The 140,532-nt window shown below is 46.1% G+C and overlaps 3 protein-coding genes, 4 long non-coding RNA genes and 1 other non-coding gene across 10 annotated transcripts in view; 6 read left to right on the top strand and 2 right to left on the bottom strand.

The window, feature by feature from the left end:
• Nucleotides 1-1,261, bottom strand: part of LOC135395808 (atlastin-2-like) — a 105,780-nt gene extending 104,519 nt beyond the window's left edge. The window contains exon 1 of the mRNA XM_064626900.1: nucleotides 1,106-1,261. Coding sequence (XP_064482970.1) covers nucleotides 1,106-1,114 — 9 coding nt within the window. The 5' untranslated portion in view covers nucleotides 1,115-1,261. The remainder of the gene's footprint in view (nucleotides 1-1,105) is intronic.
• A 17,761-nt stretch (nucleotides 1,262-19,022) lies between these two features.
• LOC135377134 (uncharacterized) lies at nucleotides 19,023-42,242 on the top strand. The gene is made up of 3 exons (XR_010418053.1): nucleotides 19,023-19,228; nucleotides 19,326-19,599; nucleotides 42,056-42,242. It is a non-coding gene; the product is annotated as an uncharacterized LOC135377134 (long non-coding RNA).
• A 1,245-nt stretch (nucleotides 42,243-43,487) lies between these two features.
• On the top strand, nucleotides 43,488-43,560 carry Trnat-ggu (transfer RNA threonine (anticodon GGU)). The gene has a single exon. It is a non-coding gene; the product is annotated as a tRNA-Thr (tRNA).
• A 4,929-nt stretch (nucleotides 43,561-48,489) lies between these two features.
• LOC135395801 (uncharacterized protein K02A2.6-like) lies at nucleotides 48,490-50,115 on the top strand. The gene has a single exon (XM_064626893.1). The coding sequence runs from the start codon at nucleotides 48,490-48,492 to the stop codon at nucleotides 50,113-50,115; it is 1,626 nt and encodes a 541-aa protein (XP_064482963.1).
• Nucleotides 50,116-58,232: 8,117 nt separating this feature from the next.
• On the top strand, nucleotides 58,233-105,512 carry LOC135395795 (atlastin-2-like). Its single transcript, XM_064626890.1, has 12 exons — nucleotides 58,233-58,417; nucleotides 60,586-60,776; nucleotides 60,864-61,179; nucleotides 65,264-65,543; nucleotides 82,664-82,791; nucleotides 83,622-83,678; nucleotides 91,829-91,900; nucleotides 93,582-93,719; nucleotides 102,743-102,793; nucleotides 102,865-102,933; nucleotides 105,321-105,330; nucleotides 105,475-105,512. Exons 2-12 carry the CDS (start codon nucleotides 60,679-60,681, stop codon nucleotides 105,510-105,512), a joined length of 1,257 nt encoding a protein of 418 aa, XP_064482960.1. The 5' UTR covers nucleotides 58,233-58,417; nucleotides 60,586-60,678.
• Nucleotides 79,895-80,744, top strand: LOC135377133 (uncharacterized). Of its 3 annotated transcripts, XR_010418052.1 has the most exons (5): nucleotides 79,895-80,042; nucleotides 80,181-80,264; nucleotides 80,463-80,492; nucleotides 80,568-80,647; nucleotides 80,709-80,744. It is a non-coding gene; the product is annotated as an uncharacterized LOC135377133 (long non-coding RNA). The 3 variants fall into 3 exon arrangements; XR_010418051.1 differs by having other exon boundaries at nucleotides 80,463-80,647; XR_010418050.1 differs by lacking the exon at nucleotides 80,709-80,744 and having other exon boundaries at nucleotides 80,463-80,657.
• LOC135377132 (uncharacterized) lies at nucleotides 96,788-98,838 on the top strand. Its single transcript, XR_010418049.1, has 4 exons — nucleotides 96,788-97,172; nucleotides 97,310-97,404; nucleotides 97,528-97,645; nucleotides 98,643-98,838. It is a non-coding gene; the product is annotated as an uncharacterized LOC135377132 (long non-coding RNA).
• Nucleotides 105,513-127,126: 21,614 nt separating the features above from the next.
• LOC135377131 (uncharacterized) lies at nucleotides 127,127-127,970 on the bottom strand. Its single transcript, XR_010418048.1, has 3 exons — nucleotides 127,851-127,970; nucleotides 127,507-127,776; nucleotides 127,127-127,230 (listed from the first exon to the last, which is right to left on the bottom strand). It is a non-coding gene; the product is annotated as an uncharacterized LOC135377131 (long non-coding RNA).
• Nucleotides 127,971-140,532: the final 12,562 nt, after the last annotated feature.

Below are 140,532 nucleotides of genomic sequence, written 5' to 3'. Positions count from 1 at the left end.
ACTAATAGGCCTTCGTCGCCATGATGAACTTCCAGATTTCTTCTCATTACTGCTCATACTTGCTAAATGTCTACACTACGTTACACGTAGGCATGTCGCACACCACACAGACAGACACCTGTTACATGATCCTCTGTACTGTGATTCTTTTGGTACGGCACCTCAGTCATGTATCGTACTCGCAGAGTTGTGCCTAACTCGTTACAAGTAACTCGTTACTTGGTAACGGCTACTTTTTTGGTAACGAAGTAACGATTCAGTTACTTGTTAAAAAATGGTAATAGTAACGGAATCAGTTACAAAAATTGGTAACTCGTTACTGACGTTACTTGTTCCTTTTCTTCAGCGCGCGGGAGCACATTTGGGGTACTCCGTGTGGCATAATGCGTGGACCTGCGTGACCCACGACCACGTGTGACTCAAAGTATTATTGCAGTCCCTCGCTGGATGTGTTGTTGACGTGCTGAATGCCCTTGTCTTTTCTCTTGTTTCCGTAATCTCCGACCATCACTCCTTCCCAAGAATGGGCACCAATTGTGCTATGGCTACAAAAAAAAAAAAAAAAAAAACGCGTTTCGAATTCTAGCCTTTTCTTGTCTTTGCTAAGCTTCTGAGCGCCCTAAATTATGACGCAGCCCCTCGTCTGGTTTGGGGAACCGTTGGTGATCGGTGGCACGAAAACCGGTGTATTTTCTTGTGTTTTCATAACCTCCGATCACCCTCACTTCGGCAGCAGATGTCTTCACACGAAAGAGAACGAGGATCACCGATGTAAATTTCGAGTATCACCTTCTTGTGAAGTGCAATTTCTCATTAATAATGAGTTGAAGGCAAGTGACGGCATGTTTGTTGGCTCGTTTAACTATGCGGCGGTAACGAAAAAGTAACTCGTTACCTGTGAGTAACGAAAACTCGTTACTTTTGCATGTTGGTAACGAGTAACGTATGTAGTTACTTTTTTCTGAAGTAAAGCGTAACGGTATTTAGTTCCTATTTTTTCGTAACGGGCACAAGTCTGCGTACTCGTATCGATGCATGAATGCATGTATCCATGAAACCTAATGACAACGATTTCTTCTACAGTAAACAGTCATGGGCGACTCACCTCCGCCATTTTGAGCTCTCTGGAAGATGAGAAGACACGCACACGAACTGGGCAGTCGAAGCAGATAACTGCGGAGTGTTAGAGGGCTTTAAGGCCCGCCGTATTGTACCAGTAAGTCTATGGCACCGCCTATACCTTCGTCCCCCTTGCCATATCAGTATTTCGTACTTGCGACAATGATGGTGCCGGCGAGGAAGGGACGGAGTTGCGATAACGTGGTCAGTTCAAGAGCTGCGGTAACTCCGTAAGCATCATCGCAGATACCGTTGCTTCAGCGATTGAAAGCTCTCATTGTTGTCAATTGAAGGTACTGTACCCTTAGGTACATTAGTACAGAGTCTCGACTCGGAGGGGTGCACCGTTTGTGAAGCATGTCTCAGGTGAGAGCAAAGTTTGACTTATTTTTTTTTTATTCCACGTTCAGGTCACCCGTGTGGCATCGTCAGCAAGGTTGTTTGGGTTTAATTCACACTGATTTTATCTCGTGGACTTTTTTTTTATTCTATCCACCCAATTGTATTCGAATGTTCTTCGATTTTATCGAGTAGTGAAACGGTGGCATGAAGGTTGAAAATGACAGCCGTCGAGAAGCCAACTTCGGCGGTATTCGTAGCACGAGCTGTCACTCCTTGGAAGTTGGGCCCAGGAAGTGTTCCTTTTCGCTACCTGTGTTTCATTTGCTTTCTTATTTATTTTATTGCTGTGACTTGCGCCCAGTAGGTATTGTTTTGCGACGAAGAATTCTCCATAGATTGAGAAGTTACCTGGCAAAAAAAGAACTCGTTACAAGTTAAGTTATCGTGTGAAAAATGTAACTAAGTTAATAACGAAGTTCTTCAGTCTGAAATGTAACTCGCAGTTACTGAGTTACTTAAAAAAAAGAACGAGTTACTTCCAAGTTACTTCGGACACAAAATAGCATTACGCAGGTGCAACGCGCGTGAGCAGTTGAGTTAGACCTTGAGTTGCCTGCGGAGGAGTGCAACACGCTCTCTTAAAGATCGTTTTCGTTTATGTCCAACAATATACCTCTCCCTGTTTGTAAACAAATCACGTCATAGTGTTCGACAGCGCCACAAATTTGGTAGAATTGAACTACACTCGAAGCTAGAGGTGAACAAGGTCGCGCCCGAAAGCCACGGTCTTGAGGGGATTACGATATGGTCCCTTAAGGGGACGCGACCCTCGGTCCTGCTTTTCTTTCCATGGGAGGCAGCAAACAAGTGCCCGTTCGTGAAACCCAGCCCTCTCCTCCCGGTTTGTTTCGGTTTCAGTCTGTCTACCAATGTCATGATGACGTTTCTCTGGTAGAGGTCTATTCGAACGCTTTGCATCTTACTCCCTGTGGGCGCACAATGGTTCAGCTTCATTTCAATGGCAGCGGTTCTTACTTCCTGAATAAAATACTGTCATTGATTGAATATCACGTTTTATGGCAAAAAAATGCCGTGAAGGAACCGGAGAGAAAGCAAGAAAATATGTGGACGTGAGTGAAAAGCGAGTTAGAAGTAACTTGGAACTTAACTTATCTTACTTTGGCAAAGTTACCCGAAAAAGGAACGAGTTCCCCTGAAAGTTACCACGGCGCAAAAGTACCGAGTTAAGTTACAAGTTACCAAAGCAAGCAACTTAGTTACAGTAACGAGTTACTTGTAACGAGTTACCTCGAACTCTGGAATTCTCCCCTCATATTTCCATGTTTCCTTACTTGGTAAGTGAAAGGCATCTGAGCGAGAAGATAATCCAGGTAAAGAGGAAGACGCAGAAATTGCTTCACGAGGTGGGGCAGACTAAGGGAATCGTCGATTACATGAGCTAACGGACGAGTTTCAAGAAAAGCTTGGCACAGGGAATGTATAATGGCGAAACAAACAAATGAAGTAGCCCTACGGCTAATTTTTGGGGCTAACAAAGAAGTCCATCTTCGAGAAGCATTTCCACATGCGCTGCAGTATTTTTGACAACTGTTAGCTCAAGGTGATCATCCTGTACACAACCACTTTTCACTACCACTGAGCCCTGATGTACTATATTTAGTACATGACGCCATCTTCTACAGCCAAGAAATAGTAACCTGCTATTTTGTACTTTCGGGTTCCTCGAACGACATAGAAACCGAATCTGGTGGGAAAAGAATGCAAGAAGTTTGTTTCGCACGCATAGAATGACGAGGAGTCGTAAATAGTGTTTAATTTACACAGTTGCATTACTTTGTGCAGTGCATCTACTTATTACCCAGTTAGAAAAGCCGCAAAAAGATCACAATCATTATTGTGTTGTTGATTTCCAGATTTGGACTAAATGTACAGAGAGAAGCAAAATAAATATCAAATTGCATGATGTTGAATACATGAACACTTGCGGCGATGGGCAAATCACCTCAAATTGTGGTTAAGTACCAAAAATATGTGTATTTGGAATGGGGAAAATGACACGAAAAACTTTCAATTTCTGGACAACCGCATCCCATTGCCGTGGCAAGTGGCGTGGTTCCATTCAAGCATTTAAATTTACTTCAAATACAATTTCAGAAATTAACTAATGTACACGAAAAAAAAGCTCCCTAGAATTAAATGTCGTTGATCACATAGCAGAGATAAAAGGAAACGAGCGTGATGGTTGATACCAGACATGTACAAGATACTCAGAAATGTATTTAAGATAAGATAATAAATACTAACGTTAGAATGTAATTAAGATAGAGTATACACGAAAACTAAAGTAATTAAGATAGAGTACAAAATACTTCAAAAAGTATTTGAAATACAATTCAGATACTATTTATCCTAGAACGCAAAAAGTCACCAGTCACTGGTCAATGCGGCAAGTCGCCGCGATGTAACATGAATCACCTAAACCCCGCGCACTACGCTAGTCGCCGCTGTGTGATAGGAGTAATCTAAACACAAGTCCCAAAAAGATGACAAAGAGACACCACATGACTCCACTAAGTATATGTGACCCAGAACAAAGCAAACTTCTAGCAAGTCCCTGCTCGGCGAGATCAGAATTCGGCGTCACAGCGTTAGGGCGCACATAATGAACCCTCATTGGCCAAGGATTAGTACACAAACTGGGACTTCCAAGAAGGGCCAATGTCCGGTTCAAGTCCGAGGGACTCAGGAAATTTCCACTGAACAAGCAAGATAATGGAACGACACAGAAAGTTTGAGAGGGAGATCCAAAATATGTAATTAGAGTATTGAGTAGAAAATACCATAAAATGTATTTTAAATAGAGTACAAATACACAAAACAAAAAGTATTGAGTAGAGTACCAAAATACCGCAAATTGTATTTAAAATACGGTATTTTAAATACAATACTCCAAATACGTACAAGGCTGGTTGAAACATACTTGCTGAACATAAACATACCGGGCAATCAGGAAAACACACACACACACACACACAAAAAAAAACGCGCGCTTTTCCGTATCATATTTTCCTCCAATACTGAAAGCCTCAATTCTGAATTTACACAGTGAAAGGCACGTGGATTGGAGTAGCATAAATTCCGTAAATCTATAAACTTTGTGAAGTTCTTAATGCACGAGATTTAATCTGTGGTCGCATTTTATCGTTCCTCGGCAGACTGTGATTCAGGACTTCGAGTACTTGAGCGATTTTCTTTGTGCAGAGAATGTGTTGCAAGTTGTTGTATCTTTACGCTGGTGATAGTTGGCTTCCCTTCTTCCATTGTTTCTACACTCATTGTTTTTCGGCTCTTTGATTCCGCGTTTCTGGCATTGCCATTTTGTCGCACACATTTCCTTCTGTCTGGAATTGCTATCTGCCCATTCTCCTGTCGGGACCACTTATGTGCTTATGAGTGCGCTGCCTTTTGTGACGCTCCGCAGAGAGCACCTGATTGTCCGATACTCGATGATAAGAGGGCGACAATCGAGACAATTGCTTCACGAGGTTGGGCAGACAAGGGGAATCGTCGATTACATGAGCTAACGGACGAGTTTGAAGAAAAGCGAAGCAAAGGGAATGTATAATGGCGAAACAAACAAATGAAGTAGTCGTACGGGTAATTTTGGGGGCTAACAGAAGAAGTTCATCTTCCAGAAGCATTTCCACATGCGCTGCAGTATTTTTGAGAACTGTTAGCTCAAGGTGATCATCCTGTACACAACCACTTTTCACAACCACTGAGCCCTGCTGTACTATACTGGGTGTTCGAAATTTAGCTTTCACGAGTTTTTTGTAAATAGGCGAACAAAAGAAAACTGGTGCTATTGTTTCCGTTCCTTGAGTAAGAAACAGGTGCTACACAGTTAACAGCACCTGTTTCTTACTCAAGGAACAGAAAAAATAGCACCAGTTTTCTTTTGTTCGCCTATTTATAAAGTGCTCGTGAAAGCTTAATTTTGAACACCCTGTATTTAGTATATGACGCCATCTTCTACAGCGAAGAAATAGTAACCTAGTATTTTGTATTTTTGGGTTCATCGAACGACATAGAAACCAAATCTGGTGGGAAAAGAATGCAAATGAAGATTTGAAAAATCCAAGGCCGCAAGGGTTAATCTGCAGTTACTCCAAAAGGATAGCGTGGAGGAGGCCATAATTTCAAAGCAGGTCGTACTTGCAAGACGACACTGCAGTGTGCAGCATTGTGGTTGATCCAAACCGTTGCCCCGGTGTTAACAGGAGGTTTGGCTGTGTATGGTAATGTCCGACTGTGGCCCCCAATTTAATTCTCGGTGCCCTTGCTTGAGCAGGACGTAGAAATGCACGGAAACAGTTTATGCACATTCAAGGGTTTGTGGAGCTGTCAAAAACGTATCTCCAACCGAACATTTTGATGTCAACGAGATACTCGTCCATGAGAAATTGAAGTTCTGAGGCTGGAACACACAGAGGGACAAATACATACAAAGCCTCAAGTGCCTAGAAATCAATGATGAAAGATGGAAGTACCCGGCCGAAGACGCCAGCAACTTGGTGGCAGGGTACAAGTTGCTTAGGCACGCCGTCTTCCGCGAGGGACGTTAAATACGGGGTGCCGTGTGATGAGCTTTCGTCGCACGTTAAAGAACCCTCAGGTGGGCAAAAGCCATCCGCAGACCGACCGCTGTGGCGTCGCTCATGATCTCAGTTGTCTCGCCACCCTCCCATTATTATTAATTAAACCTCCAATTATTATTCTGAAAGATGGAAGTCGCTGAAAAGGTCAGTCGGCTGTTGGGCTCGAACCCACATCTTCAGGATTAGCGCTTGTGGTGAGGCGGGGAATGAAATAATGACGTAAACAACGAGATTTGGCCGAGGCAGACCACACTTAGGGACGACACAAACATGTAAGCCCCTTAAGAAGCGCATTACCATAAGAAATAATGAGCCCCTTCATAATAAGGATCGAAGTGCTATGGCACCCAGAAAGGTCAAGATAGCCTTGAGTGTAGTACGTTGATGGGCTGAATGCTGCCAGGGACAAAGGTATTTTGTTAAAAGGGGGGGGGGGGTGCTATCAAGCTATGATATATGAGATAATATCGCACAGCCGTCACTGTAAGCAATTTTTTGGTTACGCTCTGCTTCATAGCGTTCCCGCGGAATCCTTTGGGGATGGTGGTGTGCCCCCGATCGTTTGCTTTAGGAAATAGTTGCAAATGTTAGATACTGCCTTATTACGTTAAAGGAACCTTCCATATTACTGCAATTTTTGTTTGTGCCAGCGGATGTGCAATTATAATCCCAGCTTCGTCCCAATTTACGAGACCCCCGCGTTAGGCATAGGGAAAGCGTGCTTCGCCAGGAGTGATCTATGTTAATATGACAGATGCGACACCCCAGGAGCAACAATCCGAGGTGTGAGCATAAAAAGGGACTAGCGAGTGTAAATAGATAATGTTCAACGTCACCTGTTTTGCGGAACTCCTGAAATGTCTACCTGAACGAATAAAACTCATTATTATACAGCTCTGCGTATAGCAAATTTTTCAAAGTCGTCTCAAACTGGACTAATCATAGAGGCTTAAATTTTTTTCAAAATACCAAAACATGACTGTTGTACACATAAAGCTGCTTGAACATAACCATTGAAGGCTCTAGAAGAATAGCACTTCATTTTTGACTCTCTTTGATCCAAAAACCGAAAATAACCATGGTGCTGTTCACACGATGCTGCTTCGACACAACCCTTGAGATGTCTGAAAGAAGAATTAACACTTCCTTTAAGGCCGAAACACAAGACATTAGAAAGAAGTAATCATTTCCTGGAGTTTGAGGAACACACGATACGAAGAGGACAACACACTGTGTTGTCCTCTTCGTATTGTGTGTCCCTGCAAGGACCCTGTGTGGAAGGAAATGTTGCCTCTTTCTGCAGTGCATGAGCTCGCTTGCACCACTCGAAATTGCTCATCGCAACGCCATTATATAAGTCCTCGCTATAATAATAATATAATAATATAACACACACACATATACAGGGTGTCCCAGAAAACGTGTCATTGAATTTATAATGAAATAACTACGCCACCTAGAATAATGCGGTCAACAGCATTTGTTCTTATTAGGTTTTTGCCACCTCCTAAAGTGAATGTCATCTACTCCAAGTTTAATTATGTAAATATTTGCGAACTGAACTCGGAAATTTGCCAAGTAACGGTCACTTTTTTACCCCACCAGTATGAAGAGCGTGCCGAATTCACTCAAATTCATGATAATTCACAGTGATATTCACGAGCTATCCCATCGGAAAAAATAGCCGAATATCATGCTTTTCGGAGCACCGGACCACAGCGCGCGATGACTTTTTGAGCGCACTTGCGCCCAGTGCGACGAAAGGAGGTTCCGAAGCCAGCCCACAGAGTGATAGTAGAAAAAGTGACAGTTCCTGAAATTGGGAGAGGGAAAGCATTATCCCAGCGAAAGTCGGACGTGATAAGCCGTGCCTGTTTTATCCCTTTCTGCGATGTCGGGGAGGGCTGGGTTTCCAACCTCCTTTCGTCGGACTGACAGAGATTGCGCTGAAAAATTCATCGTGCGCTATTCTGTGCGACCTCCGTACGGCATGATGTTCGGCTATTTTTTCCGATGGGATAGCTCCTGAATATCCCTGTCAATTATCATTAATTTGACTAAATTAGACACGCTCTTCACATTGGTGGGGTAAAAAGTGACCTTTACTAGGCAAATTTCCGATTTAAGCTCGCAAAAATTTACATAATTAAACTTACGTTACACGACATTCACATGAGGAGGTGGCAAAAACCCAGTAAGAACAAATGCCATTGACCGCATGAGTCTAGGTGGTGTAGTTTTTTAAATATAATTCAATGACACGTTTTCTGGGACACCCTGTATATATATATACAGGGTGTTTCAAAAAACGTGTCATTCGGACTTTATAAAAAAACGGGGCAACGGAAAAATACGGGGTAAACGGCATTTGTGTGGCAACTGAATTTGCCATCTTGCAAAAATATTTTCATTTGGTTTTAATTAAAATAAATTGAATTTCTTTAATTGAACTAGAAAATTTCCCAAGTCAACCTAACGTTTGTTTTACAGAATTAGAGAGCCCGTAGCGAACTTAGTCAGATCCACTAAGAAATCCGCTCGATATTGCAATGGAACTGCCAAAAAAAAAAGTCCCGAAATTGAGGCTTCAAAGTTTCGGGTATTCAACGGCGCACCAAATCAGACGCAAAGATTCGTGGAGAGGAGGACATGCTCCTGCCCCCATGAAAGATAGAAGGTCGAAAAAACACAGGGCGGGAAAAAAGAGGCGAAATCATTTTTGTTTGCCGCTTATCAACGTATGGTGGAATGTCACCTGCCTTGTCATCTGCGCGTCTTGTGCTGCACGCCGGTCCGGCGATAAACTGTTCTAGCTTCATGGGGGCAGGAGCATGGACTGCCCTCCGCGCATTTTTCCGACTGATTTCGTGCGCTGTTGAATACCCGAAACCAGGGTGTCGAACCGAAACGTTTTTCGTTCCGGTTTTCGTTCCGGTTACATCATAAACGATCCGGTACCGGTTCTGCTCCGGAGCAAAAAAATAACGGTTTATACCGGTTTGAACCGGTTCCGCTTCTGCTGGGAATCTTCATCCCCAGAAAAAAAAATCAATGTTACAATATGTAAACCCGTTTATTCCGCATACATGATATTTAATATTAATAGACAGCTGTGAAATTGGTAGCTCCTGGTTCCTGTAGGCTACTGTCTGTTCAAATAGGGATTTTCCTTTCTTGAAGCACATGTTACAAACGGACTTGTCTGTCGTGATGTCATACGTAAAGTACTTTCTTGCTGGGCTGGAGCGATCGCGTCCCATCCGAATGTCTCTTGCTACTGTCTAGCCAGCAAGCACCACCGCACGAGTACGACGCAAATCGAGGAACATACCTCCACTCACAAACGCGCTCGACGGCTCCGTCTTATTTTTTTCGTGTCCTGTCCACAAAAGACTTGCCACTACGCAGGGGCTTGCCCTCGCGTATACGTAAATGTATTCAACTTAGCTGCTCTCAAACAAGGGACGCGTTGCGCGACATTACCGATAGAGAAGCTGTTATGCAGCCCCGTTGGGTCGCTGGTTAGTTCAGGAGAGTTTGGGGGGTCAAATTAAAACGAACACTATGGCACATTGCTAGAGCGTCACATGTACCTCTAAGTCTGTGTGCGTGCGCGAACGATAAACATTACAAAGGGATCCTAAGGGTCATAGTATACCGACATCCGTAACCCTCGTATAATATCCATGACATTACTTCAGGGCACACGACGTCTGTTTCATTCGCCTATCCGTAATCCAAAGCGGCGAAGTTTTTTTCTTTGACCGAAAACCGTTAAATATATTTTTCGGTTTCCCTCCTGAGCGAAAAAGACGTATACGGTTTCGATTCCGTTCCGGTTCGCACCAAAATAGCCGGTTTTTTTTTCAGTTTTCGGTTCGCTCCGACACTCTGCCCGAAACTCTGAAGCCTCAACTTCGGGACTTTTTTTGGGCAGTTCCATTTGCAATATCGAGCGGATTTCTTGGTGGTTCTGACGAAGTTCGCTACGGGCTCTCAAATTCTGTAAAAAAAAAACACGTTAGGTTGACTTGGGAAATTTTGGAGTTCAATTAAAGAAATTCAATTTATTTTAATTAAAATCAAATGAAAATATTTTTGCAAGATGGCAAATTCAGTTGCCCTTTCCCCCGTATTTTTCCGAATAACATATAAGTCCGAAAGACACGTTTTTTGAAACACCCTGTATATATACGTAAGTTGAAATAAACGAATGCGGTTGACCACGAAAAATTAAGGTATTCAATAAAGATCAGAGGTGGAGACAGTGCTTCTACCGGACAAGGAATAAAAAGGGAACTTTATTAAAAACTAAGAGGGGGTATTCGACGTTTCGACAGCAGCGCTGTCTTCAACAGGAATGGGATATTATGGTGACGCCAGACAATTCCAAAGAACGAGAGGCGAATATGTACAAGGGGAGAGGGCAGCACACGTGCTTTGTCAAACAAAGGAAAAAGGGTACAATGAATCACAGGCAGTCATATTCTTCGCCGGAGGGCAATGATTTCCTGGGGTGACCAACCGGGGAGTCTGAAAGAGATACAAAAGAGTGTATGTATTCTGAGAGAATTAGGAATTTAGGTTGCGAACAGTTGAGAGGACGCCGGGGTCCTCGTTTATCTGGCTTTTAAATTTGTAAATCAGGAACAATTCTCTTTGTTCTCTAAGGCGTTGGGATGGAAAATCCGATTGCAGAACGAAAATGGCTATGTCGTTAATTGTGTGGCCGGGTTTACTAAAATGTCGAGACACTGGCAGATTAGGTTTCCTTGATACGTCGGACCTGTGGTTGTTGAATCGGATTCTGAAGGATGTAGCTGTTTGACCGATATATTGGGCCTTGCACTCGTTCCACTGAAGGAGGTAAAGGACGTGAGAAGAGTTACAGTTAAATAGACCATTAATTTTTGTGCGATAGTTAGAATTTGTGCTTTCTACTCTGGTAGCAGTTTGCATTAATTTACATTATATATTTTTTTTTTATAATTGGGGGTTTACGTCGCGAGACAACTGAGATTAATTTACAGATCTGGCATCTGCGTCCGTTGCATGGCTGACAACCGATGTGTTTCGACGGCTTATTTAACTTGGCGTTCACAAGTCTGTCTTGGATATTCCTTGCTCGGCGATAAGTAACGCGGGGTGGTTCCGGAAACACCTGACTCATACGATCAGATTGGGTGAGGATTGCATAATGCCGTTTAAGTATGCGGTTTACGCCCGGGGCATAACCATTGAAGCTAATAGTGAGGTTTACTCAATAATTCTTATCGGCTCGGGGCTGTCTTTGGAATAGGTTCTCTCGATCGGCTGATCTAGCTCTGGCTATGGCATCTTTTACGACCTGATTAGGACATTTTCTATCTGCGAATGTTCCTTCAAGGCTCTCAAGATGAATATAGAAGAATAGATAGTTATAGATAGATAGAATAAGAAGAAGAATATATATATATATATATAGGGAAAAAAATACACCAGAGACTGAAGCAGGGAGTGGGGGAAAGTTATTTATTAAGCTGGCATTTAAACTATGGGTCTGAGGAAGTCTACGTTTCGGCGGAAGCTCTGCCTTCTTCGGGACTAAGACGAAAATCTATGTACAAGGTCTTTTAAAAGGTTACAAAAGTGTCCTCACAGCCGGTACAATTCCACTGCGAGGCAGTCGTCAGTGAGTCGTGTTCTGGAATGTTCCGAAAGGTTCCTGGGTCATCGGCCGGGGAGATTACGTGTCAAAGCCTTGGAGTTCCAGAAAGGTCTGGGGTCACGCTCGTTGAAAACCTGTTCTCCGGGGTGTCCTTAGCGTCATTGTGTCCAGCTGTAAAGAAAAGAAGAAAAGAGGCAGCGGCCACTCCGAGGACACACAGAAAAAAAGTTATCCGGACATGCTTCTTACAGTTCATAGCACTCCTTTATCCTCATTTATTAGAGATTGGAATCTAATAAATGAGGGTAAAGGCGGTCAACGCACTTTTGAGGGGAATGAAAAACACCGTAGCATGACTTATCGAGATTAGCAACTAATCCGTTTGATAACAACCAGTGATGAAGTTTACCAAGAACAAGGTTCGCTTTATGAAAGAGTGAAGTAGGCGTTTCAACTTCCACAAATATGTTCGTGTCGTCAGCGTAGAGAAAGCTGGTAGAGTTTAAATAATCTGGCAGATCGTTAATGTAAACAAGAAAGAGAAAGGGGCCAAGAATGGAACCCTATGGGACGCCTGTGGGCAAAGAACCCAAACGAGATTTCGTGCCATCCTGTTGGACAAACTGTTTCCTGTTGTGTAGAAAGTCCCGAAGCAGCCTGAGTGGCGTGCCTCTCACACCATATCTATGTAATTTTTGGAAGAGTATCTCATGGTTAATTAGGTCAAAGGGCTTCGTTAAGTCAATAAATAATGCCCATGGTTAAAAGCTTTGTCTCGATGTTTATTCAAATTTTTTCTGTCACATGTGCTAGGGCTAGTATTGTTGACCTATTTTTGCGAAACCCATATTGAGAGCAGCTAAGTAGATTATTTGCTTCGAAAAAACATTCAAGACGCGCCAGGATTATTTTTTCTAACACTTTGCTAATGGGCGACAGCAGTGAAATGGGCCTGTAGTTGGATGTTGCTGTGCTGTCTCCTTTTTTGAATATAGGGATAACTTTTGCAATTTTCAGATCTTCTGGGAAAACACCCTGTTCAAGACACTCATTGAACAATTTCGCAAGAGGCTCAGCAAGAAGATGACAAAGTCTCTTAAGGACCTCGGGGGAAATTTCATCGTACCCGGTTGACTTGAGCGGTTTTAGTCCTTGTATAACCCAAGTAACTTCTGATATACTCGTTGGTGCCATAAAAAAGGAGGCAAGGTTGAATGAAGGAAGCGGAACACTAAGATTAGATACGTTACCCTGGCACACACGTGTAGAAACGTTGCAAAAGTAATCGTTGAATACATAAACGATATCACTTTGCGTAATCACAGGAGCCCCACTGTGCCTGAGTAGGCGCGCACCTGGAGTATATATCATGGAGTAGTTGTTCTTCCTAGATAAAGCAGTGTATATCGCACGCCAGAGACGCTTTGGATCGCCTGCCGACTGACTGATAGCAGATGCAAAGTGTCGTTGTTTTGGAGTCTTTATCATGCTTTTAAGAACGTTATTGTACCTTGAGTACCTTGCTCAAAGGTTACTATTCGATGGGGACAATCTTTTTACGGTACAGATTGTTCTTGCGCTTTATGCTTCGGAAAATTCCTTTAGTTCTACAGGGTTGTCTTATCGTTGGACGTCGACTTTGCTGGCTTCACGATTTCCTTGCGGACCGAACTGTCTGTGGCCGCACATCCCACTGCCCAAGCACTATGTTCATCAAGGCGTACCCCAAGGAAGCATTCTCAGCCCTACACTTCTTGCTGTGGTTATGGCAGGACTGAAATCGATAGTTCCACGCAAGGTCGCATTTTCCGTGTATGCCGATGACGTTGCCCTTTGAACAGTTGGCAAGTCACGATCAGCCATTCAGCGCCGTTTACAACAAGCCTTAAACAGACAGGGAGACGCGAGACAGAGTGACGCGAGCCTCTATTATAATATTTCGCGTTTTCTTTTACTGAGCAGTGTGGCCATGAGTATGGGTAACTGTACTGTCAGCATTTTGTATCAAGATAGTGCTTCGCTGGGTCGTGTAAGGCCGTTTGGACATCTGGGAAGGTCACTTCGCGGAGCTCATTCCTCATCAGACTCTGTATTCTTTCGATTGCACGGTTGTGTTTTGCATTTAGTGCCTCTTTGAAGTTGATATTATTATATACCAAGCTCGTGCGAAGAAGTTTTGAATATTATTCCTTGAGGCAATACTGTAAAAGAGGCTGATTTCGTGTGAAATATGTCTTCGTGTTTTCAAAATGGGTTTAAGTTGGTAAACAACTTAACAGGCACCTAAATTTGCGAAGGACGCGGGCTTTTGTCCGCCGGTCAATTGAGACGTCGTAACAGCAGATCAAATAGAAATCGCTCATAATTTAGCAACCATTTCAGGATATATCAATGTGCTTTTATAATGTTTTATAATGTTATTCCACATTTCGCGTTGTTGATTCAGTCGTTTAGGAGGCCCAGAGTGTCCTTATTCGGTGTGTGACACCGTAAACGGTACATGCAAGTCGCGCGTACCCGTTCGCGCGCGCAGAAACCAGAAAAGGTACACCACGACAGAGAGACAGAGACAAGTGACAGACAAGTGAAATAAATAGAAAACAGAAACGAAAAACATCTACGTGATTTATTTGGAATGAAGGGAATACTAACTCATTACTTCCAGTAGTAGATGTGTCTACTAAAGGTAAAACGCATCACAGACACATGGGCAGAGCCGTTGCATCTTGTTCTTTATGTCCTTGTCTTTCTGCTGCGTTAAAATTATACTTATCAACCACCCCGCTTCTCTCCTTGGTGAACTTAGATGTACCCACTAACGCTAAAGTATCTGTGAATTAACGGTGACAGAAGGCACTGAAAAGGTTAGCCATCTGTAGGACTGGAACCCACGTCTTCTGGATTAGCGGTCCAGGGCTCTACCAATTGAGATAAGCTAACACGCCTTCTCAGCGACTTCCAAGGGCGCGTCATTTGAAGGGACAAACCAGCCACTCTCTCTCATTCATCCTTCTTTCACTCTTACAGTGTTCTCAGTCATACACGCAATCATACGACGGGATAGACGCAAGCGACAACGGTTGAACATGAGAGAACTGACGTTCTGAGGCTGGAACAACATAGAAAGGACAAATACCTACAAGCACATACAAGCCTCAAATTGCCAAAGGAATGGACGATGAATTCATCGTTCATTTCATTGGCAACATAAGGCTTTATGTGGGCTGTGTCACCAGAAAAGGAGTATTCCATATATGGTCAGTTCTTGCGCCTGAAACGAATCTGCTCAGATCAGACCGATTTTGTAAAACAGAAATCACCCATTTGAACTCATCCATGAGTTCAAATGGGTAATTTGAACTCATGACTCGTTTGGCAAATCATCTAGCCTGTCCAGGGAGTCCTTATTCACCTCGAAACGCAAAGGAGACTTACGTAATGTAGTTTTATCCACCACATATCATAAATCACTTGTCAATACCAATTCCATTCTTAGACGTCACCTCAATACATTACATGCTGACGAGGAATTAAAGGAAAATTTTCCGACTCCCCCATTAGTAGCATTCCGTAGATCCAAAAATTTGCGCGACATCCTCACGTCATCATGCATGATGAAGCGCTCACCGGGTTGTTACCCCTGTGGTAGTACACGGTGCCAGACCTGTAAATTTATCGTGCCGTCCACAATTGCCCGTAGTACTTTGGGTGAATTCTGTTTGAAAATTCGTCATTCACTCCACTGTAATTCACCCAATATTTGTTACTTGATATTCTGGTGAAAGTGCAATTCACAATACATCGGTGAAACCTCCAACACAATGAGAAAAAGATTTTACGGCCACAAATTTGATATCCTAAATGCCCGCCAAACTCCTGTCGCCATTCATTTCAATCAACCTAATCACGATTTTGAAACTGATTTGAAAATTATATTGCTAGAATCTGGGTTCCGCACCGACATTAAAAGTAAGAATAGAGAGTTCTACTTAATTTCGTAATTCAAGTGTCTCACACCAAATGGTCTGAATATTAGTTCTGGCTCGTTATATCCGCATATGTAAATTTAATAGTTATATATCTATATTTATTTGTGCACAGTTCTTGAATCTTCGCTTCAGTCATCGTCTGGCTCTCTGTTAGATAATCCCTAACATTCCCTATTGTCCATTCTGGGCCACTCGTTTCCCATACTCCTGACCCCGCCTTCCGCGAAACTGGGTTGGCGAGCCTTTTTTGTTCACAATAACACCTTTTACTGTTCTTAAACTGTTAGAGGTCACTTATCCGTCTGCCCAGCTATTCATTGTACACAGACATGTGGGACCATATCTCCTTTCCCCTTCCCTTTCTTTGTACAGCAGTGTGTTTATTTGTGTATACGTCTATACTATATATGCTTATGTGTGCCACCACTTCACTTTGTACCTGAGGAACCGCGGACCTCCACGCGAAAGCTTGTACAAATTAAACTTAAGCAAAAATCTTCAGTGTCGGTTTCTGTATTTTGTTTATGCGGATGTCGCCCGCAGAAACTTCTATCCACGCAAGCATCTTTAACTGCGCGTTCAAATGAGTGTGTGCAAGGTCTCCGGTTTGGCATATGCAACCGGTGGGCTGAACTACATAACGTGAGAGACGCTTGTCTGTCGATCAAACATAGAGGTGTAGCACACTAAATGTGTGGCATTCAGCTCCAGGACGGCATCCAGGGGTAGCATTAGACAGTATGACCGGTATGACTGGTGATGTGATGCAGAATACGTCCCAGTACTTAGCATGACATTCCTGCTAACACCAAGCAAAGGATGCCGTATATGGGCCCGGCCATGTCAAAGACGGTCGTCTGGACAACTGTTTGTGTCATGTTTACCATGTTTACACTAATCCGCTCCTTGCACCACGCAGGTGGAGCCAGCGTCGTATGTCCCCTACCGGCGCGGTGCAAAATGTTGGGTAGTAAGGGTGCATATCCTCGCTTGCTTTGACTACACGATTTGACTGCGCTGCGGCTATTTCTGCTCTACTTGGCCTTAGAAATATAGGAATAGCTAAAGTTGCTGATTGTTGTTATGACACGGTTTCTGGCCCATGAACTTCCTGGACAAATTTTTGGACAAAGTAGCGCTGTCAAAGGGTCAAGGATCTGTGAATGCACATCATTCAGCTAGTGCTGAAGATTTCGCGGGGCATTGTCGCAACGTGTGCTGGCTTGGAATCATGCCAAAATCCCATTTCCGCACCCACGTAATCTCAGTAGTTGTCGGTTTCCCCAATTGTTATGTTGTGGTCGAACGGTTATGATATTGTTATGGTTGGGTGGTGGGGGTAGATATGTAGAGTTAAAACACGTGGAGAGGTAGGTCACAGCTACGTTGGTCACTGAGTTTGCATAAAGTATTCACAAACGGTACAGGTGATAATAAAGTTATATTACAATTTCCATGGATACTGAGCTGGCGTTTCCTTTGCCTGGTGGCTCTCTGGCATCAACGAAATTATGTCTCCGAGAGTTCATTGCACAACTTTAATAGTATACCTTGCAGAAACGTTTGAAACGAAAATGAAATTTCGAAAATACAGAACTACACAGCAATTTTTCGACATTATTTCATTGAACAGTAGACATGACTGCACCTTTAGCTTAATAATTAGGTAAGGTGTCTTTAGGTTGCCGTTTAGAAAGCCCTGTAATGAGAGGGGTGGATTTCTACGTATTTTGCTGCACACTTAATAGTGAATTTCAGTATAACGTACCCTGTCGCCTTTGCGCACGTAAGGGACAGCGTTGGTGGTTCGCACGCGCAAGACATAAGCAGGGCTTAGCGCATTGCGCAAAACCAAGACGCTATCCCTTACGTATACGCAAAAGCGACAGCGTACGGTATGCTAAAACTCACTATTATCTATTACCGGTTTTTCCTATAAGGATGATCGTGTAGTACCGCAATTTCACCTCTCCCTCGTATTCCACAAGGAATGTATCAAAAGAGAACACCAACCCATCCGTCAGAAACCAGGAAAACTAAAATCCGCCGCAAAAAAGAAAAAGAAGGAGAGAAAGGAAACCGTAAAAATGTCAAACCCACGGCAGAAATTTGGAGTATTCGGCTCCTTTTTAATTTCGGCGAGGTTTACTTGGCTATAGAGTCATGCCTAGCAAGCTCGTCGCGCCTCATACATGTTTCATCACAAAAAAATACGAACGCGCAGTGTAACTTTGTCTAACCTAGACCCACTAAATAAAGGTGCGCTGTACTGAGCGATTGTAATAAGCTTCGCTCTAGTGGATACCATTTAGCGAGACAAATCTAACCGAAGGAAAGCAGGAGACCCGCCCTGAAGTTACTACTCAAATGTTAACACGTGGCTCGTAGAGGGCGCTCCAGCTGCTGGAGAAACTCTACTGCAAGGAGCGGATTCCGAAGTTTCGTCTTACCTCTAGAAACCCAGTACAGTCAGAAAGCAGTATGGAATGTTTTGCGGTTATCCGTTTTATCAAACTGGCGCTAGCAGTGTGCGGAATTATTAACGGCGCGATGAAATTCCACAATCATCTTCGTCGAAATGAGATGTTGTTCTCGTTATTGAAATATTTCATCGCAACGTCGTTTCATGAGAAGAAACAGCAACAACTTCATTTCAGGATGATGGGTGGGGAGTTTTCCTCGCCGGGGGCGATACTCTACCCCATTGCTGGAAGTGAAGCGGGGAATGAAGGAATGGGTCCCGTTACAATGAGGATCCAAGTCCTGTGGCGTCCAAAAAGGCGAAGACAGCCTTGGGGGCAGGACATTGGTGAGCTGGATGCGCAGAGGCGCCAAGCAAATTTGCGAGGGGGAGGGGGCAGGAGTCTAGCTCGTTGAGGGAGGCGGGGAGTACGGAGCGGGAAGATTGGTAGTGTTGGCAATGGAGAAGAATGTGCTCGAGACCTTCAACAGCACCGCAGTGGCTGCAGGGGAGGCTTAAGTTGTCTCAAGCGGTAGCGCCGCTGTGCTGTGAAGGGCACGTCGAGGCGCATTCGATGAACTAATGCGACGTCTAGACGAGAGATATGTGCTGGCATGCGGAAAGCGAGCGCTGGGTCAACTCTGCTCAGCATGGCGAGTGGGGGGGGGGGGTAGTATGTCTCCTAATAAGTTTTAAACTAAGAAACATTCGGAGACCTAAATACATGGTATCTATGTGTGTAGAAGCCGGGATCTCCCGCTTTACGTCTTCCTAATCGTAGTGTTATGTTGCATCAATGACAGGTGGTCACCTTCAAGATCGTCCCCGGCAGTGATGCACGGCCCGGCATAGTTTCATTTTCTACCGATAACATAGAAGCCGCTCTGCAAAGGTCCCCTGGTGCAGGCCTGAGCACTGCAGTTGTGTGCGTCGCTGGAGGGTTGCGGGGAACAGGTTCAAGCGGTAGTTTTCCCTTTGATCACTTTATAAGGTACGTGGTATTGAATGTATGTCATTCACATGATGATAACTCAGGCGTGGAAGAAACGTCGTGATTGCGAACTGGCCTTTTTTGACTGTCAACTTAGATGTCTGGAGGAACGCACAAATTCGTCGAGTATTTCTGCTTATCATCCACCGAAAACAGTCCCTCCTGAGGCTAGACATGCGTGCCTGCTGCTTGTCTGCAGCAAAGTGTTCGAGATAAAGACCTCGGAAAGCAGTCATTGTGGTGTTGTACTGATGGACATCGAATACAACGGCGACCTGAGACCCATTACGGTGAAGCTTCCTCCAGAGTGGACCCCTACAGTTGTCGTTCACAACGCATTCGATCCTCAAAGCAGCGAGGGATGGCGTCAAGTAAGATATCAGCGACATATTTTTATTACGGTCTTGCTCCTTTTTTTTCTCTGGTACAGGTAGTCTTGAGGGTCAGCTACCACGATATCCTAAATAGTAGAAACGGTTGTGACATTCTACAAGCCCACATGCAACCCTCCCCAAAATGCACCTTCATTCTCCCCACTTCATTCTCCCCACAACAACAGATAATTCAGTCCGAAACACACATGGGCGCAGCCATATGTTACGACGTATATGCACCCGAACCGCTACCCCCGACCCCGTTGTTACAACTACACCCGACATGTACGCGCCTTCGTCCTTGTCATTGGATTCCAGCTACGGCTTTGCGTGGCTTTACGTAGTACCTGTGCTTGAATGTAGCGGACAGCCGGGTTCCACTGGTACCGCGATGAGCAAACAGTGCAGCGGCTGCCAAGGAGTGCGAACTCCTTGGAGAACGAAGATCTGTGCTAATGATGTGACCGGAATTCGTTGTTTGTGTTTACTGGGCTCGAAGAGTTTGTATCAACCCCCGTCTGCGTTAGCCCCTTTACAGCACTTGTCCAGTATAGTGACAAGCATCTTAGGAATATCTTTCGTTTTGACAGCCGTTTTAGCAACGAAAGGCCGACAACGTTTTTATTTTTGTAGGAAAAAAAGCGTGCGGTATATGTCAGAAGCCGCATTATGCTGCGGGACAAGTTTCACGTACGATTTATCAACGTGCAACATCGTAGCCGATATTACAGAACGCCGAGCAAACAAAATGCCAATCCTATTTTAAACTTTTTGTGGGATTGTGCGCATTTTTCGAAAGCTTTCTCGTGTAGCGCTCTACAGACTACTGCACTTCATGTCTAACATCTGGTTTCTGTGTTTAAGGAGTACAAAAACATGCACGCGAAAGGTCCAACAGCCATGTGGTTATGCACCATGCAGACGCGAAAGAAATACCAGAGCACACATTGCCACTTGTTTCAGGGGTCTGAAGAGGGCATATCATATACTGTCAGGAGAAATGGTATAGAAGAGGTATAACGAAGTTATAAACCAGGACTCAACTACCATATTTATACCTCATCACCAATGTCTATATACCCTGCTGAAACCATGTGGGAGATATAAATCTTCCACGCCAGTTGATAGTTGTGATTTATTAACTCGTTTCAGCTTCGTTTTGCAAAAAACTCCGCTAGGGGTGCCGAGGTGGTGTCGTTAGCGTGTGTAATGATAGCGGCCATGCCGCATGGAAATACAGCCGTTAAATCCCTTGGCATCACTCTTCTACGTCACCTCCCAGGGCTATCTGAGACAAAATACAACACTAGCGATGGGGTAACTCCACAAGAACCCTGCAGATATGGCCCACGGCAAGGTATGTCACTGGTCGGCGTGGCGTGACACGTTCGAATTTTATTGTGAAGCCAACGAGATTCAGAGTGACGAACAAGAAGCGAGCCTTGCTGCTCTCGTTTTGCGAAGAGGAAGTCTACGAAATTATGTCTGGCATCATCTTACCGCGAACGACTCGGGAAGTTCCCTACGCCGAAATAGTCAAACTTCTCAACGAACGCTTCGAATCTAAGCCCTCAGAATTAGTGGGACGCCTACATTGCTACCGGAGGGATCAGAAACCCGGTGAATCTATCGACGACTATGTGTCTGCGCTGAAGATGCTTGCTAAATAGTAATTTTGGTGAGCCACCGTCATCCGTCGTCGTTCGTGAGGCCGTCGCGCCTACCGCCACATCGACTGAGTCATACGCCTCCGATGCTCCGGTTACACCATCTGCTTCAGGTTCGTCTGCAGCAGTAACTGTTCCAGTGACCCGGGTCCCGTCCACGTGCTTACCACTATATGTGATGCTGCGAGAGAGGTTAGCCTACGGACTGAGGGACACGCATTTGCAGGAACGATTGCTAAGTGAGCGGAACGTAACGTTCCGAAACGCCTATATGCTATGGCTAAAGCAGCGGAGGCGGCCGGCCATCAACAGACACAACTTCGTTCCCAGGAGGCAGACGCCAAAGTGCATGCTACGAACGGAAAGACCGAGGTCGTCGACCCTGTGAAGCATCCACCGCAGCAAAGGGGCAAAAAAGGGAAGACAAAAAAACAAGAACTGTCATCGCTGCTTGGGGGAGCATAAGCACACCGAATGTCCCTTCAAGTCAACTGTCTGTCATGGGTGTGGCAAAACAGGTCATATCCGGAAGGCATGCCGCTCGAGTTGCCAAGGGAAGCCAGAACTCCAAAAAACTCAATCATGTTGAAGAGGAAGACAGTCTTCACACCTTGCACCATGTTAACTCGGTGCAGCACGCTTTTCTAAAATTCAACGTCACATTGGAAGTGCATGGGCGACAGTTCCTGTTTGAAGTGGATTCCGGGTGCGCCTACGCACTTATCAGTGAAGCACCCTTCTGACAAACTCGGACCAGGAGCCCACCCCGACTTCAGCAAGAGAATGTCAACTTGCAAACCTGATCTGATGAAAGTATGCCCTTGTGCGCGTCCTGCGGAAATTCGATGGCCACCTTCTGTCGCTTCTGATTGTTCGTGGCAAAGGTTGCACCTTGTTAGGGAGGAACTCGTTCGAGCTATTTAAACTCAACCTGGAAGGTATCATCCAGATGGACCTCCACTAAGCAAGTTCGAGACCACGTTGAGTGAACATGCATCTGTCTTCACGGACTCTGGTGAAGGGCACAAGGGACCCCCCCCCCCCCCCCCCGCTGTTAGAATGGAGCTACGGACCGACGCGGTGCTACTGTTTCGAAAAGCTCGCCCAGTACCTTTTGCATTGCGAAGAGCAGTGGAGCATGAGCTCAAGGACCATGGAGTCCAAGGGTCCATGGAATGTAGGCTCGCTCGCTTTCTATTTAAGCAGCACACTACTATAAATTCATCAACGGGTAAGACACCCGCGTCTCTGATATTCGGTCGATAACTTCCCTCCGCACTCCATCTCCTGAAACCTAAAGGAGCGGAGAGTTTCAACGAACGTGGGACTCCGAACTGGATTCCCGGCACTTTATTGAAAACGACTCGGACCGCGTTCATGGCTAAACGACACGTATTCTGGGAAACAACACAGACACTTGGACCATATCCGTCGTTCCGTGGCAAGTTCGGTGACATCTCAGAACAACCCGATGGAACCTGTGCTATCCCATCCCGTTTGGAGTTCACCTCGAGTGCCCACCACCGTCCAGGAAGATGTGCAAGAGGGTGAACAACCGGTTCCACCATCCAGTGACTGATCCGGATCCGACCCGGTCTGTCCGAGAACGTCGTCGACGTCTCTGGCAGAATGACTATGTTATTGGCTAAGTGTGGGGGAATGTGTGATGTATGAGCTCGTTTCTGGCTCAGTGGTTAGCGTGCTGGCCATGTCACGTCGAGACTGGGAGGTACCCGGGTTCGAATCCCGGTGCCGGCTGTGCTGTCTGGGGTTTTTCCTGGGTTTTCCTCAGACGCTTTCAGACATATGTCGGCACAGTTCCCCTAGAAGTCGGCCCAGGACGCACATTTCCCCAGGGCGTCAGTCGTGACGTTGCCCACATACGTGAGGCCGACAACGGCAAGCCCTTTCACCGTCACCACCATTAACTCGTTTCGGTTTCGTTTTCAAAAACTCCGCTAGGGGTCCCGAGGTGGGATCGTTTGCGTCACGGAGCAGAAGTAAAGAGACCGATCTCGCCCGGCGCCGCCCCTAGAAACTATGGTCCCTAATTCCTCGAACCTTTTGTAGCAGCGCCGTGGGAGGTTAGACTCCGCAGCCTCTCGCCTTGATATTGCACTTTTCAGATTCAACTTGCGCGGTATATACGCACACAGGAAAATAATTTGATAAGTAAACGCGATCTTTGCATGTCCAGCAAAGTTCACTTTTATTGTTTCTTTTTTTTTTTTCACGTTTTTGCTCAAAAATACACCGCAGAGCGGCTAAGCCTCCATACAGGGGATTACCTTTCAGTGCCGTGCAGAGTAACAGTGACGAAGACAAAATGCAGGCTGACTGAAACTCTCGAGATTATCGTGTTGACCGTATGTGTTTCTACTTGATTAAAGGGCGTGTGTCAAGGGAGTGATCTAGTAAGTCCGGCAAAGGTTAGGAATATCGACGCCTCGATTGTATTTCACCACAAAAAAAAAGCCCACCAAAAATTCACGCCCAAGCAGCACAATGTACTGAAAGTCGAGTACAATAGGGCTGGACGGGTAGGTGGAAGGCCTTGAACATACTCGTGAAACTAAAGAACATTGATAAGACACCATACCCGCCACCCCCATTGCACTCGACTTTCAGTACATTGTGCTGCCTGGGCGAAGACTACAGTAACTGTTACCTTGTATTCAGCGGTGCACAGAGCTCCAGAGAAAGTAAAATTAAAAGATTATGCAATATGAGTATGAATGAGAAAACATGTACAACAGGGATACAACAATATTTTGGAGCTGGCGTCCATCATGACCAAAGCCAACGCCACTGCGAACGTTAATATTGCAGCAAAGTACAAAAAAGTTGAATGGGCGGACGGTTACGCAATTGTAAAACGACGTGAGGTGTGCGTGAATCGATGTTTAATGGTTCTTATAATGCAATGGTTCATCATCATACGACATTCATCATAACTGACGCTGTAGAATGACACCCGCATCCAGATTTTGAACGACAGATCCCGCGCAAATTGAGATAGGCGCGTGAAATTTTATAATATGATAGGGGAATAAATTTTCTATTCTATCTATTCTATCATTTGACTGCAAGATCCCGTTTGTGGACCGATCGACGCCCAATAATTCGTGTACATACATAACACGTCGTGGCGTTCACAATAAGCATAGCACGTCAATGGCCGTGGACGAAGCCAGAGTCAGGTGTATTCCCAAACTCAGTACCAAGTTTCATAAACCTACAGCAAGCAGCGAGCGAGAAACAGCAGTTCAGCGTACTGAGAAATTTCGTTGGGAACGCCTGGAGTACGCGCGTTTTCTCCGGCCGACCTTGATATTGCTCGCTTGAATTTTACTTTCACGTTCATCGATTTCTCGGGTGAGTCTACCCTGAGCCGCCCTTAACAGCTGACGGCGTGAAACAACAGTTCATGGTCAAACACACGAAGTCCATGTTTGTTGTTCAAACTCACTCTCTGCGATCATCTTTACGGAGTATTTTGCTTGCATGCAAAGCATTGCCAAAGCGTGTAGCTTCGTGCGCCAGCCTCCGAGCAGAGCCATTTATAGGGAGAGTTTGGCCATTCTTTGATCTTTTGCCGCCTCGTGGGTGGAGCCTATTTTGACGTCAGAATCCTCGTAGCGCCGCCAAAAAAACCCTGAATCCAAGCAGAATTGCGTGTTGGTTTGTGTAACGATGGCGGCCGTGGCCGCATGGTTAATAAAGCAATTAAATTCCTTGGCATCACTCTTCTACGCCACATCCCAGGGCTATCTGAGACAAAATACAACAAGAGTATAACAAGGCACTTCTCTCTTGCGTTTATGGGTTCGGTATTTTGTATACCTTTAGATATCAACCTGTGGTAACCACATTAATTTGTGGTGGAGACAGTACGATCTCAGCTGAGCAGTAATTTAATTAGGAAACAGAGTCAGTAATACAGTTCCATCGTAATTAATAGGTGGAGTGGTTTATCGCAGCGTGCTATTTGTTCATGAAATGATCAAATCTACGCGTCCTCACTCACATTGTTGCTGGCCGTGCGAAGGCTCTCGACATTTTGCGAAGCCACTATGTATTACAGGGTATCTTTTCTCCACCAAATCCTCCCGCGTTGCTTCTCGCGCAGCGAGTAATTTGCACGAGCTCTCCTCTAGATTTTACAGTTTCACTTTGTTAAATATGAGTTTGTGGGTACGTTTGAGTGGGTGGGTGTCCAGGTGTTTTCTTTCTCTCGTTTCGTCTCGCGGTAGCAGTTGTTATTAAAACGCTTATCTCTCAATACTATTTTGTTCTAATTTTGTTATGAGGTGCATCAAGAAAAGCGCGACACTTATATAGCGCTGAACTACATCGAATACTCTTTTTTTTTTTCAACGTTACACCCTGGGTTTGAAAATATACCTTCAATGGGTATATGTTTGTACCGTGAGGTGCAATTAATACACCTTCAGGGAGGTATGAAGTTACTATACCTCGAAGGAGGTATATCATTTATACCTCAAAAGATATGCACCCTGGGACGAGCCGTTTATACCCTAAAAGGTGCACGTCAGCGGGTGTAGCTTATCCCTCTGTAGAGTGTTATTTCAACTCACAACTCAGCCGATGGGGTGTAAAAGTGTTAAATATTATTTATGTGACTGTCCTCCTGGGTGGCATCAGTGGGCAGCCTCTGAATTTCTTCTGTTCGCAGGAATTGTTGCACAAGTCACTTCATATTTAAGATATACCACGTAGAGCGTAATAATCGTTGATAATAATAATAAGATGGAAAATACACATGCGATGATAGACACAGTAAATCATTGTACACCTTTATTTGATCAAAAAAAGTGTATTCTGATAAAAACACAATTTTCTATTCCGCAAAGGGTGCAAGAAGAGCATTACTAAAGTTGTAATATCGACATACACCACGTTTTATCTAATGTCGATCATTAAGTGTCTAAAGTGAGGTGTTTAAAAAGGTGTTTATCGTCTAATACACCTTTTTAGCCCCATTTGAATTGGGAATATGGTGTTAAAAATGCTGTTTTATTTCGTGAGAGAAAAAAAATATGCTGGTCTCACAGCTCCGCTCAGCAAGTAATCACATTATAGACGATAACCTGAGTTAAAAACACAGTATTTGAGAGGGAAGGATGTTGGGAACTTAGCTGATATCTTTGACTCGTTGCAATAAAGGGCAAAGGGCCTTGAAATAAAGGGCATTCCTTCGGAAGCAAATGAAAACCCTATCGACATTGTAAGGATGATCGGCGACAAGATCTCAGAGCCCTTATCACGGGAAGACATTCTAGCATGCCACCGTGTTCCGAGCGTAAAAAGTGTAGGCGGGAGGAACATTGTCGTTCAGTTTACTCGAAGGGACAAACGCGACGAGTTTCTGTACAAGGCAAGGAGGATACGGCTAACAACTGTAGAACTTGGTCATAGTGTACGACATCCCGTATTCATAAATGAGCATTTATGTCCAACCTTGAAAAAGCTATTGGGCCAAACTGTCGCAAAGAAGAAGGAAATCAACTGGAAATATCTTTGGAGCCGGGAAGGCAAAATATTTGCCCGAAAGGAGGACGGATCCCCAGTAATACAAATAAGGGACGAACTGGATCTTGCTAGAACCTGTTAGCATATGTCTCTCTGATATCTGTGTTTTTCTGTGACTATGACACGGCTTGTGCCACCTGCCCGCCTTTCTTATCTTCTGCAGAACCTTAAAACACCCCATCTAAACTGCCTCCATCTAAACGCCAGGTCTCTTTTAAACAAGAAAGATGAATTAGATTGCCTCTTTGACCACTTCTTAAACCGGCTAGATGTCATTATGTTCACAGAGACCTGGTGTTCTGGTGAGGATCACTATCCCTTGCAAGGATACACCCTATTTCCTCTTAACAGGATCGGGAGGAAGGGGGGAGGCGTCGCAATTCTTGTCAGAAACTCGTTTCATTGCCAAATTGTAGATGACTTTACCTGTTCTACAGGCGATTTTGAAATATTGACAGTAGAAAGTGACAAACGTTTATTCACAGTTACACATAGACCGCCGGATGGCCATACTCAACCTATGTTAGATTTTCTGTTTTCCTTCGTGACTCACAGTAATTATAGTCTCCTCATGGGAGGCGATTTCAACATTGACATGCTCACTAAAACCACTCATCAGTTACGCTTTCAAACACTTTTGGATGCAAATGGTTTCAGTAATGTCATTGAGATTGCTACCCGGGTCACCAGTGTCTCAGCGACATCACTAGACCGGTTCATCACAAATGAACTCGATCCCACAGCCTTTGTCATCAGCGCGGATATAAGCGATCATATGCCTATTTTTGTAGCGATACCGTCGCTTAGCAAACGACCAAAGGTTCAGACACATGTGTCACACCGATCCATTCAGCAGTCGTCGCTTGAGGCATTTCGAAATGACCTGTTACTAACATCCTGGGAACACATTTTTAAAGAGAAGGATTCGGAGAGAGCGTATGAAAGCTTCCTTGATGAGTTTCGTAAACTATACGATAAGCATTTTCCGGTTAAAGTTTTCAGGGTTTCCGCAAAAATTCGTAACCCTTGGGTAACAAAGGAACTGAGACAAATGTTAAATATTAGAAATAAGCTTTATAGAAAGTTCATAAAAAATAGGTCACCCGAAGATCTAATTATTTTTAAAAAATACCGAAACAATGTAAACTCGAAGTTACGTAGCGCAAGGAAGCTATATTACAATTCAGTTTTCGAGAATGTTTCTGCTAAGCCAAATATTGCATGGAAGAGTCTTAAATCAATTTACAGTCGGGAAAACAGCCCTGTCGAGTAGTTGGCCGTAGGTGGAACGGTTCTAACTGGTGCACGGTTAGCTGGAGAGTTTAACACTTTTTTTTGCATCCCTGTCAAACTTACACAATTCCACAGGTACAAGTTCACATTATCCTGGCATACACTCCGTTCCACGCCAAGACCACGGTTTCTTTCTGTTTCCAACAGATTCACAGGAGGTCATTTCAATTTTTAAAAACCTCAAGAATAGTAGTAGTTGTGATAAAGACGGGTTTCAGATCCGCCCAATTAAATTCGTTCTCGATATAATTGCTCCTGTATTAGCTTTTACTTTTAACGAAATAATTTATTCCGGTGTGTTTCCGAAGGACATGCAAATTGCAAAAGTGGTCGTTTTACATAAAGGTGGGGATCCTAATGTTCTCAGTAACCATAGGCCCATATCAATCCTACCAGTATTTTCAAAGGGTTTAGAGAAATTAATCCATAGCCGTCTTTTATCATTTTTAACAAAGAATTCCATGCTTTCCGATTCTCAGTTTGGATTTAGAAAGCAACGCTCGGCAGAACTAGCTCTTCTGTCCCAGAAAGAATATATCCTTTCCGGGTTCGAAGAAAACTCATTTCTCTCGGTCTGTTCGTCGATTTCACCAAGACTTTCGATTTACTGAATCACGGTGTTCTCTTCTTAAAGCTTGAGCACTACGGTATCCGCGGTGTTCCATTAAATTTAATACGCATTTATCTTCAGCATCGCAAACGGTTTGTTGATATTCAGGGGCAGTGTTCGGGAATACACCACATCACAACCGGTGTATCACAAGGGAGCATTCTTGGGCCACTGCTTTTCATTATCAATGTGAATGACATGTTTGCCTTATCGAACCACATTAAGATGGTAGCTTATGCTGATGACACCGCCCTATTCCTGCAAGGAAAGTGTCTCACAGACTTAACAACAAAGGTGGACAACTTCTTATCAACCCTCTACACGTGGTCTACAAAAAATTATTTGATAATTAACCCCCTTAAAACCAACCCAAGCAGCACAATGTACTGAAAGTCGAGTGCAATAGGGGTGGACGAATAGGTGGGAGGCCTTGAACAGACTCGTGAAGCTAAAGAACATTGATAATACACATACCGTCCACCCCCACTGCTGCACTCGACTTTCAGTACATTTTGCTGCTTGGGAAGGCTGTTGTTTTCCACCCACTGCATAAGGCTATTTCCTGCTCCGAATCTATTGTTATCGGTACAAGCACGATATCTTTGTCAAGGAGGTGAAATCACTGGGCGTCTGGTTCACTGATACGATGTCGTGGGATAAACACGTCGGTTACATCACTAACAAAATATCGCGCGTGATCGGCATTTTAGGTCGACACAGAAACGTCCTTCCAACTAAGGCAAAAGTTATATAGACCTATATATAAGACCTATAACGCACTGGTTTACCCTCACCTCACATACTGTCACCTAGTTTGGGGAACCACAACGCAAACAAATCTTGAAAGGTTACTTTTGTGTCAGAAGAAGGTACTTCGTCACATAGCAAACGTTCCCTTTTTACATCCAACAGGATCCATCTTCGCGAAATTTAGCATAATCAGAATTATGGATCTCTATAAGTACCGTATGTCCATTACATATGTAACTTCAGTAAAGCAAAATAATCACATCTTTCTAGCCCTAGCCAATTTAACCATGAGATTAACCTCTTATTCACTAGGATACAATGAGCCCTACTTCACACCGTGTGCACGAACTAATTATGGCTCACAGTTGGTTTCATATAATCTTCCACGACATATCAATTCCCATATCCAAAACAGCATTAACATCAGCTGTCTTTCAATTCGCTCTATAAAGGCCATGTATGTTCACTAGGATAGGCATATTATTTTGTGTGTTCTCATAGCTTTTTTTTATGCACCTTAATGCATTGTGTCCATTACCATTGTCTCACTTCGCAATTCGTCTGGTTTGCTATTTGTCATTGCTGTTCGCTTTGCATTGTTTGGTTTGCTATTTTGTCATTGCTTTGTTGTATCTGTCGAGTGTACAAAGGGGGGTCAGACCTCGTCAAGCTGCAGTTCTTGCAGCTTTTTGTCTGTATCCCCTCACCAAGTGCCATTGGTGAAATAAATTATTATTATTATTAAGCGTGGGTGTTAATTACAAAAACGCATTCCCGTCGCCGTTACAAACGTTTCCCGCCCCACCACATTTAACGAACGTGCTCCAACAAATTGTATTTCAGTATATGATCCATCCGACACGGAATATAGGTTACTGAGGGTGCCTGAGGTCTCTTCAAAATCTCGGCACTCACGTTGGTCCCTCAGTGTTACCAAGCTAAGGAGGCGTGCCTGCGACGCATTGCGCTCCGGTTTAGGTTCTACGATGGAACCACGGCTGGTAGGCTACCGTGTTCAGGGTGGTGCTTGCCATAGAAGCTAGAAGGTCGAACTGTATGTCTCGGCCACTGGTCTCGCTAGCTATTTGCGAGGGAATATTTGCCAGCAAACAATTCCATCATAAAAGGTATTTTCGATAGAATACTCCCCTGTTAAGAGTGTTTTTGTTTGTAAACTCCCATTATAAGAGTGTTTTTTTAGGAATACACTTACCGAAAGAGTGTATTAGAAAACACCCATCATTTGAGTGTAAAGGCAACACCAAAAAGGTGCGCGCTATGGGACAAGCCATTTACACCAAAAAAGTGAAAAAAAGTTTACTGTATAGGCTACGTCACCTAATCTTCAGAAGTAACTTTTTCACATAAAAATATGTGGATAGCGAGGAGTAAAAAAATGCAGCCTGAAAAGTACCACGTTTTTGACTACTCAGAAGCAGTACAAGTGTCACGAAAGGGCATACCCTCTCAGCTTTTCAACAACGCGGAAATCAACAATATCATTGTAAGTGGTCGTTGGCTCGGAACATATGTCCAACGTAGTCTACGTCGCCATCTATACAGTTTTAAATCACATTATTGCTTGGTTCGTGGGCAATACTAATCAACGTACATTGTTAGAAAAAAAAAATATACCTTTTAGGGTATAACCGCCTTTTCCCACGGCGCGTATCTTTTGAGGTACGAAGACAATAGCCCGTTCGAGGTGTAGCAACTTTGCACCTCCCTGAGGGTATACGATTTGAACCTCAGGGTATAAACATATAAGCCCAAGAAGGCATATTTTTAAACCGGTGGGAAACGAGTATATTATATTTACCGCAGCGCTACATCAGAGTGGCACTTTTCTAACGCAGCTCGTAACAATATCATAATACAACAGTATTGAGCGACATGTGCTTGAACAACAACAACTACCGCGAGAAGGAAAAAAGAGGAAGAAAATACCTGGACACGCAGGCAGAAAACCTTACCGGCGAACTCACTATTCACCACGACCTACTAGATTATAACGACCATGTCGTGGGCACCCATTCCCAGCGTCGGATTTTTGGGAGCTAGCGGTGGCGCTTCTCATCGTCTCAGTTATTGCTTCCTCAACTTCTACGATACTTTGTACTTCAGGTTGCCTTAGTATCTCTGAACAAGCGGTGGACGTTCCACAGATGCTTCATTCTGAGGTTGATGATCATCATCATTCTACGCGTTTTCATAGGAGCTATCGCTGTCGTCTGCTACGGTAGTCGTACTGTAGGGGACACGGTTGTCTAAAATCAGCGCTCCGTGGTTTATCACTTCTCAAATCTCCAGGTGTTGCAAAACTATTTCTTTTGAGTAATAAACACGTGTAGCACATGGTCCACCTTCAAATACAATACTGGCACAACACTTTCAGGCGCGACCGAGGTAATATGGGACGGCGAAGTACTGATAGACGATTTTAGCTAACCGTGTCCCCAACAGTACATACGCTTCTGCGCGCTCAGAATTCAAACTTCCATCGTCCAATCGTGGCGTGCCGATGAGTAGCGCCCTTGGCGGATCGTGCGGACGGGCTCCTGATAGGCGTTGCTGATTGTGACATGGTCGTTATAATGTAGTAGGTCGTGGTCTTCACAAAGCGCACGTGTGAAATGGAGAGGAGAGCTCGTGCAGATTACTCACCACGCAAAAAAAGAAGGAAAAAAAGAAAAAGGAACAACGTGAGGAGGATTTCGTATTTGGTGGATAACAGATACTTGTATAACACATCGTAGCTTTGCAAAATGGGAGGCTGCTTTCGCCCGAGAAGCAACTATATGAGTGAGGACGCGCAGGAACAAGTACCACGATGCTCCACTTATTAATTAAGATGCAACCGTGTTTCCGACTGTGTTTCTTAATTAAATTAGTGCTTAACTGAGATGGTACTCTGTCCACCACAAAGTAATGCGGTACCACAGGTTCACAGCTAAAGGCATACAAAACGCCGAAGGTATAAACGTAAGAGAGACGTACCTTATTATACCGTAAAATGCGGATGTTACAGCACAATTTACTTGCAGCACAATAATACAATAATGCAGCACAATTTACTTGTTCAGTTTCAAGCTCGCCCGAAACTTTCAATGGAAGAAAATGAGGAAAAAAAAAACAGTAGTTCCGTACTACCACAAGATTTCATATAATTTCAAGGTTATGTCGAATGAGATGGGGGTCCGTCTCCTCTTTAGAAACAACTTCAGGTTAGATCGTTTAACGCCTTTTTCGAAACCAGAGTCTGGCTGTAATGTTGAACGCGGAACCATCAAGTTTGTTCCTTGTGCAAAAAAAAAAAGAATAAAAAAGATGTTGTATATAGCTAGCTTGTGGCTTTGTATAGATAGGTCAAACATCTCAATGCGTTAACCAAAGGGTGGGCCAGCATAAAAACAGCCCAGATTCAAATTTGGTGGAACATCTAAGACTCTGTAATAATTGTCAACCCCTATGGTCCCAGACGGCGGTGCTGGCGTGGGAACCAGACAGGCGAAAACGTATTTTGAAGAAAGCATTGGCCATACAGAGTGTGGGCAATTGTATTAGTGTGCCGTCTGAATGTATCCACCCGGCCTTCATGCGGAAGCCTATCAAAAGGCCGAAAATCATAAGGCCGAACTATCAGAAGGCCGAAAAATCATATGGCCGAACTATCAGAAGGCCGAAAGTCAAAAGGCCGAAAAATCATAAGGCCGAACTATCAGAACGCCGAAAGCCCTAAGGCCGAAAAATCAGAACGCCGAAGTATCATAAGACCGAAAGCCAAATACCGAACGATCAGAAGGCCGAGACAATATCTCTATATTTTTTATTTTATTTTATTTATTTTTTCGGTTAGCCTGCAACTTTCTGTACCGTTCTATTTCAAGAACTGTGTAATGACCATGCGCTTGTCCCCTGTACAGCAGCACACATATTATCTCGTCCAGAATGAGGATTCACTTGTCCCTGGTCATTCACTCGGCTACTCACCCTATTTATCCCGAGGCCGAACAATTAGATGCAGTTCTGAGTCAGTGCTGGACCACAAACGGGGTTGAGGCCTGGCATCGCCGGTGGAACACATTAATTGGCTGCGATCACGTCAGCGTTTTCAGGCTCATAACTGCTATGCAAGAGGAGCAGGAGACCACATTGTGTACAATAAACGCATCAATAACACAGTGGTTCGTATGTCTACTTTTCCTTTTTGTGCGCCCCTAAGTGATGGAAAGTGCGTTAATAACGCGAAGCTCGGTGAAAGTATTTGTGATGTTAAAGGTCAGATATGCCGATTTTGAAGTGCCGCAGAACTGAGCGATACTCGCGCTGTGTGTTCATTACCGAACACTGAATATGTGTGCGAAATATCTTGCTCCAACCGTTCGTAGTTTTTTAGAAAACAGTTTTTTTAGTTCCCACGCCCGGCCGTCAGACCGTCGGCAAACCCTGCGCACGGGCGCACCGACGTCACTGCTCTCGGTTTATCTGTCTTTGGCTTGGCATGGACTCTTGGCTTGGCTGCTTGGCTTCTTTCGTTTCCTCCTCTGTGCATCGTACATACGCGAACAGCTGTTACGTTGTTGCTAAGCCGGAAACAAAGCATGTGAATGTTTTTTTTTTTTTGGCACAGCGTCGTTTGGAAAGTGCACTTCCTTGTTTTGACCTTGTCTTTTATGGGCTGGAGCGATATGAATGCGAGTGAAGCGAGTGAAGCGAGTGAATATGCCACGGCGAAGTTGTCGAAGATGCGACAGTGCTACGCTGTTAGAACAATTCATCGGAGCATTCAAGTGTTACCTATTATCAGCTGCCAAAAGACCAAGCAGTGCGAAGCTCTTGGCTGACAGTGGTGCCTGCTAATTTCCACTGCAAGGATTTCGTCCACGAATGTTATCATAGGTTACGCGCGACTCCAGGGGCAATTTGGAATCTCGGCACGAAATCGTCTGATGAAAATCTGAGGTGCCCGACGCATAACATTTTGAACGTGCCACGGAGGATCAAGGCAAAAAACGAGAGCAAAAAATGGTAGGTCGAGGTTCAGATATAAAAAATAGCAAGCTTAATGAATCGATTGTGCAGCTGTCCTACTGCGCTTACTCTGATATAACCACGATTAACAACACAATAGTACTATTGATAATCTAACTTCTGAATTATCACAGATGCACGCTGAAGGCGGAAATGAAGCATGATCTGGCTTGCATCTGGTCATGAAGAAATTGCCGACACGTTAGTTGCAGTCCACCTCCACCAACAGGTATGACAATGTGATGTTATAATTTGAGTATTCATCTATGTTCAACTTTTCATGTGCACTCGCATGCAGACATCTTGACACCACTTTTAAATCTGCCCTCAAAGTTACAACCTGCGCTTCCAGGTTGGAAAACAAAGGTCGCCATTCCGATTAGCTGCTATCTCCCAGTTCAAGCACTTTTGTGTCTGGACACTGGTTCCTGTGGATGGGGTGTTACAAGCTTCACTGTCTGATATAGAAGGTACGTTACATTAGTTCAGTTAATTTGTCTTTTGCACATTTTTGTTACTGTTAGCTGGATTACTGTTGGACATACAATCCTTTGACACACCGAAGCTGATGTCGCCTCTGATAACGTTTTAGAATTTTCAGTGCCATCAACGTCCATTGAGGAAGGTGCCTTTACTATCTGTGAATCTTCAACTGAAGAATAGCCCAGAATTCATGTTAACATTGTCTACTCTTATTAATTCATTGTCTGTTTTCTGAGAGCTAAGAAAAATGGAAACTATTTATTTGTCACAACTTCACACTGGATACTGGTGTGGTACTGGCTTGACATGTAAGCTAAAATACCTGGATTCTACAATAATTGTGTTCCACTTGGTGCATTACCGTGGGCAATGCCACATTCACTACATTTTTAGTGGGTCCGGTGCACAAATACTGTGTGCATACTGCATACATACATACTGTTCGATAGGCAAAAATACCTGAGCAGTGCTGTATAGCCTTTTTACCCAAAGAGTCATACTCTTACTGCAAAGTCACAGTACGTAGAACAGCAATGTGCAGGTATGCTGCGATAGAGATTCACAACAGAAAGAAGACTGTTGAGAGCATCTAAATTTTAATGAGACGAGACTTTCGTGCACAAGGCTGCTCTTGTAAATGTCTAACATGAAGTTACAAAATCCCAGAATATATAAAACATGTTGTAATGTAGAGAGCGAGGGGTGGTACAGACATAAAGATAATTATATAATCATATATAATAAAATAAAAAGGGGGTACAACTCCCCCCTCAACTCAACTCGACAACTCCATAACTCTACTTATTCTCTACCTTACAACATGTCACATATTCTGGAATTTTGTAACTTGATGTTATTCATCAAGAAGTACAGCCTTCTGTGTGAAAGTCTTCTTTCTGTTGTCCACAATCATTATACAGTAAATACGAATATCCATTTCTTGTCATTAAATGCTTTTCCTTTCTTTCTTTCTTTTTTTCTGCACTGATGAGCATCCATAAGGACACATGCCAGAAAGGGAGTCTCTTTGGGATGACAAACCCTCATCACCTCATGAGGATACAATGGTTGACAAAAGGTTCTCAAGCACATCGAAACTTCCAACAAATAATTCATGAAAAAGCCAGTCAGTGCTAGCACCAGGAAGTGAACGTGGACCGTCCTGCTACCAGTCAGAGATGTTCAGTGGCGTAGCCACGGGGGGGCTAGTGGGGGCTCGAGCCCCCCCTACCTGCCACGGACCGACCCACGCAAATCCGAGAACATAATATATGGGGGGGGGGGGGACCAGTGTGACTATCGCGAAAGTTCTTGCAGTTCATGGCGTCTATCTAAGAAGCACTCTTGAATGGTTTTCAAAGTATGAGCTTTTCAAAATACTTCCAATCTCGTGACACCACTTCATTGGTCATGACAGCCTATACATGTAACCGTACTGTGAACGTCTAAATCAACTATTTTCGTTCCCTTTTTTAATCCTCAGTTTGCAGTGTGCACAAGTATGTGTGTGTTGTCGACACAGGATCAGTGGGGGGGGGGGGGAGTTTTCGTATCGAGCCCCCCCTACCTTTGAGATCTGGCTACGCCACTGGAGATGTTACATTTCAGGCGCTCATTGACTTTTGGTGAATTACTTGTTGACTTTGTCCCAAGGTGGAGCTCGCCACAGCTCATTTGCCTATCTGTTAATGTTGTGGCGTGTGTTGCGTTTTTCTCTTTGTGTGTACCAGACTCAGAACGGTTAATTTGGATCAGGTCAGGTACGTTCCAGTTAGACATGGCAAACATAAAGTGGTGTTTCTCAACACAACTTAGCAGTGGCCTTCATGCATTACTGCTACGGCCATTAAGCGTGAATGGAAGGCTGCACATTATGCATGATGTAAAACTCCAAGACTAGGGAACACGAAGGGACAGACACAAACACGTCCCTTTGTGTTCCCTAGTCTCGGGTCTTACATATGCATCATCTTCACCAGCTCGCTTGCTTCCTAGCCATTTTTTCTGCACATTATGTTCACTCTACTTTTATCGTGTGCTATATAATCTTGTTCAAGTTCTGTCAAACGACGTGTAATGCTATAAAAAAATTCAGTACACTGTTTATGTGGGTTGAATGGTAGCGCATGAATGCAGGAAGGAAACTGTCATGTTATGGCAAGTGTTTACGTATTGTGCGTTTAACTACTAATTTTATTGGTTAGCTTTTGCCGGCGTATCATGTCAAGCCATGTTATATTAATTTGGAACATGTTCTTCTTAGTAGCCAGAGCAGCTGATACACAGAGAGAACATAGCCCGTATGTGTTTGTCTTTTCCACCGCAGCCCTTGGGTTTCCTCCCTGATGGCTACACATGTCAGGGATAGGTTTCAGAACCTGTAGTTCCCGCCAAGTGTGAATTGCTTTTCAGGGGATCATCACGCTGGCAGATGAAACATATGGTTTAAATTATTTGCAGGACAGGAATTGCGCAGCTTCACACAAATACTACTACTACGACGTAAGAGTGGTTTCAAATCTAGCTTTTTTGTTTTCCTGACATTATCGCACAAGATGTAGTATCCACTATGATCCTTTATGTGGGGGGTATGTACAGTGCAATCAACAGATGCTATTTACAAATCTGTGTTTTCTACTGTGTTGAAATGGGGTAGTTTGTATCTGAGAGCCATAGTGAAACACAGGCCCTCGAGAAACATGGTAACACATTGCAGGGACTCTGGATGCTGCCTAAATTTCCAGAACACACAGCTCAAGGCAGCGGTTAAATAACAAGTGGTTAGAGAAATCCAAGATAGTTGCATCCGTAAGCAGTCCGCTGTTGGATCTGCTTCTGTCATGGATACGTTATCTCAAAGGGAACGCACGGACACACTCAGAATGATACTAGGGCTGCTTGTGAAATAGAACGAGGAGAGGGGAAGATATATACCCTTTTTGATGTACCTTTTTGATGTACCTACCCAAGATGGAACCCTTTTTCTTGTCTGTTGTTCTGTTGGTGAAATTGTCATTTTCTTAGCAGCATACTATGTGTGTATATTCCAGAGTCTGCTAATATATATATCAGTTTAGAGCTAGCAGTCGCATTGTAGATGTCTCATCCTGTCCTTGGTTGCTTGTGATTCACTATGGCCATGCTTGCTATTGCCAAAAAAAGAAAACAAAAAAAGACAATAGAAAAACACGGAAAGAGCGACCTAAAAAGCTGCCTGTTCTAGTGCTCACATGGAGGCAATGCAATGAGGTAACATGTTCCATTCATGAACTGTGCGTAGTAGTACATATCACAACGGCAACCGATTATTCAGATTTTTCTTGAAGTGCTTTGTTTCTTTTTGCTTTGTTTGCACAGTCTATTATTGGAGCTTTATGTGATTCCCCTCTTCAGAAACTTTAAGATTGCTGATGCTGTGCAGTTTGTTAATTTTGAAACTGTACTGTGCTGAGGTACAAAAACAGAATTGTCATATCTGCATTTGAGCACATAGGAATAATTTGTAAGTACTTTACTTGCTGACATTAATATTTGCACCAGGTAAAACCTTGTTGATTTCTGGAAAATGTAAATAAATATATTTATTTGCTTGCCAAACAATGCACAAATGTCTTCTTTCTAGTGTGATATTCCCTGTTCACCAGACATAAATGTGGAAAAGTTAAACGGGCACAATGATGGTAGAGTCTAGCGTTGCTTTTTGCCACTTCACATATATGCACTGTTATTCGTGTGCACATGTAGGAATAGGAAGGTAGAGGATGCGCATAAAAAATTTCGTATGCAGCCACACATATGGTTCAGAAGATTAATTAGATGATGTCCAAGCATATATAATTGTGCTTCATGTGCAATGGGTAGCTAACGAATTGCTTCCATGAAGCCTTTTTATTTATTTTTTTATAAATTGTTTGTATAAATGTTATTTTTGATTTTATATAAATTTCATATTACATATTGTATACTTATATTTTTATAAATTTTATCAACTAAAAACTCAAGTTACACGGCCCCTGTAAGAGTGCCCTTTGCAAATGGTTTAGTAACGTGTCTCGAACTGTAAAGGTAAGAGGCAATCGAGAATGCTGCAGACAAGGTTGCAACTTACATATTGCTTTTCACGTCCTACATACAAAGTGATTTGTACAATAATTCCTGAGCACGGAATTAATCCCGAGGCTGGCCAGTGATGTCACCCAGGACGACAAGTCACATAATTGCCTTTAACACTTTTACACCCCATGGGCTGAGTTGTGAATTGAAAGAGCACTCTACAGAAGGATAAGGTGCACCTGATTTCTAGGATCTATGCTATGCCCTAACTCTTCAGACACCACATTTCTAAGTGGCAATATGTGCTCTGGTACTTCTTTTGCGTCTGCATAGTGTGCAACCACATGGCTACTGGAGCTTTCGTGTGTATGTTTTTGTGCGACGGTGTTCATTACAAACAATATCCAGATGTTAGACATAAAACGCAGTAGTTTGTAGCGTACCACACAACGCAGCGTGACATGGGAGTGTGTGATTCAAAGAAAGCTTCTGGAAAATGCACAGAATCCCACAAAAAGTTTAAAATGTGATTTGTATTTCGTTTTACGTCTTTCGTCGTTACATACCATCGTCGACGCTGTTGCACATCGATAAATCGTACGTAAAACTTGTCCCATAGCAGTATGCGGTTTCTCAAATACATAGCACAATTTTCCTGCAGTAATAAAACGCTGTCGGCATTTTCTTGCTGACACGGCTGTCGAAACGTCAGTCTCTACAATGGGCAAGTGCTGTAAAGGGGCAAACGCAGACGCGACTTGATACAAATTGTACGTGCTCACAAAACACAAACGACGAATTCCAGTTACAACATCGCACAGAGGTTGGTTCGCGAATGAGTTCGCAGCTGCTGCACTGTTTACTTATCGCGGAACGGTGGAAGCCGGCTGTCCGCCATCTTCAAGCACAGATACGTGAAGCCGCGAGAAGCCGTAGCTGAAATCCACTGACAAGTACGAAGGCGCGTACACGTCACAATGCCCGTTCGGGTGCATCTACGTCCATAAAAATGGCTGCGCCCGTGTGTGTTTCGGAATGAATTACCTATTTTTTTGACATGGTACTGTACCGAACTGAGAGAATGAAGGTGTATTTTGGGGAGAGCTGGATGTGGGCTTTCAGAATATCACAACCGTTTCGACTATTTGGGATATCGGCATAGCTGACGTTTAATTCACAACAAGTCTACTCTACCTAAATTGTGGAGCTAATTTTTTATCGCAGTTGGAAAAACAGTTTTCGTATCTTTGCTTCCTTATTTTTCGATAATATATTAATTTAAATTTAAATAATTCATAATAAATAAATAAATTTAAATAATTTAAATTTAATTTCGATTTCGATAATTCGGTTTTCTGACTTTTCGGTCTTCTGAATTTTCGGCCTTGTGATTGTTCGGCGTTATGACTTTTCGGTCTTCTGGTTTTCGGCCTTATGATTGTTCGGTGTTTTGACTTTTCGGCCTTATGAGTTTCGGCCTTATGATAGTTCGGCCTTATGAGTTTCGGCCTTATGATTGCCACCCCCTTCATGCGCCTCCTCCCTGACCTTCCTTCAATTCACTTTCTCCTCAATTCCCTATTCCCCCTCTCCCTGTATTCCGATGCACCGTCTACATGTTCATGAAGTTCGGTATTATCAATTAAACGTCTTGCTGGTTTTGAGCCTTCGTGTTTGTGTTTGTTTACGTGTTTTGCCCGTCGCTCAGGCTTGCCTATCATAGAAGCTATAGCCTCGGCGATTTATACCTTCCACATGGTGTAAACGGGGCATATACGTTGGTGATGACGTATAGATATGGTAGCTTAGCTCTGATTTATACCTTCGTTGTATCTCTTCTGTGCCTTTTCTTCTAACAGTGTAGGTGAATGCTGCATGTTATGGGGGTGCTAGCGCAGATTAAAAGGATCAAAGTGATGTTTGCGTGTTCGCTTTTCACATAAGCAAAGTGTCAAATAACGGCACTGCCCCTGTTCCCAACACCTCGGATGAAACAATGATACCGTTGTCTTTGGTGGTTAACTCGGATCGTGGTAGGAGGAGGGAGACTGGTCTAATAGCGCACGATCATCGTCCTCCACGTTAAGCCATCCTGAAAATCAATCAATCAATCAATCACTATTTTTCATGATGCGATGACAGGAGGACCGAGAAACAGTTGTAAAATACAACTTGACGAGTCCGGGCCCCCGTTTTACACTACCTGCGACAACATCACATTTACAGAGTTCAAAACTACAGTGATTAACTCAAGAGCATTCACTCATGCAATATTAGGATCAAAAATTTCAAATGAGCTCAAGAAACACTAATAACACACATGTTTCGACATGGGCATCAAACATCACGTACAGTCACTCAACGAGGCACACATAATGGTACCGGGAAATTCACGAATTGGCGTATAAGACAAAGAAACTGCTTTACAATTCAGCGTATTTAATAATTTAGGTAGTAGGGAATTTATGGATTGTTTTCCATAATTTGTTCTCTCTCGTGGAACTTTACAAGGATCACAATGACGTGTGTAATACGACAATTCCCTTAATTCCAGCTGAACATTACATTTAACTTTATGCAAATTTTTACATAAACAGCCGAGTTTAAAATCATACTAGTCACACAATCATGCAAGAAAATCATTGCATGACCTTTGCAAACTCCAGTTCAAGTTCACTATAGAAAATTTAATATAACAACTGAAATATACGGTAGCAACTTCGCATACGGCGACGTTCATGGACAAAAGTTTATATTATTGAATCGGTTCGTGAACAAATCAGTTCAGAATGAACCGCTACAGTCTCATGGGGAGCTGAGCCTGAACAGAGCCCTACAGTTGAAGCAGAACCGAACCGATAACATTCTTTTCGGTTCGACTCTCTGTAATTACAGTAGTCGTGCACAGAGGGTGCGTCAGTCTATTTGTGTGGCCACATGCTCCACGTCCAGAGTCGTTGCTGCCTTCATCACAGGTTACATTTCTGGATTATACGTTTCTGCTTTCTTTCAGTTGAGATTAATGCCTGCACCACACAACGAACCGATCGTTCTCATTCACAATTGGGGTTCCCCTGACTGGCTGCCCTATGGATCACAATCTGAAGGCGTTACATTTCCTTTCTTCGCTTCACCTTGTTCTACACCGGAAATAAAGTCCAACGAGCCAAAGAACCTGCGCACCTTTCTGCTGCCTCATCCAGTAGGTAAGGGGCGTTGCATTTTATTTACAGCGAGCACCGTAGCTACACCACATTTTTACTGGCATAACAGAGGTTTAACCCAACGACGTATCCCCGCACTTTCCTCAAAGGGAGACTCCGGGACAATCCGAAACTATTGACGGAATGGCGTAAATGCAGGCTAGCTGGTGGATAAATTCCATGATAGGCAAGCCTGTGCGATGGGCAAGACACGTAAACAAACCCAAACACGAGGGCTCAAAACCAGCAAGACATTTAATTGAAAACAACGAACTTCATGCATATGTAGACGGTGCGAGGGAAGAACAGAGAGAGGGCAATAGGGAATTGAGGACAAAGTGAATTGAAGGATGGTCAGACGAGGCACTTGAAGGCCGGGTGGATACCATACCAGGTGGATGCAATACAGAGTGTGGGCAATTGTATTAGTGTGCCGTCCGTATGTATCCACCCGGCCTTCAAGCGCCTCCTCTGACCTTCCTTCAACTCACTTTGTCCTCAATTCCCTATTCAGCTCTCTCTATTCTTCCCTCGAACCGTCTACATGTTCATGAAGTTCGTTGTTATCAATTAAACGTCTTGCTAGTTTTGAGCCTTCGTGTTTGTAGGCATGATATCGTGTCATGCTGCGTCTCCCGCGTGCACTCGTAAAAACAAAAGTTTTGCAGCCGTGACTGCTTGACTATCGCAGGCTCTAGGGCATTCAAGATTCAAGTTTGGAAAAATCATCATCATGCGACGTGGACCTCAAAAGAACATTACGGCGTCGCCACAAACCGGGAGGCAGATTAGAAAGGCGAGACTAGCCGTAGCCGACACGAGCCAATCCAGTGTTGTTGCTGAGGCAGTACTGAGCTTTGGGCTCGAATGCAATATTTGAAATTCGATTATTCAAAGAAAAAAAGGATTCAAAAAGAAATATTTCCTAACTAAGATGTACTATACCTAGGATTTCATAAAATCATAAGATAACCCTGGGTTGAAATTCACTTTACAGTTCCATTAATGCACTGCACTGCTACTAAAGAAAAGCACTGATTAAAGATTTTGATATAAACGGTTGTAGGAATTGCGTTAACAAACCTTCTCCGTGGCTCCTTCTTTCCTCCACGTTTGGGCATATAATTTAGTTTTCAACTTTGTTGTGTCCTGGCATATTGTCTGTCACGTCTTCTTCCTTGCCCCCTGTCTCTGGGTTTGTCCCTTCAGATGACGCACCCTTGGAAGTCGCTTATGAAGCTTGTTAGCTTAGCTCAGTTGGTAGAGCCCTGGACCGGTAATCCAGAAGGTGTGGGTTCGAGTCCTACAGCTGGCTAACCTTTTCAGTGACCTCCATCTTTCATCTTTCTGGGTCTTTGTTTATTCGTGCACCAGCTATAGTCTATCGCGCGTCATAGTCTTGACGCGATTCTTTCTTTGTGCTTGAGTGTTCTTAATATCGCAGTCTGCATCACCACACTAGACGTGATGCCCAAAGTTCCATCACGCCACCTTGGCAACCTTCGCAACCTTCGCACCTTCGCTCCTTCCGTGACTCACCCCCGCAGCCAGATCTGGGGCATACTGCACACCCTCGCTATCCGCATATACAAAAGAAGCTGACTTACAGGTACGGTTACCGGTCAGAAGTAGTAACCAGTAAATTTATACTGTGTGTTGAGGTCTCCCTTCAACTCCACGTAAGCGGTGGAGGGAGGCAAATAGGAGATGGTCCTTCATATACTGGAGAAGGCCACCTCGATAACGCGTCCGCCCACGAGTGGGCCGTATCCCTGAATGCGAGGCCGATAAAACGGCCGTCCGGGCAGCATCGCTCGCGGGAATATTTTTTTTAAAGAAGTAAATTTGCAGTAACAAATTGCGCAGGTATTTTCCGAGTACCTCTCAACCTAAGTTAAACGAGGAAGTCAATTAAAACGCTTTTATTCTGGGTTCTTTGTCCTGTCTCTGTATGGGCATGATTACGTTTGTACCACAAAGCCCTTCGACTCGTGCATCGAGAGCCTCAGCACCATCGACGACGAAGGGTTCTGCAAACAATGAGGAGGACACTTGTGCGTTTTTTGGTCACTTTTACCTTGACCGTCGCGGTCTTGTCTAGTTCGCTCCCACCTGCTGCCACCTGTTTTCTAGAACGATCATGCCGGCTTTTGACCGGGTCTCAATAGTCTATTGCAATATTTAGGATTTCGGGATTCTGGGAATCGCTTGAAATTCTGCCCAACTTTGAAATTTCTGAATAAGAAATTAACATCTACCAAACGAAATTTTCACGCGTAAAGTAATCGTGACCACCTGCTAATCAAAAAATATAAACTCTTCTTCCTCCGATTTCGATGCTGTAAAAAAATCGTAAAATTACGGATATCCTTGATAACTGGATATTTCAGTGAGATAAATTTCGATCACGACAACTAGCTAGAAAGACGTGCTGCAAAACGAACTCTTGCGGAAATATCTGGATTACATTTATCTGTGGAGAAAAAGAATTAGAAAAGGTACTTCTGGCATACTCGAGACGAAGGCGTCTCAGCGCTGTCGGCGAGAAAAAAAAAGGGCCCTCTGCTCCCGCTAGCCTCGAGTAACGTATGGTAAGACTGAAATCATTGTGAAAGAAGTGCTTAAGAATGTCATCTAAGCGAATTAAGTCAATGATGAAAACGTGAGTTGCTTGATGAACCTCGCTTACACACTCAATCTGTTCCTTCGTGTATCCCACCGCAAGCCCCTCTCTGTCTCCATATGTGTCACTCCTTCATCAAATTCCCACCAGCTCGCTTGCACACTCCTCATCTATTCCTTTGTGAGCTGCTCCTGGTAACTTTTTCGATCACTTCGAATCCAATAGAGGCGCTCTGGGCTTGACTCTGCTGCCCACTGTATTTCTTTTCACATCAGTGTTTATTCTTTTGCACTGGGTCCAATCCGAACAGTCTTTGCTCCTAAGGTCAGCTTTCACACGGGCCAGCTTTCTGCACTAACTCGAAATGGCGTTTCACGCTGCAAAACAAAATACAACATCGACAAAACACCGACAAGACTGAGAACGCTGCCGCTGTTTGCGTTCCGTGTGTCGACGTCACACACTGGCAAGACGGCCAAACCAGCACTTCAGCGAGACACATGTTCTTGCGGTGTGAAGTACTTTAGCGACGAAAACATCAACAGAACATGTCGTAAGACCGTGTTTTCGCTGCTTTTGTGGCTGACATCACATAATCTTGCGCTCTTCTGGCAGTCCAGAGATGCGCATTGATTACATCCTCATCGAGCAGGATTTTTCTTTTTATGTTTAGACTTCCCCCATGGGATGACAGAGCACAGAGAAAGCTGGAGAGACATCACAAGGGAATCATTGCAGTGACACCTGGCCGACTTTCGAGGTGGCACAACATAGTTTTGGCAGCGTTGACAGGCGTTGGCAGTGTTTATGGCTGATGACAGGTGATAGACGAGGGCCTCAAGTGTCCGATGCTCCAATGCGATCCAGGCGTCGGCTCCTGGTAGTGTGGAACACTTGCAACCTATGTTCCAGAGCTCAGCTTTTGGTGGGAGCTCCGTCTGTACTTCTGTCTGTCCTCGGGCCCCCTTCTGACCTCCTCTTTCCTTGTCTCTCTCAATTCATCGTCCACTACACGAGTCTCGCACAGAGGTCCAATATCGCAGTACGAGCCAATCACGAACGCTGAACCAACTTTTAAAGCTTTACGACCAGCCAAAGGAGGTGGTCACAATAGGAGAGTCAACGGGGCTTTCTCACCCTTTGTATAAAAGACGATGCACGCGTTCTGTGTACCGTATGTAGAAACTGTAAAATCTATGTTGCGAAAACGTTTTATCGGTACTCGTCGTCTCGATCCATAGCAAGATACAGCGGGAGACGCCAGCGTACTCCTTCCCTTCGACATCCTCATGTGGGGAGAAAGCGCGATTAATATGTCGACCGCGTGGAGTGTTTTCAGTGTGACTCGAAACCAAAATAACGACCTGTGACACGACACGCTCGGAAGACATTGTCGGATGACGTTGTCGTCTGTTCGTGTTTGTTGTCTCAGCAGTGTGACATAGCAACAACAACGACAAAAGCTCTTTTTTGTTGTTGAATGTCTTGTCTGTGTCGCGGCAGTGTGAAAGGCCCTAAACCAACATCTTCGTGACCAACTTCGTGACGGTCCGCGTTCTCACGTAGCTCCATAGCTCGATAGCTCCACCTACGAGCGACGTTTCGGCAATGGGAGGGTGTGTACGAGAGTGTGTATAAGAACGCCCGCTGATGTGTGTCGCTAATTAAAAGAAAACGTTAGATTATTTCTCAGCTACGCCTGCCGGATTTGAAGCCATGCCAGGAAGCACGGCACGAACGAAATCCCATCACGCCTTCGAGAGTCTTATAGCCCTGGTAGCTTTAGCGCAAAAAAAACAAAAAAAGAACAAGTCATCATCTTCATCACCTTCGAGAGTCACATTCCAATGCACCTCTCGTTGACTGACGAGAACACCATCACTTTTATGGAGTATTTGAAGATTCGGAGCAACTTGAGCTAGTGGTGGTCAGCGGCTGTGGCGTCACTAGGTTATGCTTCACGTGGTGCTGGAGGCTGTTTACCTTACCCCCTACCATCACTATAATGCATCCTTCTCCACATCAAACGGTATGCGATAGACGAGAATATCCCACTACAGGTGGGCAAGGAATCATGCAGTGGCAGAGGGCTCCTTGTGTCGTCACAAAGAGGTACTAGTGCGGCGCGTCAACCCCTTCGATAGCGTTACCCGGTCCGGACCGGGCCCTCGCACTGATCGGCGTGCCGGTTTCAGTTTCCGCGCGTGAACACAACCGAACGTACACTACTAATGCTTTTAATGTATTCCTTACAGACTCCTCTGGACGCAACTCTGAAGCATACGAACACTGGACAAAAGAATTTTTCACCTTACTTCTCCAGCCCCTGAGTCAACGTCAGCAGAAGAGGGCAGTGGGCCAGGGTTGTATCACACGGCCTGCGGTAAGTTTGCTCGCGCACAGTATGTATATCAAATCAGTTAGGTAGTGAAAGGTTGTGCTTTTGGCACCAGCGTTAGAAAGCCCTCCACGCCTTGTTACAACTCTTTACGCTATGTCGTGAGATCACTTGCTGGTACTTTCATTGTCTCAACATGGATGTATAGGAGAGAGTGTGATGAGAGTTACAGTGTGTCCCATCACTTGAATGAGGCTCCTCTGCAAGTGTCAGCCAGAAAGCAGATGTCAGCCTTATTGGTAGGGCACTCATCCGGTGCGTGGTTGAAATTCCGCGGTTGTCTGGCTCTCTTTGGACGGCTGACATATTTTCAGTGTTCACCGTTTCTTCGTGCTCACATGGAGCATGTGGCTTTCTTGAGCGTTTTCCATATTTGTATTTTTAACGCGTGATATGCTTTAGAGCGTCAGCTTCTAAAAGGAATTCTGAAGTTGGACAAATTTTTCGCTTGCATGTATGACAAAAGTACAATATGCCACTAAACCACACGCTGTGTGCGTGCTGTGCGGCAGTGCTCTTTGCAAAAAGAGGGTGTGGAAAACAGTTCGGTTTTCTTCCCTCAACCCGCGCAACGGGTGCCAAAATCTAACCCGTGTATAGTGGACTTTCGCCTGTTTGACGTCATCTCGGGTATTAATGTTCATGGAATTGCACCCCGCACCCGAAGTACATCAGATACTCGCGGGAGATCAAAACGCGAGAACAAGTTAAAGCGGCCGGAGGGACCAAGTTGCAGAAAACAGTAGAGAATGGGCCGTAGGTTTTGTGTGTTTTCCGTTCTGTTAAGCGATGTAATGGTAAACGCCGGTATATTCCTGATTGATGTTTGTGTGCTTCTAGTGCATTCGTCATCCCAAGAAAAGCGCTCTCTCGCAGAACGACAGGCCCGCCAGCGCCATTTGCGCGTTGCGTACAGAAATCTAGGGTGCTTTGGGGGGGGGGGGGGGGGGGGAGAAAGTGGCAGAGCGAAACGCCTAACAAGTAAAAGTGAACCCGGTCAAGTCCAGGAAGAGGTAGTCAGGGAAAAATTCACCTTCGACGTTTCTGAACTTTCCTTCTTGGGACACGTTGTTAATTGTCAAGGACTGTTACCGCAGGCATCCGCAATTGAGGCTCTGCAATGCGCTTCCGCCTCAACAGACTTGAAGTCTCTACGTTCTTTTCTTGGATTAGCAGGGTATTATTCGAAATTTATTTCGCACTACGCTGAACTGGTGGAACCGATGCCAGAACTCCTTCGAGACTCCAAGCCATTCGTATGGACGTCAAGTGCGGATGAAAGCTTCAAGAAAGTGAAGTCGGTGCTCAGCTCCTGTCCAGTCCTCCACATGTTTGACCCACGACTCCCTGTGATCGTGGCGACGGATGCTTCGTCTTACGGATTGGGCGCTGTCTTGCAGCAACTTAAAGGGGACCAGATTCGCACAGTTGCGTTTGCTTCTCGCACGTTGTCTCCCCTGGAGAGGAAGTATTCGGTTGGAGAACGTGAAGCGCTTGCTTGCCTGTGGGCATGCGAGCGCTGGCATGTCTACCTTTGGGGACGCCCGTTTACTCTGCGTACAGATCATCAAGCGTTAGTGACGCTTCTTGGGGCCCAAGGTACAGGCCACAGACCTCTTCGAATTTCCAGATGGTCTGCGAGGCTACTTTACTACAACTTCAAAGTTGAATACAAGAAGGGAGCAGAAAACTACGTAGCGGACGCTCTATCCCGGCTACCGTTACCATCACAGCAAGAATTTGAAGAGGAGATAGTGTGCACCGTCTCCAATGCGATCACCAAGGGAGAGCTCCAAGATGCTACTCGACTCGATCCTGAAGCCAGTGCAGTTATCAACGCACTTGAAGGAGGGTCGTGGCCACCGCGTGCTGAGATGTCTCGAAGCATGATCCCCTATTACCGCTTTCGAGACGAGCTTTCTGTTGTAGATGGACTGCTGTACCGTGGAGAACGCATCGTTGTTCCGCAGGCGTTAACATCTAAGATTCTCACTCTCGCGCACGAAACCCATCCGGGAATTGTGCGGACAAAGCAGAGACTCCGAGATCTCTACTGGTTCCCTGGAATGGACGCACAAGCTGAAAAGATGGTGCGTGACTGCTCTACCTGTCAATCCGCTGACAAGTCTGCCAGGACAGCGCCTTCACCTTTACACCCGGTCCCATTTCCGGCCAAGCCATGGGCAAAGTCAGGTGTAGACATCGTCGGACCGTTGGAGGACTGCCCTCACTCCTGTCGCTACGCCATTACCCTAATTGACTACCATAGCAAGTGGCCGGAGGTTTCGTTTGCATCAAATGTAACAACCGCCACAGTAGAAACGTTTCTCCGGCATGTTTTCAGTCGCGAGGGTTTTCCTGAAGAACTAGTCACTGACAATGGCCCGCAATTTGTTTCAGCAGAATTTAAAAAAATTCTTCAAGATCGTGGCATTCGTCAAACGACAGTTTCAGTGTACTACCCACAAGCAAATGGCCAAGTGGAGCGTTTCAATCGTGTTTTCAAGGACGTCATTCAAGTTGCAAAACTTCGTAACAAGGACGTGAAATCAGCAGTTCTCGAGTACCTCACCGTATATAGAAGTACCCCTCATGCTACCACGGGTGTTTCACCGTCAGTTCTCCTTCACGGCAGGGCCATACGAACTCGCCTAAATGTGGTGGGACTTGAAGGGCAGTCAGTCGACGTGGACATGCCGAAAGTCCGGCAGCGGGTGGAGTGTAAGCAGTCAAAGCAGAAGTTATACACTGACTCTAAACTATCTGCTAAGTGTCGAATATTCACTCCCGGTACCTACGTTCGAGTGCGCCTACCTGGTCGACGAAAGAAGGGGCATCCGAATTTTTAGCCGCCGTTGAAGATAATTGCTCCACGAGGACCACTTTCCTATCTGTTGGAGGATGGCAAAGTATGGCACTCGTCGAAATTTACGAAACACCACGGTGCAGAGAGGTTACCTGCCCAGCGTAGGGAGGAGCAGAAGGAACAGCCGTTCATCACTAGCTCTTGGTGGGCAATCACCGAGCAAGCTTCTTCACATCCTCCGCTTGTGCCAGAAGTACCAGCCCCCGGCACTGTTCAGGAACAAGAACAAGGGCCACAACTTCGACGGAGCAAACGCCAACGTACCGCACCCGAGCGCTACCCGGACAGTGGAAAGCCGTAGCAACTATTTGTGTTGGGTTGAGTGAACTTTCGTGTCTCTGAACTTTGTTTGTATTTTTGTTCGCACCAAGGACGGACCTCAATTTTTTTTTACGGACGGGGATGTGTGATGTCGTGTGATGTGGCACGTTTTGGGGTAGACCCATCGTCATTGTGATCGTGATTAAAGGAATGGAATGTGGAATGAAGGTGGTGGCTGCATGATTGGGACGACACCACAATCATCATCACCTTCAATGGGAAAATAAGTTAAGCGGTAATCAAGAAATACTCTTACAATTACAAGATTATATCAATTCAATGTATCAATAATACACTTTAAGAACTTAAACGGAGCACTAAGCCAGTAAGCCACACGCTGTGCGCGTGCTGTGCGGCAGTGCTCTCTGCAAAAAGAATGTGTTGAAAGCGGTTATATTTTCTTCTCTCAACCCGCGCAACGGGTACCAAAATCTAACCCGTGTATAGTGGACTTTCTCCTGTTTGACGCCGTCGCGGGTATTAATGTTCATTGAATTGCACCCCGCGCCCGAAGTACATCAGATACTCGCGGGAGATCAAAACGCGAGAACAAGTTAATGTGCCAGGAGGGACCAACTTGAGCAATCAGCAGAGAATGGGCCGCGGGTTTTGTTTGTTTTCCGTTCTGTTAAGCGATGTAATGGTAAACACTGGTGTATTCCTGACTGGTGTTTGGATGCTTCCGTAGTGCACTGTGATTTATAGTGGCTCGGACAAACAGAAACAGTTCAGACATATGATGCATTACCAGGGGTCTACCTTCATGGTAGAAACAATGAAGGACAACCCAGCAGGTTCCTCGTTAATTTGCTGTTTTGCATGTTTCGACTGGCCCATAGTACGTTGTAATGCCAGGTAACAGTGGGCCATCTCACTTTATCAGAAAGGAGACTCATTTTTAGGTTCCACTGGCACATCATCAGCCTCCTGTGGCCTCACAGTGTAAGGTGCAACCTGTTCGTGATCCTGCTAAGGAGCAATTATTTCCGACCCGCCATTCACGGTTTCCTAAAGCTTCCGAGGCAACGAATGATGCGCTAGTGCACGTTTAAAAGACTTCTAAATGTAGACCTTGGCAATGTCTACTGAACGTGTAACAATGCAGCTTTATTGCTCTGTGTAACGTAGTCAGGTTGCCAGTAGTTTATGGAGACTATGTAAGCCGTTAAGTGCTAGCTACCGACTGTCTTCCCGTCGTTAACCCCGTCCTCCTCTTCCTGGGCGAATTGGATATGCTTCAGAAACGTCTTGTTATACACTATGCAATCGTTCATGACTACGGGCACTGCGGTACTTTATCCCAGCAATGACGTTGTCGACGGTCCCTTGGGAAGTAGATGCCGCCAGTTCCGATCCAAAGGCATGCGAAAGTGTTTATTCAAGCCCCACTCCGTTATGACCGAAAGTTTCCGTGTATCTTCAGACTTCATCCTAATCCGGTGAAATCCTGAGAGCATATCTAGAGTTGAGAAAACTTAGCTGCCGCTCAGTGCAGCCAAGGCGTCGTCTATCCTGGGAAGCAGCTACATGTCGTACTCCGTCAATAAGTTGAGGTTGCAGTCATCAAGGCACATTCTCGTGGTGCCATCTTTCTTCTTTACAAAGGCAAGATGTGATGTACAAAGTCTTCTGCAAGGCTTTATAATGTTGGCGTCCAATAGGTCTTTGATCGTTACCTTAGCCAGATCACGCTGGGCGTCGATAACCTGCTGGGGAACTGGGCTCATGTTCGTGCTTGCAATGGCCGAAATATGAAGGATGAGCTGCAGAGGCAGCTGCATTCTTGAGCAACAGCCTCTTGACCGTTTCCTGTTCCCCGCTTGAGAGGGATGCCCACACATTGTAGATCGTGTCTTTGATTTTGGTCTCCTAGTGCGACGAACGAACGATTAGCTGGCGGTCAGAATCATTTGAAGATTTCAGATTATGAGCTCCATCCGCTTTGCTCAGTTCAATTTCCACAGAACTCGGTGGCCGAAATGTTGCGTTAGTACAAATAAACTTTAAACGTGTTTTCAGTGGCGTGGATGCATGAGGGTTACATGTGAAGAAGAAAGCGATCTTGGAGTGTCGCAGAGACGATTACTTCGCAAAGGTGTTGCTCAAAGAGGTCCCCGTAGGTTATCAAAGCGAACTTCGATGAACTGCCGAGTCAAAGGCGGAACTGCTTGAAAGCGCACCGTGCGAACTTTCTCTGATCTGGTACACTCTGCAGCGAACGAGTTTGTAGCCCGATTTATGACGGTCTTGGAAGATTTCAAGAAGTCATCGCCAAGAATCATCCTATCGTCTTCGAGATGATGGACGACGATGAACTTCTGTTGGAACCCTGTACCATTTAGTTCAGCTTGAGCCAGGGCTTCCTCTAAATTGACTAGGTCGATGCCGTTTGCGTCAACTAAACGGACTTGAAAAGGTTGTAGCGTAAGTTCAAGGTCCGACGCCAGCTTGCGTGTCCATTGGGCTCCTTGTAGATCCCGAATCGAGGACTGCTGTAAGATGTTCCAAATTTGTACATCTACTTTTTTTGGTACCCGCTGCTCCTTTACAGCAAATACGCTGTCCTACTCATGACTCCTCGCAGGTATACGAGGCATCTGTCTTCAGTTTCCCTGACGTTTCGATGGCAATAGCTACCTTGCCAGTCGAGGAATTGCCGAGACAAAGGTTCCGCTCCTTTCTTTGTGCCATGTTCTCTTCCGCAAGTTCTGTTGCCGCAAACATTCGAAACTGACGTCATGCATTCGGTCTTCCTCTGCAAGACCGATTTAGAACAGTCAAAAACATTCGTTCCATTCTTGATATCATTCTGCCTTGCTGGCAGGCAGTACGCCCTTCTCGTAAGCGAACCCCTCCCCCCCCCCCCTTTCATGACACGCGGAGTCAGGGAGGTGGACCATGTTTGAATCCGGGTGTTGTCTGGGTATTTACTTACTGGGTGTTTTTTGCAGTTCACAGGTCCGCCTGACGTCTACCCAGGCCGCGGAACCTCCCGCCCTCCCGAGCGATATGCCGCCACGCATTCATACAGATCATCCTCCAGTAAAACGTCACTTCACCAGTCCAGAAAGGCAAGGGTGTACCTCATTTCTCTAAAGTGCCATGTCCATACTAAACGGTGTATCTGTCGCCCGTTGTGGGTGCAACGTTCTAGAGTGAAAACAATACAGGATAAGGGGGCTAAACTGACACCGACGGTCGTACTCCGTCTGTGCCCCATGCGGGCACTTTCAAGGATTACATATCCTGCGCCGTTTGCATGCAGGGGAAATAATTCGAAAACAGATTTGTATTAGCCGTCACCTCCATTGGTGAAACTGGTTTCCCATACGTAGAATACTGCTTGAGAAAGAAGCGTTTCACTTTGCTGGTTCGAGTGTGTCCCTTCGTGTCTTGCTCGTAATGCTCAAGGGAATGGGGTGTTACGCAAGCGCCAGTAAATTATGCTGCCCTTTCTCTTCTGTGCAGGACAGCGAAAAAGTCACGAGGGAGTTTGGTTCCATAGACTCAACTGGAGAGGTATGTGGTAATAGCTTGGATCCACCGCGCTCCTAGTGGATTCGTCATCCCAATAAAAGCGCTCTCTCGCAGAACGACAGCCCCGACAGCGCCATTTGCGCGTTGCGTACTGAAATATATAGGGTGCTTTAGGGGGGGGGGGGGGGGGAAAGTGGCAGAGCGAAACGCCTAACAAGTGCAAGTGAACGCGGTCAAATTCAGGAAGAGGTAGTCAGGGAAAAATTGACACGGTTACAAGTGACCAGACAGCCTCATCATTATTCCTAGATGCTCCTAATCGTTTGAACCTCATTCCGACTACCAAAGAAGTATACCGCCTTGAAGAAAAACAAGAAAAACACGGGGACTTACCTACTTCACGCGAGGGTCGTTTTCGGTCCCCCCGCTGCTTCCGTCTCCGTCTATTGTTGTAAATTTCTTTTTATGTAAAGTTTCCGGGAACAGCTGTTTGCGCTGTTATAAGGCACCACAGAATGCAAGTGTGTTACACGGCGACTATAGATTGAGAGTTTGGGCAACAACGTGACGTGTGTCACATCGTCGGTCCTTTCATAGACATACCCCTGACAGCATGCCTCTCGTCGGTCGACCGGCACAGCTAGCAAGGTATACCTGATGATCATCATCACCTCCAATCGGTCAATAAGTTTAGCGATAATCAAGAAATACTCTTACAGTTACAAGATTATATCAAGTGTATCAATAATACACTTTAAGAAGATCAACGGAGCACTAAGCCAGTAAGCTACACGCAGTGCGCGTGCTGTGCGGATGTGCTCTTTGCAAAACGAGGGTGTGAAAAGCGCTTTGGTTTTCTTCCCTCAACGAGCGCAACGGGTGCCAAAATCTAACCAGTTTATAGTTGACTTTCGCCTGTTTGACGTCATCTCGGGTATTAATGTTCATTGAAGGGCACTCCGCGCCCGAAGTACATCAGATACTCGCGGGAGATCAAAACGCGAGAACAAGTTAAAGCGCCCGGAGGGACCAACTTGAGCAAACCGTAGGGAATGGGCCGCATGTTTTGTGTGTTTGCCGTTCTGTTAAGCGATGTAATGGTGAACACCGGTGTATTCCTGACTGGTGTTTGTGTGCTTCTCTGGTGCACTGTGCTTTATAGTGGCTGGGGCAAACAGAAACAGTTCAGACATATAATGCATTACCAGGGGTCTACCTTTCTTGGTAGAAACAAAGAAGAACAACCCAGCAGGTGCCACATTAATTTGCTGTTTTGCATGTTTCGACTGGCCCATAGTACGTTGTAATGCCAGATAACAGTGGGACACCTCACTTTATCAAAAAGGAGACTCATTTTTAGGTTCCACTGGCACACCATCAGCCACCTGTCGCCTCACAGTGTAAGCTGCAACCAGTTCGTACGCCTGCTAAGAAGCAGTTATTTCCGACCCGACATTCACGGTTTCCTAAAGCTTCCCAGGCAACGAATGATGCGCTAGTGTACGTTTAAAAGACTTCTAAATGTAGACTTTGGCAATGTCTATTGAACGTGTAACAATGCAACTCTATTGCTCTGTGTAACGTAGTCAGGTTACCAGTAGTTTATGGAGACCATGTAAACGGTTACGTGCTAGCTACCGACTGTCTTCCCGTCGTTAACCTCGTCCTCCTCTTCCTGGGTGAATTGGATATGCTTCAGAAACGTCTTGTTATACACTATGCAATCGTTCATGCCTACGGGCACTGCGGTACTTCATCCCAGCAATGACGTTGTCGACGGTCCCTTGGAGAGTGGATGGCGCCCCTTTCAATCCAAAACGCATACGAAGGCACTCATTCAAGCCCCACTGCGTTATGAACGCAACTTTCGGTGTATCTTCAGACTTCATCTAAATCTGCTGAAATCCTGAGAGCATATCTAGCCTATCGGCAATCCAGAAGATGTGGGTTCGAGTCCTACAGCTGGCTCACCTTTTCAGTGACTTTCATCTTTCATCGTTAATTTCTTAGGCAAATTGAGGCTTTGTATGTATTTGTCCCTTCTATATTCTTCCAGCCTCAGCACATCAGTTCGTTCATGTTCAGCATATCTAGAGTTGAGAAAAAGTTGCTACCGCTCAGAGAAGCCAAGGCGTCGTGTATCCTGGGAAGCAGCTACACGTCTTTTTCCGTCAATAGGTTGAGGTTGCGGTCATCAAGGCACATTCTCGTGGTGCCATCTTTCTTCTTTACAAGGGCAAGATGTGATGTAGAAGGACTTCTGCAAGGCTTAATAATGTTGGCGTCTAATAGGTATTTGATCGTTACCTTAACCAGATCTGGCTGGGCGTCGATAACCTGCTGGGAAACTGGGCCTGTGTTCGAGCTTGCAATGACCCAAATATGAAGGATGAGTTGAAGAGTCAGCTGCATTCTTGAGCCACAGCCCCTTGACCGTTTCCTGTTCCCCGCTTGAGAGGGATGCCCAGAAATTGTAGATCATGTCTTTGATTTTGGTCTCCTAGTGCGACGAACGAACGATTAGCTGACGGTCAGAATCATCTGAAGATTCCAGATCATGAGCTCCATCCGCTTTGCTCAGTCCAATTTCCACAGAACTCCGTGGCCGAAGCGTTGCGTTAGTACAAATAAACTTTAAGCGTTTTTTCGGTGGCGTGGACGCTTGAGAGTTAGATGTGAAGAAGAAGGCGATCGTGGAGTGTCGCATAGACGATGACTTCGCAAAGGAGTTGCTCAAAGAGGTCCCCGTTGGTTATCGAAGCGAACTTCGACGAACTGCCGAGGCGGAACTACTTGAGAGCGCACCGCGCGAACTTTCTCTGATCTGGTTCAATCTCGGCGAAGGAGTTTGTAGCCCGATTTACGACGGCCTTGGAAGATTTCAAGAAGCCATCGCCAAGAATCAGCCTATCGTCTTCGAGATAACGGACGACGATGAACTTCTGTTGGAACCCTTTACCATTTACTTCAGCTTGAGCCAGGGCTTCCTCTAAATTGACTTGGTCGATGCCGTTTGCGCCAACTAAACGGACTTGAAAAGGTTATGGCGTAAGTCCAAGGTCCGACCCCAGCTTGCAGTCCATTGGGCTCCTTGTAGATCCCGAGTCGAGCACTCCTGTAAGATGTTCCAGATTTGTACATCTACTTTTTTTGGTACCCGCTGCTCCTTCACAGCAAATACGCTGTCCTACTGATGACTCCTCGCAGGTATAAGATGCATCTGTCTTCAGTTTCCCTGAGGTTTCGATGGCAATAGAGGAGCTACCTTGCCAGTCGAGGAATTGCCGATACAAAGGTTCCGGGCACCTGATGAAGAAGTATCCCTGCTTTTTACAGTTCAAATAAATCTTCAATACGCTGGACTGGTTCCTTGACGGGGACGGCTCCGAACTAGAAACGAGAGAGCGAATTTTCCTGCGTGAACACTTGTTTGAAGCAGCTCGGCTCGGTCTGATTTGCGGCCCAAGTTCGTGCAACGTATTTACAAGATAGAAATATCAGAACCGCAACAGCTGGCTACAGGAGGTCTTTTCAAACGCAATCTAAGTCATGTTCCCCCCAGTCTCCCCAATCACCTGTCCCACGTCTCGTTCCTAACACATCGACGCTCCTTGCTTTGTGCCGTGCTCTCTTCTGCAAGTTCTGTTGCCGCAAACATTCGAAACTGACGTCATGCATTCGCTCTTCCTCTGCAAAACCGATTTAGAACAGTCGAAAACATTCGTTCTATTCTTCATATCATTCTGCCTTGCTGGCAGGCACTCCGCCCTTCTCGTAAACGAAACCCCCCTTTTATGACGTATCTTGAAAGTACCGGCCTCTGCTACGTTACACGCGGAGTCAGGGAGGTGGACCATGTTTGAATCCGGGTGTTGTCTGGGTATTTACTTACTGGGTGTTTTTTGCAGTTCACAGGTCCGCCTGACGTCTACCCAGGCCGCGGAACCTCCCGCCCTCCCGAGCAATATGCCGCCTCGCCGTCATACAGATCATCCTCCAGTAAAACGTCACCTCCACAGTCTAGAAAGGCAAGGGAGTACATCATTTCTCTAAAGTACCATGTCCATACTAAACGGCGTATCTGTCAACCATTGCGGGTGCAACGTTCTAGAGTGAAAACAATACAGGATAAGGGGGCTAAACTGACACCGACGGTCGTACTCCGTCTGTGCCCCATGCAGGCACTTTCAAGGATTACATATCCTGTGCCGTATGCATGCGGGGGAAATAATTCGAAAACAGATTTGTATTGGCCGTCACCTCCATTGGTGAAACTGGTTTCCCATACGTAGGATACTGCTTGAGAAATAAGCGTTTCACTTTGCTGGTTCGAGTGTATCCCTTCGTGTCTTCCTCCTAACGCTCGAGGGAATATCACCTATACCGGGTGTTACGAAGGTGCCAGTATCTTATGCTGCCCTTTCTCTTCTGTGCAGGACATCGAAAAACCCACGACGGAGCCTGGTGCCATAGACTCAGCTGAAGGGGTATGTGCTAATAGCTTGGATTCACCGCTCTCCTAGTGCATTCTCCATCCCAATAAAAGCGTCATTTGTAACTTTTTGTAACGGTTTCTAACAAAAACCCTGGCCCCCTTCCCGGACAATACTCCCATCTCCATAAACAGCGACCGGTTGTATAATCTCTCATTTACTTTGGCACTGATGATGTCTGTCGCATGACGGACGAAGCGTCTGAGTAAACCTTGTTATTTTGAAAGATGAAAGTCACTGAAAAGGTTAGCCAGCTGTAGGGATCGTGTTATTTTGTTATGTTAAGTCGGAGTTCTCTACTTTTTTTTGTCCATTTGTAATATACAGTGAATGGGTTAAGGATCAAAATGTAGGAGAAATGTCTCAGGGTGCCTCACGCGGGGGGGGGGGGGGTCACACAAATCACACAAAGGACAAAAAGTCCTGACGAAGGCGGAGCTTCCGCCGTAACGTAGACAACCCTTTTAGCATTCCAAGTATCTTAAATGTAAATAAATTATCCCTTTTTTTCTTACTTCCCGTACCTTCGTAGTCTGTGTTTCAATTTTCATTTCAGCTATATATATATATGACTCAGTTGTTCTACTGATCAAAGTAAAAGCGTGCGTGCAGAGAGACTACTACTGCGGTGCTAGAATTTTGTTTTTTATCGTCGATACCTAGTTACATACAATTTCCTTTGTAGCTACGTCAGGAGCGAAAGCATTACACAGCCACTAAGATGTGCGGCGAGGTACACTGTACAATGATGAAAGATGAAAGTCACTGAAAAGGTTAGCCGGCTGTAGGACTCGAAACAGCCTCAGAACCTCAATTCGTTTCGTATAGAAATTGCCATAACTTAGCTAAATGACAATTTAGTTGAACAATCTGCCATCGGCCTATATTCCGTGACAAAATGTTCCCAGATTCCTGTACACAGCAACTCGATAATCTAGGCTGAAAAGAAAGAGTGAAGACAAAGGAACCATCAAGGAGGCGAGCTCTCGGAAGCAGCAGCCCCTCTTTATTTTGGTTTTCGACGCGTCTGTCATCATTCAATGAAAATAAGAGACGCGGTCACGTGCTACGCAACATTCCGATACCTTCCGAACATTCCGACACCGATACCGGCAGGGATCGCTGGCTAGGCAGACGTGACGGTAGGAAATGTCACGTGGTTTCGTTACAAAGAACTGCGGATGCTAGTAAACGGTCAATAGGCAAACCAAAGTAGTGCTGGTCCAAATATATTTGCTATAAAAATAGTCAAGCATACATACATCGTTACCCACGGGGCGTGTTGAACTAGTTCAACGAGAACCCGTTTGGTTCGCAGCGAGCGCATAGCACCGGAGCTCAGGATAATGGCTTCAAAACAGGGGCGTCGCGCATTCCATGTATTGAATAAGGCGGTAAGCACACCAGTCCTTCTAGCCCACCATATCGTCGGTCCTTTCATAAGTGTACCCAATGCCTTTCGTCGGTCGACCAGCACAGATAGCAATAAGGTATACCTTATCATCATCATCACCTTCAATAGGACAATAAGTTAAGCGATGATTAATCAACAAATACTCTTACAGTTACGATATTATATCAATGTATCAATAATACACTTTAAGAACATCAACGAAGCACAGATCTATGAAGAACGCATGGATACCCACTTATTAATGGGCTATCCGAGACGCTTTCTTTTCTTTTCTTTTTTCATGACTCTCCCTTATCTGTATATATGCTTCGATCGTTATGGTGGAGGGATTAACATTATTTCATTCCCCATATCACTACCCGCAGAGGGGCATAGTATCACCCGTGGCGATGAAACTCCCCGTCCATTGTCCCGAAATAAAGTCGTTGAAGAGATGAAAGAAACTTGAACTTCGCATTAACAGAAGAAGATGTGTCACTCTTTGAATGCACACGTTTTGACGAATACGGCGACACCAAACCCTGACAGCATAGTGGAGCTAAAATGGGAGTTCATTCAGGAGTGTATGGGTAGATCAAGACTCCTTTCTTCGTATGCAGCTCCGCCAAATGAAGTAGCCGAAGTTGTAAGAAGCCTACCAGCCACCCCCTTATACTCGAACTTAGCTTGGGGATGAATAACACTCAGATTTATTTCGCTGCTGTTCTGGAGGAAGTTAAGGTGTGTGTTTTATTCAAATGCATCACAGAGCCCTTCTGAACAAGAAGCAAAGGCGGTAGTGGTACGCTCGGAGTCAGATCCAGAATATCTCCAACTACACGAAAAGGTGTTACTGGACATCATGGAAGCTCCAGGTGTGGCTGATCTTCCTGTCTCGGTTCTGTCCATTGCTGGAGGGTTCCGCCAGGGAAAATCATTTCTCCTGGGGTACATTGTAAGGTACGAAATCAAATGCAGCCGGCTTGCATTGAAACTATCCATTAGACGGGTTGCGTGCACTAACGAACTATTGCGTTGCATTTACAGATACCTAGAACAGCTTGAGAGTGGAAAACCCGCTGAGGGGATTAATACTCCAGACGCACCGCTGAGAGGTTTTCCTTGGAAGTATGGAGAGTCTAAAGTCACAACAGGAATTCTTGTTTGGGGCAAGGTGTTCAAGGTGACCACGAAGAATCACGGTCAAGTGGCTGTTATTCTTATCGATACCGAAGGAACATTCGACGACACGTCCACTGTAACTGGAAACGCCTCCATAATGTCACTAAGTATGATTGTCAGTTCAGTTCAGATCTACAACGTATCGCAGAACATCAATCAGAACGACTTGCAGCACCTGCAGGTAAGCATCCATGACGCCTGCTCTTATATATTTCTTGCTCGTACTCGCGTGTGTGCACCGAGTGCTTTATTTGAACTGTCCCCATACCAAAGAACTACCAGATGCACTGTCTTCCTTTCGACAAGGGAATCTTCCTTTGTCTTCCTTTATGTTCCTTTGTTGAAGCGCATCACTGACCCCAAACCTGCGACACAGCGAGACTTCCAATGTCCCACGCTTTTCCATATCACCTCGCCTGGCATTGCTTTGAGATGTTCCAGCTCATGTTTAAGTTACGCTTTAAACTGTACCGAGCTCAAGCATCTCTCAAGAACGCGTCCTTTATCTCGGTAACTGAGTTTGTACAAGTCCGTGAACAGCAGCTGAGTTCGTCCCCTCTCTCTACTGGAATGATGAAACAGCAAAAATTGTGTCCCCATAGTACATTTCTTGCAAGGCCATATATCCCAAAACTGGAGGCAATCTTTATCAAAGCATATTTGAAAAATCTTAAAACGAACGCGCGGCTTGGAATATCCATCACTGAATGCTGCTACGCCGATAAGCTGAAACCGTAAATACACCGACCGGAGCACAAGAGGAACAGCGCTCATTTCACGTCATAAGGCCACGAGCTTCGAAGCAACGGCGATGATTGGAGGACGCGCTTGCCAGATAACTGCTTTCCCGCCACTTCACCGCCTCAGCGTGCCGGACTGCGGGATTCAATGTGATTATGCTCGTCACCACTATTACCTACGGCGTTCTCCATCGACGAACTTGACCCACGCGATTGTCACTTCGGGCCATTTGCATACCGAAACTCTGCGATGGATGTTTCACGACGAGTGGTATTTTGAAAAATTTAACGGCTTTCTAACTAACGGCTAAATTGGCTAAAATAAACGGCTTTGGTGAGTTTGCGGTGACATACTTGCTTGAGCACGACGTACCCTTCACCACATGACAGAACTACAAGAACGACATTCTCTCTACGAAGGGAATTGACTCAGAACCAGAGCCGCTGATATTTCGAACAGAGACTGTTCTTCTTTTGGGAACCGTCTTCATCATTGGCATGGTACTTAAAGGGTTAGGTATGAAATGTTAAACGAGCGCAGAGGGTCATCCTTTCTTTTTCTTCTTCTTTCAGATTAAGACTTCTGATGAAAGTGTGGCCGTCAATTTGCCGAATAGGGCGAAAAGTTTTCATGTGTGCAGTTTGTTTCAGAGGCGAAAACTCGCATAAACATAGCTCTGCGCGTTCACCCTTAACTCTCCACTCCGGGTGTAACGAGGAGGAGATCATGCCACGTCACCGATGACGTTACACAGTCCTCGCGTTCTGGTTCGCTGGTAAGTGGGAGTCAGCGTCCCGTCCCTTCGCCGCTGTAAACCAGTCCTCCCAGTTCCCGCGGAGAGTTGGGGGATAGGAAGAGTGGCGGAATCATGACAGAGCCATGGCGGGCGGTATCGTTCATCAAAAGAAATAAAATAATCAGAAAGAGAGGGCGGTCTGCCTGCCGAGATGGGCGGCTAACAGTTTTTTGAAAGAAGTCATGCGGTTATAAATGACTTCTGCGCTAGTGTAAATGTTCGTTAAAATTACGGGTCAGCAGCCCGGGGGAGGACAGGTCCGTTTACCCTTTTACGGCCCAGGTGAATGGCCACTCTTTTAGAGTATGGAGGGAATTACGTGAATGAAGGCAATATTCCGCGAGACCTCTTACCAAAATGGGCGAAGTTCACGAAGAACGGAACGAAACAGGACAACAGGCAGGCATGGCCGGGAATTTTGAAATAAATAGGAGGTTAGTTGTCAAGTGGGGAGATTTTCAAAGCAGGCAAAGTACTTTTTTGTTGTCTAGTAACATATATATTTGTAACACGTAGTTCTGGCATACGATAAAGCAAGTATTAAGTGGTGGACATGCCGACCATAACGGTAGTGATAGATGATAAAGGGGATAGAGTAGAAGGAAGAGAAACATTTCTGGACATATTTTACTTGGGAAGTATTTCAAATGTGCCTTGTGATTTGTTCAGACCGCACGGGTGAAGGACGTCCAACTTACGTCTTACTTACTTGTTACGTCTGTCACGTGTGGATCGGACCCGGTTTCTAGATTACATAATTTAATATTGTCAAAATTGTTAACAGGAACATTAATGTGTTTGGAGACTGCTTTGAGGGACTCTGGCAGCTGTATGGCATAGAGCAGTCGCCGTATTCAATGCAGTATACCACATTGGGGCTTGTACTGTGCTTGTACTGTGCTCTGGAGAGACTGCTCTATGTAATGCATTGGTGAAGCCAGCCAAGAAATGAACGACGCTCTTACCAGTCAATTTCCCCAAAGAATTGCCGAACACTTTCGTGCTCCTGATCACAATTTTGACAACATTAATCTATATATTCCAGAAAGTGGGTTCAGATCCACACGTGAGAGACGTGATAGGGAGTCTTATCTCATATACAAGTTCAATGCTCTTCACCCGTCCGGTATCAAGAAGGCATCCTGGAAACACTTCGGAAATAAAATATGCCCAGAATTTTTTGCTCCCACTATTCTCTAAACACTGTTAAGTTGTGCATGGCCACTACTTTTTACTTTCTTTATTGAATGCCACACCTCTGTGTTACAAATGTAGATGTTACAAAAAAAGCAAAAAAAAAAACGCTTTGCTTGCTCTGAAAACTTTCCTTTCTTTAGAAACACTCGCCCATGCCTCCCTGTTGTCATGTTTCGTCCCGTTCTTAGTGAACTTCGCATTTTTGTAAACGGATCTGGCGCAAAGATCGTTCACATAATCCCCTCCACACACTAACAAAGCTGCCATTCGACTGGCCCGTAAAATCCTGAACGGACCCTTTATTCCTCTGGGTGGTTGACCCAGAATTCCCAGGAACATTTAACACTTCATACATAAACACATGTCTAACCCTTTAAATACCATGCCAATGATGACGACAATCATCAGAAGATGAACAGCCTCTGTTCGACATATCGGCGGCTCTCATCTTGAGGCTCATCCCTTCATACTACCTGATCGGTTAGCTGGATTTTTGCTCGTCTACGACCTTCTGTACAGGGTGTCTTGTTTCGATGCAGATTTTTCATGAAAACTATAAGGGCTATAGACATCCTGTTTTTGGCCATCTCTTGCTCAATCGTCAAATGGCTAATTACCTAAAAATCGTTAATTAACTTTTTAATTATAAAAGCTACAAGGCCGTCGCAATGAGGACATCTTGTCCCTTCGGTCACCTGATATCGTTACCGTTGTCAGAACAGAAGTCCGCCGACAGATCACCCGAAAAAAAAAATATCATAAAAGAACACAATTCTTTCATTATTTTGTTCATTGCACATCTTCGAAGGCGCGTCCTTCCTTCACCAGCAATGTGAGAGTGTGAAGGAGCATATTGCTGACTCTTGCGTCCTGGAAAAAAAATTAAAAGAACATAGAAAATGCAACCCAAGATAAGGGCAGTTCGGATAGTGTGAGCCGATCATTTTTCCTTTTTTGTGTGTTTCGGCAAGTTCGACGTATGTGGCGGCACCGTGCTCATTCACCCTCTCACCTTGAAGGTGAACGGAAGACGCTTCTTTGAAAATGGGAATGAACAACATAAAGGGTGTTTTTTCACGAATTTGGTTGCGGGCGATCTATCCAACGGATTTTTGTTCTGTAAAACGGTAACGATATCATGTGACCGAAGAGACCAGGTGCTCCCATTGGGACGACCTTGTAGCTTTTATAATTAAAAGTTAATGAACAATTTTTAGGTAATTACTCATTCGACTGTTGAGCAACAGATGGCCAAGAACGTCCTCCGTTCCGAGAGATGACAGAGGTGAAAACAAGATTTCTGTAGTCCTTATCGCGTTTCTTTTATGAAACATCTGTATCGAAAAAAAAAAGACACTCTGGATATCGCTTCCATATCAATGTTCCTTGAGGTTCCGACGGGTTCAGCTATCCGCATCTCGGAACGCCTTTTGCATACCCGAAGTAGTTAAACATGTGTTCACAGCATAAACGGAAGCCGCAGTTTTCTTCACCCCCCCCCCCTCCTTTCGTTTTCCCCCTTTCTTTTCAGTTATTTTCGTCTTACGCTCGTGTGGCCCAAGGTGAAGGTTGTGGACAGAGCAGTAAACCATTTCAGAAGATGGTGTTCCTCGTTCGAGATTGGATGTATCCAGATGACCACCAGTACGGACTGGAGGGTGGTAACGCGTTTCTGAACACTTGGCTAAACAGAGGAGGCCCATCGAAATGTGCAGATCATATCACAAGTACATTTGATAACATCGAATGCTTCTTGATGCCTCATCCCGGAGACAAAGTAAAGAAGTCGAGCTTTGACGGCAGGCTTTCAGGTATGCATATTTCTTATATATATATATATATATATTCCGTGTAGCGCCGCGAAGCAACTATGGTTATGAACGCCGTCGAGCACCGGCGGCACAGTACAGCAGAGAAGCAGTGGAGGACAGGGGGTTAGTGTGAGTCCTGCGACCACTGAGGGACCTGTTCCGACATTCGTCCGGCACCGCTGTGGAAAATCGAGGGAAAACCTCAGGCAGCACAGCGGGTGCGGTGATTTGCCACCCGTGTCCCCTTCCAGTCTCAGCGTGGAGGGCGGTCACGCTGACCGCCACGCCACGCGGACTGGTAGGTATGAACAAAGTGCATGAATGAAAGCATAAAAATCGTAATTCGTTAATACATTAAGAAATAATATGTAAAATGTCGGTCACATTGCTGACAAAAAGAATGTAGCGTAAGGTGATACAGACCCTGATCTCTCCACAATGTTTTTCCGCAGTGTTTTGCGACAACATTTCCCTTTCTATGCGCGATGACATGGGTTCTGCTTTTTCGCGTTGAGCGAAACACACAGCTCCATATTCAAACAACAACTTTATTACGAGATGATTACCGAGGAGTTCCATCGCCAGGGGCGATACTGTACCCCATTGCTGGTGGTGATGCGGGGAATGAAATTGTGAGCCCCTTGACAATAAAGGTGGAAGTCCTATGGGATCCAGACAGGTGAAGAGATCTTTGAGGGCAGAGTGTTCGTGGGTTGGATGTGGCCAGGGACCAAGCAGTTTTGCGAGAGAGAGGGGCGAGAGCCTAGCTGGTTAAGGGATCCGGAGAGTACGGTTCGGGAAGGCTCGTAGTGTGGACAATGAACAAGAATGTGCTGTAGATCGTCTAGAGCACAGGAGTGACTGCAGTGGGGAGAGTCAACTTGCCTCAAGCAGTAACGCCACTGTGTTGTGAAAGCCACATCGAGGCGCATCCGTTGGCATCTTGAGGAGAGATATGTCGAGGAGTGCTTCAGCCGAGCGCTGGATCAACTCTGCTCAGCATGGCTGGGGGAGAATGTCACAGGCCCATTGACGGGTAGCCAGAGGACTGACAAGGCGTCGAATTACGGACCGACGATCTCCTCCAGCGCAATACGCGTCCGTCTCCGAGACGAGAGAGCTGCTTCGGCGTGGATCTCGACCTGTTCATTGCCTTGGACACCGAAATGGGATGGAACGTATTGGATAACCAGCCTGTGCCCTGCTTCGTAGAGAACTTTATAAGCCATTAACACATCCATAATCAACGGTGCGGATGAGCTACGGATGCCACAATTTTTAATTACTTTCAGTGCAGATGCTGAGTCAGTGAATAGGACCCAATACCGTGTGGTAAAGTGAACCATGTGCTGCAGGATGCCGACGCGGACTTACCATTTCGAGATGCGCCATCGGTTATACTGCGGCAGATGTAGAAAACTTCGAGTCTACCAGAACTTAAAAATCGGCTCGAAGGACTTGAGGGGCAACCTGATCTCTGCTGTGCCGGAGGTCTTGAAGACCTGCGAAGGTGGGTGGCACAGGCAGAGACCAGGGGGCGTTCGGCGGTGTGACGTCACTAGCTACGAAGCCAGTGAGAGCCTGGCGTGTCCTCTGCGCTACGCGATGGAAATCACTTTCAGGACGATACCGAATTTTCCTGAGGAGGAGGTGACGGGGAACGTGCGCACGCAAATGTAGGAAGTGTCGAGCCGTTTCACGCTCACGAGGGACATCTGTAGAGGAGGTGGTGTTCCTCTACGTGAGTCCTGACCGGCAATAATGGAATGTCCCAGCGGGCAGGTGGACGTGGCCTCACGCTAGGACGGTGCCGGTAGAACTCCCGTGCCAGCGCCGTAGCGCGTGGCAGCAGAGGCACGTCTCCGTCATCACACACGGGCCGCCACATCACTCCCCCCCTCAGACGCGGAGCGGTGTATAGCTAGCGGTTGGGGTCCGCGTCGATACATGAAGAGGAGGAAGACTGGCGACACGTGGAACAGGGACGGCTGGTCTCGCGTCTCGTACTGAGTGGGCAGAAGTGGCGGGATGAACGATGCGGACAAGAGCTGGCCGGGAGGGTTCCAGGGGCGGGCCGAAGTGGAGAGCAGAGTAGGCAGGTAGGCTGGACGTAATGCAGGATGGGGCGACAGAACCGCGACCGGTTCGTGAGCGGTGAGCTCTTAGTGTCGCCAAGGAGAGTGCCGGGGAGGACCATCGCGAAGCACGGGGAGACCGGGAGTAGAACTCGGTGGCCTCCGTGCGGCTGGATGGGCTGCCAGCAGTCTGTATCGAAGCCTGGTGGGAAGGCAAGGCCGGCAGGGTTCTTGGGACTGGCATGACGATGAGGATGGGGCCATGCAGCCGCAGCGGCGTACCGCGACCGGTATGGGAGCGTGATGCCCGTGAAGGTGCCGCTGGTGAAAGCCCGAGGAGTGCCATCGCGAAGCATGTGGCGACGTGACGCATAGTGAGAGACCATGGCGATGCGAGCTGAGTCGATGAGCGAGCTGGGTAGAACCATGGTGTTGCGCGGCAGTGCGTTGCGATGAGTGGAGCCGCGGTGAATTGACGTCGTCGCCTAGCGGTTCCTCGGTAGAACGATGCACCGTACCTTCGGAGATGGCTTCGGAGGTGGGCTTGCAGAAATTTGGGATGGTGCTAGGCCGAATTATGCCGAACATGGCGTTCGTTGTTCGGGTCTCCAAATGTAGAGGAGGTGGTGTTCCTCTACGTGAGTCCTGACCGGCGATAATGGAATGTCCCAGCGGCAGGTGGACGTGGCCTCACGCTAGGACGGTGCCGGTAGAACTCCCGTGCCAGCGCCGTAGCGCGTGGCAGCAGAGGCACGTCTCCGTCATCACACACGGGCCGCCACACATCCACCGAGAGTTCACCAGCTTCAGCTAGGACATGCCGTGCTTCAGCAAGTCTTGGAACTCCAAGGCAGTGACGAAGGCTTCAGCCAAACAGGGTCCGAAGGGTGTTTAACGACGTTGTAGAAACCCCTATGCAAGTTTGGAAGGCTGTAAAGCGCGGCCACCCTAACCAAAGCCGCGTGAACGGCTGGAAGGGAGCGTTGATCACAGCCCCGTCCTAAGCCAGAAAGATGTAGAATTGGAGGAAGCCATCGCTAGACTTTGGTTTCAAGGTGTTTAATGTGGCGAGCCCAACGCAGGTTCCAGTCCAGGACCACACGAAGGAAGCGTTGGGAACGCACAGGATCGAGCTTCTTTGCACCTACCCAACAAGGGAAATTAGTCATAGCCTTGTGAGTGAAAGAGAGCTCGACGCACTTTTCAGGCACCATTCCAGGCCCGGTAAGGTACAGATTCACATTATTTAAGGCTAGCTGCAAACGGCACTGAATGGCTGGTCGTGACTTACCTACTGTCCAAAGGGCAACGTCACCGGCTTACACAAAGGATGCTATCTTGTGAGGAATTATCGATTTGTGATCTGCCATTAGCACATTAAAGAGTGTAGGGCTCAGAATGCTTCCTTCGGGTACACGTGGAGCACAGCGTGGCGCAAGGCGTGTGGCACACAAACGTACGACACGGTATCATAGGCGCGCTTGATGTCCAGGAAAACCCATACTACGATCCGCCGATGAGCACGAGCATGTTGGACTGTAGAGACCAGGTCGAGAACTGGATCCATGGAGCTTCGGAGACCACGAAATCGAGCCGTTGCTTGAAGCAACACACCTTGTTTGTCGAAGCACGCAAAGCAAATACGTACATGTGGGTAAATAATAATAAGAATAAGAACAAGTTTATCCACACTACTGTGGAAAAGGGTAAGCAAAAGGGTGGGGAGGTGGCTTTACAAGGCTCGCCCCTTCAGTACAACAGTGCAGCAACGAAAATGTAGTGTAACTCGCACTTAAAAAAAAAATGATAATACAGTCGACCCCCGTTTATCCGGACTTCATTTATCCGGATCCCGCGGTATCCGGACAAAAGGCACGGGAACAGATTTTCCTCCATGTATTTTGTTCTCGTTTATCCGGACTTCAGCTTTCGGACTCGGACAAGAATTCCAGGGAGCAAAAGTAGAAAATTCTTGTAATTCAGCTTCAGTTATCCGGGCTACCGTGAGTAATAGGAGACGCTGACCCGGCTTCGTCACCCTTTTCGCTGTGTTTGGGTTATTCCCGTCACACGTCAGCGACCTACATTCCTCCGAAGGGGGCACAACTGTGCAAGATGACCCCCTTTTCTGTTTGTGTGCGTTCGGTCACGTTGACTGGTCGAGTCATTTGGAAATATCTCGAGCAACTGTCCGGTTCTAGAGGGGGAAAACTCCAACCCGAGGGATGTCGCCTGATCGCCCGCCCTGTGCTCCGAAACGTCGAAGACTAGGAATCAGCTTCGCCAGCAAGACAGTGATATGCAAGAGGGAGAAGGACAACCCTCACCTGAAGTTGCCGGACATTCAACAGTGGGCAAAGTCTCAACTTGGTCTCGACATTCCGAAGTCTACGATGCTGGATATACTCAGCCGTTCGGACAAATGGCTTAGCGCAGACAAAGAAAACGTGAACGCCGTGCGGGGGCGTTCTGGACTTGAAGGAAAGCTGGAGGAAGCCCTTCTAACATGGTTCGGGGATCTTCGTTCTCGTGGGGCACCGGTTAACGACATGATGCTGATTGAGAAAGCCAAGATTTTCGGCGCTAGACTTGGTAAGTCATTCCGCTTTTTTTTTTCGATACTCAACAGGTGCTTCGTTGCACGTCACGCTTTCCATCACAACCTTTAACGTATGCGGAATTTCAGTGAGCACGTTCTGTTCTTATATGTGCACCAGACGCGTTCCAGTTCTCCAGGGGCTGGGTCCTCTTCAAGCAGCGTCACGAAATTCGCCAGTACACCACCCATGGAGAAGCTGCGTCTGTTGACGAGGCTGTTGTGGAAGCGGGGAAAACAGCGATGCGACGTACCTTGCAGAACTTCAACCGCGACGATACGTACAACATGGACGGAACCAGCCTGTTTTACAAGTTGGGCCCTTCATCTACGCTATCTACCCAAGCTGAACCAGGAACGAAAAAGTCGAAGGCACGAATTACCGTCGCTTTGATCTGCAATGCTTCAGGCACCGACAAGCGAAAGCCAATCGTCATCAACGACGCAGGACGTCCCCGCTGTTCTGGCAAGACGTTTGATCCTTCTGTGTACTGCGATTACTACCACAACAAAAAGGCGTGGATGGCTACTGGTGTATTCCAAACGATAGTCAACGACTTGGAACGTGACCTTCGCCACAGGAACCGACGCGATGTTTTGGTTTTGGATAACGCCACGTCTCACAACGCAACTGGACTAGAGCTCACCAACTTAGAGCTTTGTTTTCTACCAAAGAACACGACAGTCACCTCCAGCCGCTAGACGTGGGCATCATCCGCTCATTCAAGTCGGCACACCCCAGGTACTTAGTCTCTCTTTTCATCGAACGTGCCGAACAAGGAAAGAAGATGACAGGCGGTTATTCTCGACGCCATCCGCATCGTGCCTGGAGAACCGTTTCAGAATCTACCGTTGTGAATTGCTGGAATCACACCGGCATATTGGGAGCGCCTGCTGCTTGCGACCCCTTGGCCGATGAAGACATTCCCTAGCAGAGCTACGATCCCTGATGCAGCTGCTCACTGCGACTGCCGTACACTCTTAGAAATGATGGTGGTGATGGTGAAAGGGCTTGCCGTTGTCGGCCTCACGTATGTGGGCAACGTCACGACTGACGCCCTGGGGAAATGTGCGTCCTGGGCCGACTTCTAGGGGAACTGTGCCGACATACGTCTGAAAGCGTCTGTCTTAGCGTCTTAGAAATGAACTTCACCGCAAAGCACGCTCCTAGCCAACCATAATCTCGAATGATATCGTTATCTTCCCTGATTTGCTGAAAACGGGAGGCGTACGCCTTTCTTGTGACAATTATGAACAGCATAAGTGTCACAAAATAGGCTCCGCCCCATGTTTTCAACAAATCAGGGACGATAACGTTGTCATTCAGAATGATGGTTGGCTAGAAGCGTGCTTTGCGGTGAAACTGATTTTCAAGAGTGTAGATGATGCTGCGGTTTCTGACTACGTTGACGTTGATAAGGCTGATGACAGGTGTGCAGCTATGACTGATGACGATGTGATTTCTGCTGTTGCCTCCGATGATGTGCCGCAAGACGGTGCCGATGACGCCAGTGAGAAAGAAGGCCCCGTTGAGGAAGAAGCCCCCGTTGTGACCGTTGAGCATGCGAGATCGGCATTAAGGACTGCACTGACATTTTGCGAGCAGCGCAACAACGTGGCTCACGTCTATACAATCAGCAAAAGTTTGCAGGAATTGAGTGCCTACACTACTATGAAACAACTGTCATTGACGGGCTTTCTGTGTTTTAATTAAACCTTGCTCTGTAGGACGTTTCTATTCGGTCGTTATATTTATCCGGATGCCCCGGTATCCGGACGATTTCGTCGAGAACGGCACCGTCTGGATAAACAGGGGTCGACTGTAATAATGATTAAAAAAACATCACAATTATAATCCTCGATAGAAGAGGCAGGACGCTGACAAGCTGGTGCGTGTTCAAGGAGGTGAACCTAAGACAGGGATGAAGAGACGACACAACAAATTCATTCACTCACATATTCATACAGATACATATATTCATGTATACACATACATACACCATATTCATACACACAAATTCATTCAAAAATTTGTTGTATCGTCTCTTCATCCCTGTCTCGGGTTCACCTCCTTGATAGTTATAAGTATAAAGAACTCAATTCACATACATGACATCCTATCATACGCAACATACTCCCAACGCACTCCGCAAAATTAGGCCAAAATTACAGTCACATTAGTGACACCATATCACATAAGTGCATAACGTAGCCATACTCGTACGCACAGAGAAAATAATCGAATATACCTTTCTTACTGCTAGAGACTACGTCGATATTAGCACTATGTCGCATTAGCACTATGTACTACGTGTATGCACTACGCGCATCACCATAGATATCTTAAGGAGCATGCTAGAAGCAAACCTCCGAAACTGGGACGTACGGACGAGGGGAGCGCCATATTGAATCCAGTGGCCCCCAGCTAGCTATCAGGAGGAGATCAAATAAGAAACGGGTGACCGGCTGTTCTATCCATCTCTCAGCATGGGTGTTTGCTGCTGGGGTGTCACCCCAGTGGAGAAATGTGGCACCCCGGTGTTGCGTAAACTGTGCTTAGGTTACACAAATTACTGTATTACTGACATCATCTAGCTTTAATTAAGATTTTCATACTTACAAAGTTTTCTTGCAATATGATTGACTTGTGCTGAACTGGTGACCTAAACGGAATCGCGGCTTATTACTCCGATGAGCTCAAGGTAACGTAAAGTCGCCCCAGGGTACCGAGCAAAATAGGAGCACATTCTTGGTTCTGGCCAGTGGCGTATCTAGGGTGTGGCAGGTGTGGACAGGTGCCATGGGCGCCAGGTGAACAGGGGTGGCATTATGTGGTCGGGTGTGACTGTGCCAGGTCGGGCACTCAACCTGGCACATTCATAAATGATCTAAAGCACCCGCCATTAGAGAGGTTGTAGTGTGAAACCTACTGCGGACCACACGAAAACGCATCCCCAAGGACATCATGTTAACCATGTTGCCATGGGCGCAGGTAGCTCTAGATACGCCACTGGTTCTGGCAGCTGCGGTTGATTTCGGTGATGCATTATTTGTGTGTACAGAGGTGCAGTGCAATGTGTGAGTGTGCCAGAGAACATGTGAAAATGTGACAGTGCCGACGTTACATGGACTATGTTACCTAGAAGCGGTGGGAGCGATGAACAAATGATGTGATGCAAGATACCACGGACAGAGTACACTTTCCGTGTGAACTGGTACAAATTATGTCTTCTTTTATTACTACATTTGCCGAACCAACTTTTCCTCGCAGCAGGCTACAAAGATTGCTTTGAAGACTTTTGAGTAGTCGCGCTCCATGTTGTAGACGTTCTCAATAATTTTATCGTAGAGGGCGTGCTGCCTGCTCATACGTCGCCCACGTCGGAGCAGTTGAATGTGACGTTGTGCGTACTAGAACAGAAACCAAAAGAAATCAAAGCAAACCAACTATTTCCAATTGAATATTGGTGTTTCCGCTCCCTTTTGTCCGCAGATATCGTTATAGGCGGGTTTCACTGTCAACAGTTCTCAAAATTTGTTATTGGAGGGAACCCGTGACCATGCCAGAACGACTTCAAGGAGTGTGCTTTTAGAAGCTGCTGTGTAATAGTGCATCAGAAAAAGTAGCTATCGCACAATTATTTATTTTATTTATTTATTGGTTTGTTTCACGATGGCTTATTTTCGTTTATCGCAAGCTAGTGCTTGAGCTCAGTCGGATTCACTGAACTTCATGAGCGTTCTTCACCTTAGATGTGCCTTGTGGTTTAGTAAATATGCTCGACTCGATGTGTAGGTGGAAGACCAGCCCTTATGTTCCACGTGCTCCCCATAGTTTCGGAACGCAAGGCAAAAACATCAAGGGACCTACGTGGTGCGGAGGGATCGCCGATATGAGTTGTCGCTCTAGTCAACCGATGATCACGATTGCTGTGAATCTGCTCTTAATATTAAGCGTCCGCCACAGGACATGTCCTGCCAATGTCCTGCAATATTGACGCCAATCCCGTTGACAATGATGAAATGCCTGGCATGGCCGGCTGACACGGCTGACGAAAGGCGAGCCGCAAGCAAGGCGGAATCTCATGACAACGTTCGTGGAATACGTGGGTCCTGCGGAACCCCGCCTGGTAACCACTCGTGCTTGCTACAAAATAATGGGACAGTTTGGACTGGACCACACCTGACCGTTTAATCCCCACGTATAACGCAAACTCCGTGCCTTCGGCCCGTGCGTGTTTGCCCCTTCACCTTCGTCTTTCGACTTTTCTCGATATTCTCCACTGCCCACTCCGTTTTCGTCATTGTGCTCCTCCAGCAAGTAGAGCCGTTGCGCTGGATGGGTGACCGACAGCTTCTGTCGCTGATCATCAGCGTGAAGGTCTGCGCAATGCTCTTTCGCACACGGCCACTGAGCACCCGGACTTTCGCATCCGGCCACGCGCTCCGGTGCACGGAGACCGCACTTAACTGCTGTCTTCCACGTTAACGAGAGATACCAGTAGCCTTGTCCAATGAGCAGGTCTCCCGGTAGAACCCAATGGGACGACCTGGTGTGCCTTCGTGGGCAGAGTTCAGCTCGTAGGTATTCCCTCTTGCAGTGTTTCCAGAATCTATCGATATGTTGCTCTTGAACTTGCCCCGTCTCTGTACGGTCAACTGTTCTGCTTCCTGCTTCAGAAATACAGAGGAATGCTGAAGCTGATATGGGATAAAGGAAGCATGAAGAAGACCGAGAGACACGGACACGGAACACGACGTGTGTCGTCTTCTGTGTCCGTGTCTCTCGGTCTTCTTCGTGGATCTATGCCAGCTCGCCTGCACCGTTTCCCTTGTTTCATTGGAATAAAGGAAGCCTCACTATAGGATTCTTGGTGAAGCAGTGTCAACGCATGCCCGGCAAAGTTTCGTGAGGCTCAGCAGCCACATAGGTCTGCAGCATGCTGTGTAGTGCTGTTGTCCGGATGCCTCGCTACCCTTTCCTAGGACGGCCTTTAAACCATGGTTTTAACTGTACAAATCATCTTCTCCCACCTTCCAGCCGGGCGAGTGGACACTGAGTTTTGAACCTCCAAGTGACGCGCAAAGTGCCGCCAGGACAGGCATGCATTGTGGAAGCCGTGGGGCAGGTGAAGGATTGGTTCGCTTAGTGATTCTTACACTCGAGAGCTTCGGAGTCCCATTAGTGGTGTTCAAGTTAATGACATACGAAGGGCGATACCAGGACAGCCCTAAATCATTTAGTTAAGTCCTAAAGGAACTGCATGCTGAGTGGTGGGGAACTTGGTATCCACATACGCAATTCTTTATCTGCTTCTATCGAAACATTCACAACAACTCGGTAGATCCGAGAGGCATCAACTTCGGACGGCAACCAACTGCGAACTGAACCCGAGGCGAAGAGTACAGATTTAGTTTTCCGGTCATGCACCAGCTTGTCAGCATCATTTCGCTTTTGTCAGCCAACAATCAAGTCGTATATATGTACCCAAGCAGCACAATGTATTGAAAGTCCAGTGCAATAGGGGGGGGGGGGGGAGGTAGCTGGAAGGCCTTCAACAGACTCGTGAAACTAAAGAACATTGATAAGATACACACCGTCCACCCCTATTGCACTCGAATATACGTCCCAGGCGAAAATTTGAGCTGGGAAGTAAACTGGTACCAGCTCGTTCCCACTTCGCACCAACTGGTGGTCAACTGGAACCAACTGGTACCAAACTGGTGGCAGCTGGAAAGTAAACTGGTACCAGTTCAAGCTGGGCTGGTGGCAACTGGGCACTTTGTGGTACCAGTTCAAACTGGACTGGTAACAACTGGGAAGTGAACAGGTACCAGTTCAAGCTGGGCTGGCGGCAACTGGAAAGTGAACTGGTACCAGTTTAAGCTGGGCTGGTGGCAAGTGGGCACTGTGTGCAACCAGTTCAAGCTGGGATGGTGGCAACTGGAAAGTGAACTGGTACCAGTTCAAGCTGGACTGGTAGCAACTGGAAGTGAGGTGGTGCCAATTCGAACTGGACCAGTTTACATATTTAGGGGAAGTTTCGGTTTCAGTGCCAGGACAGGTTAATATGAAAATTACAAGATGAAGTTATAAAAACGCTCAGAAAGTAACTTTATTAGTAGAAATAATCATATTTCAATTTTGGTAAAGTTCGTTAGTGTAACGAAAGTTATTTTGGAACTCTTGTAGTTGTATTGTGTGCGTTCCTGCTCCCGCGATGAATCATGCGTTTACTGTGCAACGGTCGCTTGCTTAACAGCATGCTTGTACAGCGATTTTTGCCCGTTATGTTCTTAGCGCGTGATGTGCGACATAGGCGTTGGTTTTATAATCTAAAGGGTTTGTCTGCAAGTTACGACAGTGCGACAGTACAATGAGCGCCAGCGGCCGGGCGGGTGGGTGTTGTAGGATTACAGCTCGACTACAACTGTGGAGACCGCTTTATATCGTGAGTACTATATGCTTAAGTGCTTTTCCCTTGTGCACCATTTAGAAATATTACTTCCACTACAACCGCTTCTCTTTGTTCTGCGTCACATTCGTGGCACCTGCAAGTGTATGCCGTTCCCTGCTAGAAATGGTCCCATTGAAGATTTCCCGAAAAACTCATTGAATTCAATTGGACGTCTTTCAGACAAACACCATTAAAAAAAACCCTGAAATTCCAATTCCCAATAGATGATTTGGAACAAATATTATATTGGACACAACTGGTGTTTTAATTGGTCTCAATGAAAATTCTCTGTAGAAATCAATGGGGCCCAATTCGAGACACATTGAATAGCACCCATGCAAACTCATTCGAGGTCAGTCTTGCGTCCCATTGAGCCAATGTGCTGCACTAAGGAATTTCCCACTGAAGTCAGCCTGATATTCTCCCTGCCAATGCACTTTTTTTATGAGTAGTAACATTCAAAACCGTTGCTCCTAATGAAAGTTACGTTGAAGAATCAAAGAAGTTGTGGCTGCAAAAAGAAATACACTCTGTGTGGTTTCTTCGTGAAAATTTATTGTTCACATAACAATACAGTAGATGTGAAAATATGACAAATAGCAAGACACAAAAACGAAAAGTTATTTCAAATGACTTGTACATGTGTGAGTATTCATGGAACTGAGAAACCACACGAAACAATAAATAGCAGGAACAAATACTCAATTCAGCACTTACGTGTCTTTGAAGGCGTACCGTTCATCACCGACACACACCACCGTAATCCATGGAGGCTCGTTCTCGCAACGTCCAAACAACGAACAGCGCACAACGCCAGGTGGAAAAAATTCTTAAAGCACTGAGTTCTTCGACGACCATGTTCTTCACCGTCTTGTACACCTGCCGCCTCACGATTTACTGTCTAGCCTGCCATTCTTGAGCGAAAATTAACGCATCTCCAACTTAGGCGAGACTGTGTTCCCACGTCGTGGTGATAGCCACATCGCGACAAAGACTCCCTTGCCTGCCGCCTCGTACAGGCTCAACCTGCACGAAATACCATTTCAGATACACTTCATATAATATTTCAAATACCGTTTCAAATGACGTCGCTATAATGTCAGAAGGCAACAACGCATATTACATACCTTTTCACACAGCGCGGTTGGTAACAGTCTTCATCTTGCTATCTTTCCGTCAGCGCTCATAATGCCTGCAGGGGTAAGGGCATACGAAGAACAGGAACGCCTTACACGTCAACTACGTACCTTAAAACGAAAAAAAATCACAAAGATAAAGGGCGAATTGATGCAGATGCGCGACCGCCATCCTCACACTTGGACGATTCATAAGAGACTGACTATTCCGCTGGCGACTGATGGACGCTTCCACTACTGTGCAGTGCAATATTGCATGAATTGCAACACAATAGCTTCAAGCGTTAGGCGCAACAGTAGGTTATACCACGGATCCTGTACCTTTGAGGGAATATTCAAAAACATTTGAAATCACGCGAACTATTTTGGAGCGCGGATGGGGAAAGGTGCTACGGCGCCGAAAAGGTAGCATCTCATTCCTTCAGTTGGGAATGATCGTGTCTCATTCGTTCACATTGGGCCAATTCATTCAATTGGCTTCGCATTCCTTGTATTGGTGGAGTATCTCATCAAATCAATTGGAAGTCAGCGTTTCTCATTGATACCCATTAGACCAATTCCTTGAATTGGTTCTTTATTCCCTGTGCGCAGCCTTCGCCACACAACATGGTGGAACACGTTGTCGCGAAGGCCGCTTCCCTGCAAAACTCCCAATTCCCTCAATGAGAAATACTCCTCTTATGCACATTGAATGAATTGGTCATCTGATTTCACATTGAATCTCATTGGAACTGCGGGAGAATTCATTGAGATCATGCCCTTTATTTCCAGCAGGGTTTTACGAGTAACATCCGGTTTATGTTAACGTTACCAGCAACTGTTTTCATTCATGTTTTTGTTTTTGCTTTTATTTCGTTCACTGTCGTGTTTTAGATCGTTCGCACCAGGGATGTTGTCGAACTAGCGTGGTGCGCAGAGTAGTACTCATTGCCCCCGAAAGCCGGCGAATCTCTTAGTTGAAAGGTCCAACTACTGCACAACGGAAATGTTGAGAGATTCGCGTACTTTCCGGGGCCACGACTGCTCAAATTGAGTGACTGCCCAGGTGAAAATCTGAACTGGAATCTGAAGTGGATCCATTTGCATGCCAAAGTGGTTTAAAGTGGAACAAATTGTTTCCGGTTTAGAGTGAAGTGGTTCCACTTGATTGCCAAGTGGTTTCCAACTGGCTTTACCCAGTCTCCAGTTGAACTGGATCTGCCTGCCATCTGGTTCCACTTGACTGCCAAATGGTTTCCAACTGGTATCATTCAGGCTCCAGTTGAACTGGATGTGCTTCCATCTGGTTCCACTTGACTGCCAAGTGGTTTCCAACTGGTTTAACCCATGCTCCAGTTTAACTGGGTGTGCCTGCCATCTAGTTCTAGAGTGCGAAGTGGATGTTGTATTCCACTTCGCTGGCAAGTGAACTTATCCCTGCTGGTCCACTGTAATTTTGACACCTGCCCTAGAAATATTTGCAAACCTTCATCGGGGTGAATTGAAAACGCTCTGCATTCCTTTCAGGTGCATACAGCAGATACGTGCACCGGGTCCATCGGGCGTTTTTGCAACATAAATGATAATCTCCATTTACATTCTATAATATATCAATTGTTTATGGCCCTACCGCAATTCGCCCGAGTTACTTTTTGTCGGTAAATATACCAGAAACATTCTCGCAGAGTACCGAAATCGAACTTTGGCGTAATTTTCACTTTAGTTTGAAACCGAAACTTTAACGGCCTCGTTGTCGACAAGTGGAGCAGACTGAGCGCCATCTGCATCAGTACGTGTTTTGAAATGTCGCGAGCGGTAGATGGGTGGTAGCAGTTCCCGTCTTTCAACTCTTCAAGACGGGCAAAAAACGTGAATGTCTTTGAATCTCTACAGTCAAGTGCTGCATTTTGCATAGTTTCTTTGTCTCTACAAATTCTGCACCAGCTAAATCACGAAAAACTACGAGCGACGCATGTGACTGCAATACGGTGGTGAGTAGTTTATGATTTGATATTTATGCACGTTTATCTGAATGTGTAGATCTACTCACTGTTATATTTATACTGTTATTTAAAATAGCGCAAGTGCACGCTAGCTAGTGGGGGAACTCCAAGAGCCCCTGCGCATGCTTGTAACTGACTTTGTTATGTGTCTTGTCTTTTAGCTGGCAGTTCGTCATAAAAATGGAGGACGCTTGCAAGATACTATGAATCGTGCGGAATAAGGGCCAGCGCGACTGAAGTGAGAAACGCTGCGTGAGTGTTGCAGCAAAACATTCACAATTTTATGCATGGCATAGGTGTACTTTTGCAACATGTTTTTCTACGGGTTTTTTCAATGAAACTGAATTGTTATTATTATTGTTGTTGTTGTCTTTATTTATACTCATGCAGAAATACATGAATACTGGGGGCCTGGCAAAAATCAGCAAAGCTGCTACACAGTTCCCACAGAATTCCCAGTTCACTCACAATTGGGTATGGACAGAAGCACTTTTTACTGGCTATCAGGCGGGTATAATGTTGTGAAGTGCACAAAATAGGATTGTAGATACTAAAGTAGGAATGTGGGGAACTTGGAGTTGACTATTCATCTCGAAGCAGTAACAGAGGACACGGACGACAAGTGAAAAAGCAGCAGTCCTATTCACTCATTGTTTCTGTCTTGTGTTGCAGCTTTGGGATGGACAGGATTGCTGACAGTTGGTGAGTCTAAGTCATCTTCAGGTGAAGTAGCATTGATGTCTATTAGTACCAATTCGTGACATGTATTTCTTTGAGATGCCAAAAAATCGGTTCAGTGCAGTCTACAGAATGCAAAAAAGAACGCCGCCGAAGCCCATGGGGCACCAAGAACTGATGTAAATTCGTCCATATTTTATATGCTCACGGTATATTTACGTTTGTTCATTTTGCATCTAGGTGGGAAGAAAAAGACACCACGACAGCGAAGACTTCTCTGAGTCAGACGTTTCGGACTCTGAATGTATTGTGTCAGCTGCTGAAGTAAAGAAGGCTAATGAACAGGCCACATACTGGCAGCAGCTTTGTGGAAAGAAAGAGGAGGAAATATCACATCTTCCTTCCTGGCTTCTGTACATATTCCAGGCTAGCAGCACAGGCTGGCTCTCCTGCAGAGCCGCAACAGCAGTTCAGAATAGAAACTGATGCTGAAACCTGGCTCGGCTTCAATAAACTACTTGCAAGTGGGTTCCGAAGGAACCTCGGAATCGATTCCTAGCTCGGAATCGATTCCTGGTTCCATAACCGCCTTGAAAGTGGATCCATTTGAAAATGGAAACGTGTTTCCAGCTGGAAAGCAATTCCTAGCTGGAATTCATTCCTAGCTGGAAATACATTCCAAGCTAGCAATCAATTCCTGGTTCCATAACCGACTTGCAAGCGGATCCACTTAGGGAATTTTTTCACCTGGGTGTCCAGGCACACACCACAATTACATGTTGCAATTGCATGCATATTCACTTGTGCCTTTTCAACTTTCCAGAAACGTTAGCTGCTGGGGCTCAAAGGAAAATATTGATCCATCGTGTACTATTATAAACATCTCAAATACTTTGCTGAATGATTCAAGATGTCCACAAGGCAGTCAAGCAAGGGACCAATCAACCATGAAGTATTATCTATTCCATGTAACTCTGTAGTTCATCTACTGCTATAATTTAATTATGTTATAGTTACGCTACATGTACATTAGAATATGTGTAATGTTTGACTACAAATAAAATGTAATTTTGCATTGCAGTTCTTTGGATCTGCTGTTTCTGGGAACAGCGATTCTGCAAAGGGGCACCGGTTACATACAAGCTAACCTCTGTCCGAACAGGCCGCTCTAAGTGAAGCCACTTCAACCGGTCCCAGCTGAACAATGAGGTTTGCAACCAGTTCCAGTCGAGACTGCGACCGGTTAGAAACCAGTTGGGCCAACTGGATCCAGTTGAGACTGGGACCGGTCAGAAACCAGTTGGGCCAACGGGTACCAGTTGATCGAACTGGTCCCTGTTCGATAACACAGCTCACCCAGTCCCAGTTGCAACTGGGACTGGGCGAACTGTGTTATCGAACAGGGACCAGTTCGATCAACTGGTACCAGTCGGCCCAACTGGTTTCTAACCCGTCCCAGTCTCAACTGGGACCGGTTGCAACTGGGACTGGGTGAACTGTGTTATCGAACAGGGACCAGTTGCCCCAACCGGTACCAGTTGATCTGGGGCCGGTTGAACTGGTCCCTGTTCGGTAACACAGTTCAACTGGTACCAGTTCAAAAAATTTTCGCCTGGGGTACCCAAGCAGCACAATGTATTGAAAGTCCAGTGCAATAGGGGGGGGGGGTAGCTGGAAGGCCTTCAACAGACTCGTAAAACTAAAGAATATTGATAAGATACACACCGTCCACCCCTATTGCACTCGACTTTCAGTACATTGTGCTGCTTGGGGTGGTAGGTATACTGCAGGCTTTCCGCACGTGCCATTCTTTCCTAGACACTCGTCACACCCGTATCTGGGTACATGGTTTCTCCGGGCAAGGATAACTTCTGCTATTCCAAGAAACAGCATGGCATCGCGCTCTTCCGCTCGAATTTCTATTTATTGAGTTCCATGCAAAGAACTACCACGCTAACATTACGTACGCAAAGGCCGTAGCATATGATACGCAAAAACTCAATGTTGTCTTCGCAACAGTTGGTTGTGCTTCGTCAGCTATTGCCATGTGTTTTCATGTCATGTTATGCATTCCACATTCATTATGCCATCTTTGTATTTTTGAGGGTCGGAGTCCGCAGTTGCATAGTGTACGCAGTCATCTTAGGCGCGCTAGATTAGGACGACAGTTGTAACAATCAACTGATGTATTTCAGGTCTATCAGATGAATTCAAAGAACATCTCAACGATCTTATCTCGTCTCTCGTGTCACCCGACAAACTTGTACTGAAAGAAGTTAATGGAAAGCCGCTGAAATGCAGAGATCTTCCTCGCATATTTCAGGTGAGCTATCATGCATTTTCAGGCGACGCCTTTTAGTGTCACGCATATTGATCGTACGCGTCCAGTATAATTCGGGCTAATCGGGCATTTTCTTATATTTCTTTTTAGTTTATCCCAAAGTAACAGCTGTGTACTAGGTGAGGCGCTATAGAGAGTCAAAAATTCCGTACCCTGCACGTCTTCCTGTGGATTACTTACAAAAGCGTGCTGGGTGAATCAGTGCATACAAAAGGAATAATATTAGAGGTCCTCGCCTGGCATATATGCTTTATGATATGATTTTATGATATGATTTTATGGCTTTATGATAGGGAGTGTATGGGGTGGGGCAGACGAGCGCTTGATGTGCTCAGGATGGCGGCGCATTTTTGGGGGGAGAGGAAAATAGGGCGGAGGGGAGGGCAGTTAAGTTATTTGCTGGCAAGCAGCTCGTGTTCTTGTTGCGGGACTCGGTATGGAAAAAGCGGTTTTTTGAGAAACCAGGGAGAAAGGGTCATTTTCGCGAAAATGTTTTCAATCGCGTCATCTGTGGCAAAATTGGGCGAAATGTAGACGTACAGTATAACGCACCATGATGAGAGAAGGCACAAGCAGACACGCTGTATACTAGCAACGCGGTCAATGAAGCTGACCTCGACATAACTATACTGAACACCGTTTAAACGAACGCACCTGCTCAAGCAAGCGGTTATGTTCGTCGCCCATTGGTTCCCTGGCGCAATGCGAACGTATGACCATGATAAACACAACCTTAGGTTCTTCTTTTTTGGTGTTTGCGAATGACATGCTCCAGGTACATGCAACTTGACATCGGTTACCTTGTTTTCTAGGAGTATTTCGAAACCTGTAAAGGGGGACAGTTGGATGGACCATGCACGCATTTTGAGGTAAGACTCTCGTCCATACCGTCTCATTATTTTGGCAGTTCTGGACGGCTACTACCTATGACGCTACTTTGATTGTGATATTTCCCTTATGCGCTTCGTGGGAACCCAAAACAAGATAGCAGGGACCCATGAAGCATCTTGAGCCGTTTGACACTTATGGCGAATTCGGGCGGTAATTTCGCGGCAACACGACCATGCGCTCGGAAACTGATAATTCGGCGCCCGCTCTGGATCACGTGGTCGTTGCCACCCGAACATGAGTGCCACGAATCTAGCGATTTTATAATCGCTGGAATCACGCTAGGAGCATCGCGATCGCTCGTCTTCGGGTGCGTCGTCCGGTAACCTATGTGAACTTTGACGTGCGAGCCAATGAGGGTAAGGGCAGATTTAACACTTCCGTGTGTGTGTGGGGGGGGGGGGTGACTCAATGTGCGCTCTGACCATACAGAGTGTCCCACCGAAAAAGAGCGAGGGGCTAAACAAAAAACGGAGCGCTTTACACAAATGGAACCAACTGTACGTGCTTGGCAGTTGTGTGGTCTATTCAAAAATATATTTTATATCGCCCCTTGTCAATTAATTAGCCGTTATTAATTTTCTAACTTTCTAATTGTCGGTTTTAGCTCTCAGATGTCAATGAGGAAGCTGTAGTACAGGTCGAACAAGACGCTACTGAAGTGGTTCGAGGTTGTTACGGCTTGTGGTTTCGTTTTTTCCCGGGTTTACAAAATTGGTTTCACAAGCCGCGCGCACCACAGAGCGCTCCCCATAATTTGGCGTCCGCGCGCGACGATTGTAGTGTACTCTGATACGTGTGCCGTGAAACAGGTGAAATATCTTTCTCTTGTGTGACGTGGCTCAAGGATGGTCTCCAAGATCTAATCTCAAGATGAATGTACGCCCAGAGGGCGCTCGAATCGTCGCGAGAGAGAAAAAAAAAGGGGGGGGCAACTGGTGTACCGAAGAGGGGAGCAGGGGTGACGCTTCGAGCGGAGGCTCTTCTTCAAAGTAGATGGATGGAATGTGGAGCACGTCGGGAAACATGTTGTATATATCACCTAGCCCGTTAGGGGGCTAACACGAGATCCGTGCAAGAGGTAGGCATGTTACAACACGTGCTGAAAAACTAGAATCCTAAAATGAGTATTTCATGTAGGCTTCCGGGACTAGTCGAGTTGACGTGGTAGATAAGGCGGCTTTCTTCCGTTTACGGGAATTGGAATTGTTGAAGCCGCAACGAAGAACGATAACTCGGGCGTTATCAGCACAGTGGGTCGAACTGGAAAAATGCTTGGAAATCAGAGTTATTTGGTGGTTGCTAATGTTATCAGACTGTTGTAAAAGCATTAAGCGGTGGTGTTCGCGGAACCTTTCGTGTAGTTTCTTCTCGGTTTCTCCGATGTATAGAAGATTTGGGCAGATAGAACAAAATATTGCGTATATTATATTCGCTGACTTACATGTGTAGTGGCCGGACGTGTGGATATATTGACCGTTGGAGCCCTGATGGCGATAGTTGGGTGCGACATTGGCACAGGTTAAGCTCCGTGGTCCCTGGGAAGGAAAAGTCCCGTTTTTTAGTGCGGATAGTTAAGTGCGTCGCATTCACTGTGGTTCGAGAAATGTGTGAAACCCATAAAAACATAGGCCAGCAGAGATACGATTTACTTGCATATGCACAATCCGTTTTCATAAAGTGAAGAAGCAGCAGCCTCCACAGCACACACTAGTCGGTTGGTGCTCGCAACGTAAGGAGAATAAGGAAGGAGAAGTGAGAAGTCGCAGACAACATCGACTGGTAGAACGCTAGGTTTCCGAGCATATTGTCAAATAGTCGCACTACAGTGTGTTTCACGCGTCATGTCATTTGGAGTTCATACAAAAACGACTTCATTACGAGCGATATTCATGCGCCAGTTTGACGAAGTTTGACATCGATTTTTTAATTCTGTCGAGAAGACGTGGGGTTGACTTGCCAAATTTCGAAGCTCAATTCAAGGAATTGAAGTTACTTCAAGTAAGATTAAAGAACAAATGACTACTGAAGATGACAAATATCACTGTTGCACAAAAGCAATTGAACCTCTATTTTTCCGCTGAACAAACCGTGTACAAAGTCCAGACGACATGTGTCGTGAAAAAGCTTGCATTTTGATGTGGCAAATGCGGCCTTGGTTTCGTGGGGTAAGGGCGGTCACCCCCCTCCCCTGAATGAGGGTCTCGTCACCCCCACAGCGCGGATGTGACGACACGGGTTGTGGTTGGGCAATCCGCTCCCGGTCACTTTGAGACCGCGCGGAAACGTTGTTAGCAGCATTCGAAGCACAAAGCAGTGAAGTTGTTTGTGCTTTCGGTCGGTTGACTGGGAACCCATCGGTCATGACACGTCTTATGCTGTGGATGCGTTTGCCGTAGGTGGCTTGCCTTTTTCTGCTGATTACCGAAATTAGTTATCTCAGGCAAACAGTTGATGTCAAATAATAGACCTCAAAGCAGAGTTTTGCTTTCATATCAAGGCTCAAAACTTAATATTTGGCATCACATCACATCATTGGTCTTCACTCGCCATCACTCCATTGTCCGTGATATAACGACTTGAAAACCCCAATTACTCTCTCCTCGCCAGCCACTCCACTGGTCATGCATTGATGTGCAACGAAAGTTTCGCTAAACAAGGCCTTAGCGTGAACACGGCATTCTTTTCCGACACATCGGAGCGGACAGAGTGGCAGTGTATGGGCTAAAGTCGTTGCCTGCAGCTATGTAGGTACTCGAGTGACTCCAGAGCACAGTGTTTGCGGATTCATCAACGCTACTGTCGAGAAAATTCAAACATAATCGTTTTGCTTCGTTTGTCTTACATAGTTACCTTAGTGACCTGCAAAAGGGGACCAATCCCCCGTCTATAGGCAGGATCACAATAAAACAAACACAACACAACATCATTAAATAGCGCCGCAACAATACAACAATTAATACACAAGAAAGCACGCCACCCAAGCTCCTAAATAAACACCGCCGCCAAAGCGCTAACAATGAAATAAAAAGACCACGTCCCCAAGCATACAGTACTGCTAGCGCGCAGAAACGCATTCCGTGCGTGAGCATCCTTAAGGCTGGTTCACACTGTCACGTTTACGCTTGCGTCTACCGGTTACGGGCGCTTACGGTGGGGGTTGCCATGACGTCGAAGAGGCGGCGCCCGCAAGATCGTAAGCGCACTGGCCAATAGGATGGCAGAAAAGTTCGGATGCCGCGCAAGCGTTTTGTCTCGCGCGTCTCCTTACAAAGATGGCGGGAACATTGGATGTCTTAGAATCAGTTATTCTCCAAGTTGAGAAGTCTCCCTGGCTATACAATAGCAAAAGAAGCGACTACAGGGATGCCACGAAAAAAGAAAACTCACGGATGACAATTAGCGTAGCAGTGGGTCTGTCAGGTGATATCTTCACTCAATGAATCTGTCCGAAGTGGCGATTTGTACGTTGCACTGTCGACGATGGCGTTAAGTTAAGAACGTCGTCAAGGAATGTCTGATTGTCTTCCAAAGCAGCCGGCTCCGGGGTGCTGGACGCCATGCTACGCCGTGTCTCTATCTCACTTTTCTTCGGAAGGATGGCGCTGTAGGAGGCCGCTCCTCATTGGAGGAACGAAACGCCGAGACGTAGTAATGTGAACGATGGAGGAACGTAGCCGGCAACGAGATGGGTACTACGTAATTGTACTCGCCCGCCATAGTACGCGCAATCCGTAGCCCGTAAGCGCGAACGTGGCAGTAACCTTTAGGCAGGTAACAGGCGTGGTTTTATTTCCTTCATCGACGTGCATGAGCTGGTAAGCACATAATGTTCGTTGCAGTTTTTTTACTCCATGTTAGCGCCGCGAAGCAACTGTGGCTATGAGCAGCGTACAGACGTGGATAGACGGAGAGAGGAGAGCAGGAAGGGGTGTTGGACAGGGGGTTAATGTGCGTCCTTGTCCGACTTCCGGGGGAACTGTGCAGACATTCGTCTTTAAAGTCTTCGGAAAACCCAGGAAAAACCTCAGACAGTGCAGGCTGTGACAGGATTCGAACCCGTGTCACCCCCCCCACTGGCTTTCGATTACTATATGTAATTCTGTTTAGTTAACCTTTAATTAACCTCAATTACTTTCAATTAACCTTTAACTACCGACAGTAACCGCAGGGTACCTGAGGTAACATTGAATTTCATTTAATTACCCCTAATTACATATACTTCTTTAATTACGCTCAGTTCACCTAATTCACGTTCCCTAATTCCCTAATTGTCATTGTTTAGCTTTAATCTCATTTAATTACCTTCGGTAATCTTTCGTTTCATTTCATATTTCTCTTAATTACATATACATTAGACGCATTATCTTTGAATTCATCTTTCTTGCTTTAATTAACTCTAATTACTTTCACTTACTCTCACACCTTACTCTTAATTACCTTCGACTACTACAATTTCAAATCATTTACCTCCATTTACATTTACCCTCTGATTCCCTCTTTGCATGTTCACTGATATACATCTGCCTAGGTGAGACTTCACCATCTCTCTCTGACGCACACACACACACACACACACACACACACACACACACACACACACACACACACACACACACACACACACACACACACACACACACACACACACACACACATTCATACATACATACATCTATTTCCATTTTGACACTGCTAAATGCAAACAAATTAAAAAAAGGATGGTACTTGGAGTGGAATCTATAGCGAACCAGTACGGACCTACCACGAAGAAATGAAACCCACAAGTGCAACAGATGAAGTGCCTTGCAGGTCCGTGGCGTGTATCCGTGGCCCAACATTAAGTACAGGTCCGTGGCTTGCCGCCAGGCTGAGGTTAACTCAGCCTGACGACATCCCACGGACCTGTACATAATATTGGGAATCCCAGGCCCTTTTTGTCCATCCTGCGATTTTGTCAATGTTTCAGGCGAATTTCGGGACTGCGGGATGGGATTTCGGCATCGACACCAAATTAACTGAGGGAGCTCACACACTTTTGGAGAGACAGAGAGGCTGGTGTCCGTTCTGATTCCAGTCGATGGACAACTGAACGACTGCACGATTTATTCAGCGCGAGCACCTAGTGCCATGTGCCGTCGTCGTGCCCCACCAGCGGGGAGATGGTATTTCTGTGTACTTTGGCGCGCTGACAGGGGAGGCAAGATTTTGTCTATTTGCGAATATCGGTATTCATGGACGGCCAAACATAACGCGCTGCAATGAGGCGCTGCGTGGACTTCATTCCGGGCTGGGCGAGTTGATGGAGCGCCAAAAAGATTGATCGGCGGAATCCGCTGGGAACCAAAGGCCGCTCCGAGCCTGTGGATGTGTCGCAATAGACGTGGTCCTGTACTCCGAGGAACCTGATTTGCTGCAGTTTTAGAGAATAGCGGCTGGACAGGAGGTGCTGCAACTCGGGATCGGGTTCCTGGTGGTGGGCAGTGTCTGCGAGGTTAATTGGGACGTGCTGCAAAGTGGAAACTCGGCTGAGGGCGTCGGCAGCCACGTTGTCGGCACCTTTGATATGCTCGAGCTCGGCGATAGAACTCCGCCAAATACGCGAGGTGCCGGACCTCCCTCGGGGAGTGTTGGGGGGCTGCCTGAACAAGAACAGCTCGCGAAGCAACTTGCCGTCGAACGACGCACTCCCAAGGACATGCTGCATATGGCGCAATAGCTGGGATGGCTTTCGTTCGCCCAAGGGCTCTTTGGTGATGAGCTCCTGCAAGCGTTGGCGGTCGGACGGCAGAAGTCTTCCGAGTCTAACGGCGGTCTTGAGGGCTGTGACCTCTAGAAGAGTGTCATCGGGAAGGACGGAAAAACGTGATGATATTTCGAGGACTGGGAAGTGATGTTGCCCAGAGGGAATTGCGATTCCACCTGCCGGAACCATATATCTGGCCGTGGACGAATGAAAGGCGGCAGAACGAAGTGGCCCACTGTGGCGGTGATGGGCTTCCCGTCCATTTCGTTACTGTTGAGACGTCCGGGTCACCACGTTGGGGAGACAGAGAGGCTGGTGTCCGTTCTGATTGCAGTCGATGGACAACTGAACTGATGCACGATTTATTCAGCGCAAGCACCTAGTACCAGGTGTCCTCGTCTTCACTGCGGCTACCCGTACACACTTATGTAGTAACCCTGGCGCTTACTCTGTGTGTCTTCTCACCACCAGCCTTTACAGGTCAATCAAATAATCAAATAACCACCTCACAACGTTTATTCTCGACTTTCCATGTTCACTTACAAATGTTATATTAAGAGTGCAATATTTCCACACAAGGTGATTTAGGTCAGGTGCTTTCGACAATTCCAAGTCACTATACTCGGCTCTTCTATGTGATTACGATTCGGTACCGTCCTCTGGCACATTAGCCTCTAAATGGTAACCAAGGAGTCAAGAACTACGATACATATCCGGGAAATGACATGGGACACCCAGTCATTTTTCTGCAGGAGTTTATCTTTCTTCTGATCTGTGCGCACCGTTCACCCTCCGTATACCGGGTGTTTCAGTTAAATCACCGGGCTAAATAATTCGCGAACGGGTGCACCAATCGACGATCTTTCTTTTTTACAAGATGGGTAGAAATCGAGCGAACCGGTAGAATGTAGGAAGGAGTTGCCTCAGGACAGAAGCCGCCGATATTTCGAACAGAGACTGTTCTTCTTCTGGGCCCAGAAGAAGAACAGTCTCTGTTCGAAATATCGGCGGCTTCTGTCCTGAGGCAACTCCTTTCTTTTTTACAAGTATCTGTAAAAAAGCTTACAAGCTGCATACCGTGTGAATACCACCACAAGCATGCCACCTACAAGCTGAATACCGTGTGAATGAGTGACAGGCGCTCATTCTTTAAATAAAAATTCAAATGAGTTTCGTAAAAAACATAACTTCTAAAGCAGGGCGCTGTCGACATCAAAATCGGCACTACCCCTTTCGGGACCTTCAGTAGACACCTTTTAGAGAAAAATGTGCCACCGAAGCGGGTCATTTGTTGCGGTAATTAATTGGTCTCGGTTTACATGTTTTGTCGGGGCTGGTCGCGGTGAAGCGCAAAAGGACGTAATTCATTGGTGGATAAGGGAATGGAAGAACACCCTTTGCGCTTCACTGCGACCAGCTGCGACAAAAATATGTAAACCGAAACCAATTAATTACTGCAACAAATGACCGGCTTCGGTGGCAGATTTTTCACTAAGAGGTGTTCACTGAAGGTCCCAAAAGGGGTAGCACTCATTTTAATGCCGATAGCGCCCTGCTTTAGAAGTTACCGTTTTTTTACGAAACTCGTTTGAATTTTTATTTAAATAATGAGCGCCTCCCACTCATTCACTCGGTGCGCAGCTTGTAGGTGGTATCGGACAGATACTTGTAAAAAAGAAAGTTCGTCGATTGGTGCACCTGTTCGCGAATTATTTAGCCCAGGGATTTAACTGAAACACCAGGTATAGTAGCCTCCAGTGTACATTGCGGAGTACATTCTAGCCTCTAAGCTACACACATCACGCACACAACACACAGCACACATCACAGTCAGTGGTAACGCCACTGATTGTGACCTGCAGCTAGGAGCTAGGGGGGCTAGGGGTGGCGCGACCCGCACCCCTACATGCCACATGCCGGCCCACGGAAATCGTGCAAATGCGGGAAGAAATAATATTTTATATGGCGGTGGTGGTGTGGAGGGGGGGGGGGGTTCAGCGTGACGATCGCAAAACTTATTGCAGTTACCGGCGCCTATCTAAGCAGCGTACTTGCATACTTTTGAAACTATGAGATTTTCGGGCTACTTCAAATCTTGTGAGGCGGCCTCACAGCTCGTCACACCCCACATGTAAACGCATTATTAAAAGTTCGAATATTATTTAATTTCATCTTCCTGTGTTGCACCAGGATGAGTATGTGGGCGTACCCAGGATCAGCGGGGGAGAAGTGAGTTATTGTATCGATCGTATTGTATATGTAAGCTGTTCTCCTCTCGCTTCTTCAGTATGTGTTTGTGCCGCGATAAAGTAATGTGTTCGAAAGGCAACACCAATAATTAGAAAGCGAATAACAACAGTTGTGTGCGTTCTGTTTCTGAAACAGGCAACCGCCGACGCGACCAACCAAAGTACGTTGGAAGCAATCCTCCGCACCTACACTGCAGGCATTGAAGAGGTGAGAAAACTTTGTTACCCGTATGTAGTCTCCGTTTGCTCTCATTAACGAATTCCAAAAGGAAATCGGTGACCTTATTCTACATATGTTCGTTCACTAAAGACATCGGCTTCCGGGATCTTCTGTCCGCACGGAATAACCTGGTGCTCTGTATGCATGTACTCGCGTCTATCCCAGATGCAGTCTTCAGTGGTGTAGTATGTATTGAGAAAAATATACGTCGTTCGCACCAGGCATCACTAGTGAAACAACCTCTGGGTACGTATCCAAAAGGGGAGCACTAAACTATACGGTGAATCTACATTTCATCAGGACTTGAGCTGACGGTTCTTTCCAACAGACGAGATTTCCAACAGAAACGGGACGACAACGGCAGCAAACAAAAACAAAAAAAACTAACCGGGTAGATATCTATGTTGATTTAGAAGTCCTGTTGAAAGGCTTTTGTTGCCAACACATGTTCGTGACACATGTGTCAGGAATACCCGTACCTGCATTTGCGTTGATATGCTGCCTGCTCAGAAGTACAGGCCGGATTTGCATATTTTTACAGATTACGCCTTTCCATGCCGATCTTATAGAACAACAGTTGAGGCTACTTTAAAGAAATTCGGAACGATTGTTAAGTACAGCCAGGTGCATTATCCAGCGCGTGTACGTACATACGGAGTTTTTGCTACACATTTCCTTGGCTAGCAGTATGCCGTCATGACAGCTAGAAAAGGAATGCGAGAAACATCGAACGCGAGTTCCTAAAATGCACGGTCCCTCTTCGCCGGCGTGGCCACGCTGCCCTGGAGAACTCTCCCCACTTGCGGTCTCGTTAAAATTGCGCCAAAAGTGAGCGGAAGGGCTTGTCATCACGGAAACCTCCTGATAGTGTGGCAGTGCCGTCGCGCAGATGGGGTGCCACTCTGCGCAGGAATTTCAAATCGTGGGGGATTAGCGGGATTTACAATGCTGACAATAACGTACAGGGTTCGCCAAGATAAACTTCGGGGTTAGTAAAGAAGATAAAACAAATAAGGACAGCAAAAATAGCTGTTAGAAGACGTATTATGCTCCTGCATTTTATGTCGATAATGCAGTTTGTTCTGTTTTTCTGCGGATAAACAGTGAAGAAAAAAAAAAAAAACCCGCTGCCTAAACGGCTATAACTGTGTTTCAGCTTCTTTCCGTCAGATGGAGGAACGGTTAAACGCGACGTTGCAGAGTGCGATGCTGCAGTCAGTTCCAAATGTTCACTTGGTTTCGATGTCGTCTGCAACGCCGCGTTCGACCGTTTCGCCATCTGACGCAAAGGAGCTGAAACACAGTTATAGCCGTTTATGCAGCGCCCATTTTTTCATTTTCACGTTTTACCCGCAGAGAGAGCGGTATTATCGACATGAAATTTTGGGGCACAATACGTCCTCTAATATCTACTTTAGCTCTCCGACACTGTTCTTATTTGCTTTATCTTCGGTACAAACCCCGAAGCTTATCTTGGCGAACCCTGTATATCGCTGAAATAGCCGAAATGTCAAACAGCGGTTCGGTAAACTGGTTCGGTTCCGCTACTCGTCGCGACAAAATTCTAAGCATGTATGCTAACAGAACGCAGAATCCTTTTAATGCCAGAATGTAATAATTGCTGCTAATGAGGAGTGTACCTACTTTACGTCACGATGCTGCATTGCAGGTGATGCAGGATCCGGCATGTGACATTCATCAACTGTGGAAGGCGGACGAGGAGCTCCGACAACTCTGTTCATCCAAACTGGAACACGCTTCTCTGATGGGAGCGAAACCGCACCAGTTGGAAGCGAAGATGTCGAAGGTAGGTACTGCCATCTTACCAAACAACGAGCAGTCGCATACTACACCGCGTGCAGATAGACGCGCTACGTAGCAGAGTGAGTGAAAAATTGCCCATACTCCAGCTGTTTTAAAACATATTTCGGTCGCAATGTCTCGCCAGCGCTTTTCGTATCATGTCTCTCCAGTGACCGCTGCGTAGGTTCGAACGTGTTACGTCGGTTCAGTTCAGACGAAAGAAGAGCAGCGTACAGCAATTCGTTTTTTTTTTCTTCTTTTTGTCGATGTGTCTGGTGCGTACATTTGTCGCAGACTTTGTGCACAATACGGAACAAGTATTTTGCCGTCAAAATGGTGGTTGAATTCATGCATCAGTTCAACTAAGGTAGCGCAAGTGGGAGTCAAGAACAATACTCTATACTCAATACTATACTCTATATACTATCTACTAATACTCTATACTCAAAAAACTTGTTTTAAAATGCTCAGGGGTGTAGGTCAACACTGGCGTAAGAAGAGCGCTATATCCTGTGTGGTCAAACTGATCGAGGACTGAGTCTCACAGCTGCGCCCTTGCTTCTCGATCAAAGCCTATCTGATCAGGCGCCCAGGATCGTGACCTGTGTGGGTCAGGGCGCCCAGTAAGAAATTTCAAATATAGTTTTCTTAATTTCTGACGCAATATGAAAAGATGTGATTTGGGAAGTGACACACACGCACAAATTCTCTCGATGCTATTACCTTTGTAAGAAAAAGACGTACCTGAACATCGACGCGCGCGCTCCCGCTCAACTCGCTCCGCAAGCTAAAACGAGGAGAAGGAGGAGAAAGTACCTCTCAGCTGAGGTAATTACGGTAACATCAGCGATCACGCTCCATGCATGGCCTTCGTATGCTACGACACCCCCAGGGGCACAAATCTTCGTTCCCCCTACATTACCCTACCACACCCACAGTCGGGACCGGCGCTTTCCGCATTTTTCTTTTCTTTTTTTCGTTTTTCAGGTAGTTTTCCCTTGCAGCAGACGGCGCTTCTCTAATTCAATCAGGAGGCTGTACCGTAATGACGTCAAAGCGACTCGTCTGGTTCGTTCCGTGCATCGCCACCGCTGTGCACGGTTGCGAATATTAAAGTGAAATTCCGCGATTTATGCGTCTGTCGAATGAACCACTTCGGATAGCGCATTTTAATAGTCACGTTAACAATCCCGGAACAGGATTTCGGGATTGTGACGAGTTCAGAGAATGCTTTCAAGTATAGTCCTGTGCGGCTCGGAATTACCTAACCCGCTTTATCTAACCAAGTCCATGTACCTCAGGTGACTATATCGGCGTGCGCTTTGTCAGTTCCATCTTTCCCTGAAGGAAAACACTTGAAAATTCGCAGTGTGACCACATTGGTAAAGCAATGACGGCGAAATTCATACTTCTTCTTTTTTTTTCCTGCTATGACAATGCCATTCCTTCTCCATTTCTATTCACCCGAAGGAGACTCACGCTCCACTTGAAGTCACAGGGAATGTTACTGTATAATTTCCTCGAACAGTGTAACACTCCACTTGAATGAGGGACAGACAAAAAAAAACTATAATAAATAAACAAATAAAATAAAGAGAAAAACAAAGTGAGTGTAAAGAGACGAAACACTAAACCGTCTACAACAGCCTTGCTGCATGCAGCACAGCGCGTCGAGGGTGGAATCCTCCAGTTTTGTTTTCCCCCAAAATTTGTGAAAATACTGGCTGCCAAACTGAAGATCCCTTCAGCCTCGGCGCTGGAAGAAACGACAGTCCGCAGATATCTGTACACACGTGTAGGCACCGATCCCGTGCCACCGCCAGTCATACAAAAGTGCCATTCCCTTGCGAAGGGGTGAGTCTCTGCATGATGGCTTACGAGCGTTCGATTTTCCTATCATATTTGTTCTCACGAAATCCCGGGACTTCGGGACATCAAAAATTAGCCGGGATCACGGTATCTCGGGATAGACCGATTGACAACCCCAACCAGGACGGTAAAGGGATCTCTGAAGTTGCAAGCGTGCCCTCCACGTCGCCCTCTGTGTTTGGATCCTTGATAAAGGAATTCTAAAGTGAATGGCCAACCGCTCAGAAACCGTGTACCTTGCTTAAAAAGCATGTAACTTGAATACTTCAGCTGCGTAATAGCTCTTAGGTACATTGAAGATTTTTTTTTCAGCAATCGGATTTTAAACATTGCTGTTGTGGGGAAAACTTCCGAGTTTTCCTTCCAGCATTCCGAGAAATGCTGTCGGCTGATGCTGAGTATAGAAAAGGTTCCCGGGTTTGAGTTTCCGGACGCGACCGCCCTTTTAAGTGCTCTTGTCCAGGGCATATCCCTCATCCTTGCGGGCTATGACAACCATCGGACGGAAACTGCTAGTGCGGCGACGATAAGAACAATCAAAGAACAACTTTATTTAAAGATGACGGATGGGGCGTTTCATCGCTAGGGGCGATACTCTACCCCAAGGAGAACAACAATGGCGCTGCAGGTGACAATAAGATGGTGTTACGTATCTAATGTAATCGTAGCCAATGGCGCTGCTATCTTGAGCGCAGGTCGTGGAGCATGACATAGTTTCTGTAACGTCGGCCCAGGACGCAGACTAATCCCCACTCCTTCCTGCTGTCCTCTCTCATCTGCCCACGTCTGTACGCTACTGATAGCGACTGTTGCTTCGCGGTGCTAACACGGGATTTAAAAAAAAAAGTTATGTTAAAGGTCAGATATGCCGATTTTGAAGTGCCGCAGAACTGAGCGATACTCGCGCTGTGTGTTCATTACCGAACACTGAATATGTGTGCGAAATATCTTGCTCCAACTGTTCGTAGTACTTTTAGAAAACAGTTTTTTTAGTTCCCACGCCCGGTCGTCAGACCGTCGGCAAACCCTGCGCACGGGCGCACCGACGTCACTGCTCTCGGTTTATCTGTCTTTGGCTTGGCATGGGCTCTTGGCTTGGCTGCTTGGCTTCTTTCGTTTCCTCCTCTGTGGATCGTACATAAGCGAACAGCTGTTATGTTGTTGCTAAGCCGGAGACAAAGCATGTGAATGTTTTTTTTTTTTTGGCACAGCGTCGTTGGGAAAGTGCACTTCCTTGTTCTGACCTTGCCTTTTATGGGCTGGAGCGATATGAATCGTAAATATGCCACGGCGAAGTTGTCGAAGATGCGAGAGTGCTACGCTGTTAGAACAATTCATCGGTGCATTCAAGTGTTACCTATTATAAGCTGCCAAAAGACCAAGCAGTGCGAAGCTCTTGGCTGACAGTGGTGCCTGCTAATTTCCACTGCAAGGATTTCGTCCACGAATGTTATCATAGGTTACGCGCGACTCCAGAGGCAATTTGGAATCTCGGCACGAAATCGTCTGATGAAAATCTGAGGTGCCCGACGGATAACATTTTGAACGTGCCACGGAGGATCAAGGCAAAAAACGAGAGCAAAAAATGGTAAGTCGAGGTTCAGATATAAAAAATAGCAAGCGTAATGAATCGATTGTGCAGCTGTCCTACTGCGCTTACTCTGATATAACCACGATTAACAACACAATAGTACTATTGATAATCTAACTTCTGAATTATCACAGGTGCACGCTGAAGGCGGAAATGAAGCATGATCTGGCTTGCATCTGGTCATGAAGAAATTGCTGACACGTTAGTTGCAGTCCACCTCCACCAACAGGTATGACAATGTGATGTTATAATTTGAGTATTCATCTATGTTCAACTTTTCATGTGCACTCGCATGCAGACATTTTGACACCACTTTTAAATCTGCCCTCAAAGTTACAACCTGTGCTTCCAGGGTGGAAAACAAAGATCGCCATTCCGATTAGCTGCTATCTCCCAGTTCAAGCACTTTTGTGTCTGGACACTGGTTCCTGTGGATGGGGTGTTACAAGCTTTACTGTCTGATATAGAAGGTACGTTACATTAGTTCAGTTAATTTGTCTTTTGCACATTTTTGTTACTGTTAGTTGGATTACTGTTGGACATACAATCCTTTGACACACCGAAGCTGATGTCGCCTCTGATAACATTTTAGAATTTTCAGTGTCATGAACGTCCATTGAGGAAGGTGCCTTTACTATCTGTGAATCTTCAACTGAAGAATAGCCCAGAATTCATGTTAACATTGTCTACTCTTATTAATTCACTGTCTGTTTTCTGAGAGCTAAGAAAAATGGAAGCTATTTATTTGTCACAACTTCACACTGGATACTGGTGTGGTACTGGCTTGACATGTAAGCTAAAATACCTGGATTCTACAATAATTATGTTCAACTTGGTGCATTACCGTGGGCAATGCCACATTCACTACATTTTTAGTGGGTCCGGTGCACAAATACTGTGTGCATACTGAATACATACATACTGTTCGATAGGCAAAAATACCTGGGCAGTGCTGTGTAGTCTTTTTACCCAAAGTCCATACTCTTACTGCAAAGTCACAGTACGTAGAACAGCAATGTGCAGGTATGCTGCGATAGAGATTCACAACAGAAAGAAGACTGTTGAGAGCATCTAAATTTTAATGAGACGAGACTTTCGTGCACAAGGCTGCTCTTGTCAATGTCTGACATGAAGTTACAAAATCCCAGAATACATAAAACATGTTGTACTGTAGAGAGCGAGGGGTGGTACAGACATAAAGATAATTATATAATCATATATAATAAAATAAAAAGGGGGTACGACTGCCCCCTCAACTCAACTCGACAACTCAATAACTCTACTTATTCTCTACCTTACAACATGTCATATATTCTGGAATTTTGTAACTTGATGTTAGACATCAAGAAGTACAGCCTTCTGTGCAAAAGTATTCTTTCTGTTGTGCATAATCATTATGCAGTAAATGCGACTATCCATTTCTTGTCATTAAATGCTTTTCCTTTCTTTCTTTCTTTTTTTCTGCAGTGATGAGCATCCATAAGGACACATGCCAGAAAGGGAGTCTCTTTGGGATGACAAACCCTCATCACCTCATGAGGATACAATGGTTGACGAATGGTTCTCAAGCACATCGAAACTTCCAACAAATAATTCATGAAAAAGCCAGTCAGTGCTAGCACCAGGAATTGAACGTGGGCCATCCTGCTAGCAGTCAGAGATGTTCAGTGGTGAAGCCCACGAGGGGGCTAGGGGGTCTCGAGCCCCCCCTACCTGCCACGGACCGACCCACACAAATCGTGCAAATCCGAGAACATAATATATGGGGGGGACCAGTGTGACTATCGCGAAAGTTCTTGCAGTTCATGGCGTCTATCTAAGAAGCATTCTTGAATGGTTTTCAAAGTATGAGCTTTTCAAAATACTTCCAATCTCGTGACACCACTTCATTGGTCATGACAGCCTATACATGTAATCGTACTGTGAACGTCTAAATCAACTATTTTCGTTCCCTTTTTTAATCCTCAGTTTGAAGTGTGCACAAGTATGTGTGTGTTGTCGACACAGGATCAGCGGGGGGGGGGGGAGTTTTCGTATCGAGCCCCCCCCCCCTACCTTTGAGGTCGGGCTACGCCACTGGCGATGTTACATTTCAGGCGCTCATTGACTTTTGGTGAATTACTTGTTGACTTTGTCCCAAGGTGGAGCTCGCTACAGCTCATTTGCTATCTGTTAATGTTGTGGCGTGTGTTGCGTTTTTTTCTTTGTGTGTTCCAGACTCAGAACGGTTAATTTGGATCAGGTCAGGTACGTTTCATTTAGACATGGCAAACATAAAGTGGTGTTTCTCAACACAACTTAGCAGTGGTCTTCATGCATTACTGATACAGGCGTGAATAGAAACCTAGCCAGAGCAGCTGATACACAGAGAGAACATAGCCCGTGTGTGTTTGTCTTTTCCACCGCAGCCCTTGGGTTTCCTCCCTGATGGCTACACATGTCAGGGATAGGTTTCAGAACCGGTAGTTCCCGCCAAGTGTGAATTGCTTTTCAGGGGATCATCACGCTGGCAGATGAAACATATGGTTTAAATTATTTGCAGGACAGGAATTGCGCAGCTTCACACAAATACTACTACTATGACGTAAGAGTGGTTTAAAATCTATATTTTTTGTGTTCCTGACATTATCGCACAAGATGTAGTATCCACTATGATCCTTTATGTGGGGGGTATGTACAGTGCAATCAACAGATGCTATTTACAAATCTGTGTTTTCTACTGTGTTGAAATGGGGTAGTTTGTATCTGAGAGCCATAGTGAAACACAGGCCCTCGAGAAACATGGCAACACATTGCAGGGACTCTGGATGCTGCCTAAATTTCCAGAACACACAGCTCAAGGCAGCGGTTAAATAACAAGTGGTTAGAGAAATCAAAGATAGTTGCATCCGTAAGCAGTCCACTGTTGGATTTGCTTCTGTCAGAGATACGTTATCTCAAAGGGAACGCACGGACACACTCAAAATGATACTAGGGCTGCCTGTGAAATAGAATGAGGAGAGGGGAAGATATATAACCTTTTTCTTGTCTGTTATTCTATTGGTTAAATTGTCATTTTCTTAGCAGCGTATGTGTGTATATTCCAGAGTCTGCTAATAAATATATCAGTTTAGAGCTAGCAGTCGCATTGTAGATGTCTCATCCTGTCCTTGGTTGCTTGTGATTCACTATGGCCATGCTTGCTAATGCAAAAACAGAAAACAAAAAAAGACAATAGAAAAACACGGAAAGAGCGACCTAAAAAGCTGCCTGTTCTAGTGCTCACATGGAGGCAATGCAATGAGGTAACATGTTCCATTCATGAATTGTGCATAGTAGTACATATCACAACGGCAACCGATTAATCAGATTTTTCTTAAGTACTTTGTTTTTTTTTAGCTTTGTTTGCACAGTCTATTATTGGAGCTTTATGTGATTCCCCTCTTCAGATACTTTAAGATTGCTGATGCTGTGCAGTTTGTTAATATTGAAACTGTACTGTGCTGAGGTACAAAAACAGAATTGTCATATCTGCATTTGAGCACATTGGAATAATTTGTAAGTACTTTACTTGTTGACATTAATATTTGCACCAGGTCACAACATTGTTGATTTATGGAAAATGTAAATAAATATATTTATTTGCTTGCCAAACAATGCACAAATGTCTTCTTTTCTAGTGAGATATTCCCTGTTCACCAGACATAAATGTGGAAAAGTTAAAGGGGCACAATGATGGTAGAGTCTAGCGTTGCTTTTTGCCACTTCACATATGTGCACTGTTATTCGTGTGCACATGTAGGAATAGGAAGGTAGAGGATGCGCATAAAACATTTTGTATGCAGCCACACATATGGTTCAGAAGATTAATTAGATGATGTCCAAGCATATATAATTGTGCTTCATGTGCAATGGGTATGCTAACGGATTGCTTCCATGAAGCCTTTTTATTTATTTTTTATAAATTATTTCTATAAATGTTATTTTTGATTTTATATAAATTTCATATTACATATTGTATACTTATATTTTTATAAATTTTATACTAAAAACTCAAGTTACACGGCCCCTGTAAGAGTGCCCTTTGCAAATGGTTTGATAACGTGTCTCGAACTGTAAAGGTAAGAGGCAATCGAGAATGCTGCAGACAAGGTTGCAACTTACATATTGCTTATCACGTCCTACATACAAAGTGCTTTGTACAATAATTCCTGAGCACGGAATTAATCCCGAGGCTGGCCAGTGATGTCACCCACGACGACAAGTCACATAACTGCCTTTAATACTTTTACACCCCATGGGCTGAGTTGTGAATTGAAAGAGCACTCTACAGAAGGATACGGTGCACCTGATTTCTAGGATCTATGCTATGCCCTAACTCTTCAGACACCACATTTCTAAGTGGCAATATGTGCTCTGGTACTTCTTTTGCGTCTGCATAGTGTGCAACCACATGGCTACTGGAGGTTCCGTGTGCATGTTTTTGTGCGACGGTGTTCATTACAAACAATATCCAGATGTTAGACATAAAATGCAGTAGCTTGTAGCGTACCACACAACGCAGCGTGACATGGGAGTGCGTGATTCAAAGAAAGCTTCTGGAAAATACACAGAATCTCACAAAAAGTTTAAAATGTGATTTGTATTTCGTTTTACGTCTTTCGTCGTTACATACCATCGTCGACGCTGTTGCACATTGATAAATCGTACGTAAAACTTGTCCCATAGCAGTATGCGGTTTCTCAAATACATAGCAAAATTTTCCTGCAGTAATAAAACGCTGTCGGCACTTTCTTGCTGACACGGCTGTCGAAACGTCAGCCTCTACAATGGGCAAGTGCTGTAAAGGGGCTAACGCAGACGCGACTTGATACAAATTGTACGTGCTCACAAAACACAAACGACGAATTCCAGTCACAACATCGCACAGAGGTTGGTTCGCGAATGAGTTCGCAGCTGCTGCACTGTTTACTTATCGCGGAACGGTGGAACCCGGCTGTCCGCCATCTTCAAGCACAGATACGTGAAGCCGCGAGAAGCCGTAGCTGAAATCCACTGACAAGTACGAAGGCGCGTACACGTCACAATGCCCGTTCGGGCGCATTTACGTCATAAAATGGCTGCGCCCATGTGTGTTTCGGAATGAATTACCTATTTTTTTGACATGGTACTGTACCGAACTGAGAGAATGAAGGTGTATTTTGGGGAGAGCTGGATGTGGGCTTTCAGAATATCACAACCGTTTCGACTATTTGGGATATCGGCATAGCTGACCTTTAAAGCTGTGGCCGATAGTGATATCCCTCTGTGACTTCCGTCACCTGGCGTGTTATTTGACTCCAAGCATTTCGTGATGAGCTCGTTCGCTAGGCAAGGATGGATTGTTTTCGATTGAGTCGCTGTTATGTCCTGCATTGTGAAGTGAATGAATGATGAGTTTGATGACGAAGAATGAAGGGGCCAACTGACAACGAAGCCAAATTTATTGGCTGTCAAGGCGACGTGCCCACATGCTAGAGGGCCAGTTCTTCGCTTGACGCTACTCGCTGGCAGGGACCGTAGGTTACAAATTCTGTTTATTCTTCCAGGAGATCGACGCCAGCTTTAGAAGATTCGAACGCTCTATGTTGGAGATACAGGTCTGCAAAATGGCAACATTTTAGCATTGGATTTGTTTTCTGAATGTCTTTTGAAATATTTTACTCTGCAGAAAAGCAAGGATGACGACCAGGCTCGTCTGAATGACCTAAAGAGGCAGTGTGAGGAGGAGCAGGACAAGGCAAGTTCTCATATCTCGGAACATCATCATGTACAACGTCATACTTCCACACAGAACGTAACATCAGAGAGTAGCATACTACATACTGGCGAATGGTGGCAGCTGAAGGAAAGGTATTAGCAGTGGGATTTGAACCCATGCTCTCTGATTGCTGGTCAGAGATGCGGTCAATTAGACCTCGCAAGGAAGCACGTGGACAAGCGTTCTTTCTCTGGACATTTTCTCTTGGGGCTCATTCACACACACGTTTCAAAAAGCGGCGCCGCCTCAGCGTTCGCGGCGCCGCCGAGAGGGGCCTGTCACACATAGCCGAGCCGCCACCTTGAAAACGCGCTTCGTTGTTGTTGCTAGGTCAAGACACTTCCGGCTTTCTTCCCCAAAATTGACATTGTGGAGCATGGTCTCCATTTTATAATTATCGTGAAGCATTTCTGCTGGAATCATCAATGGTTGGAACGACGGACGCGACACAATAGCAGAGAAAGAACGACAGAAGAAGCGAGGCACATGTTTACCGACGATCAACACAGGGTCGCACACATTTATTTTCGTCGATTCCGTGGTTTGTACAAATTCCCAGCTTATCGTTGACAGTTCAGACACCAAACAACTATTGGTGACAAGAAATTTACTCATGCGGTAGCACCAAACGCACACAAACGCACAAATGACGAACCATCCCAGCGCGGTATGGGGAGGCCCACCGTTGCCCCTCCGGCGCCAAAAGGAAGCCAACCCTGCCCCTCCGAGCGCTCCGATTGGCTATATGAAAAGCGTTCGCGTTTCTTCCCTCCGAAGCTGCAGCCCGGAACGGTTCTCGAAAAGAGGCTGGAAACGCTCCGCGGGTAGCGTTTCGCGGCGCCGCGAACGCGAAACGCGTTCCAAAAACGCATGTGTGAATCCAGCTTTACACTGATGCCACTCTTTCACAAGAGCACAATCGTGGCGGACCATATCTGTCTCACTAGCAACAATCTAAGAGTGAATCTGTTGAAGGTAAATGCGTGTCCTCAATGGCTTCTCGTGTCCCTTCCTTTAATGGTGGTGGGTCAGCTGAAAAAGTTAATCGGAACCTGAGATATGACATGCATCATGCCTGGATTAGTAGAAGAATCTCAGTCTGCTGATTCGTTGCCGGTTTTAGCTCTCATGGAGTTCAACTGAACACGCATACGTTCAAATGCAAACCTATCAGACAATCCACCCACAGACGCTTCGTGCATGGACAAACAAATCGGGGGAACGTGTTGAAGCGCGCCAGTTTATCAGCTCCGATCAGATTGGGAAATGGTTAAATAGGCCAAGGTGCAATGTTGTCAATGTTCGTGAACACCGCGATGTACACCAGGTGGGCCAGGTGCACTGCAGATGTCGTGCAGTGAGCTAGCAAGCTTGCAGAAACATTCCACAAGCACTTCAACAGGAAGCACAGCAAGATGTGCTTCGCGTAAGGCAAAAAAAGTATTACGCAGAAAACCTACTCTCCCAGTCAAGTGAGAGTGTCCCAGGAAGTAATATAGCAACTGTCCAACTACTGAGTATTTCGAGTCCTGCCCACCCAGGGATTGCCACGGGCTTACCACGGCGCACCAAGGCCCTACGCGTGTCGAGACCGACTAGTTGGTACGAGTTCAAAATGGCTGGAACGAGCGAAAGAGGGACAACTACAACTTTGAATCTTTTTGTCTGGTTGTCTCTGTTTAGCTTTCTCCTTCTGTCGTGGACCTCAAATTCCCAGGACTCCAGGGAGACGCCGAGTTGTTCAGGAATGCCAAACGGGTTCGTGGTGAAAAATCGGTTCCAACCTGAAAGATAAGAATCGCCGCACATAGTGTACCGAAGATAGTACCTTGAATGTGCGGCGCACAGTCAGATTAGTTATGCCCACTCGCGCCAACAGGGTTTTGATAAAAGATGAAAGATGGGCGTCACTGAAAAGGTTAGCCAGCTGTAGGAGTCGAACCCACATCTTCTGGATTACCGGTCCAGGGCTCTACCAATTGAGCTAAGCTAACACGCCTTCCCAGCGACTTCCAGGGTGTGTCATGTGAAGGGACAAACCAACCACTCTCTCTCACTCAACCTCCTTTCACTCTTACATGTTTCCTCACTCATACACACATTCGTACGACGGGAATGACGCAAGCAGCAACTGTTGAACATGAGACAACTGACGTTCTGAGGCTGGAACAACATACAAGGGACAAATACGTGGCCAAATAAGGGGCCTTATATGTATTTGTCCCTTGTATGTTGTTCCAGCCTCAGAACATCAGTTGTCTCATGTTCAAGGTTTTGATAACCTGATGCAAACCCGTCCACTTAATCCCACTATTAAAATGTTTCTGTCAGGCACTTCGTAATGCATTATTTATTTGTGCTTTCAGATAACTAAAGGTAAGGAGAGACACGAGGAGCAACTTGCAGTTCTATAGCGTCAAGCGCACGCATCGAAACTCGAGAAGGTATACAGTTTCCGATAATATTGTCATAGATATGATACCTGTTATTCTACCGATCTGCTTTTGTTTACGTTTGCAGGAGAAGCTGGAAGAGAAAATGAGGCAGACACCAGATAATAATAGCATCACCTGTCCAGCCAATCTTGGGACAGGTTCACGGGATGCTAATGAAGGTAGCAGTCAAAGCGCCGGATTACTTCAGCGTATCAAAAATGCAATACCTTAAAGACTTGGCGGACTTCTTCCCAGGGCCTCAGCCGTAGCTGCAAACGGAAAACAAAATATACGCAAGGACACGTGTAACACGTCAAACAGTGTCGTCGTCGTCGGACGTGGTCGAACGAGTTAAAGACCGGGTGATTCGAAACATTCGACATTTCATAGGAAACAAATGACTGAACCGCGTTGGCCCTAAATATTTGCAAAATCCCCATACGGCTCTTTCCCTAGACCTTGTAAGTACTCGGTTTTCCATCGAATATTTGCAACCGCAAGGTTAGGGGCCCTGTATCTTCCGGTGGATTTTCGCAACAACAGATTATACTGAAAAAAATAGCTATGAAGCAAGCGATCTTGTGAAGATGATGCATAATGTAAGCCCCCGGGACTTCCCTTATATTCTCGGGGTTTTACATTATACTGCTTAACCAAGGTGAGGCAACTCCTGAATTTTCCGTTTGATATTCGTGGCAGCGGCGTATGCCGTCCGGTTACCTTTCGAAAGTTCCTCAATATTGGCAGGTGCGCAGTCAAATGGCGAGAACAATAGTTTCCCGAGTTGTGCAAATTCGTCAATGTTCGCCTTGGAGCGAACGAAAAATCGAAATGGTTCCGTGGCAAGGCGTGTTATAGACCAGAGTCAATGGACGGTAAATATATCCTCTAGATTTCCAAGCATTTCTGAAAAAAGTATGCCAGTCTTGTTGAATTATTTGTTACCCGTATCCACATGCTCAGCAACAATAAATATTTTTCTGTTTTCGAAGTTCGGTTTGCTGTGAGTTCCTCTCAATCAGGATTTACTGTGCTGTGCTTGCCGTCAGACTGTACCAGAGACTCATACGTAAGAAGCGACCTCAGTGAGTCATTTCATTGTTCGCCTGCGGTGTTCCGCACACAACACATCGATGTTCAACACAAGCGCCAGAAACGTCCCTACTTTGACACAGAGGTAAGATACCAGTTGCAAAATTGTGCGGTACTTTGGCCATGCCAGAGTAGGTTGCCACACGTAGCATTGGTTCTTCGGTCTGTCAATAACAGTGCGACAGTATGAGGTTAAGTGTTTTATGGGAAAGTGTGGGACGTCAGATAGCTTCTCAATGTTGCCATCATGACCGTCATCACCACAACCTCCATATTCAAAATACGACGCAGCATCTCCATGATTTGGAGGAGCACGTGTATCCTACACACCAGTTTGCTTGTCTCCTGTTTCTATGGAGTACCCTAACGGTTATCACGATCGAGGCACACCGAGGTGGCGCTTTGATCGCCCAGCGGTACCCTTAGGAACGACGCACTTTTGATGTATTAATGTTTAATTATATGATTTGATGTATTGATGTTTAATGTATTTCTGTTTATTTTTCTGTATATATATTTTTTTTTTTTTGCCGAAGAACACTTTACTGCTGGAACGTGTTTCAAAGTTTTTCGACTGCCAACTTGGTGTACACTTTCAGTTCCACGCTGGTATTGCCATTTGTGACATTTCGCACGTAGTTGTCTTGTACGGCATCTGTTCATCCTGGACCTACAAGAGCGAGCATCTCAAGAAGCAAGTCCTGGCACCTTTTATTGACATTTACGTCAAGAAAGACGAAAAAATTACATACCCTGAAACGGAAACCAAACCGTTGCACAACAGGTTGAGAACCTGTTGTCCAACTCACAGACACCTTCACGTTGATCAACCTACAGTGCCTACCCGGTTTCCGGTTTTAGCTTTCCTGGTGTTCAACTGGACACGCATACATTCAAATGCAAAGCTCTCAGACAATCAACGCACAGGCGCTTCGTGCATCGACAAACAAATCGGGGGAACGTGTTGAAGCGCGCCAATTTATCAGTTCCGATCTGATTGAGAAATGGCTAAATAGGCCAAGATACAATGTTGTGTATGTTCGTGAACACCGCGATGTACACCGCGGTGGCGGGCCAGATGCACTGCCGCTGTCGTGCAGTGAGCTAGCTAGCTCACAGAAAAATTCTACAAGCACTTCAACAGGAAGTACAGCAAAATGTGCTCCACGTAAAGTAAAAAGTGTTACTCCGAAGAGCTACTAGAACTAAAGTGAGAGTGCTCCAAGAAGTAATTTAAGTACTATTGAATTATCGAGTAGGCCTCAAGGTACGCCTGAAATAAAGTTGTTGTTGTTTTAGTTGTGTAGTTGAGTTCGTATTATGTGATCATGTCCTCAGTTGGCAAGTAGGCGATAACCTGAGAGCAGATTTTAAGGCACCAAGACACGCGTTTTTGGCGCCTAATAACGCGCCAAAAAAGCCGCAAAAAGGCGCGAATTTTCACAGGCAAAGCGCGATCAATACTACCCTTCTGGCACTACGAGCGATGCCCGCGCCATTGGTCGCTTTACGGTAACACGTCACTCTATCTGGTGTGCTTTAGTGACAACCGAAGGTTAATACGAAGGTTTCATAGATCCAGCGAGAGAAATAGGAAGAAAAAACTTCTTGAAGATTTTGGGGTAAAAAACCCGCTCGGATCGCATGGTGGTCTTTATTTTGGAATTGAATTCAAAGCACCGTGCAGGCATGTTCTTATGGAAACCTTGAAGACAGCAGAAGACAGGCACAATTTCAGCTTGTTCCGGAGTGAAATTCTGTCGTCTGTTACTACAAATTGTTCTACATACCTAAAACGACCCCAGGACGTCGACCAACTCGACAACGCGGGTACTCGTACGAAATATCGTCGAGAACAGAAGAAGTGTTACCACCAATGCTGTAAAGTAACTCATTAAAGGTAAATGACTTAGTTTAAGCAGAGTTCGAGGTAACTCGTTACAAGTAACTCTTTATTGTAGCTAAGTTCGTTTTTTTGTAACTTGTAACTTAACTCGGTACTTTTGCGCCGTGGTAACTTTCAGAGGAACTCGTTCCTGTTTCAGGTAACTTTGCCAAAGTAACTTAAGTTAACTTTCAAGTTACTTTTAACTCGCTTTTCACTCGCGTCCACATATTTTCTTGTTTTCTCTCCGGTTCCTTCGTGGCATTTTTTGCCATAAAACGTGATATTCAATCTATGACAGTGTTTTATTCAGGATGTAAGAATCGCTGCCATTGAAATGAAGCTGAACCATTGTGCGCCCACAGGGAGTAAGATGCAAAGCGTTCGAATAGACCTCTACCAGAGAAACGTCATCATGACATTGGTAGACAGACTGAAACCGAAACAAATCGGAAGGAGAGGGCTGGGTTCCACTAACGAGCACTTGTTCGTTGCCTCCCATTGAAAGAAAAGCAGGACAGAGGGTCGCGTCCCTTTAAGGGACCATATCGTAATCCACTCAATACGTGGCTTTCGGGCGCGACCTTGTTCACCTCTAGCTGCGAGTGTACTTCAATTCCAACAAATTTGTGGCGCTGTCGAACACTATGATGTCATTTGTTTACAAACAGGGAGAGGTCTATTGTTGGACATATACGAAAACGATCTCATCGTGTTGCACTCCTCCGCAGGCAACTCAAGGTCTAACTCAGCTGTTCACGCGCGCTGCGCCTGCGTAATGCTATTTTCTGGAACTACTTTGGGGTAACCGAAGTAACTTGGAAGTAACTCGTTCTTTTTTTAAGTAACTCAGTAACTGCGAGTTACATTTCAAGCTGAAGAACTTCGTTATTAACTTAGTTACATTTTTCACACGGTAACTTAACTTGTAACGAGTTTTTTTTTTACGGGTAACTTCTCAATCTATGACTTTAAGTAATTAATATTTGTGTAATGATTACTGTAACCAACGACTAGCTGTAACATGTATCCGTGACATGTACTCTGAGGAAGGTTACTTCTTCAATCGAATTACCATGCGTTAGGTGCAGGGGTGGAACGTTACAGAGTGATTCCAACGATAACTTTACAAAATAAGCTTCTCTTCCGTCTATGGCCTATTTTGTCATGGTTCTGTGCTCTATTCTGTTCAAACTAAGCTTTAGCAGCTTCGCCACATTTCTGCGTCCCAATGAAGCTGTCAGTCTAAAAAAGCACAAAAATCAACATGTAGCGTGCAAGTCTCGTGTCGCTTATCGGGTCCCCCTGCGTTGTGGTGTGAACTATATTGGGCAAACCAGTCGACGAATAAACGAACGTGTCCAAGGACACGTGAGCACGGTTCGAAACAAAAACATTTCTTCAGAACTGGCTAAGCATGTTATTTCATGCATTGATTGTGCTCCCATAATAATAATAATAATAATAATAATAATAATCTTTATTAACGTGCCCAAGAACAGCCAAAGCCTTGGTATTGGCGCACGTGGACAATACAGCACTTACAAATATATACACATATATACAAGCATATACAGATTACGCAAAACATAACATATTTAGGACATATACACAGACAAGAACGCAACGGGAAGATATTCACATTAATACATACAGTACAAACATACAGATATACAGTACATGGCACTAAAAGGGAAGGAGAAAAAAAAGAGGCTGTACAACTTAACATGTTATACTCAGTGAACGCCAGAGGAGAGTTTTGAAAAGGTTTGCATGCGGGTTAAAGATATCAGTAGTAGTGGATCAGCTCAAGTATCCGGAAACTCACACAGTCTTCTGGACGCCATTAATTAGCAATTAGAGCGATTTCTGACCCCTCACAGTAATTAGGATCATTCAGAGAGTCATTACACTAATTGGGGAGCATCTAACACATGTCCAGAGCACTGTGTGATTTTCCGGCTACTTGAGCTGATAAAAAATAAAAAATAGGTAGAAAATAAAATGAAAAGATGGAAATATAGTGGAGAGAAGGAGTTTAGTTGAAGACAGATGTCGCCATCTTGAAGAAAGCGGTCCCGAACGGCCGTTGACCATCGCCGGAGCACAGAGGCAGACTGCAAAGTCTCACAGCTGTGGCTCCAGTTCCGGACATCCTGTGACGTCATCATGACATGTCTGGACAGGTTAGGACAGCTCTGGACATGCGAGGAGAAACACACTCGTAATACAGAGGCTGGGAAATCAAGGGTATGCTAGTCATCAATAGCAATAAACAAAAATAATTAGTTACACAACAAATGATCCCACCACAACAGGAGTGCAGAACGATGTGACTGCTCTATCCGACAGCCAGGCAGAGAACTGACTCGTAATGGTTTTTTTCTCCTGTATAAAGCCCCGCAGCTGCACCCCCTAGCGGTTGCTTTCTCAACTAATCTCACAACAAAATTATTAAGAATCACACCAGCGCTACTCCCGTTCCCAAGGCAGAAGAAGATAGAAAATAGCGGGGATGCCCGGACAACAGCAACCAGCACCCGACATGCACTGGCACGAAAATCGCAAACAAAGCGGGAAGAAAGTTGGCGAACGCATTAGTTACACAACAAATCAGCTCACCACAGCAGGAGCGCAGACCGATGCGACTGCCAGCCAGAAACTGACTGGGACGCCGCTCCGCGGCCGCTACGCATGCGCGCTCCTAGCGCCCTCTGGGGCGACCACCTCCGAGAGGCTAAGAGAGAAGAGCATTCCTGCGCCCCCCGCTGGCCGTTCTCATTGGTCGTGATGTCATCCTATTGCCTCAGGGCTACCCTGCTTTTTTTTCACTAATGCTCCTCTAGACAAGGTCAATCTACAATGAAGCCACGGTATGTCGTCATCATGCACCTGCGTGGCTCAAGGACGCGTGCGTTCTAGACAGGGGTCCTATTATTTATTGAATCACTATCCCAAGATTATTTCCTTTATACTTCTATAACGATTGAATAGGAAACTATTGCGGAAGAGCACCATGCATGAAAGCTGATCGTAGGAATTCCAAAGTCTTACTAAATGAGACTTGCAAAAGAATAAAATATCCTAACATGTAACTCCATCGACTGCTAATAAGAGGACTAGGCACTCAACAAATCAACACAGAGTACGGGTAACAAGGAGCGCAGAACTCAGGGCAGCACTATCGTCAAGACAACAATGTTTCTTGTCAAAAAAGAAAAAATACAAAGCGTCAACAAAGGAAAGCATGCATATCGGGGCATGTCAGAACACGTCAGTACAAATTGCACGACTGCTGGGACACACAGGAAAACAAACACTTGAACAGAGTGAAAAGACACTCACCATCATTTTTCACATTCGCAGCATTCCCCCATTGGAAATCCGCTCGTCACAAAATCCACCTGCATCGTCGAACACCATTCACCAGTGACAAACCACACATACGCACCCCATCAGAGGCAGACAGAACCCCAGCGAAACTAAGCTCTTCTACTAACGGCCAACGCAATTCCTAGGAGCAGAATTGAGGTGTCCAGTCCCGCCAGTGTCCAAGAGAGAAGTGAATCCTTGCGCCCCCTGCAGGCCGTTCTCATTGGTCGTGACGCCACCCTATTATCTGACGGCTACACTGTTTTTTTCCACTAATGCTCCTCTAGACAAGGTCAACCTGAAACAATAGTGTTGCGGTATGACGTCATCATGCAGGTGCGTGGCTCAAGGACGCTTACGCTGTAAACAGGGGACCTGTTATTTATTGAATCACTATCCCTAGATTATCTCCTTTATTCTACTATAATGATTGCATAGGGAACTATTGCAGAAAAACACCATAGACAAGAGGAGATTGTAGCATTTCATTCCCAAAGTCTTACTCTACAGGAAAAAAAATGGTTCAGCAAGACATGTCCATCCCAGCCAAGAGCCATGCACCTAACTGAATAATGACGCTTTGTTCCTCCTGAATAAAGTCACACACCTGTCCCTCTCGCGCTTACTCTCTGAACTAAATGAATCGCAAAACTATTAAGAATAGCTCTACTTCCATTCAAGGCAGCACTATCGTCATCGTCAAGAATATTCCTTGTACAAAAAGAAAAAACTACATGTAGAAGGAAAACATGTCAGAACAGGCCCAGGCATGTCAGCGCATATTTGTTAGACAACTAGGGGGAAAAAAGCGAAAAGAAACGAAGAAGAAAACCTGTATCAAACTATTTCTAAGCACACACACTCCTCTTATTCAAAAACAGTGCTCATCATAAATCCGTCCAGGACAATACACACCATCTTTCTATTGCTACACTTTTTTTTCCAGTAAGGTTCATTGCATTACTACAGACTGCGTGACGTCATCACATCCTGCCTGAAGCAGAAGACAGCGGCAAAGACTCCTATTATTTATTGAATCGCAAGATTATTTCCTTTGTCCTACTCTTAATGACATTCATTCTCTCATTAAAATTCAACAAAAAGCACCCTGCATGTTAACGATTTTCACCCCAAAGGCTCATGCTTTGCTGCTCAGGCTTTGTCTGAGGCTACACCTGCGAGCAAAAAGGCGCGAAAGCCGGGTAGGCAAAGTTCCATTCGCGCATTGCGTGCAAAAAGGCGCGAAAGCTGGGAGCAAAGTTCCATTCGCGCACGCCAAAGCACAAGACACAGAACGCCTTTACGGGAACATGATGGCATTCCCACAATATTAATGATTTTCTACCCTGCATTGCACTTTAGAAAAAACTACTACAAAACTATAATTTTAGGAGCCCATTAAAATTCTACTTTCTATGGAAACTATAATTGCCCTATTACTTGGATCACTATTAATGAAGCGCTCCAATTTTTTCTCTCTTCCCATTTCAGCCTTGTCATGCAGTGAAGTAGACTCACATCCAAAATAATTAATTTACACTGAGGGTGCCGTGCTTCAGGAATTCCTATCCTGCGCTCAGATGCAAGCATTTCTTCACGGATACCTTTAACAGCTGACTTCCTCAACATACCGAGCTCCTAACAACATCTAACAAACAATCAGAGTAACGCTCTTCTCAGCTGTACCATGTGACTTTCTTCTGCATAAAATCGGTGATTTGAGGAAGAGAGCAGCGAAAAATTGCGCGCACTTGCGCTTGACTTAAAAAACCTGAAGCGTATGCTAATAAACTAAGAAAAAGACACTCATGTCTGGTATGTGATAGTGCCACATACACAGACGCATTGCCCTTGCGTAAAGAAAGCACAGGACAGGGATACACAATTTTCCTTAGGTGAGCAGGGAAAAGGCTTAAGACCTCAGGTCACCACACATCCCCACGCGGCTAGCACAACATGTCACCAACAAGATACTAGCAGCGGGAAGAACTGCAACACTGCTAAACAAGTCCAGACATGCCATGATGACGTCACAAATCAGGAAAAAAGCACACGCATGCACGCACAGAGGACAACGCATTAAACACACGGAGCGCTCAGGAATAATCGTAGCGTTACCGCACATCGCTACGAAGCTCAACGTCTAACACAAGACGGCAGCAACAAGGTATTAGCGAAGGGTAAAAAATGCAACACTACTGAACAAGTCCAGACATGCGACATCCCATACAAAAACACTGCTCATCGGCGAAAAGGCCTAAGCCCGCGGCCGATCATCATATAGCATACACAACTTCATTTTTCTACTTCGCGTAATCTAAACGCGGTCTGCTTGGAAAACGACGTACAAATTTTCTTAAGGAGCAGAGAAATATAGAAATTTCTACTCCGTGCTCAGATACCAGCATTTCTGCTCAAAAACCTGCAAAATGAAGCACTGCTTACTTCGTCAAGATATCGAACACCCAACAAAATCAAACAAACAACCCCACTTCCACTGGTAGAACACTATTTAGCTTTTACGCAGGAGGCTTTCTTCTACATAAAAGTAGAGAAAATAAGAAAAGAGCAGCGGAAAAATTACACGCACTTTTGCTCGCAAAGCTATAAGAGAAAAAATCAATAAAATAACGACGCACACGCTAATAAACTGTGACAAAGACACCCATTTCTGCTATCAGATAATTATTGCATAATGCTAAATACTCATTTGCATTGGCCCTGCGTGAAGAAAGCACAGGACAGGGATACACAATTTATCTTAAGCGAGCAGGGAAGTCACTTCTACTCGAACAGCTTAATACCATAAAGTCTGAATTTTTTGCAAAGAAAATAAAGCTTGAGCAGCGCTACGAAGGTGACAGACACATACTAACAAACAAACAAACACTTCTATTCATTTCTATTGATAAAGGCGTAAACCACACTACAAGGACAAAGCACACTGCTTCAGGAAAGCGCATCAAATGCAACGCAACAGGACCGGCTCTCATAAAATAGCCTGCCGAAAACAAAGACTTCACCAGGTTCGCGAGGCAATTCCATTAAAAACGCTCTCGATCTATCTTACAGATAGCAATGCAAGCGCTGCTACCATTATTTTTTAAACCACTATTCCACGCAATAGTACATAAATGTATCGCTCGTGTCACATGAAAAGGCACACACAAAGAACTTACTTGTCAAGTGGGATCCCTGGTTCAGAAAAGCGCCCGCGCTTTTCTGAACCAGGGATCCCACTTGACAAGGTTTTTTAAGTCAAGCACAAGTGCGCGCAATTTTTCGCTGCTCTCTTCCTCAAATCACTGATTTTACGCAGAAGAAAGTCGCATGGTACAGCTGAGAAGAGGGTTTCTCTGATTGTTTGTTAGATGTTGTTAGGAGCTCAGTATGTTGAGGAAGTCAGCTGTTAAAGGTATCCGTGAAGAAATGCTCGCATCTGAGCGCAGGATAGGAATTCCTGAGGCACGGCACCCTCAGTGTAAATTAATTATTTTGGATGTGAGTCTGCTTCACTGCATGACAAGGCTGAAATGGGAAGAGAGAAAAAATGGAGCGCCTCATTAATACCGATCCAAGTAATAGGGCAATTATAGTTTCCATAGAAAGTAGAATTTTAATGGGCTCCTAAAATTATAGTTTTGTAGTAGTTTTTTCTAAAGTGCAATGCAAGGTAGAAAATCATTAATATCGTGGGAATGCCATCATGTTCCCGTAAATGCGTTCTGTGTCTTGTGCTTTGGCGTGCGCGAATGGAACTTTGCTCCCGGCTTTCGCGCCTTTTTGCATGCAATGCGCGAATGGAACTTTGCCCACCCGGCTTTCGCACCTTTTTGCTCGCAGGTGTAGCCTCAGACAAAGAATGTATGGGCATAGAAAGGGTCATGTATTACATAAGCCTGGAGGTGATGTTGAGTGGTCTCACTTATTATTTTAAAAGAGCAGTGGTAGTTTACTGTAATTCTAATGACCATGATGAGCCTTTGGGGTGAAAATCGTTAATATGCAGGGTGCTTTTTTGTTGAATTTTAAAGGGACTCTGACCAGAAGTTCACAAATCTTTCGTTTGCATCTATTACGAAGGTATAATATGCCTCCAAGCTACACGCGAAATATTTTGGCTGTGCGCGGCGGCAAAGTTTGCCAAATGGGGAGCTGAAAACCCGCTTGGCTTTTCCTGCTCAACTCACGCAATTGGCGCCGAAATCTAGCCTCTTTGTAGTGGATATCCGCCAATTTCCGTGTGCGTGACGAAAACATGAGGATCATGTTTCATTGGCCGCCCGGACCGGAAGTTCTGCTGTTAGTTTGTGAGAGCGGCGGCATCCGGAAAGCGATCTTCAATATGGACGTCGAAGCAAGGAATGTGGAGACTTCGAGCCCGGAACTTTTTTCTGACCTTTCTGCGATCGAGAAGGAAATTCTGTGTGCTGAACAGTTCGGAAGCCTCGCTTTTGAAACGTCGCCGATGCCGCAAATGCGAGCCGAAGTCAACGTTCTACGAACATCGGTCACAGATGAAGCAAACAGGATCAGTCCCCTGTCTTCGACAGACAGGTAAGCGATGAGCTTTTTAACGCACACTGTGATCAAACATGTAAACGTGTTCTCTGAAATTTTGTGTCCTCATATTTAATGCGTACTTCCTGTTTAAGGTGCCGGTGCGGCTGGTGTGTCATACTGCCGAAGGAGATCAAATATGCTTGTGCTCGAAGGAGCTCGAAAGCGCAGCCGAATGACAGCAATATGAGTGCATTACAACCCACAAAAATTTGTAACTTCTATGCCTTAATGCGACTGTCCTGAAGGTGGATGTTGAATTCCGTGGGCAGCGCGAACGTACTAGCGACCATATTCACAAGTAAGTCACATTTGGCCCTGTCGAACGATGTTAAAATTTGGGCGCTCGAAATTGGTTTGGTCCTGCATTAAGGTCGCTAAAAACTCCAGTGCAGGGCGCACCACATAAAAGACGACATAATACAGAACTGTGAACTGGAGAAAAGCAGTATTAGGCAACTGTGTAATTGTCAAGGTGATATGTCCTAAATCACCTCTTTGTGTATTGCCCTGTGTTTATGTTTTTAGCGTAGGCTTTTAGCGATATTGAGTGTTCTTACTTTCGATTCACTGAAGAGTAAATAATGTTAGTTTCTAAAAGAATACAGCATGTGTAGTAATATACAGGGCGTGTGCAGATAAATTGCAGTCGCTTTCAAGCAGGGGCAGATCTAGGATTTTACCAGAAGGGGGGAGGGGGTCCGCTATGGACAAGTGCCAGGTGCATGCTGGGATTGGTCCATTGAACCCTATGTTCAAGTCAAGAATTGAGGGGGGTCCGGACCCCTGGACCCCCCCTCCCCTAGATCCGCGCCTGCTTTCAAGTACATGTAGAAATGCCACGACACACACCCTGTACTGTGACCAGTTGCCTATTTGCCTAAACTATATTTTATGTACACCTGCGTATACGATATGGATATACTGCATATCGCCAGTTCGCAACATGTTTTTGCCACAAGCTTGGGGAAGACAAGAACATCGTCATCCCAGCCTGTGCAGTGAACAGGATCTGGCGAGCCTTCCACACAGAAAGTGCCACAGGCTTCAAGTACCCAACACCCTAACTGGAGGCAGTTCTTCGCACAGCTCGTCTATCGCATTTAAACTAATTCAGCATCAGTAGTAGTGTATCAGCTCAAGTATCCGGAAACTCACACAGTCGCCTGGACACTTTTAATTAGCAATTAGAGCTAATTGGGACCCCCCACATTAATCAGGACCCTCCAGGGAGTCATCACACTAATTGGGGAGCATCTAGGACGTGTCCAGTCCACCCTGTGCGTTGCGGACAATCTGTGTCCATAAAAATGAAAAAATAGGTAGAAAATAAAATAATAAGATGAAAATAGAGTGGAGAGAAACAATTTATTCGAAAATCAACGATGCCGCGGCGAAGAACCCGCTCCGCAACACCCGAGTGACCAGCGCCCGCCATGTTGCTTGTTGACGACTGGTAGTTGCAGAGATCGACGACAGGTGGCCAGGTAGTTGCAAGGCATCACACCAGATGGCGCCACCATCTTAGCTCTAGAGGAGAAAGACAGAGAACACGATACTAGCGGCAGGTAAAAATTGCAGCACTGCTAAACAAGTCTAGGCATGCGAGAGAAAAGGTCTAACCGCTACTGCTAAACCAGCACGGAGAAAACAGTCATCGAAAACAGGCATCGCGGAAAAAGGCTTACAGGGACGATCGCTTAGGCCTAACCACAACACTACGCAGCTAACACAAGGCGGGAACCACACATCGCTAAACATGCGTCAACAGGCTTGCTCACCGCAAAACAAGTCTAAACATGCGAGGAAAAAGGCTTACGGGGGGGCGATCGCTTAGGCCTAACCTCAACACTACGCAGCTAACACAAGGCGGGAACCACCGGCCACACATCGCTAAACATGCGTCAACAGGCTTGGACACCGCAAAACAAGTCTAAACATGCGAGAAAAGGCTTAGCACGAGCGCGGTCACCGCTAAACACGGCAAACATACGAGAAAAGGAGCGCGTCAAATCACTCACCTTTTCCCCCGCGGCAACTTCCAGGCAGAAACTGAGCGAGCGCGGAGAACACACGTCTGCTCTCTACGAGAGCCAGCCAGAAACTGAGCGAGCGCGCGGAGCGCACGTCCGTCTTCCGCGACAGCCCGAGAGAAACTGAGTGAGGCGACGCGCAGCGGCAGCTATGGATGCGCGCGCGCCCTCTGCGCCGCCCGCGGGTGTTTTCGGTTTCGGCTCTCCGCTGCGCGCGCGCGCTCCTAGCGGCGACGGGTGGCTTTTGAATGTCAGTTTCGTTTCTTTGCGCGCGCGTTTATCTGTATAAAGGCAGCGCGCACCGCGCTCGCGTCATCACTACGTGAAGATGTTCAGCTACCACTCTTTACAAAATTGTTCCCGCACCCACGCTTCTTGGGAAGAAGTGGAGAAGGAATGTTTCAACGGCGAAAGTCCCCGCAACGAGCTCGTCATCACTGCTTTTCGCTACGTGATAGACATGGTAGGCTTTGGCAATATAGGAGAGATCTCGCCGGGGCCGCTGCAGGAGATAGTGCGTCGGATCTACGCCCGTTACAAGAACGTCTGCATAACGGTTCCTGACGGACCCCTGGGACTGATGAACGAATTTGTGAGCTTGGCCAACGCAGAATTCAACTACATCGCTGCAGACATCGTGCGCCTTCTCGCTCGTGCCATCGCTCATATTAAGCACGCCCTGTGGAAGCAGCGACATTTGCAAGCAGTCTACATCGCCAACCTTGTCATTGATTTATTGAAATACCGCTTGGTTATTGACATGCAACGCATTAAACAGTCCGAATAACTTTGACGAGACTCTGTGTGTTCTTTCACTGAAACATGTTTATTGAACAGAAACAAAAGATTTGGTCAATAGATGCCAGCACCCTCCCTCCCTCCCTTGTCTGATCATCTCGTAATGCTGCGTTCGTGAGATCAGACGCGCCAGAAAAGGGGAATCTTCATCGCAGCGTCGTCATTGCGTGGGTCACGGTACCAGCGCGATGACGGAATGGTAATTCTTTTCGTGCACCCATTCCGCTACCACACTGCCACAACGACCCGTGCTTCTCCTGTCTGCGAGAGAGAGAGACAAGCATGTCTCGACTAGAACTTTTATTCTCGATTACATGCGCGTGCAGCTCTTTGTTCCACGGTTACTCGATGCCTGACGTCGACGGTCTCGGGCTCTCTTCCGGGTTTTCCGGTGCTGCACAAAGAGGGAGTACTATCGTAATGCGATACGCGTCAAAACACTAGGACAGCTTACCGTATTCGTAGCTCCCATAAGGGAAGGAGTGTACGGCATCCACGAGATAGCGCTTGTCGTCGTAGGGGACCAAGCTCTTCTTGAGTCTCGAAATGGTGTACATCGTTTGCTTTATACTCTGGATGGTGCACTGCTTCTGAGAGACCGCCTTTTCATTGAACAGAGAATCTCGGTACACTTCGTGCAATAAATGTTTCCTCACCACGTCTTTCTTAACTCCTTTCGCTCTCGCGATCTGTTTGTGTGTCCCAGCCAAGAGAATGCTGTACATTTTCGCTCGGATGGCTACGACTTCCTGAATAACTCCGCCCCCCGTCTCGTCTTTGAAGTACCCCATCTGGTTCGCGTGCTCGTCGTTGAAAAGTGGGTGGTCCGGCGGATAGGAAGACAGATCTAACTCACTCTCAATCTTTATCAGCTGCTCTTCCAGGCTTTCACACGTGAGAGAAAAAATTATGCTGTCCGTGTCGCTATAGATCAATTGCACTGGACATGTCAAGCGAGAAAAGAGCGACTCGTAGATGAAGCTGTACATTCGGACTTTGGATATTTCAAGAATGGCAAAGCCCACGTAAAGGGGGTGCGTGCATTTGATGCGGCGTTGCTTCATCTCGTACAAGATGCACTTATCACTCAGAATGTGAAAATGCTGACTGTCGACGGAGCTAGCTTTTCGGAGCGCGCTTTCTTTGTCGTAGGCTAGGGCATACTTTTTCATCCGCCTCACATTTTGTATCGACTTACGAACGTGCTGTCCGACATGGTTTTGTACAGAAGTCGCTCGAATTTCGTGGTCGCGGCATTCCTCAACGCGACGTTTCTCCGCACGAAGGTTCGCAAAAAGTTGTCTTGGCGGAACGAGAGGATGCTGTGAACACGTTTTATTTTCATGCCCAACCTCACGTACAGTGCGAGCAATGCATAGTGAACGACGTAACGTTCTTTGTCGTAGCACGTCAGCAAGAGTTTCTTTGTGGGAGGGGCGTTCAGCGCGAACGCGTCTTTCAAGTGTCGCTGGTAGGGGGAGAGTTCGTTCTCGTTCACACACCTGTGTTCGGGTGCCAGGGGAAAATCCCTGGTGAGTGCGTGCAGTTCTTCGGGATATGACAAGTCTACTACGTAGACGTAACCCACTTCCGAATCGTGAGGAATGTCGGAAAATCGATCTCGCTCCACCTCGAAGGATCCACCCACTCAAAACCACCTGTCGGGAGATGGAAAGTCATCGCGTACGGGTACAAACTGTTCACGTCGAGGTACTGGATAAAAGTCTTTTCTTGCTGGGGATCGTAATCGTCACACCCCTCGTGATTAGCCCGACAATATCTGTGGAAGCTGTTACAAATGCCTCCCCTGATTCCCTTCTCGATCGTTTCGTACATCTCGCGATCGCTCATGAGCTCGAGTTTGACTTTGGTGAGCTTCAAGCGCTGCTCCACGCGTAATTGGCGAGGGACACTGTGCGTAGGATATCTAACCTATCCGTCTCTAGCGCAATCTTCCTGAAATACAGTACGACGTCGCAGAGCTGACAGGCCTCGAGCGTGACGTAGAGACGCGTGTAACCGCCGAGGTTCTTACATTCGAACAATTCGAAAATCTCGAGGGCGTACTGATAGTCCTCGTCCGTGATCTCTTGGTCGTTCAGGTCACTTTTGAAAGCTTCCTTTGGCGGTAGTGCGGGCAAATTGTACGCTTCGAAACTGTCGACGAAGGTGTACGGGTAAATGCCCTTCCTGAGGAGGCGTCGGAAACGGTCACCATACATTTGACGGGTACAATGAAACGCGCTTTCACCACCGCTGGCGAGCAGGGTTTCCACCAGGTTCGACAAGGAGAGGTTGAAAAACTGCGTGGTATCGCGGAAATGGAGATCGCCAATGTTGAACCCTCTTATCTTTTCCGAGCTCGAAGCTAAGATCCACGGCTCGCCCAGATTTAGAACGTGCATGTGGCGGAGAAGGGAGCTCGAATCGTACTGCAGGTTGTGCACGCACACGACGAGTTCTTTGGTGTTACGACACGTAAGGTTACACGTATCACACAGCGTCGCGACAAAATTCGAAGAACCTGGCTCTACGAAGCGGGTGTGGTCGTGATGCGATACCTTCCGCGTATGTCGGTTAAATTCGATTCCACAAAATTCGCAGTGTGTAGCGCTCGCGTGTCGAAAGTGGTCTTCCATACTCATGACCAACGGCGCGGGACAACTGTTCAACCTATCGATTTGATCGCTAAATCGCTTGAGCGAGAGCAAGCATTTCTCTGCCGCGTTGGGTCCCAAATAGCCATCTAGGCCTAGTATTTTTCCGTCCCAACTTCTCACTACAACGATGCAGTACGAGCTCATCCTGTGCACACTCGAGGCGTCCTTCACGAGCGCGTCCTTTTCCAAAACGCTCCCCGTGTCCAACACTGCGAAATAGGGATAGGGATGCATGTACTGTATCTTGTTGAAGGAGACACACTCCCCCGCTTTTGGCATTTCGAGAATCACTTCGTTTACGTCTCGACACAGACGTTCGTGTTGCTGCAATGCCTCTCTCGTTCCGTAACCGGACGTGCATTTCTCGGAATAAAAGTAGTCACTTCGTCCCATGAAAGTGCTAAATTTTTGGATCCCATAGAAATGCTCCCTAACCTCGAGCAGGTGAACTTTATCCTTATAGAGCGTAGAGGGAACCCGTCCGGTAGATATCGAACTCGTCTGCTCGTCGAACACGTAGATGTACACGGAGATTTTGTTTTTTCTCTCCCACAGGGCAATGTCTTCGTAAGTGACTGGGAAGCAGGGTGGCCAGTACGTTACGCGCGTCTCCGGATTCGAAGGATTCATGTATTTGCGGTATCTGGCATAATCGTTTGGTTTGTTCCTCAAAGGATGTAAGAGCGCCAGCACGCTATACTTGAAACACTCGTTTTCGTGATTCGGAGGGAGTTTGACGTTTGTGAGAGTCCTTGTTTTTCTTTTCAACATTTAGGGAAGCCCGACCGTGCACCCAATACGCTTCGGTTTTAAGCGCGTTAGTTTTAAGTCGACACATTGGACGTCATTCGAGGTGAAACCAGGGGCGCGTTACCGAACACTGCGCGAGCTTGCGAGCTCGCGACGCTCCGCCCATCGTCGGGGCTGCGCAGGTCGCAGTCGCACGATCAGTAACACTACCGTTGCGCCATCGCATCGCGAGCCGTGGCGGAGCGAAGAAACTCTCGAGAACACGTGCGTCTCGTAACAGCAATACAATAACAACAGGTTGGAATAAACTTGAAGTGCAATGTATACTTTTGTTCGTATGAATAAAAGAATTGTGAGTACGCCTCGAAACTGCAATTCATTTGAGTGGTTTGTCTTATTCTTCAACTTGACCAATGGGGGAACACCTCTTCGTCGTCTGCTACGAAAACCGCCAAATTCATCTCGCGAAAGTGAACAACCCAAATATTTACCGGTAAGTATGAAAGTATTCTCAGAATTAATTGCCTGTGCTATCGCACAGTCGTATACCACCTTTTGAAAGTTTATATCCCAACAGGACTTAGTATAAGCCATGAATATGTAAATCGTGTAGCTACATTCCCGTATTGCGTCGCAAGTTCGCATGCTGCACTTTGTTGCCATGACGAGCTTTTCGTATTGAACTTCTTCCACTGACGCGAGTTATATTACACTGTACAATACGCTTGCAGCAGGCGCCAACCACACTTTTACGTGCGTGGCGACGCAGTTTAACACTGTCGGTACACACGATACATGATGTGGGTCGTTAAGTTCTCATTTCATTTTGATGTGCCTTCCTTTAGCGCCGGCGTATAATTTAAGCAACATTTCACACAGTCTGTCTTGGCGCGCTACTGTAGGGGTGTAGTTAGTAACTTACCATGATTATTTTGAATAAAGAAAACAAAAAAAAAACAGCAGTATGGTGAAAAATAGGGAGATGTAGCGACAATAGCGATCCCTCCCTCTCTAGTGCAATTGATAAAGTAAGTAGCCATCTACATGAAGTAACATCTGAAACAAAGAAAAGAAAAAGGCGAAAGGCTTGCACCATCCTTCGTGTAAATGCTGTTCATGCTGGAATTGTACAGCTACCTATTCAGACTCACCTAAACATTACTAAAGCTAGTGCATGAATACATGCAATTTCAGCTGCACCAAGAGCTGTACATGACCCACTGCCTCCATTCACATGTTCAAAGCGTATTGTACAGTTGCATGCAAATGAATAAACCTGAGGGGAGTTTATTAATCATGCAGTATTTCAAGTTTGACATGCGTCATATCAATGTAAGTGTAAATGTGATCAATGTAAATGGTTTTCCTCCCTTTACAGCCATGGCAACCGAGGCACAACGGATGCTGCTGTTGTCACTACTGGAGGAAGCTCCAGAACTCTGCAATAACCGGGCCTTCCTCCGGGGTGAGACAGCAGCTGATCGCCGTGCCAAATGGGACCGGATCGCTGCCACCCTTAATGCTGTTGGGGCATTTAATAAAGATGCTAAGGGGTGGCAGCAGCTCTGGAAAGACTGGAGGTACCGTGTGCGCAGCCGCGCACGGGAGATGCGGAAAATGCAGGCCACGGGTGGAGGCAGTGGGTACGTGGTGTCCAGTCAGGGGGCCACTCCTGTGGACATCGCTGCCCACCTGTCTGGAATCGACCAGAGGGTGATGGCCCTTGTTGGATGGGACTCCGCCTCAGGATTTCCCAGAGGAGTGGAGCCATCTGTGGAAACCGGAGCCATGGAAGTGAGACTTCCTGTCTCTGCTGTAAGACATGTACAGTAATCTTAGAATAACACGATTTTGAAGCAATTATGAAACAGCACACCCAAATGGAGAACACTTCACATTCCATCCTTTTTATATAGAGTCCTCCTTCCTTCAAAAAGAGTGATGTGTTGTACATATTTTTTTTCAGGACGTGGAAGAGCCTGTACCATCGACCTCGGCCGGTCCTGCTGGTGCTGAGCCAACCGAGACGGTAATGTCAATATGGTGAAAACTGTCCAGCCACTATTCTAAAAACATCTGATTCCATGGCTTACAGGACCAAGCACCTCCTCCGTCTGACAGCAGGCGCCAGGGCACAGGTGGTGCATGCCGACGACGGAGGAGAAGAGTTCCTCCCTCTATTGCTGGGCAACTCATGCAGCGCCAGCAAGAGTTGCTCAGAGAGCAGAAGGCTCTCCTGGAAGAGCAGAAGAAGACGGTCAACTGTTTGACCACAATTTGTCAGGTAGAGCTGAACCGTTGTATACAAAGACAGATATGGGACAATGTTGTCAGTAAGAGAAACAGGATTGAATGATTGTGAATAATAGTAGTCATAGCACATTAAAGTAGCATGTCAGCTGACTTGATCAGTTGAGCAGTGGTAGTACTGATTGTGCACACTGTATTTCTCACTTGAGTTCATGACGACAGCTGTGCAGAGGACTAAGAAAATGTAATGAAAAAACAGGTACGGGTAGTCTTTGACTGCCTTCTTTACAGTCAACCCTTTTTTATCTTCATCTTGTAGTTTAGAACAAAAATTGCATCGAAAGTGAAGTATCCTGATGAATAGAACTCAAGAGGGGATCAGTCACTAGATGATAGTAAAGAAGATGTTGATTTCAGAAGGTATGAAACAGTACACTACAGTACAACAACGGTACAATGCACACTTGCATAAAATTACTGTACACATTAGCTGACAAAGTGATGTGCATGGCTGAAGGTGTTGTTGAAAGTTTTACAGTCGCCATTCTCCAGGGCTTCAAATGACTTGGTCAATGCATGTTACACAGGTCCGAGGGGAAATTCTTCAAGGTTGTCACACTGCCTTGATGAAATATAGGTCGCACACTGTCTCTCACTCAATACCGCACACAAATGTAGCACACTTTGTACTGAGCCCTCCAATCCGGATATGTGAAGGCAGCTGTTGGGCAATCTCCTAAGCATTTTCAGAAAATCGTTGGTCTGATCCAGAAACTCTGGCCCGGATGAATGAAGGAACATTGAATGGACTAGAATCTATCACCATGCTGTTTGTCAGTGTGGTGCTGGATCCACATCTGTGAAGTCTGGATAAATAGGGGTTGACTTGGCTAGATAATTACATTTTAAAATATCTCAAGCACAGCTCAGCCTCAGTTGTTTTTCGTGAATGACAAAATATACAGTCTCTGCACATATCACAGCTTGCTTATCACTTGCAGCTGCTCACTCCTATGAGCGAATATTTCGCTTATCACCTGGAGAGAGACAGACGAAATGACAGTCAATGAGGTAGGTTATCTTCTTCGCCTAAAACCATGCGTAATGAGCTGGCTTCTAAGTTGTGCAGCACGATTTCTCATAGGCTGAGAGTCATGGTCCTCCTCTTCCTGTGCTCCATCCTCCTGTGTCTCCCCTGCTGCACCAGCTTGTGCCCCTTCCCCACTTGGCCCATCACCTTCATCTGTATTATCAAGAGGTTCACGGGTGTTGTACGCCAAGCACATATTGTGAAGCACAGCACAGGCGTTGATAATTCTGCAGCTTCGATCAGGAGCAAAGTGCAGCGTACGGTACCTTTGGAGGCATCGAAACCGCATTTTCCACAGCCCAAAACATTGTTCAATGCACACGCGGGTCCTGCTGTGTGCATCGTTGTAATCTTTTTCTTCCGATGTCGTGGGTGTACGAACCGGTGTCATCAGCCAAGGTTGGAGGGGGTAGCCACTGTCACCTGTAAATAGTTGTAAAGTTATATTTATTCTCTTGAAAATCCACAAATTCAGACAAATGGATAGAGAAGGGAGAGCAGGAAGAAGTGGGAGGAGTTTGTGCGTGTTTATATATTCATGTTGACAATGTGTTATGCTGCTGTAGATAATGTAAATGAAAGTGTATGAAAATAAATGTTGTTGTAATGTACCTGGCATGTAATAATGTATGTATGTATATGTAATGTAATGTATCTGTAATAAATGTATCTGGCACAATAATTTATCCCTTCATCCAATAACACAATAAAGTGCTCACACAACTGATAGTTAGCAAGGCAGATGTTCTTTTATACAACTTGCAACAGTGTAATGCATCCATGTTAATTAACCCACTACTTAATGTATATTAATTAATGGAATACAGCTGCTTAGTTCAAGTATGGATTGCTGAAATGAACTGAATGTGAAGTGTAATGCACTGTGTACTGTAAGAGTACAAATTGCATTATAAACAGATAAACGCATCCTACCAACTAGCCACTCTCCTTCTTCAAATACTGTTGAGGTGGCTTGACGGAGGTTGCAGGCAGCCCATACAGCTGCGTCATGGCATGAACCAGGGAACCTGGCATTCAGGAAGAGTATCCGCATGGAGGCATCGCAAACCTGGGTATATGAAAACATGTTTAATGAGAACCTTGTTGTAGGTGCCCTTCGCGAACAGCAAAATGGAAGAAAGCATTATTGGAGAAGAGAAAAAGACATGGGGCAATTGTGCCTCGTACTGGTTTGAGACATGCATGGTACTGAAATTCTGAGCAGAAAAGGCACATACCATTAAGACGTTGATGGAATGGTAGCCTTTATGGCAATAGTAATTGCCATCCACAAATCTCGGGTCGAAAATGCTCGGCTGCAAAATTGCTACCTGCGTACCGTCGATAGCCCCTGGAATCATGAACACACTTTTTGGGATATGTCGCAGGCAGCACATTTCAACAGACAGTCAACTCGAACCATGTGTGATCACTCGTAACTTATCAGTACAGCATGTATACTGTACTACATTATGAGTCACAGTGCACATAGTGACTGACATAGACCCCTGTCTCGCACGAAACGCCTCTGCACCGAAAATCAGTGTATTGAAAACACGTAAGATAACACAGGATTCGCTCTGTGCATTAGCCTTTTCATGCGTACATATCATGTGTGGTCACATACCGACACAGCCTGGGAAGCCTGCCAGCTCATGAAAGCCACGTTTCACTTCTAGCTTCGCCTCAGGAGTTGTGGGGAACCTCAGGTACTTGGGCGCAAGGTACTTTAAGATGGCTTCGCTAACTTCATGGACAGCCTGTGACACTGCACGCTTGCTGCAGGCGATCGTTTCCTCATTTCCAATGTTTCCAAGGAAAGCTCCAGTAGCGTAGAAACGAAGGGCTGTGAGGACTCTCCGCTCTACGCTCAGAGTTGTCCGACGGGATTCTCGGGCTGAAATGTATATTTTAAAAATGGGGTGCTGTTACGTGCGCAAAGAATGAACCACATTATGATCGTGTACTTACTGCGCTGCAAGTCCGGCCTAACAGCTTCGCACACCTCCCTGGCAGCTTCCTTCGACAATCGGAAGGTAGCAATGAACTCGTCTTCCGATAACGCTTCGAAAGCATCTCGATGACTGCGGAAGCTGCGTACCGGCTCTTCCTCAGCAACACCTTCTTCGAGGGAAAGCAGATACAAGTCCACCGGGTCCGCCATTTGCAACGCGAACGTCGAGGAGCTTTGCGTTGTTCTTCCTTCTCTGCGCGGGCGATTACCCTCTGCCACGCGCAGTAGCTGCGCCGTTCTCGAAAAACGGGGTTTTTTTGGCCACCCGCGAAGAGTACCACATGACCGTCACGTGAATGCCCTGTTGCTATGGTGAAGACGACTCGGAAGGCGGAGGCATCGCGAGCTCGCAAGCTCGCGCAGTGTTCGGTAACGCGCCCCAGACCCTTCTCTCGCATAGTTTTCAACGCGTTGCGAGGATTCTGCGATAGCAGCATTTATCGCGCCTTCGATTTCTTGGCGGTTATGAACGACTCTCATGTGAAGGTTCACGTGAAGGAGATGCGAAGTCGACCCGTCGGCTCCGTCCTTAACCATGAGCGCCTTCGAGCACAGACAAAATTTGAAAGGCATGGGATAAGCTTCGAGGACGCGCGTGATTACTGGAGCTATGCTCGGTAGATAGAGTCGCAAATCGTCGACGTTGTCGTCGTGCGGGGAACAGAGAAGCGTGTACCTAGTAGCCGTTCCGTCAAATGCCTCATCTGTGACAAAAAAAGGAAGGAATCGTCTCTCCGTGACGGAGGGATGATTCTCTACGACGTGCTCTCTCAATTCAACGATTCTACGACCCTGGACAGGCTCAGCTTCGTTTCGAAATTCTGGGCTTACATCTGGTGATTCATCTCGAACCCTACCAGACAGAGGAATGAAATCTGCATACGACTGATCCCCTTCCCACATGAGCAATTCGTCTGCATTGTCATGTCCATCTAGGGGTTCGTCGTCGTCGTCGTCCGTTTCAGGTATTACAAAAGGCGGACTACTGACTCTGTCGTCGTCGTCGTCGTCGTCATCTGAAAGGACGACTGGGCTATTACCGAGATTCTCTATTCTAGCTTCGTGCTCTCTTTCTACGGCCACGAGCATGGCATCGATGGGGTCGTACTGACATACGAGGCAGCGCGGCACTGCGGTCAAACAAAATCAGTACGAGATTTCCTCTCACGAAACAATGCTCACTTTTCCCTTCAGTTGAGGAACGCTTGAGACTGATGATGAGAGAGGATGGGATGAGTCCCTGTGTTCAGTGTCATGCGGTGACAGCGGCTATTGGTTCCTGAAAAACAATGTCATGCATAGAATACACTTTCACAGCAGAGACGGTCAACTTACATTTTGCTCCACGAAACGCCTCGTGTCGTGGATGGATGCCCCTCGTGGGCTTCCTGTCAATCGTCGTAGAACCAGCGCACCTTTTATAGTCGCTACACCGCTCTCCTCCTCCTCGCATTGCGACGGTGTCGTCTGTACTTTGACCACCCCGCCTTCCGTCTTTCGCGCCTTTTTGCGATGTCGCATATGACAATGATGTCATCGACGTTGAATAAAACATTACACTAATTTCTAGCTAACACTCTGGGACGACTTGTACATGACGACAAGAAGACGCAGAGTGGGATTCGAACCCAGGATCCTTCTACACTGGGCGCGACACACTAACCACCAATCTAATTCGTACTGCGTGACGTTTTTCGTATTGCGGGGTTCGTGTCTACACACGTCACAACATGTTGAAACACATTCAAACATGTTCAGACACGTTCAATGACGTCATAGAGAGGGTGAGAGGAACGAGTGTGTCCAGGGGCGACTTCGCCGCCCATGTCCAAACATGTTCAAACACGTCTTAAAATGCCCAAACACGTTCAATGACGTCATAGAGAGTGAGAGGCAAAGCTTTACTATAAATGTCGAAGCGAACGTTCGACCGTCATTCCATCATGATCAGCTTGGTAGATCCTCGTAAGTAATACCCATGACGTCATCATCATCATCGAAATGTTTGAAGAGTTTCGTTTCCAGTGTACAACACTTTTGCTGCGCGTGAAGTCGGTTTTTTCCCGCCTCACATATTTCGGGAGATTGGCAGCGCCCGCTTCTTCTGCACCAATTGCGGTGTATTGTGGTCCAAAGGTACGCTTCCTCGTTATTTTTTTTAATACGTTCTATAACCAGTCATTTTTTTTTTTATTTCAGAGCAAAAGCATTGGACGGACCGATTGATTCGCCCGTTTCTCGGCTGTCAGACGGTACCGTTCGACGTACGTTGCGAAGGACTTCGACTATTGAAGGAAGATGCAGAAGATGGACCATCAGTGTCACTCTGTGACTGAAGAAGATTGTACGTGTGTGTTTGAGTTAAAAAAACACGCGTTTCTCACACTCCTTTCGTTGCAGATTACGAATGGCTACTGACGGGAGATCTGCCCTTGGTCCTAACCTTCAAGGCTCCTCCAAAGACCTTCTTTTTGCGAATCGGCGATCAACTGACTACCTGTCGCTGCGGTGGACTCTGGTCGAGAAACCCCAGTCATTGGTTAGACTCGAGCCTTCGTCCGTATTTGGGCTGCCTTCCCGGCTACGAAACCAAAGCTGGAGCCTAATTCATGTGTAACGAGAAATAAAAAAAAGGTTGTCAACTCTCATTCCGTCTCAGTCATGATGACGCCCGAGCAGAGGTTTGCCACCTTTGTGCAAACTCGAATGTATCGGGACTTGCTGCGATTACGCGATTATATTCACGGCGATAGCTGCGAGGGAGACTTTCGCTCGATTCTCAAGACGATACCCTTACGTCTGTTCACCGTCAGTGGGAAGATTGCAAAGAAAATGAAGCGTTTCGTAGATTACAAGCTCGAGCTGTTGGAAAAGTATAGACGAGGAGAGACAGTCGATCCGTGTCTCATCAACGCGGGTTTCAACCGACCTATCGTCCGTCGCTACTGGCTTCTCCACACATCCCTCGACGTCACGGTGCAGACCGGCGACGGCGGTGAGCGTCGGGTCAGCACGTTGGAAGATCGTCTCGCAAGGGTCTTGTGTATGTCGTGAAAAAATAAATAGTCTATTTTTACGAAACGAGTTCGCTCACGAGGAGACGTTTTATTGTTTCGTCATTCTCTTCGAGGTTACAGGAAAACATGGATACAGAACTTTTCACGCTGTAGCGTTTCGACATGCGCGTGGCTACGTAGATACAAAAAAGCCCGCAGTAAGGCGAAAAAGGCGATTGAATACACTTGTCGTTATACTCGTCCACTACAGGTAAAGTTCTTCGAAGGTTTGCTTCGATGGGGGGAAGTCCGTAGCTGTCGAAAAACACGGCAGACCCGTCGTAGTTTTTCAGGTAGAGCACCCAGTGCTGCCCGCGCCTTCTTCGCTCTTCCGTATTGATGATTAAATAGCCGGGTTTGCGTAAAACGAAGGCTTCGTCGGAAGCGCAAATGCCTCTCAGCATGGAGGAAGCGAGGGGGTTCAGGGACACGAGTGCCAAGATGTCACTCTCGCACATCTTTTCTTATGGGAAGGTGACCGTACGGTCCTTGTCGACGTACATGAGCTTGGGACACTCGGAAATCAAGAGGACGGTGACCGCGTGTGGAAGGGCTTTAGCGAAGCGTAATTGCAGGCGAACGTTTCCTTTTCGCCACTCGTTCAAATGCGAAGGAGAAGAACACTTGTCCACGTCCAAGTTGAAGTAGAGGAGGAACCCGTTCGTTTTAAATCGCTCGTAGCTATACTTGAAATGTTTCTCTCCCAGTTCTTGCAAGAAGTTGAAGTAGGGAATTTTGACGAGGTCGTTCTGAAAGTCGTACTCGGCTCGCACTTGCTGACCGTCCACGGAGAGCATCGAATGAGACAGGTCGTAATGACGGAATTTGTAGGGGTTCGATTGGATGTCGCCGAGAAAGTCGGACGTGGCGAGCAGGGCGACGCATAATTTGGAAGGTACCCTTTGGGGGTAAACGTTTTCAAAGTGAGCGTCCAAGCTCCCGGCACTCAAGCTCCGCACCTTGGTTTCCAATCCGCGTAACACGTAGATGGCCGGCGTGGTCTGAAGCCGACGCTCGTATTCCAAAGACAGGGAAGGTGCGAGCGTCACCTTTTTCAAGTGTAACGTCATTTCTTTAATGTCCACCTCGTAATTGTACGTTTTGTTGTCTTTGGGGACCGATACGAGTTTAAATTCGTCGTTGTTTAACAGGAAAACGACGCGAATTTCGACGGCAGGTACCATCAGGCGCGGCTGTTGAAACAGGTCGGTATTGATCTGTCCGACCAGGTTAAAGTATTTTCCACCCTTCGTCGCTTCGTAACGTTGTTTCGGACCGCGAGACGAGACGTCGTAATCATAGGTCGGCATTTTTCGAAATATTCATTCAACATCACATCATGTCCGGTCTTGCCCACAGCCCATAACATCACATCACCATCACATCCCATCACATCATAACCCATCATTCAACATCAACATCACAGCTCATCACATCATTACCCATCATTCAACATCAACATCACAGCTCATCACATAATTACCCATCATTCAACATCAACATCACAGCTCATCACATCATTACCCATCATTCAACATCAACATCACAGCTCATCACATCATTACCCATCATTCAACATCAACATCACAGCTCATCACATCATTACCCATCATTCAACATCAACATCACAGCTCATCACATCATTACCCATCATTCAACATCAACATCACAACTCATCACATCATTACCCATCATTCAACATCAACATCACAACTCATCACATCATTACCCATCATTCAACATCACAGCCCATCACGTCATTACTCATCATTTGACATCACAGCCCATAACATCATTACTCATCATTTTACACCACAGCACATCATATCATAGGTCAGAATTCAACATCAGAACTCATTCTGACTTCTGAGTTCAGCTTCATTGTGTATGATGGACTTTGAATCTGAACTTCAGGGACCGGTTATGAGACTGAGGGCCTTGTATGCTGCGCATGCTTGCGTTTCGGGGTGACGACTTGGCTTCGGCGACTGTGCGTCCCCGCGGCTCAAGGGCAGATGTCGTCTTTTGGGTAGCGGCCGTTTACGGTGACGTTCGTAAATTAAACAGGTGTTGTGTTGTTTGTGGTGTCGCGGGTGGGGCTTGGCGGGGCGCCCGCCCACTGCACGGAGCGAGCCTTCGCGGGGCGGGGTGGCGATGATAGGGCTGTACTGAAAGCGTGACTGCAAATACCAGGTGCGTAGGGTGAGGATTGGCGAGCGGCGTGGCGGTGGTATGCCAGGTCTTGGCCTAGGCCTCCGGTGGCTTTATGGTAGAACTTCCTTCGCGCTGCGCTGCTGCTCATAGAGCTGGGGCATTTCCGCTGAACTGGGGCATAGAGCATAGAGCATTTCCGTCTTCTGCTACGTACGTGGAAGCTGGTGGTTGTGTGTGGGAGGAGGAGGGGGAGGGGATGAAACTGCTCGTCGGTACTCGGTGGTCCCCTGTTTTTCTGCGTGCGTTGAGATCTCCATTTTTTTTTATTTATTTTTCCTAGTCGTGTGGTTTTGATGTGCTGCTGTTTGAACTGCGGCTTCTAAATTAGTGCAGTGCAAATATCTAATAAGAGTGCGGATTTTCATGCAAATGCATGTTTTGTTTTCGCTCTCTCTTGCACATTGCGCTCGTATAATCACAGGGTATAATAATCAGGGCTCGCGTAATAATCAGGTGGTTATACAGGATGTTTATTTTAGCCTATACAGAAAAAACTGTGAGAGCAGCAAAGATGTCGTTTTTCCAGCGGAGTTCTACAGCCAGGCGGACATCCTCTGGACGAAAGCGTGCAACTCCAAGTGACTAGTTACCTAAAATTCATTTATTAACCTTTTAATTAGGGGATTTCGGGCAAAAGCGAGAAGGCAGATTGAAGGACTATCCTAGTTGCAAGCCATTTCACGTTTAACAAATCCTGAAACACGCACGTGCGCAATAATATTCATCCCCGAATTTTAGTATGGAAATGAACCGAAACCCAAACCGCGATGACCGGGAACGCATGGAGTACAGTGCTCACCCCACGTCAGTCGTCAGAGGGCAACGTGATTTGGAGCGGTAGAGATGATTGGAATAGGTGTCGCTCAGCATGCCAGATAAACCGCTTTCCCGTTTTGGTTTGGCTTGATATCGCCTATACGACGTGGGCCGGACAACATCAATATCAAGTTTGTCACGCTCTATGTCAAACCTGGAAGAAACCCGCGCACCCATACGCAATTCCTTTGGGATCGTCGTAGTAATCAGTGATCCTGATCCAGAACCGGAGTGTATCAAGAACTCGACGGCGCTCGAAAGGTCAGGCCGGAGCCGGACAACGGTTTCGGGAGTTCGAACCATCTATATACCCATTCCATTGCCACGATTAAGTGTATAAATGTCCAGGCGTGAGAGCACACTGTACGTGAGGCTGAATCATTCTACAGGTATTTTCTTTTATGTGACTCGTCTCTCTTGCAGTGTCTTCCTTGAAGTGCCGAATACAGTTCACCGACCATATACGTGCGAACCATCACAGTCGTCACTTTGTCTCCTATTTTGTAATAAATCTGTTACGCTGTTACTGACAGAAGGCAATGCTGAACGTCGTACTCAGAAACAACACACAAGTTCGGATAACAAAAAGACAAAAACAAAACTGTGTGCAATGAAAAATCGGGGCTGCGTCCCGAAGCTGTTTAGCATTATATATTGGGTTGCCGGCTGTACCGATGCAGTGCACGCGTGATTATAAACCAAAATTATGCATCTCAGTTTCGTGCCACATTACCCTGGACAGTTTTTTCATTTATGCTTGCATTCTGCTTTTGCAAAAAGTAATATAAAACTGTCATGCTATTTGGAAGCGTAATTTTTGGGCAGTGTGAACGAAAAATCATAACGCGGAAGTGCATTATTCTGCCGTTGCCCAAAACAACGTCGGGCAATCGATGCTGTCATTTTGTTCACGTGACAGTGACTTACCCAGAGTTCATACTGCACGATACCCGTCCCATAATACCCGCGCCGCTTCTTTATGCTCTGGAGCCAACCCCCACAACGCACCTGTTCTGAAGCGATGCAAATCAAACGGCGCGAGAGCGCCAAGGTTAACCCTCATTTTCTGTCCCTTACGGATGCCATCCATGTGCAGCGCCACAGAGTCCCCAACTCCAAATACAACGCTGAACGGCAAGCCCTTCCCCTCCCACCCCCTGATATATCCGATATAACAGCCCACCGAGCCATCCTCACAACACCACACCTGCTCTGAGGCGAGGCGACGCAAAACTTATAGCGCGAGCGCGCCAAGGTCAGCCCACCCCCCTGCTCCTTGTCATTCATCCAAGTGCAGTTCCGCCCAAACTACCGAGATCCAGACTCCAAAGACTTAACACAACGCTGAACTGCAAACATCCCTCCCCCTCCCACCCTCCAGAAGCAAGGTCACGCACACAATTGGAGCCTTCCCGCCACTACCGGTAAGCTCATATTATTACAGTACACGAGAACAGGTACACTGAAGATGGGGCACCATATTCCTGTCTAGTCAACGCATACTTCTATAGGCAGTTGTATGCACGCCCCCCTCCCCACCCACGACTAATGTCAACCCCACACCCTCAAACGCCGATTTCAACTTGAGAAACCCATCGCAGGGTCTTCAAATTCAACATCTCATCTTCACACATAAGTCAACATCAAAGTCAGCATGAAATCATTGCCGGTCACTCAACATTAATGTCACCATCACATCATTGCTCATAATTCAACATAAAATTCAAATTCACATCACATCGTTACCCATCATTCAACATCAAACTCAACATCACATCACATCATAGCCCATCATTCAACATCAAACTCAATATCACATGACATCATTGAATCATTCAACATCAAACTCAACATCACATCACATCATTGCCCATCATTCAACATCAAACTCAACATCACATCACATCATTGCCCATCATTCAACATCACTCAACATCACATAACATCATTGCCCATCACTTAACATCACATCATTCTGAGTGATGTGATGGTGAATGATGTCGGTGATGGCCATCATGATTGAATTCGCCGACCTATGGTCGTAATCGTCCTTTAAATGTTCGTCGTCCTCGACATAAAGTCCAGCCGCGTGCACTGTTTCTTGAGCCATGGGCGTGGAATAAAGCACCACGTCCAAAATACTCCTGTAGGCCTACAACTCGTTGGAACTGACGAGCTTGTTGTTCGCATAAACGGTGACCGTCTTAAACATGCCGCTCAACAGATGGTTTATTGGGAAAACGACATCTTTCTCGTCCATTTCTTCCCCGTCGTCGCGAACAACGCGCACGGTCAAAGACACGAAACTGCCGTAGAGATCCAAGTGTGCCCTTTGCAAATTTTGAATACAAAACTCGATCACGGAATTATTTACTCCGTTGACCGGATAAAAAAGTTGGTACGAAGTATCTTCCACGCCGTATTGAATGGAAGGGGATTCGAATATCATCACATCACTCGTTAGACAGATCGGCGTCTGTATTTTTCCTTTCGTTGACGTCATGACGGAGCGCGCGCAGCGGATGTGTGACCTTCACGGCGTACCAAAGATATCTGCAGGTGCGTCGTGTGTCGGCGCCTTTTGTTGTCGTTTGCGGCGTTTCTTCCCATTGTTGTTTCCAGTGCCCTCCATGGAATCCAGCACGTCTCTCCCCGTTGCTATGGCCGTTTTTTTACTGCGCGCGATATTCCTTCGCCATCGGCCAAATTCCGCGCCAAGCGCTTCAACGTTCTCTTGGCGATCGGTTTTATTTGCTGCCAGATGGGAACGACAAACTTGGATATGTTGCTCAACACACCGCCCCCTCGTTGGAAAAGGGGTCCCGTGTACACGGGAATTATTTTGGGGGAATTACGGTACATATTTGAAATGCAACGTTAGATTGGTTCTGCCTTTGGACCGCAACGGCAAACGTCTTCCCGTTTCGTCCGCGAGAACGATCGTCACTGAAGGAATTTCGAATTGAGACAGGTTAAAATACTGGATGTTATCTAACATGTAGGTGACGACGTGCTTGTCTTTCTCATAATAAAAGGGTAGTATTTTTAGTATAGGTTTTTTCCCGCTCCCCACGTACGTGGGTTCCACAATATCCGTGTAGACGATTATGTTGTGAAACGGGGGTTTCAGGAGTAGCTCGACGGAGCTCGTGGCATCCTCCCCCGTAAACACGGTACGCGATTCGAAGCCCAAAAGCACGGCCAGGTACTCGGAAAGTCTTAGGGTGGAGGTGCCCTCGGAAAGCCGAATTTTACATTTCTGTTCGGTTCCGTCGAAGCTGAAGCGCGCGCGTTCGCCTACACGCTGGTTAATCGCATTTAGAAGTGCTTGCGGCGTCGCATAATAGCCGGGAGGCACATGTACTTGCAAAGATCGAGGAATTTTCGTCTTGATCGTGAAAGAAAATCGGCGCGCTACGGGGAGAGAGACGCTTAGCGTTTCTTCGTGTCCCTCGACGGGTGTGAGATGTAGCAGCTTGACAAAGGGTTCCGGTACGTGCAACCCTTTCGGTGTTTTCAGAGAGTAAACGTTATCCGCGAATTCTAGCGAGGCGTCCAGCTTGTGCGTCTGGAAATACTTGTTGAGGGTGTTCCGTAGGGACGTGGTTTCCGAATTCAGAGTGACGTCGCCGAAAGCGACGGGTGCGGCGTGCTCCAATAAGATGGAGGTGGCTTCGCGTTCGCTCAATTTGGGAGGTTTCACCGCACGTCCTGCTTCGCGGGACGCTAGCGAGGCGTCGAGCGCCTGTGCGAGCCGACGGTCCAATTCCACGGCTTTCACGTCCACGGGTAAGACGAAGTCGTATCGCGATTTATTGTACGCGAAAGAAACGTTGAATTCCGAAAGGGCTTTTCCCAAATCCCTCTCGAGATCCGAGGTGATACGAAAAGTTGTGCCGGCTTCGACCGTGTCCTCGAAAGAAACCTCGATTTTCGCATCTTGCCTTTCGGACCCGATATTTAAAAAATCGTTACTTATGCTGAGATCCATCAGACTGACTTTATACCGATTCGAGAGCTGAAGCGGACTATCGAAAGCTACCATGAAGGCGTTGAGTTTATTCGAGGGAAACTTATCGATGCTGGCGTTCGAGAGCAGGTGGACGTAGATGTCTGACATCATTTCCAAATCTTGACCACGTCGCTGCTCGGAACCCAACTGTCGTGTTCTTTGTCATAACCGAACCAGCGATCCAAGGAGAAGCTCTGACCGTTCACTTGCTTCTTTCTCATCACTTTCGTTACTGGCCAAGGCTGATTGGCGTCTCGAGTTACGACGAGTACCTCCTCCGGGTAGAAAGATCCGTCCACTTCCTTACCCCGGTAATCTTCCAGGTGTACGACGGGAGGAGAGGTGTCTCTCAGGCGGGAGACGGTGAAAATCTGAGGCGACCAACTCCCTTCCGAGCTCTTATGAAAACCTTTTCTGTGTAGTAGGACCCTCACTTTATCCCCCAGTTTGAGCTTCTTCTTCACGGAGGGTACGACGGGCTTCCCATTTATCTTATTGAACAGCTCCAATTCATTTTCGGGCGTGACTTCGGACGGGCTGATGCCCAAAGTCCTGTGTTTGGTGGTGTTGTAGTCGCGCACGATCTTGGGAAGCGCGGAAACGAAGTGGTATTTTCCCGTTACTCTAAAATAACGGAATATTCTGTCGCATAAAGTGCGTACGACGCGTTCTGCCTGCGATGCTTTGATTACTGGAGAGAAGGTAGAATACATGTGTACCTTCTTTCGTGAGAGATACTCCTTGACGGTCTTGTTGTAGAATTCCCCGCCTCTGTCGGAAAAGATGCGTGTAGGTACGTTACCTCCCCGAAAAAGTCTTATCATGGCCCTTTTCATTTCGGCGGGGCGCTTCGTCTTTAGTGGGAGGGTGCGCAGAAAGCGGGAGACGGAATCGATTGCCACGAGAATGTAGCGGTAGCCACCGTTGAATCTCTTGTATTCTGAAAAATCGGCGAGATCCATTTGCCACACGTCGTTCATCTTGAGCACGATGATGCTCCTCCTATTAAACTTTCTTCTGACCGGATGGTGTAGCGTGTAGGCATCCAGCTTTCTGAGAATGGCGAGAGCCTTCTTTTTGCTCAAGTGATGCGCTTTTCTATAGCGTTCCACACCCCCCAAACCACCCTCTGGTTTCTCATATCCCTCCATAAGTCGTCCACGCAATGGAGGCCTGCTGCTGCTGCTGCTGCTGTTGAGGCTCGCGAGATTTGGGTAGAGAAATCAGACGCAATAGTTTCGAGACTTTGGGGAACCAGGAAGGTTTCTTTCCCGTCTTACGTTGCAACAAATAATTGAAGAGTTCGTAAACGGAGGAGTGTCTGATGGGCTTGCCCGACACGGAGACACAACCCTCGCGATCCCAGGAAAGAACCTTCTTTAATTCCGAGACGACCCTTTCCGCTTCCTCTTCGTCCACCTCTGGAGAGAGGAGCGAATAGTCAAAGTCATTTGTAGCGTCGGACGCCTTGTTTTTATTGTCGTAGGGGTCAAATCCGTACTGCTTGAGTATGCGATACAGTGCTTGCAGTATGAGTTTCACTTTGACGTCGTCACTCTCTTTCGAGGAAAGAATGTTTCCGATGGAGGAGGTGGTCACTTCAATTCTCTTGGCGATTGGCGAAAAGGTTCAACACGGCAGAAAGCAGGAGAGGAACCACCGACGAAAGAACGCCCTGTCCTCGCTGCTGAGACAGATAGCGCTTCAAACGTTGCGAATTCTTGTGGATCTTTTTGTAGGCGAGCCGTAGTAAAAAGCGTTTGTGCTTCTTCAAACGCGCGAATGTATCTGGAGCTAGAGCCACCTTTCCGTTCAATACATTGAGGCAAATTTCGGAGAGGTGTTTCATGTCGGACGAGGACGAACGTCTCAAGACGTCGCGACGGCGCGGAGGGGGTAGAGTGGAGAGTACTTTGAGTAAAGTGAGGTGAGGGCGGAGATTCATTTCGGAGCGTAGATATATTGACGTTCTCCGGGAAAGATATTGCTACGCAACCTGTGATCCTCGTGCGTATAGTTGTGAAGATCCACGAGTAAATATGCGTGGGGCGACGACATCGCTTGTTTATATGCGTCCAGAAAATACTCCAATCTTTTTCTGCCCAATAGCTGTTGGCCGAAATGTTCCATCTGGTGCACGCTGCGCACGGTGCGCCACAGGACGACGTAACTGGCGTTGTAGGATATTGTTCTAAAATGGCTACTGTCGAAAAAGATGTTTTGAACAAGTAAGAAGATCGACGCGTTGGCGTAGTGAGAACACCGAATGAAAAGATCGGTCACCTCCTTCAAGGAACCGGCGTCGGTCATGTGATCGTCGACGACGATCAGCGTAGCGCGCGACGTGTCCCACTCTCGCGGTAGCTCCTTGGTAAATTTTACGGAGTCCCCGAATTCGTCCTGCATGCTCGGCGAAGCATATTTCTGCACGTAGAATATTTGTGACGGAGGCTTGTCCACCACGTCGTTCAGGTTCCTCAGCACGTTAGCAACGAACGTAGATTTGCCACACATGGAGGGGCCGCTTAAGATACAGCGAAA

The sequence above is a fragment of the Ornithodoros turicata genome, chromosome 1 (genome assembly GCF_037126465.1).
Source record: "Ornithodoros turicata isolate Travis chromosome 1, ASM3712646v1, whole genome shotgun sequence".
Classification (NCBI taxonomy): Eukaryota; Metazoa; Arthropoda; class Arachnida; order Ixodida; family Argasidae; genus Ornithodoros; species Ornithodoros turicata.
This window is presented reverse-complemented; position numbering and strand designations above follow the sequence as displayed.

Bases quoted from the DNA above. Each gene is read 5' to 3' on its own strand.
- LOC135395801 (XM_064626893.1), top strand. From the start codon at position 48,490: ATGCCAGAACTCCTTCGAGACTCCAAGCCATTCGTATGGACGTCAAGT.
- LOC135395795 (XM_064626890.1), top strand. From the start codon at position 60,679: ATGGAAGCTCCAGGTGTGGCTGATCTTCCTGTCTCGGTTCTGTCCATT. The intron at 65,544-82,663 runs GTATGCATATTT...GATGTATTTCAG, and splicing joins CTTTGACGGCAGGCTTTCAG to GTCTATCAGATGAATTCAAA. The intron at 82,792-83,621 runs GTGAGCTATCAT...CTTGTTTTCTAG, and splicing joins ATCTTCCTCGCATATTTCAG to GAGTATTTCGAAACCTGTAA.